We start from the raw sequence: 144,179 nt of genomic DNA on the forward strand, positions 1-144,179 counted from the left end.
TAAGAATGCGCTCGTAGCGAATTCTTTTATTCATAAATACTAATTTGGGTATTCGGAAGATTTAGGAATGCAGTGTTGCGTAAAAAAAGTTGCAGCAAAATTACTGATACGAATGCTGTTTAAAAAAAAATATATTCTTAAAAGTTGCCTATTTTTTGTTTGTTTTGAACGGAAAAATAAAATAAACTACTAATATTTGGTTAGTACAAGATATGCTTTTGCCTAGTTCAAACTTACTCAATTAACCTAAAAGTAAATGTATTTTCAAGGCGACGAGGAATGGCTAGTAAAAATTAATATGGCTTTGCAGTTAGGAATCAAGTCCAAGTGCTTCAAAAATATTTAGTGATAGGGATTATTCTCAATAGTTTTAAAATCTTTGTATCACACTATATCTGTATCACATCACTAACAGATTTCGACAAAAAAATAACTAAGAACTATTTTCAAGAAAATGAATGAATATTGACTTGACGTTATTACTCAATTTTTTTTTATTTCTCTGATAAAATAAGGGCATCTCGCGATTTCCAATCCCCTCGTCAAACTTTTATTGTTTTGTTATTTAAGTTTTGTTTGTGTGAAGCAGGGGAGGCTTCATCTAAAACTTGGATAGAACTGAGTTCTCATATTTACACATTCCAAATTCATTGGATTGGATTGGGGGGGCCGTAACCGAATCATCGCGCGAAATCGAGATCTCCACAATTTTCTTCAAACATATTAATTCTGAAGGTAATCGTACTCATCCAGGGTAGTCAACGATGCGACTTTTAACATGTTCTTCACGCTCGGATCGGTGCAGCAACCGTCGAGTCGACATAGTTCTGCGTTAAGCTATGACGCGAATTCGCGAAATGAAGAGTTTGTTCTATTGTAAGTTAATAATATGCGTTATGATTCTGTATTGGACTGCCTTAAAGTTATAATTTAAAAGTCAGGTACTCGAACATGCAAACTCTCGACCTACAACAATGATGGACTACCACGGACCGCGGTCCGTGTTTGCTACCGGGTTGTACACTTTTTCCAGGTTAAAAGCATTGTAAAATTTTTCTGACGTTCGACGCAATTTCTGTGCGTGTTGTTTGCCTGATTTTTATTATCCATTGATGAAATGATGCAAGTTTACAGGAAATAATACCGTTAACAACAATACAACACCTCCAAGCAAATTCTCCATCAATCAAATGAAAACAAATGAATTTTTGGCCGTTATAGACTGGTGTTAGATTAGTAACCTAAGTTAACTACAAAAATGAGAACTATAAATGAGAGCACATTGCGAGTGCTCTTGAGTTCCATAATTCCAGAGTTAAAGCGCCTCGTTTCGGCATAACAAGATCAATGTTCTTGTTGCTGAATAAATATGAGTGCATAGTGCAAAAAGGTTGCCGACCCTTGGTTTACATGTTAAACTTTGCGACATTTTGATTTAAAGCCAAAATGTGAGGGGATATGCTGCATACGGTTCGTGGGTCATAGATCGGATATACAGACCAATCAAGTTTAATATGAACTTTAGAAATTTGAAAATGGCATTTGTGCATGCAGTTTCTAGCCCAGGTCGGCTCTGCGCTCTCTTTAAATAAAATATGCACTGGTTCTTGTAAAAAAATAAGCTACTTATTTCCAGGGTCAATTACTCGATAACCCTCGAAATTCTAAAAAACACGTTAAAATGTGATGACAATTTCAAGAAATAGTAGTGATTTAATATAATTTTATCTAACTCGTTATAATCATTGATGACTCATGACTCATGAACATTGCAGAATAGTCAACGCAAACATTTATCGCGCTTATCTACCCTCAGTTATTTGAAACAGTAAACAACGTATGGTACTCAGATTTTGACTACATTTAGCGATGTTTAATGACAATAAAATTGAAGGTCTTTCAAATAATCTCATTGTGTTCTTCAATAAATGAAGCAAAACTATTGCTTATAAGATATGCGGGAACAAACATGAATTCATGATTTATTGATTACACCACTTTGAGGGCGTTTCCCCATAAAGCCGACGCCCATTTTGTTATCGAAAGGAAAGCACTTGGGTGTTGGGTTATTTTTAGAAACGGCTGGTATATATAATACTTACGCAAGGTAGTGTCTAATATTCGATTCAAGAAAGGTCTATCTATTTGAAAATCGCCAGGGGAATCACCACTCGGCACACAGTGGACGGACCTCGCGAAAATAACGATCGGTTGTCGCAATTCACAACAATGCAATAACCCCGCCTTCAAACCTCCTCGTGGCTTAAATTAGCATCGAGAATGTAAATCTTACCAACAGTATAATGATTTGTTCTCTTTAACTATCCATTTATTTTTCGGTATTTCAGAGAGCCGTATTTCATATTCCAAGAAGAAAAGTAGAAATGGAAACATTATTGGTGCTTTTATGTGTACATTTCCGTTATACGACCTTCATATTTTCCCTTGAGTATTCATTTATTAGTCATAACCACGTGGATCAAGACAATTCGTCGTCTTAATGAATAAAACTTGGGGACGGGGCGGGCCCTCACACAGAGAAGGCAAGTCTTGGGTGTAACCAATGACAAGTTGGCTGACATGGTATATATATAACGTATACGTGTTCTTATCAAGTATTGATGAGTCGCTCAAGTACCCAATGGACAAAGAGAAAAAACGTTTCTATGTTTGCGTTTGCGAAACTGTATCTCTTGTAGTGGAAAATTTCGTGATTATTCATTAAGTAAATATATGTATATATGAAACGTAGATATTGCGGCTAGGGAATGCGTGGGGTGTTACAGATGAACAACTAAGTGAATTCAGTTGAAATGAATCGACCGAGTACTAAATTTTCTGTTAAAATGTTTCGTGGATTTATTACCGGATCCAAGTTAATTTAGAAAAGAGACATTACCGACTAGTATTAGGTTAATACAAATATGGTACATGACTGATGATGACTGTTGATATGAAAAAATAGGACCGGCTAAAATCTATTCGGGAAAACCCAAATAACCCGGATTCCGCCATTCGAGTTTCGTCAACGTATCCAATTAATTTGAGTTTACAACAATCTGCGGTAGATATCTCGGTTAAATGATTTTGCGTATTATAGAAATTACATAAAATTAAAAAATTTCTGATGAGTCAAATGCTTTTGATCGTTCGTGTGGCATCGTCATCAGCAGGTTACTATCGATCACTCGATTCATTGATAAGAGTTTAAACGTTTAGGCGATGACGACATTTGAGTGGCCATAGTGATGGATGACACGGATGCCGCCTTTGTCTCGTTTCTCCGTTGCTAGGATACGGATAAAGGGCTATTTCAGGTCATATGCAGCGGAGCCGATTTGGCGTCGAATCGAACATAAAAACTAAGCAAAAACTAACTCACCCATAGTATGATAACGTTAGAACGACGCAAAGTATAGAATTGTTTAAAATTCAACCAGAAGCCGCATTTTCCGTAATTCCGCCATTGTGACTAAATTTATTATGTTTTAAGTGGCAGTGGAAAAAAGTAATGCATCCATATAATTTCAGTCTTTTTAGCTGAGATCTGAATTTGAAATGGCGCTGGATATTTTCAAAAATCTGCCTACTCACTTAGTTGAACAGCAAATTGAGAATCTCCATTCTCATCCTTTTTTGCGTCACAATGAGAGGACACGCCCTCCGCCTTTTCCTATTGGTCGCTCAGACATCGCCTGATAAAAAGCGAGAAATGGAATCGGATGCCGGTTAGGTTACTCGAGGTCATTATTTGAAACAATCTATGAAATGGGACTCTTTTTCTAATCGTCATCTTGTGCGTGGTGTGGTAAGCGAGACGTTCCGCCGTCCCGTTTTTGATTCGTTCTATTGGGAATAGTCCAATACAAGTTGAAACGCGTTTAAATTTTATATGAAATGTTCAAGTTGATGTGGCGTAAACGGACAGATGTTTTGATTTTAAGGAAAAGCTGCGTTTGCTGTCACGAATTGGCGTCACAACGCGTGTTACAACCGTGATCACAGACTGACAAAACGCACGCACGAAAGCATTTTTGAGGCAGCTTATTCTTGTTGAGGTAATCACATAGTTTCAGGATATCCCTAGTGACTCTGTATTAACATATTGTAATTTATATTTGCAGATTATAAGTTATTGCTCTTTATTCGGCTCTAAAAGTTACGCCGCTTCCACCAAAATCAAAGAGAACGTATTAAACGTAACCTCTTTTATTTAATTTGGCTACTAGGTGTGCTGATTGACACAGATTACACCTTATTCATACCTAGCCCATAAACAAACGAAAACTACCCGCGGATTTATCGGACACGTGGCAAAGCCGGTCTACGAGACAAGCGGAGTATTATCAATTCATTGAACGAGACCACATAATTTATCGCATGGCGGACTACTGGATTCCCGGTCAAATTTTCCTTTGGAAATTATTGTTATTGGGTAAGTTGATTGACGTAACTAACGTTACTACTGTTTACCTACAATGGTTAAGAAACATTAACAGGCTGACAGGCGCATGATGCAGTGATACAAGCGGAAATTGGCGCTTGTTTATCCGTCATATATTGACCTAGCTCGATAGTCGTTCAATTTATTCGGTATAATATGTATTAACCTAGACGACATAATCGTATATCCGGATTATTTATAATTCAATAATTTTACCTTTCAGTACAAACAACGTTTGCAACTCACTCTAGAATTGAATCGCATGGAGTTGTATGTTACGGTGTCTATGGATGTTTCCGACCATTCCACACTGCTATTAACATGCCGCTCCCGTTTTCACCGGAACGTATCAACACTAAATTTTTTCTTCACACCCTACCGGATTCTACTATACAACAACCGATAAACGACACGCGTGCAGCAGTTGCAAATTCTAACTTCGATCATACCAAGAAAACCAAAATACTTGTTCACGGATTCGCTGTAAGAATTGTTAACTATATTCTTTTTAAAACTGATACTTTCAAACTTTTGACGATATATTAATAAATTACTTATTGCTTACAGCCTACAACTACCGATGTTGCCAAATGGGTAACGAAAATGACACAAACAATCGTGGCAAAAGATGGTGTTAATGTTATTGTCGTTGATTGGGTCGGAGGAGCCGCAGTTGCATACGATCAAGCAGTGGGCAATACACGACTCGTCGGCGCTCAAATTGCTAATTTGATTCGGACGATGATGGTTAGTTAGTACTATTATAGAAATTCCTAGTACTATACAAATATGTAATTTCTGTTTTCTAAATATTATTTAATTTTGTAGGCTGTTCACAATTACGATCCTAAAAACGTGCACATCATCGGATTCAGCTTAGGTGCCCATGTTGCGGGTTTTGCCGGCAAAGAGTTGATAAGACACGATCCCGACCATAAGATTGGACGAATTACAGGTACGCTGGTTTGGTATATGGTTTTCAATCATGGAAGCTGGTCATACATGTTATAATATTTATTCATTTGAATATTTGCAGGACTTGATCCAGCTAACCCTGGCTTCAACTTCGATTCGCCAGATGTACGCTTGGATAAAATAGACGCCCATTTCGTGGACGTTATACACACAGATATGAAAACGCTCCTCGTAGTAGGTGGGTCATATTTTACATTTGTTGTGCGTCTTTGTTTAGAATCTAAATATTTTTATGTTCTCCTTTGAATGTGAGATATAGTAGTACTAATTATATGAAAGTATTTTTGTCCGTTTTGACAACACAAATTGGAATTTCATTGTGGTGTATTATTACAGTGTCAAAAATGTCAAATCATTATCCATTGTTGGAAGAATGTTTTTGATAAACTTATCGTGTTAAGGAACATTGCATGGGGTATAAAAAACTTGCGTTATTGTTCTTTCGGTAATTGGATATTATAATACTTTTCGAACTTTGGACAATTTAATATATAGTATTATGTGAATTCCTATAGGTGACTTTGTAATTACAATTTAGCAGTTCTTATTATATGAATATCCTTTTTTCAGCTTCTGGTCTCAATCGCAACATCGGCCATGCTGATTATTATCCCAACGGGGGCGCGAGTCAGCCTGGATGTTCAACATGGAATTCAGATTCCTCTCTCGTATCAGGTATGGTATTTTCGAACTATTTATGTATTGAAATTGTAAGTGCAACGAGTTTATTGTAGGATTGTTGATATCGGCACCAGGTTATTTGTGCGACGACCGTACCGACTCGTACGTAATATGTTCGGTACTGTTCTAAATATATCAAAATGCCGTTTGATTTTATAATCGCGATGGGATATATATGGGATATCACGTCCCATGACACGTTCCAGGCGATCATACGACCATGTATCGTCCTTCGCGCGGAATCCTTTACGTCATTCAATGACATCAGATTACAGTGTTTCGTCGACCAATCGGAATCCAATTTCAGCCCCACCCATCGCTTTCAAGATCGTGATTTTAATAATGTGAAGTCGTCTTATTGACAAGGTCTAATTTACGAATTCCTCGTCGGTTACAAATAACCATTTGGGTTGCCATGAATTCACTTTAATTAAAAATGAAACTGTATCTCTTCGGATATTGCAAGCATAACGCATATACCAGTGTGATTAAATTTGCATACATTCGTGTTTATTCTAGTGTAAAGTTTTAATACACATAATAAAGTACACAATATTGCCAACGAACAATAGTAAACTTTGAAACTATGAGTCGCGTGATTAATGTTCATCCAGTGGTGTGATTTCTCGTACGATTTTTGAAAATTCCGGCCTCGTGAATCATAATTCAAATAGGTTTCCAATGTATACAAAACCACCACCCTCGTGATTTTTGTGTATATAATACTCAGCGGCCATTCACGTGTCTTTTATATTTGTGGTTTCATTGGTTTGGTTACCAAAACTCTTTTGATGACACTTAACAATCGCTGAAAATGATAGGAAGACACTTTCTCATAAATGACTATTGGAAGACAGCGATACTCCGATTTCCTTTAAATGTGGGTCAAAGATTACCCACTATCACTCAGGAGTTGTCAACCAATAGTCGGTCAGTCTTACGCTTCACCGTTGTGTATCATTGCAATGTTTAAAAGATAATTTGATGTTTGTCTTATCTTGAATGTGTTTTCGGAAGTCGTGTAATATATGACGTGAGTTTATTTTAATGCGTTATAATGCTTATCGCTCGCTAAGTAATTCACTACAATTCGGCACAGTTAGCAAATATTAGTATACTGTATACACAACAATATTCGTCCTTGAAGTAAAGATTCGATATACTTATAATAATTTGCCTCCGGGTGGTGGATGGTTCACCGAAACAAGTTTTCGATCATTTCTGTAAGGCTTCCTCGATAAACCAAGTGCTTAAAATTATAAATGTATTTAGGTTTAGGCCTTTGGCGTTTTCTACCATTGCCTTCCACAGGGTTACCTTGGTACACGCGATTTTATAAGCTCGCGCTCATGGTTACGCTTTAGCGATTATTGAATGGTGTACGCGAGGTCATTCTTACTATGGAATGTCGCCTTCGAGTGCCTTGTCATCGACAGTTGGTTGAGCTATAATATTTTACGGTCCCGGTAATTTTCCAACTCTACTATTTACACAAATTCTCGTGACCTTAGAGCGTTCTTTATTTGGTTTGTGAGCGAAACGCTCCACCCGTAAGTTGGGATATCAAGCGTGTCTGGTAAAATTCCTGGGATAATCAACCAAGCATACTGAATGTACAGCAGTAACAGACTAACAGCGGAAAAGTATTTTTGACTTTTCTTTGAAATCGGTGAATAACGCTAATGGCGCCGAGAGTTCGCTTTGATCAATGGTTCATACAATACTGAGTATTGGTAAACGCATCCGATTAAGTCGTGTACGATTGTAACCTCAGTCGAGTAACCCAACATGTAGGATGAATTGGCGCGCGGAACCGGCGGCAGTCATTATTTGAACATAAATAACGAGCCAATAAGATTAAATAACGGCCGCCATTTTGTTTTTGCGGTTGGCTTTTCTAGTGGTTTTGTACACTCGGTTTAACACTTCACTATGGTGGCCCATCGTTGTCACGCGTAAAATTGAAAATAAAAATAAAAAATAAAATAAAAAACCGATAATAAAAATTTTTTTGTAAAAAAACATAAAAATAATTAAAAAAAAAATGAAAAAAAAAAATTAAAATTAAAAAAAAATAAATAAATAAAAACGAAAAAAAAAAAAAAATTAAAAAAAAAAAAATTAAAAAAAAAAAATTGAATAAAAAGAAAATAAAAAGGTTGACAACGATGGTCCACCTCGTGGCCCATCGTTGTCACGCGTTTTTATTTTTAGAAAATTTGCTTCTGCTTGGGACCAACGTTGTCAGGCATAATCCTACGCGCACAAATGTGTTCCCTGGGTTTCAAACTCACTACTGATTTTCTTGAGCAATATTCAATATGAAAATGTTCTATAAATTCTCCATGCTACAAGTTCAACAAGAAGTAATATATTTATAATAATGATAAGAGAATATAGAATTGAATACGAAAATTCGGAAAATTTGTTTTTACGTGTATAAAGGAAATTTAATTGGAGAATGCTGCTTAACTACTCAGTTGTCTGGACACTCGCGATGCCGGTACCGTACCGTCTTACCAAATACCGGTAGTCGGTTATAGTCGCTTTGCGTCTGACCGTACCGGTAGCCATACAATCACTCATCATCTCCCATTCTTTCACGAGTGATTGCATGGGTACCGGTACGGTCAGACGATACCGTACCGGCATCGCACGAGTGTCTGAGCAGTTAAGCAGCATTTTCCAATTAAATTACCTTCTACACGTAAAAACAAATTTTCGTATCCAATTCTATATTCTCTTATCCTTATTATAAATATATTGCTTGTGGTTGAACTTGTAGCATGGAGAATTTGTAGAACATTTTCATGTTGAATTTATTGGATATTGGTCATGAAAATCAGTAGTGAGTTAGAAACCCAGGAAACACATTTGTGCGTGTAGGATTAAGTCTGACAACGTTGGTCCCAAGCAGCAACAAATTTTCTAAAAATAAAAACGCGTGACAACGATGGGCCACGAGGCGGACCATCGTTGTCAACCTTTTTATTTTCTTTTTATCCAATTTTTTTTTCAAATTTTTTTTTTTTTTTTAATTTTTTTTTTTAATTTTTTTTTTTTTTTTAATTTTTTTGTTTGTTTTATTTTTCAATTTTTTTTTTTTAATTTAAATTTTTTTTTAATTTTTTTTTTTCAATTATTTTCATGTTTTTTCACAACTATTTTTTTATTTTCGCTTTTTCATTTTATTTTTTCATTTTTTTTTTAAATTTTACACGTGACAACGATGGGCCACCATACTTCACCTAGTACACTTAATTACATGGTTAACAAAACTAGCTTCTGTTAATTTTTAAAGAACTCGAAAGACATTTGCCAATGTATTACGTTTGTTATGTAGGAGTGTTGATTTCATAGCGGTCGTGTCAATTAGGTTCGTTGCAGCATGCGTTGTGTCTACTGTCTACAAAATGCACAACCGTATAGCCACAAAAAATCACATTACTATCATGACATATTTTCATGATAACAGCGTGCGTTCTACATGGTGTTTTGATGTTTATGCTTACGGAAAAGCTAATCTAGATTAAAACGCCGGTAAAATGAGACGGTTCTCGGTATTTTATTTATTGCTAACTTAAGGTCATTGTTGTTTGAAATCGCTGCTTTATATCAAAATATACCCGCTTGTCATCGCGTTTCGTTGTCAATTAAGACACTTTTACAGATATCTTTTGTGGCCGGAAAATGAACTTCTCGCATGTCTATATGCGGCATTGTTTTAAAATATACCTTTAATATTGTCATTAACATATGGGCCCTTTGGGACTTTTGCAGTCGTTTTCTGGAATGTCTCCATAATACATAATTTATTTGCGGTGTGAACGTGCCGTTCCTGTCGGAAACAATGTGAATTTATCCCACTCATAAATATTATCGCAAGTCAAAAAAATATCCAGGAACAAACAGCGGAATGTTTGGCATACCATTCGACGATTACCGACCATTGAGCTTTTCGTATCATAGCAACGATCGTTCGGGACACGTTTGGGGTTATAATCGGTCAAGTAATACTACTATGGTACGATTGTATCATGCCATTAGGATAAAAACGCCTGTAGTACAAAATTACGTGACGCATTTTCTCACGTATAAAGCCATGAGGCAGGAAAACGGAAACCTTCGAAGTTCCGTATCTTGACATGTATCTCAAATATCGTGATTTCGAATCCTGATTAAGCATCTCATTTTGTATCTTATTTTTTGTACTTCACTTATATTTCGTTACGTAATGATCGAAATTCAACTGAATACTCTATTGCCTTTTCTTGTATATCGAGGTATTTTATATGCTGATTATATATTTTTCGTTTTCAGCCGTCACAGACATGACTGTGTGTGATCACATCCGAGCTCCGAAACTCTTCATGGAGACCATCAACGCAACCGACGAATGTGATTTCGCCGCTTACAGATGTCCAAGCTATCAACAATTCAAGGTTAGATAAAAGTTTTATGATTGTTTATATTCTAGGGAGTTTTGGGGAGTTCCAATATACGATTAAGCTGCAGTATATCCGCTCTTGCACCTGTTTGATCACAAGTTTGTTATCTGTTTGCCTACGAATTCGTGGAATAAGGCAAGTTTTGTTCTTTTTTCAGGAGGGACGATGCGTGCGATGCCGAAGCAGAAAAACTAAAAAAGGCGGCAAAAATCGATGCAACAAAATGGGTTACTGGGCTGAACCACCTACTGTAAAGAAACAAGTGAAATACTACCTCGATACCAGCGACGCCGCTCCTTATTGTGGTAAGTTTTTTTTATTGCTTTACTCTCTCAAATCGAAACGAATCCTCAAATTGTGTGTGAATGGTTGTTTTACTCGCTCTTATAAGCAAGCTTAGTAGTAAAATACCTTTTTTGTCTGTTCAGCAAAACATTACCAAGTGATGTTGCATTGGCGTAAAGGGCCTGGCAGTACTAAAGCCGGATTCAGAGGCTCCATTTATGTGACATTGCATGGCGATAAAGGCAGTACAAAGGAATTCGCACTCAACGAGTAAGTGGGCCTAACTCATAATTAGCGTTTGTTAATTGTATATTGTATTTTCGATACTCATCAATTTTATAATTGGATTACATTTTCTCCTCGACTGTGACCCAATGTAACCTGCGTGTAAAATGGCGTGATGAAAATTTTGTGTTAAATTTGTTGACCTTGACAATGTCTCGTTATCTGAAATATTTGTGTATTCAATATTTAAAGTATATTAAGTTGTGGTATTCAGTCATTAACCTCGTCTGACCTCGGTTTGTTTATTTTTCATCTACAGTGGCGTGACTTTCAACATTGTTCCCGGAAAAGCGTCCAGGTTTTTGGTTAGCCACTCATGCAGCGAAGATATCGGCCACGTCGATCGCGTCACTTTTCGATGGGAAAGACCAACATGTTGGACTTATTTCTTTTGTTCGACCGAAAACGTCTATTTGAAGAGGGTTAAAATCATCGATGCAATGGCACAAAAGAGGTAAGATTGATAAAATTTAGTTTAAGTGAAAATTTAAAAATTATCTCGTTTTTTAAACTGCAATATAATCGTTGTGGATGTTGCATTTTGTCAAATTCACTTTTTTATAATAATAAATAATAATAAATTTTCTTTTTGTTTCAGGCACATATTTTTACCTCTGGAAATGGATAAAAACGGCGACGGACGCAAAGACATAATCGAAATTCAGCCTGGTGCAACTCAAGAACTTTTCCGAAAATCGTACATCAGATCGCGGCATCCGGAAAGCATGAATTCGCAAGCAAAAACAAAAGCACCCAGACTTCCCACGGTGGTACCGCCCGTGATTTCACCGGGACACAAGAATAATGCACACAGTGCTAATAAAGGACGATTATTAAGCAAAGTTGCCGATCACAGAAGGCAGCATATGAAAGAAGAAAAAGACAATATTAATAATGATAATCAAATCCAATCGGAACTTTTAAATAATTCTCATGACACGTGATCGTTTTCAACGTGAAATATATCAAATTTGTTACAAAGTTGGGGACGCCAGCCATGTCAATATTTGATACCTAGCCCCTCGTATAGCAAATTTGGTGACAGTATATAAGAACACGCAACATCTGTATATTGTCACTTATTACTTTTTTAGGGAATCTTTCATTTTTTCAACACCGCTTCAGGCGCATAATCGGTAGTTTGGGTACGGTGCTCACGGTGTTAGATAGTATTTATTTATTTAAAAATAAATTATTACTGTTGCATTTGAAATATTTATTCTATATAAATAAAATTTGTCCCATTGAATTTGTGAATAGTTCCCATTCTGTATTTTCTGTGCTATTTATTTATTTATTAAAATTTTTGTTTTTTGGCCCTTACTATTAAATTTTCATTTTCAAAATCATTTTTTTCTTCTATTTATTTATTTATTGGTCAGCCAAGCTCGCAAAGAATGTCATCTGTACCAACTGGCGATCGATCTTTACGATACAATATTTTTTAAATAAGGGAATCGTCGATTGTAGAACTTGAACGAACTTGGTCACTGTGAATTCGACTTGCTTCATTTCATTTTTTTCTTGCGCAAATTTATAGGAAAATTGTAGGAATTAAATATTAACGTTATTGCTCCGATTATAGATTATATCAATTTTTTCCATGCTGTATAAGTAATCAGCACAATATTATATAATAGTTGTGGTAATATATTTTTCACACACATCCTAGTTCAATTTGACTTTTGATTTATCGTAGTTGCCTCTACGTCCGATTTTCTGATGTGATTTTTTTTAATAAAAATTTTCTTTTAATAAGCTGCGTGATGAACTTTGTCTCGAGATAGAATGTTGACTTTACGTAGGCCGGCTTTTCTTTACAAAGAAAATCTTCTCGTACTCGTCGTCCGTCCCCACCCTATGTGAACCCTTCATTGTTCAGATCAAAGCGATTGTTTGCGCTGCCTTTGAGGCCAAAAATATTTTGTAACCTTAGTACTTATAGTATTGTGATAAGTCCACACGTGCCGATTTAGGGATGTTATGGCGCAGCAGGGAACAATTTTGTTTCCGAAAATAGATAATGGGGACAAATGATCCGATTCAGACTTCGTACCATAGGTGTTGGGTGGGTGGTGGGCAGGAACCGTGCTCTCATAGTTGAGGCTATATTCAAGACGGTTCATTACAGGTCATTTTTTGGAAATCAGCTAACGTCTCTCCGATAGGTTGAGGATGAAACGACAGCTTGGCTGCCTCTCCCTAGCCCCTAATACATTGCCTAGCCTCTAATAACGGCATTGGAGAAATATATAAGGAATTCCACTAATTAGAACAACGCGAATATTCAAGTTCACTATGTATTTCGGCTCCAAATTTAATAAATCCACTATTCTATGCATATGGACGTGTTTTCCCTTTTTTATCTTATGTATTCAGAAACTTCTTTCACAAACTAGGTGTATTGCTTTTCAAATCGTGTTTTAAATTTGGGAAGTAATATCCACATATGGTGTAAGATTAGAACAATGTCTCGCTATAATTAGATCAGTAATCTGCATGAAAATATGAAGAGGCGAAACATTCCTATCGTCGTGAATTCAAAGCCGTGGGGATTTGTAGATCTTGTCACCTTTTGCTGGACTATTCCGTACTACCAATAAAAGTCCCATGTTTTTGTTGTAGAATTGTACAGATCTCTTTCCTTTGTTGTTTTAGATTGTTTAGCTTAGTTAGAACAATAAAAATATGAAGTGTTTTTTTTTCGAAATAAAAACCTGTTATACCCGATATTTCATTTAAGTCATAGCGTATTTACATAGAAGTGGAGGAATAATTCTATGCCATAAAATTTACTGCTCTATCAACAGATTTTAACAAGTTAGTTATCAAAATTTGACATTTAAAATGTTTTAAAGCCGAAGGTCATGTCTAGAAATCAATTTTCTGTAAATTTACGGAATGTGAGAAGATTTATTGAATTTACTTTTCACTGAAATTTGCCAAATATCACTTGGACGTTTTAATAATGCTAATCTTCCTACACGACTAAATACACGGTGATATAATATTTGTATCTTCTAAAAAATGAGCCTTTAATTGAGCAATTAATTTTTTTTTTCAATTAAAACAGTCCGATCTTTGAATTTACTAAAAGTGTTAACGTTAGGTCGTACATATATATCTACTTTTGTCATAAAAAAACTAGTTGCCGTTTGCAGCATCTATGCCTTAGACTTAGAAATATCACTCGACAATACAAGGGTGGCGTAATATCTTCGTATTCTTGTAAAAACGTTGATTTTCTCCAGCGAGAATCCACCACTTCCCACAATTATAAGGATATATTCTCCGTGAAACAATATTGACACCTAACGGCAAGCAAACTTGTGAGAATCCCGATCCAACGTTACCAGTTCATCATTTTCTGTGCTTTTTCTCAATAGATTTATATTCCTATGTAAAATACTCACTTTGATTTCGATTAGAAAATGAGATTGAGTTTTCATATTCAGCCTGTCCAGAAGTAAGGCCGACCAAATGGCTCAGATTAATTATGAGGCAAACCGCGGGGTAGTCAGCTAATAATTGTTCCAGATTCTTGAACTTCAAGAGTAGATGAAGCTGTACCAGACTGGAAATTACGATAAAGTCGTAAATCACCATGTGACAGCGAGGAGTCGCCCAGCAATTCTTTCGCACATAACAATCATATTTTCAACCTTTACCACGTGGCGTCTAATGTTGATTCCTATGTTTTCTCAAGTGAACAGCAACAGTTGCGGTCTCAATCATCATTTCTCTCCGTTAGGAGCTTATATTGGACGGGTTTGATTTCAGTACAGCTATACATGTGCTTACCAAATACGTTCCGGTGTAGTGGGGACAGTCCCGGTTTTAGCATGTTTTTTTGTCGTCCCAGACTTGAATTTCACGGTTTTGCAGTATGACAGTCATGAATAAATTTTTTTTTTTTTTGTTTAATACTACTACGAAATTTGTTTTTTTAACGAAGGCAGCCGATTTACCACTGATTTGCGTCCCACTTCACTAGATCAGATAAAAAAAAATTGTTATGTCATAGTTATTATATAAAGTAAAAGAAATATACGTTAATTTAACTCCCCAAAATGCTGGAAACAAGGTGTTTTTCAATGAGTTGTACGATTTCCATTATTTGAAGCAAAGATCAATACAGTAGAGCAGGGTGGTCCAAGGTTGTCGGCTTCGCGGGCCACAAAATTATTTTTGCATCGTTCGCGGGCCACAATAGGGCCAAGAATAGGTAAACAGTGCAATACAAAACAAACACTTTTATTGTGCAAACACATAGTTATCAGCCATAGCCATCCCAGAATAATATAATCCGCATTCGATTTTTAGTTTTCTATGATGCCTATATTGTTAGCACATATTCCCGACCAAAAAAATAGAAAGCCAGATAATAATTTAGACTGCCAAGCACATCATTCAACTTCGCTAGTTGCCTCAGCTAGCCATAACACTAGTCAATTCAGTGACATTATTGATGTAACAATATGTCAAAAGATTTTTCTGATTCTTTTTATTACGAAACAACACGAAATGCGATTTTTTGATTACCTTCCGAATGTGACGCGGGCCACAGATAATGCAGATATGCAGTAGAGGATATTTTAATAGGATTTACAGCTAATTTTGATGCCCGTAATCTACCCACAATGGTATGGAAAATTTTTAAACTATTACTCAGTCCCTGCAATCGAACCAAGGTTGGCATGACCAATTCGCGCCGTCCCGTTTTTTGCTTCAGTAATATGGTAATCCTAGCTATACATGATGTGTATACATATGTATTTTTAATCAAGTGCAAGGTTTCAAGTAGGCGTAGTAATTAGTATTACTGCAAACAATTTTGCTTTTACATGTTGCATTGATTAGAAGAACGTGCAAACATACCTTGGAAGACTTCATCTTCAAAAAATGATCACCAATAGACCTTATTCATTAAAAACCCATCCTACGCGCAAAAAGAAAAGTGATGTAAACAAAACGATTTTAACATTAGCTCTTATCAGTAAATGTGATCCCCAGAGCAGAAATTTGCATTTTTTGTAATTTTTTGAATATCTTTCATTGTATACGTGAGCAGTTTTGAGGAAAGAATATTTTTAAAATCTTTTTTAATATTTTTAGCATGATAAACATGGTCAAGATTTTTGATAATCGTTCACTGAAATTTTGATGAGCGCGGTGTTTTCGATGACGTCATTCTCACTATACCATGAAATTCTGCCAACGCGCCGTTCTCTGTGGGATATGCGCTCCAACTGCTTGTGATAACAGAATACTGGAGTACCGCTACCAGGACCACAACTGGCGTTCAAAGTAAGACCTATTTTAGTTTTTATTGGATATGTTTCAGCCTGCCTAGCTGATTGGTAAACCCAGCCCTGGTGATGGTCCCTACAGCAAATTTCTGACCCTAATCACTCAGCAGATTGAAATAAATGGTTTTCAGCATTTATTAGCAAAAATAGATATTTTAATTAAACATATAGTTCAACTTAAAGCCTGTAAAATGATATTATAAATATATGTTCCATTATTACTGCATTGTGAGAAGGCTTTCCGCACTATCAAGTCTATAAGATTCTAGCGTCTTCCAATGTCTTAGTTGGAAACTTCAGTCTTCATTTCTCATATTCTTTGTTTTTTTTCATTAATGCCATTAGCATTTGAAGCTTGACTGATTCCAATGTACCTTTTCTATTGTTGTTTAATGGAATAAAAAATTTCAAATTTTTTTCTCACTTCAATCATCACATGTTTGAATACCCGAGCTGACTTCTACTGATTTAGTATTATTATACAATTTTTTTTTATATAAATTAACTGCTGTACTTGCTAAGTGTCCACTAAGTGTAAATATACAAAAAAAGCAGTGGTTTAATAATGGACTACGATTTTTTACCGAATCCAAAAATATTCCAGTCAACCCTTCCTCCAAGGAGTAGCGTTTTTTGTTGAATTGTTCAAACATCTTAATTACCTGTGAATCTTGATAGCGAACGTCGGGGGCAGGGGGGAGCTGACTGTGATGGTCGTATCGCTCCCCAGTCTATACCGAATACCTGTGTGTATAGTACAGCGTTTCCCAAACTTTTTCGTCCACGGAACACTTGCACTTTTTATCTCGCCTCGCGGAACACTAAAAGTTGAAAGGATAAAATTGATAAAGAAAAACGGCGTAATGTAACCGCTACTCAATCTAGTGGCGAGTTGCCAAATGCGCCGCGAGAACTAACAGAATTGTGTTAAACATACCTAGAAAATGACTGAATATTTTGCATATTGATTCATATGAATGTTTTATTGTTGATTAATTTAAATACTGTGTATATAAATCAATTCATTCATTTTACCATTCTATGTCGTTTACTTTCCATTACATAGTGTTTGCCTAATGGAGATAGAAGTACTTGCTGCAGTTTATTTATCTATTGAATAGAGTTTGGCCAAATAAGAAATTATTTTGAAGTAAAACCAGTCAAAGATGAAGGAAGAATAGCGACGGTTATCAAAAATTCCACTACCCCACCCTAATTGGTCCACTTTAGGCCGACGGTGACGCAATATCGCCGGTTAGTTGGGCGGCAACTCCACGTTCCATAGATTGCCATGGCGACCATTTTAGACGTATTTTTGATTCTCTTTTCACGGAACACTTCGAAGACGCTCGCGGAACACTAGTGTTCCGCGGAACACAGTTTGGGAAACGCTGGTTTAGTATATAATTTTTATTGATTCAATGCTTGTATTCTGGTTGACGAAATAAATCTCTCTCTCGTATTCCGTCATGTTTTTTAACCTAGTTATGAGACCGGTATTGTACCGTTATAGGTTGGAGATATTCATATTTTTTGTATTCCGATCCTGCCTATTGGCAGGCTGGCCAACATTTTTGTTCGTAGGCCTATTTACTAAAGAATTTAGTTTTCACCTCTTGCAGCCTTGGTACGGTACCGGTAGTTTAAATAACACGTCAGCATGCCTTCAGTAAATGATTGCTAGCTGTACAGGTATAAATGCGTAAGACCAGTAAACAAACGTGATAGAAATGGTATGGGTTATAGATTGTCAGTGTTAAACGCTTCCAGTACCGGTATCGTACCCAAAGCGAAATTAGCGCCGCATCAAGTCCATGCTTCCGAAAACAAATACCTGGCTAACTAATCCCATACCCGACCTGGTAACCGAACGAAAGGCCGTGGTTCGCTATATGATTAAGCCGTCTTATCGGCTTTCCTCTCCCCCGGAATAAATATGTAAATCCTATCCTATTTGCAGCGCATATCCCACAGAGCACGGCGCGTTGGCAGAATCTCATGATACAGCGAGAATGACGTCATCGGAAACACCGCGCTCATTAAAATTTTAATGAACGATTATCAAAAATCTTGACCATGTTTATCATGATAAAAATATCAAAAAAGATGTAAAAAATATTCTATCCTCAAAACTGCCCACGTCTACAATGAAAGATATCTAGAAAATTACAAAAAATGCAAATTTCTGCTCTGGTGATCACATTCCCTGATAAGAGCTAATGTTAAAATTGTTTTGTTTACATCACTTTTCTTTTGCGCGTAGGATGGGTTTTTATTGAATGAGGTCTGCGATTTTTTAGAATGCCAACTTTTACTCACAACACCACACAGTGGCCATTCTTTGTTACCACTTATGTCACGTGACCACGACTTTTACATAGAGTCATTAATTCTTCTCACTTTCCCAAATTGTTTCTAGTTTCGGGAAGTGACTGGAAGATTCGGGTCGGTACCGGTAAGTCTGTAAGTAGGGTATCCGTGTATAAGCTACAGCTTTAACACCGTGTATTCATTCACCTAGTTACAAATCATATAGGTTTGTGTTTCATAGGCGGTACCGGTACCGTACGTTACCATATATCATGTTACATGTATTATTGGGTTTATTTAGGGATAGGCTAATTTAGAATTTTGCTAGGTTACCCTCACCGTATTTCTGCTTTCCGCTTCGCTACCCTGGTACCGTACACTATCGGTACTTTGTTTTATTTCACAATTCCAGGGTTTTAATGATTAAAATAGCCTATATCATTCATTGATATACCGGTACCGTACTGCCATAGCTGTTGATGAATATAGAAAATAGGAAAACAGATCAGTGTTTTACGTGGTGCGATAAAAACAAAACTCTATGGATTTAAGTGTATTTTCTGTGAATAAATATAAATCAATCCTTCATTCATTATTACTGTATAATTATTATAATTAACGAAAGTGGAGCTGAACCTAAAAATTCCAACGCAAACACGATAAGACTATTCCAATATTCTATTGATTCTCTTCTATCTGTCTATTGCAATATCGCATAATGCTTCGTTGACAAAAGTACTTCAGCACTCGAGTTTCTGAGTTTGGCTGGGCCAAAACGTCTGGTCTGAAAGTCTATGTATTTAAACATCTAGATACCACTCCAATCTAACTACTTTTCCACAAAATCTCTACAAAATTTGCTCAAAAACTAAGAAATTTCGGTATAAAAGCATAGTCAAGTCCAGGATTTTCCTGTAAGACTGTAAGAAGTTGTGAAAAATTAAGTAAATAGAGATATACTGGCAATGAAGCAATAATATAAATAATATGAAATATATCATTTAACGATCTTTGGAGTTTCAGTTCGCGAGGAGGTCTTTTGAGTTCTGATTTGTGCTTTTAATTACTGAATTATACTACAGTACTATATTATTGACAGTATCCCTTCCACATCAGATTTTACACTGATATTGTTATGTTCAATATTTTATTTATTCATTGTTACATTGTTATTCTGCTCTGTTTCTAAGTCACAGATTCACTAAGAATTTGTTATTGACACTTAATGTTCAACAAAAGATAACTTCTATGAGCCGAGTGTAAAGAGAAAATTCAGTAGTAGGCCTATAGAAATAACAAAATCTGAAGTCCCATTATACAGTAGGGCACAGTTCTCAAATTCCAAGATGTCCTGACATTTGGTTCAATAAAACCAAATACTCAATTTATCTCTGAAATGAATGTGTCTGGCACAACGGCAGATGCGCCACATTGTGCCATGCTTGTTTTGGTCATGATTCAAATCAATCATGACGTGTGGCGGCCTGCTATAACTCTTGAATGATACTGTAGAATCCAAAGGGCTCGTTTTTACATTGCGTTTCCTTTTAGTTTAATATGCAGTGCCGGTTCACCCATACAAACGTCTAGATTGCATCATGGAGGAAAGTTTTATCCCCACTGTTATAATAGACTACTTGGAAATTGGAATCGAACAATTGTACCGTACTGTTTTATCACACTCTTATTGCTGTTTTGCTAAGGCCATCATAAACTTGGGAATATTTGATGAAATAAATTTTGGCATGCCGTTTAGACTATGTAGAAAGTAATAAATATATAATATAGCTTAGGGCACTATCATCATTAATTGAACTCCAGGGTAATACAGTAATTAGAGAGTCTATTAATGAAGTGAAAATGACTTTAACACTAGGATGATTGTGTCACTTCTATCCAATATGTATTCGGTTATAATTTTAACAGGTTTTCACAATGATGGTTGATATTTTTTGTTAAAGTATCGTACAAAAGATAGTGAGAGAAGCCATAGAAAAATCACTAAATTTATTTCTGGGTTAATTTAGCTGTTAATTGTTGTTATTTTAGATGTTTGATTAATTTGTTATTTTAGGTTTGGTCAGTTCAATTTGGTTTTTAGATGCAAAAGTAAAAAAAAATGTTGGTTGTTAAAATTTGAATTTTTTCGGCTTAGTAGTTGGATGCGGATGGATAGGTAATGAGACGTTACATTTAATTTAAGGGATTAAATGGTAATATGTAGAAACTTGCATTGAGCTGATTTGTACGTCTTTTGTTTTAGGACTAGAATGCTATTTTATCGGATTTGGACGTGAATCTGTAATTAACAAAATTAGTTACTTCCATATTAATACACACACTTCTGGAGCGAACAAGCCAGTTCTGTGACAGATCAATTAATTCAATCTTCAACCCTTGTACAATTAATTATATCTATAATAATGTTGTGCAATCTCCTGCTTTTCATTTTATTTTAAACTGTAAATTACATTTTTTAAAAGGGGCACGGTAATTTATAGACCAGAGGTTGTCAACCGAGATTCGGCAGCCCCTAGGGTTCTGCCAAAACGGTCCAGGGATTCCACAGGTTCAAATTTGAGATTCTATGTTAATATATATACATATATTAATAGTTTATGCAATTCTTCTCACAGCCTTACAATTATGGATAGATTTGTGATGAAACGTACGTTAAAATAAAAACCCGTTACACAGGAATACCTTGAGCCTTGAAATGTTTCATTGGCGGTAAACTCCACAAAAATAGTTGAAAACGACTGATATAGACCCTATGGAATACAATTTGCTTATTCATTCTATGAATTATTTGCATTTTAGATTTCAGTTGGCATATCATTTAATAATAATAGTTCAAATATAATGACATCATTAGCAAGAAAACGACTGATGAGGGATTTTAAAAGAATGCTTGATGACCCTCCTGAAGGAATCAGTGGAGCTCCTATCGAAAATAATCTCATGAAATGGGACGTTGTTATTTTTGGTCCTGCTGAAACCCCATTCGAACATGGAATATTCAGATTGAGTATGGATTTTACTGAAGATTATCCAAACAAACCTCCATCTGTTAAATTCATATCAAAAATGTTTCATCCAAATGTTTATTCTGATGGTAGAATATGCATTGACATTTTGGAAAACAAGTGGAGTCCAACATACAATGTTTCTTCCATTTTAACATCAATACAATCACTTCTTGATGAACCGAATCCAAGTAGTCCTGCTAACTATCAGGCTGCTCTTTTATATAAAGACAGTCGCATCGATTATGCAAAAAAAGTTTCTGTAATTGTTGAAGAAAGTTGGAAAGAATGCAAATCATGATAGCCGCTATATTTGTGTATCATTTTTACTTCATTATTAGATAATATGATGTTCTTTTTCTGCCCATATTCTTATATTGAATTTATTAATAATCGTACGCAATTATATGACAATAGCATGTTCAGTATTGAGTTAATTACAGAATTCTGTAGGTAGAAACATTATTCTTTTATTTCAAATTTATGTTAGCCAAGCATCGATAGATCAGACGAATAAAAGTCTGTCATGAATAAATATGCTTAATGTGGAATCGTCATAATATTATTGATCTATTACTTATCTAAATGATTTCAGGCTGTATTAATTAATCCCCAGAATATTTGTGTGGTTACTTTCTTCCTGCCATAAATTCCCATACATTTCTGTCAAGTACATTCTATATTATCATTTCATTTTGCAATAGTATTCCAAAAAGTTTCACTGAAAATTTTTGGTTTATTATTTTTTGGCAAAGCATAAGTTTCTATGTCATTATTTAGCATTTATCGTATATGGTCTATACTTTTATTTTTATCATTTATATTGTCTATATCTAGCTTAGGGACTTCAATATTGACTTAGTTTTGCATTCTAAGGTAAAAATAGTTCAATTGTGTCTGTATGAGCAAGTCTGACAAATCATTACTGAAATATATTTGTTAGGATAGCATTTATATATTTATCCTGTTGAAGAGGAAAATTGATAAAACGGTTTAATCGTATTGCAAACCACAGCCTCTCATCCTGTTACTTGTCCATGTCAGGTATTGGGTAAGTTAGCCAGTTATTTGCTCCAGATGCATGGACTTGATGATGGAGGAAGCCGTAACCGACCAGCGGTAATGTGAACCACCCTACGACGGCGAGGAGTCCAACAATCCTCTCGAACATGATTATTCCTCACAGGATCCGAACCTGCGAACCCAAGCAGGGTAATTGTGAGCGTATTCCTAACGCTTAGCACAATGCGCCGCATCGCCAAGTCATCGTCGTTAGTTAGTGTCCGCAACTCGTGAATTCAGTCATTTTTATTATTTTTAATCATTCAAACTTTTATTTTGTATAATAGCAATACCTTTGTATTCTGTTTACTAAACTAAACTTACCAATGGCCATTCTTGACACTCACTCGACAAGAAGGATTCAGCCTTATTTGAGAGTGAGTCAATTATACATGCTATGGGTCATTATATTATACATTAGTGATTTTTGCTATTATCTCAAATGTTGTTCTTTTTTTCCTCTTCGGGGGAATTTTAAGATTTACATTTTGAGTTTGTATGATTAAACTGTGCACTTCTTAATTTTTGTTTCATAAATTGTCAAACATATTCTTTATGAATTGTTATTGGATCGATTTTTTGGAATTGATCAATTATGTCAGACAACATTATCCTTAAGTTCATGGCGCACTGTCATTGTTTATTGCGCTATGCATATTATAAAGGCATATCTGATAATAAATGGTACACTTTGATTCCCATCCATCGCTTTGTAGAAGTTGAAACTCATTTTTCCATATGTCTTTCATTTTGGTTCGCTCACGGTATAATCCCTTGAAGGCTAAAATGAGCTGACTCACTGATGACTCATGTTTTACTATTTAACTAGAAAAGTATTTTGGAAATCAATATATTATTGAAAATATTTGAATTGAATGGGTAGGAATTGGTATCTATTTCAACCATTTTGAAACTTTATTGGTGTGACGTGTGAGCCTATTATCTGTTGTCAACCCTATAATGCCTGAAAGGATATATTTTGAAATATAAAATATTTCTAAAAGGAATGATTCTTCTTTATACATGACTAAATATGCTTGAATAAAGTTCCCATTAAAATGTAAATATATAACTCAACTGTACTAATAATAATATTTCCTATTATTCTTGAAATTACAAGTTTAAAATTTATAACTGAATTATTATGTGTATGTATTTCATTTTTCAAAGTAGAGGTGTAGAGCATTTGTAAATTAGGATAATGGTATAATTTATTACCACACATCCTTTTACAAGCGAAATTCTGGTAAAATATGGGGTAGGCTTTTATTATCGAATTGTGTATACATCACTGGTGACCTTATTTTTATGTCGCACATTGCTATTAATGTCTTTGTTGTTTTTTCAGATATTTAGATTGTTGTTTTTTCAGATATTTAGATTAAAATAGGGATTGAATAGTATATAAGAAATTGGCGAACCAAATTAAAAAAGTAATATGTCTACACCAGCTAGAAGAAGATTAATGCGTGATTTTAAAAAATTGCAAGAAGATCCTCCTACTGGAGTAAGTGGGGCACCAACTGACAACAATATAATGATATGGAATGCTTTAATATTTGGTCCAGTTGATACACCTTTTGAAGATGGAACGTTTCGATTGACTATAGAATTTACAGAGGAGTATCCGAATAAGCCTCCTTCTGTTAAATTTGCTTCAAAAATGTTTCACCCAAATGTTTATGCTGATGGCGGAATATGCTTAGACATTTTACAAAACCGATGGAGTCCCACATACGATGTTTCATCGATTTTAACGTCAATACAATCACTTTTGGACGAACCAAATCCGAACAGCCCGGCGAATAATCAAGCTGCACAATTGTATCAAGAAAATCGTCGAGAGTATGAGAAAAAAGTTTGTTGCATCGTTGAGGAAAGTTGGAAAGAATGTAATTGTAGATGTTGATCCATTTGGCCGATTTTATTTTGTGTGCTTTTTACATTATGTTTTATTGATACCGTTGTCAAGATTTTTTCTTTATTGTAGCAGACAATACTATAACTAACTTTGGTAACCGCTTAAAATTATCTTTCTAAAATGTACAGTAAAGGTATAAGTGAACCACCCATGCTTGCGCCTGCCATAATGGTGTGGTCATATCTACGCATGCTTCAGAAATATTTCACCATAGAAAAGTGGTTGTATAATTACCAATAAAATTTTTCTGTATAATTTCCACAGTAAGCCATTGTGAAACAAAATCATGATATGTATCTACTTGATGAAAATGTTGATATAAATTGCACAAAACATTGTTTTCTGTCCATAGATTTAGATTCTTAAGATTAATATTGGTCTTTCAATATATTGGAATCCATGAGAGCCAGACTATTTGAAACAACGCTAAAAGCTCATTTGTCTTAATCATAACGAATTTAAAAACAATGATAGTTTCCTGGTTTTTCCATGAGTTGTATACTTCTAGTTTTTTCTTTACCTCTCAGCACTTTGTTGAAGCCTAAGCTAAACTGTGTGAATAGCAAATATGTAATAAACACTTAAACACTCAAGATATTGGCATGGACGATATAAAAAGAACGTCATTGTTACAATTACAATTAGCTTCTCAATACCAAAATCTCAAATGAAACTTGACTCCCAAGTCCCAAGTGACTTGTCTCCCAATTAATGTTTAAAAATAATATTCAATTTTTGTCTCAATTTTGCTGGTGATTATATGGAGTGTACTATTCTGCAAGTTTTCTAGCATATTGGAAATTATGATTGTAAATATTATTTATTATCAGAAACAAATGTTTCATTGGGCTTGCTTGTTTTATATGATGAAAAGCTCACTTTTACACAGTGAAGTTTGAGCCATCCATCACCCAAGCAAAAAAAATCTAGTTCAAGGTTTTATCAAAAAGATATCCACAGGCAAAACCAAATTAAATCAACACAAATGATACTCGCAACATACAATAGTTTGTATATTGGAAACTTCTTTGCTCTGTGAAATAAATTATTCTATTATGAACTTATATTTATATACCAGTAATTGTTTAGGTGGGTGATTTAATGAGGGAAGGCAGACAAACATAGACTGTCACACCCTACAAACCTACAACATTCAGGAGTTCAATATTCCTCTTGCACTCAAAATGTCCCCCAAAGTATCTTGGCCCCCAAAGTATCTTGGCCACCATTAGCAGTAAGATCACAAGTGTGTTGCTGACATTTGCAAGGTGTGCCAACCATGGAGTAAAGTTTGGTCCAGCGTTGTACTCGTTAGCTGATTTATCAGCCATTTTTGATATCTAAATATAAAGGCTGTTATTGTATAGAGAGAATTCGAGAAAAAGATTGGTTTGGTATTCGGTACAATCAGTTGGGAGTGGATAAAAAATTCAGATCTTGGTCATCGGTTTTTGTTTAACTGACATGTGTATTTCTTGACTCTTGACTAAGCGAGATTAAATTAGATTGATTTAAAAATTCGGCGCTCCAGATGTGTGTGTACGTACCAATATGGAGGTGACTGATTTTGTTCGCCTACTTTACATCAAGTTGTGTGATGGCACTGAAGCCCATGGGTAGGGGGTACATAAACTTGGCTAACACAGACAGTCCCCGAGCTTGTAATAGAATTAAAATAAGGAAAATCGGAGTAAAATTATAGCCCAACCCTAACCTGATACACACACTGCGGGAGTACCAAAAATTCAAATATATCGCGCAATGTTGTACGATTTTACTCATATTTACATCGCCTTTTTATGCCCACAGTAAAAATTAAAGCTGCGCCTTTTGTTAATAGGCATTTGAGCGTAATTTTATTATGCGGACGCAATAGATTTTAGTTTCATATGACTGTAGTAACGAATAACACCTGGTGCCATTTAAAAATCTACGTCACTTCCTTTCTGGGTTAATGTTCAAGCAGTTGGTTTCACGCCGATGTTGGTCATACATCACGTGAGCGTACGTATCAGAAGCGTGACGTCAATTAATTTATAAAACGTAAATAAACCCCGTCTTAGTCAAACTACATCATTCGAAATAACTTGTTAAAAATTAGGTCTATACGCGTAGGAGATTTAGCGAGATTTGTGTCTCGTAAAGGGATGAGTTTGATTACTGCATTCCGAAAAATGACGTCTTGTTGTCTATATCACTCACGTTTCTACTGCTAATGTATTATCATGAATAATCGCGTATTAGCACTCAATTGCTAATGCGCTGTGAACATACACATTAACATAAAGCAAATCGATGCCAATCTATACTCAATGCATACCAATTACTGTGAAACCCCAACAGAAGAGAATTATTCTTCGGAACGTTGCTGAGAAAAAATGGCATTTCCATATGTTTGAGTATTACAACTTTAATGTAATAGGAAAAGCGTGGCTCGGGGAGATTTAGCCTTTCCATTCATATTTTCTTAAATCGACAAATTTTACCGATGACCCTATTAGATCTCACTGATAGACTACGTTAAACTTGGGTTTCCATGCGACGTCTTCTGAAACGGTCTTCGGTTCGTTAAAAATGCCTGCTTTTTCACGGTATAATACCCCTTTTTCAAGGTAGCTCGCGGTTGAGACGACTCATGACAAAATAAAGTCATTACATATCTAAAATACCACATAAGGATGTGAGATCAACTGCCCGACAATATTTAGTTTTGATATATATTGCGCTCATGCTAATTAGTTATTGTTGTTAGAAAGATCTGGTATAAATATATATTCAATTTAGTACAATGAAATTACATATAAAGTATATTAGTAAATCAGAAATACATATTCATCGCCCATAACACCCGCGATACGGCTCCTGAATCAGTTGTTGAGATTACACCACTCGTTAATAGCCGACTTTTTCAACGGATATGTGTTGGTTTTCCTGTTGATAAAAAATTCAATCCATGATCGATATAAATATTTGAAATGGTTGCTTGATCCACACTACAGGTGTGCCGCGGGAACAAGGAATATACGAGATTTGCGAAGTCCAAGAAAGTGTTTTTGAACTGTCGCGTTCCATCCCATAACAAAACCCGTTGGTGTTTTCCGTTTTAGTTTTAGTATTTTATAATGCCGCTTTTTCCATCAAGAAATTTTTGGTTGCGGATTCACTTCTTTATTCTATCTTTAGCATCTCGTCGCTGATATGATTATATAATAATAAAAAAACTAACTCGTTTTTCACACAGGAGTCATGGTTCCATGCGAGAACGCAAAAAAGTAATTATCATGTCTTCGCGGCACAAAATATTTGTTGACAGAAATGAGGGCAAAACAATCGGAGATTCGAACAAAATGCAATCGCAAACGTCATTAGGGACTTTATTTTTCAGCGCTCAGGGGCCGGGAAAAGTCCACATGCATAATTACTATTTACAATTGAACGACTTTTTTATGCTACAAATCTACATAAATTCATTTGCACTTCTCCATTGTGTAAACTGTATTTTTGACCTGGTGGTTGTCCAAAGGTAATGGTAGTGAATTTTAGAGAAGTTAGGCAAGCCAAGAAGTCTGTAATTGTTGTGTATTTTTAACACATAGTAATTATTACTTATCGATTTTAATCGGTAAGTATGTTGATAGGTATTTGTCTGTCTGTATGTATGTCTGTTAGATGCACGCGATATCTCACGAAGGCGTTGAAGGTTGAATCTGATCCAAATTTTGCATGTGCATTCATCATATCTCGGACCAGAAGCCTATTGATTTTGGATGAATTATGTCATATAATTAGCGAGTTATTAATTAATTAGTGATGAAGAAATCATAAACAAAAATACAAACATAATGGGACAACGAGTCCTGGATCCACTACCACAGATATTGTCGACTTTTCATTTTACGTTGGCGATGAAGACTATCAAAGCCGACAATAAAGAAATAAATAAAAAATAAATTAATTTGCAAATTTAGGCTCCAAATTCGTTCCTATAATTGCGCCCAGCGTTCGTCGAACAGAACGCACAGTTCTGCGAGAAATACGGAAAAAATATAAATGCCCACCAGGGCGCAAGACTTGACACATACGTAATAATAAGAACCGGCATTTGGATGTAGATAGATGGCAGGAATAATCACACCAACTTCACAAAACATACTTAAGCTAACATGATGAAAATCTAAAAGTCTGCTTTCAAACTTAATAGGGCGGGCCGCAAAGAACAGTCCGGCGGGCCACATGCGGCCCGCCGGTTGGACAGCCTTCCTCATACGATATGGTGAAATACTGCCAACCGTTCGATTACCAGATCGGGGCGATGTTGAAAATCCCATTGCATGTGGACAAAAAAGTAACTTTAAAAAATGTAAATTTTATTCAGTAAAATGAACTAGATATGAATAAAACAAGAATAAAACTTGCGCAACAAATGACGCCATTCTTAGGTACCGTAATGTAGCCTGGTATGTGACAATCCTGTAAATTGATTCCATGCTCTTGGTGCCCGAGTTCGTAGTATTCTAAGAATCCAGCTATCAGCCAAATACATCCCAGAAGCAAGCAGATCGCAGTCATAAACATTATGAGCTTGTTAACAAATCCTTTCAATCTCCAATTGACGTACAGAGCGGCTATTCCTGTTGAATATATCTAGTTTTTTTTAATTTGCGGGGTAATTAACCTACCAGGAATGCCTAGAACTGAGTTGGCAAATTAGGACCCTTGTGGAAAAAAATAAAGATTTTGTCCACTCCTGACATAGAAGGTGATTATTGACACGTGATTGTTGTTATGTTTTTCGAAAACTTTATAATACACACTAATTAAAAATGGAGAATTCTAGAGAAGGAAAATTTTTTAAAACGTGAGAAATATTATGTCATGTATTAATATACAAATGCACTTAAGCTAATAATGGCCATCTAAAAAACCACGCTGTATCCGTACTTTTTAGTAATCTTGTAGATCAGGGGTGTTCAACATTTAAATACAGGAGGGCCAGATAGAAATAACTAGGTGGAACCGCGGGCCGAACCTTTCATTTAACATAAGCCTTCTAGTAGTTGTAGGCACAAAAATTTAGTTATTGTTCTTGTACCATGCGTTGATCGGACAAGCTAGCTGTTAGGGCATAGCTGTAACGTCATAGATAATACATTGGTCTTTGGTCTAGGATTTGCAGTGCAAAAGTAATTGGAATTACTTGGCGAATGTTCATTGTGTAACTATGGATTATAATGTATTTGATCCTTTCATATTAATAGCATATAACATTTCACAAAATAGGTCACTTTATGTTTCACAACAGCAATAAAGCATTCGTTCCATACATGCATGTTACATGCTATTAATATGTAAGGGTTAAATACATTATACTTGCACACATACCAAATTAAATTAAAAGCTTGTTTCGCGAGCCGCACATCATTCAAAATTGGCATTCCTCCGCGGGCGCAATTTGCACACCCCTGTTGTAGATAACCACCTCCGCTGGTCAGACTGCTTTGATGGTCAGTCATTTATAACGGGACCAGAGTCGCCGATAATTCATTTTTTGCTAAATCAGTTCCTCCCAGACGTTACAGTAGTTTTTGGAAGACAGATATACCAGAGCAGCTTGCCAACAAATGTTTAATATATTCGTTAATAATTTGACAAGGAAAAAGAAGATGGCCAGACGCTGGAATATTATCATTTTCTGTCAATCTTCAGTATAAATTAGTTACCTGTTATAACGAACATACATAATCCGTTTAGTAGAACGGAAAAATCATCTGAAACTTCATTGTCGTATTCATTAGCAACCCGTCGTGGATACATGATTATAAACATCATGATTCCATACACGACATCCATTGGTTGAAGAGGACTGTTGATTTTCCTTTGTTCAGTTGTTAAATTCCCACGTCTACACTGTCCTTTCATAGGATTTTTGACTTCATTTCGTTTGGTTGGTACATTGTACGCCGACTGATATTTTACTTTACCTCGACGCTTTGCTGTTTTTGTTTTAGACATGCCTCCAACGTGAACGAGGACAAATCCTACCAGATTGATAGGCCAAACCAAGACGCATCAGTGCCGAATATCGGATTTTGATTTATGTCGAATGCCAAACAGAATGACAGTAGACTAGTATAGTTGTCAGGTGTGTGTTACAAAGATGTAACAAAAAATGTGTATCAAATGTATTAAACAAACAACATTTGCACAAATCATATATACATTGCATATTAAAAGATTTAATAATAAAATTTGAAAGCGAGAATCATTTGTTACCTCCAAACTGTTCTGGCTACTTAAATACACGTCGTGAAGAATCCTCAACTTGTAAACAAGTGTGAACATTCATTACCAAATTCTAAAAGTAGATGTTGATACATGAACAAATCACATTATATTTGATGATATGTTTAAAAATAAAACATAACTTTTCTATCTAAACGCATAAAAATACTCGAAAGCGTGAAATTTAGGAACTGGCAACAGGAAAATACTCAAAAACGCTATTGTTACGTAACGATATAATCCGTATACGCGGTGCGTTGCAGTGAGTAAATAATAAAAGGGAGACATGCAATTCAATATTTCATTCAAATTTGGATATCAATCGTCGATACATGGTAATATTGTTATCTCGTACTTTAACATCATGCACAAGGTATCTAAATTTACAATATTAAAACCACAAAAATCTTCGCCAGGAGTTGGCGGTAGGGTTGGATTATCCGGATAGCGGTTAACCGGATAACCGGTTAACCAAGAGTTATTTTGCTATCTGATATCCGGATATTATTGTGACGGTTAACCGGATAATGGAGCAGTATAAATAATGCATATGCGCATTAGCGATTTTTATATTTTTTGTTGAGTGGCGATTGACATCTCCCAGAGCATATAATAACAACTTTTCCCCACTCTAATCTGCCTATATTTTAGCCATCCGTAGAATGCTGGAGTGAACTTCACTATTACACCACAAAACACGCAGAACAAATGTAAATATTGCGCTTATTAGAAGAGTTCATTTGCTTTATAAAGTTAGATTTGAACTGGAGGTACAGTTTAAGCAAGACTAACTAAAACGAATTCAGTTGAAAAGCATTGGTTGGGTGGGTGTGAGTTTGTTGCTTTTTCGTCGGGTGTGGCTTTTAGTTGTTGGCGTGTATTGAAGGAACGCATTTCATCATGATGTAAACCAGTTTGAATGTTGAGGACTTATTTCACAACACTTCCGATTCCATGTAATCTGTGTAGCATTTCAAAATTTTGAGTACACGACCAAATGTTATGTGCTTGCTTTTAACTTTGGTATATATGTTTTTTCAAATTTCCACGTATCAATCGAATCAATAGATATACCAGCCGAAATAAATCTATTCTAAACTAATTGAACTTAAAAGCTTAAAGAAATGGTCATCGTGAGTCTGCGACACCAAAATTTAGTACAAGTCAAAATTTAAAGAAAATATGCTCTAGACACAAAAAGAAACTTATATAAAAAAATTAACAATAAAGTAGAAATAATATAAATCTTCACATAGGATTTGAATATGAGAAAATAACTTAGCAGTCGAGGGAAAGACAATTAGGACACAGTACCCAAAAAAAAATTTCATTATATTATTCAGCTGTACTTCTGTACGATTACAGAGCTTAAATATTTATTTATTGACACATGCAACATCAAAATGCAAAATCATTTTTATTCGAGCTAAATAATACATATATAAGTATTTACAATAGAACTGTGTGGTGGTTTTTAGTCAATTCGACGCAAAAATCTTGTGAAATCGGTTCTCTGAAATTAGCAGTAACTATTCGGTTAACCGGATAGTTAAAGTACGAAATACCCGGATATATCCGTTATCCGGATAGTATAAATTATGGGTATCCGAACTAATCCTAGTTGGCGGTCAACGACTGTCGGCGGTGTAGGGAAATCCCCGTCGTTGTAAACATACAGGTTCTTGAAAGCTGCTTCAGTGTCACGCACGTGCCAATTCTTGTTGCGGAGGTTTTTGCGCGCTCCACGTTGTTAGCTAAATCATGGCAGAGAAAAGAAATAACGATGATCCGATTGACAATTTGCCAAAATATGGAATATTTGGTCCAACAAAGCCAGTTAAACACGGAGTTTGTGTAAGTGATCTGAGGGAAGCTGGCCATGAAGGTGCAGTACTTGAGTTTTGCACTGATGAAATTTCTGAAAATGTCGACGAAAGAATACAGCAAGAGGACAAATATTTCGATTCGCCAGACATGTCAAAATGTTCATACATTTTGGAAGAGCTATGTGCTGCCTCAGACGACGATGAATCAGTTCCAATGTTTGACAGATTAAAGGCGAAAATGAAAAACGTAACAGAAGATGGCGGCGTGAAAAAAGCCATACTGAGTGAGGGCGTTGGTGGAGTTGTTCCAGCAGATTCACGGATCAGAGCGCACTATCATGCTTTTTTGGAAGACATGAGTGAGCCATATGATTCAAGCTATCTGCAGGGGAAGGAGTTGAAAATAACTTTAGGGAAAGGACTAGTAATTCCAGGCCTTGATCTAGGAATAGCTTCCATGCGTAAGAAGGAAAAATCCAGGTTTTTAGTGTGTCCTGAATACGCGTATGGTGAAATGGGATGTCCACCACGCATCCCCTCTAATGCAACAATACTGTTTGAAGTAGAGCTTCTGGGATTTACAGAATCATCTATTCTTGATGAATGTGAGGGTATGAATTATAACAGACAAGAATTTACATTCAGCAAAATGCTTGAAGTTGCTAAAGCGGAGAAAAATGAAGGAAATGATCTTTTCCATCAGAAGCAATACATTAAAGCTCAGCATAAATTCATGAGATGTATCAACGCAATGGAATCTGTGCGACTTAAAGACGAAAATGAAGAGGTCGAAATGATAAAAATTGTTAGCAAATCATATCAAAACATGGCGCTTTGCTGTCTTCGACTGGGTAATTTTGGAAAAGCTCTCGCAGCCGGCAGACGCGTTTTGGAATACGACCCTGACCACGCAAAAGCGTTGTTTATCGTTGGTAAAGCGTTACGTCATATTGGTGATTTCAAGGAGGCAAGGAAGTATATGTTGCGTGCTCGTAAATTTGCGCCGACTTCTGATGACATAACCAAAGAGTTGAAGCTGATCGACAAGACCGAGGAACGTTTTCGTAACGCCGAAGTAGGCATGTATAAGAAAATGTTTAGTGGACATGTAAACGTCACGCAAAACGGGATTCCAACACCGCGCACGAAGGTCACGTCAACTAAACAACAACAGGGCATAGCAATGTCATCGTTCCAGTCGGTCATCAAAGGCCGACTGGAAGATTTCAAGAAAAATAACGCAATTCTAGAGCTCGGTATTCCCATATCAGCATTTACACAACACGAAATTCTTTGTGCAGCAAATACTGCAGAAGAAATGAGACTAGATGTGGAATTGATAGACAAGCCAGGGAAGCCAAAACAACTGAAAATCACTAAACCGAAGTTTCAATAATTTTTCAGCTATTTGCCTGAATACCTTTACACTTTGTCAGTATAAATTGGAATTGGTTGCTGATGTTGCCATTCGATATCACTTGCGGAAATGTCAAAAATAATAACAGTGTGAACACAAAGTTGAATAAGTTCGATTTCTTTTCTTGTTGTATGAGTTGTAGTATAACACCCGACACCTCCACCCATTAAAATCACTACTAATTGATATGAGTGCCAATTTGTGTAGACAGATGATTTTTTGTTTTGCCATCACTGCCCATTGTTTCTTTCTACATTTTTTATGATTCATCAATCCATTTTAACATGCTTGATTTCAAGGTGTTTTAATAATCGTGTATCGACATATAAATACTTTCGATTAGGATTTCATGGAAAATTTCTTTTCAATAAAAAATAATAATATATCTTTGTCTTTTTCATCTATTCTACGAAAAAACGTGGAAGTTGAATTTGGCAGTTGCTTGTGGAAACACCCATCCAACACATACTTGCATTTCTAACAACAATGCCAACTTAGTTGGTGCTTTAGGGCGTGACTGTAACTTAAATAGAACAAGTTAGCGGAACAATTTGCCTATATTTTCCATAACTTGGATGATACTGTGCAATTTCAAAAAAATACACTCGTCTATGAAGACCAAGTTAATTAGAAGAGTCGGAATCAGTTTGCGATTTTATCTCTTCGCGGTACACAGAAATGTAATGTAAAAGTTGATTCGCTGCTCAAGAGAGAATTACTTAATCGTTTTGACTTAGGAAAACATAATTTTCTTCTTTCTAAATGGCTCAAAATTTGGCGTGAATTCTCTCGACTCCGCACCACAGCCCTTGTCAGAACAAACAGTAAATTCGTTATATAAGTACTGTTTTTATTCATTTTCAATTCATATGATCAAAAAGACATATTTAGGACTACTATAATGGTTTGTCATTTATTTCGTTGAAATTAATGAAACTATTTCGAAAATTACTGCACATGGTAGTCTGTGGTTGGGTATATTCAATACCCTGTATACTGTATATTTGAATATATCCTCTCTAATTTAACCATCAGTGTTTCCCAACCCAAATTGGGTCGCCCGAAATTTTCTTGATTACCTCCTTTATAATGACTTATTTATTATTGGTTTAGCATGTATTTTCAGTCATACATACCATCCCTGGCGCTGTGATGTTTTGGTAAATATGATTTCGACTGCACCATACTTGACAGAGGTATAAAAAAAATTTAAACGCGAGAAAAACGTAAAATTAATGATACTTTTCACGCGTAACGGCGCGCATTGGAATGTTTACGTCTTTCTACGTGCATTTCCGTCGGAAAAAGTAACATTTTTTACATTGAGGGTGGTCTGTGCAGTAATAATTAGAGGTGTGACGTCATTAAAATTGTCAATTGAAGCCTTGAACTTGAAAATTCTCCAAATACAATCGTGAATTTTAGAGTAACCATTCTTGCTATAATAGTGGTATTGGTGTTGTTCTGTTGGAAATAAAAATTAATTAATTAGGAATAATTATTTTAAACCACGAATCAAGTCGAGGTTAAAAGTCATCCGAGAATTGTGTGTCGAGTTATTCACTTAGTTATAAGTCTCGCTGTGGGTTAGTTCGTGACGAATCCCGGGTTAGTGATCTGATTATCATATTTGGGGAAATACTCTACTTATTGGCCTGTCAGCAGATATTCATTCTTTTTATATATTTGCGCAAACTAATATTTGTCCTGAGGAACAACTTGTAACTACGATTATTTTTATATATTCACAATCGCGAATAATTATTTTTCAAACGTTAAAAATTTCTCAAAGATTTATACGGCCTAGTCTTTCAAGCCCAACAATGTTGCTTCATTTTTAAGGAGATATATTGCTTTGAGAAAGTCCGAGCAATTGAGTTTCGACTCTTCTAAAAAAACTCTCCCGCACCTTTCCTGCTTAACAAGTATTCATTCAAATTTTTATTAGGAAGGCACATATATCGTCCCAAATTCTAGCCGACTTGTCTGCATGTTGACAGTTTTGTAATTACTCACCAAAAAAACAAATTTTGAAAGTTTCCGTTATAGATGTTGGTGGAGGTAGGTACATGTATGTTGCTTGAGGTTTCCTGGTCAGTAGGGATTTGTTCAAAAAGAATTGTATTAGAACAATTGTTTTAAATCAAGTTTTTTTTTGCTTGTTTTGTTCAAAATGGCTGTACTATTTGATTTTTTTGTATCAAATAGATTGAAGAAAAATGGACGTAAAAACTTGCCAAGCGCTTCTTATTTGCAATAAATCTTTCAAAACGCCACAAATATCGATGGCGGCTCATGTACACCTTCTCAAACTGTAGTTCAGTGGTTGGCGCAGTAAGGCGCAACCGATAAGCCATTAAAGTGAAATGAGTTTGTATAACCTTGAAAAACTCTATCACTTCAACCTTGAAAACAAAGTATGCTAAGCATAAATTAACCGAACAGTATTTACCGTAATAATGCCTTCATTTTACGAGGGAAATGTCAATACATGAACTCAAAATCCATATTATGGCGCCATAACAGATTTGTTGTGGGGTCTTTGCATCAGAGGACTCCCACAATTAACATAGGCTAGGCTAGGGTGTCTCGTCGTTTATATCAGTAGATTACCGCCGATATAAGCATATTCTTCATTATCGCAACCCACTTGTTTTGCGGAAGGGCTGCACTTGATCTAATTGCTTTTGTAGTGGGCTCGTGAGCTGATTTTCATGATTTTTCTTACTTAAAACGCCTCTTTGATATCTCGGCCAAACATTCCGAGTATAATCTTATGACTTTGGTGGAGATACAAACGTGGCTATAAATGTACGCAAGTACGAAGTCAAATTCAAATTTAAAAATTTTACTTAAATTTTTGAAATTATAATTCCGGCTGCTTGTGCAGCTGCCAGAATGCGACGTTTTGGCGTAGTTTCGCGGCGATGCAAGGGGTATTTCAATAAAAAAATACAGAAAAAAAATTGATTTAAAACAAGCCTTTGTTTTAAAACACGATGTTTTTTAGAATTAAGAAAAAACAAAACCCTACTGGTCAGGCCAAATTTACGACTCTTAGACAAAAAGCGTATCTTGATTCGTGATACAGCGATTTCGCATAAGCATATTACCGCTTTTAATTTTCAGTACTGGTTAACGTTATTTCCATATTTATCACCGAAAATCTAAGGTTGGGTGTTTTCTGCTCAAGTAATAAATTAAATAACTCTGACTCACTGGCAAGCACGAATGGGATGCGTCAGAACGGACAAAGGCAAATTTTACAGTACTCAAATGTCGTTTGCGATTAGAATCGATACAATAAATTCACATTTAATAGACAATTAATTTTGTTAATTATAATTCTTATAGTTACATATTGTTGTAGCAAAACTACATTGAAGCCATACGTGTTTCTACAATATTTATTGCCTACTCCTTGCTAGCGTTATTATTAACTGTGATACAGCTTGCAGAGTCAAGATGTCAGTAATATTTGCCTTGAAATAAGCTAGTCAATATTCTCTTATTCGTCGACTGACTGGAATTCTTCATATATAATTTATGTCAAAAAAATGGGTTGAGGAGTCCTACCTCATACTTGCGGCCCAAACCATCACGTCAACTTATCGCGTGCGTTCCAAGTCGGATCAAAATATGCATGTGTTACTGTTCCAGGTATGTGATTTCTTGGCAGCCGCGACTCAAAGCTGATCCGTCATCAAACTATACATAATACACGCCACTTAAAGGAGGGTACGCGAGTTACGTCCACCCTAATGTACTTTTTATGTTCCCAGGTAGTAAATAGGTCGCCGTGCCTAACAGCTCAGAAGAAACCCAAATGTAACACAAAAAATATATATTCTTATCTTCAGTGGTTTTATTAAATAAAGATTAAAACGCGAGAAAATGAGCAGATATGTTATAATCGATAAAAGTTGAAAACCATTTCATTTCAAAATTTTAAGTTCAGATCAGCAGAATGCAGAAACTGTGTAAAAAGGCCAACCTATGTAGGAAAGGAAAGCTTTAAAGTCAGGTAAATTTGAAATAAATAACATAACCAAGCAAGCTTTCATATAATTCGTCCAAAAAACAATTTCGAGAACAAAATTTTCTTTATTTTAAGGACATTTACATAATCAGCTGCGCTAACAGTATTAAAAAAAAAACGATAATATTGACAACAACAACAACTCCTAGAAATAACACACAGACGTACTTTGACACAAAAATACAAATCTTCCAGAAACAAAGCTGCACAAAATAAATATGAAAGTTCGCTAATGCAAAGGTGTCCAAAATTTCAAGAAATCAGATTGTACGAACGAGTACTGAAGGAGTTATATTACTATATCGAGTCTATGAACCTTCATATTTTGAATGTTAATACAAATCAACACAGAAATGAAATTGCTGTAAACCATACATGAAACTGAACATTTTAATGAATTAGGCAAATTTCAGACTTAAAGCCATAAGTACACAAGCGTGGGCAATATAATATATATACAGTCTTGGAAGTTTTATGATTTCGTAAGTGTCATTGTATCGTCTTATTATATTAAACTTAACATAAATCTGATTACCTATGAAAGTTTTATATTAATGGGCTCTTGCGCTGAGAAACGTACATTTGTTGTAAGTGCATCTAACTTTACATTTTGAGTAGATTTTCAATGTATCCGTCGTTTTGTCTGTTCTATAGATAATTATTCTAACGACAATTAATGTGATCTGGCTTTATTTGCAGTTTTCTCGTTCCCTTGCAGGCGATTTTATGTTTTTACAGTTATGTTTACTAATGCAGTTAGACTAATATTAGACCTAAAATTATTGATTCGAGGTGGAATTGAACCACAAATTTGGAAATGCTGGCATCGGGATCTGCTGAAAGAAATGCAGTTGACGAACATTTATTCAGTTAAGTATGAAGTATTAGGTTGGTATTGATCACTATGCATCTGCAGTTCGGTTAAATTCGTTTCATTTTATTCAATTTTCGTATTTTGTAAAACCAATAATACCCTAGTAGTTTTTCTATCGACCACCGAGATTATTTTTGTTGACAAACAATGATAAAAAAGAAAAAGAAACTCTCTTACGCAATAAGTAATTCACGCCCCGAAAGAAGTAGGCCAGACCCAATTTTATGTCTCAATAGCAATTCGAATTGCGAAATTCTCCACAACTAACCTACCCTTCAATTTTATGTTGTATTAATATGCATGTGCAGACGGAAGTGGATAGGAGGTGGATCTTCAGCATAACTGTATTCTAACATACAGGACAATTAAACTGAAAGTAAGTTTTTATCAACACAATCATTGTCTTTCCTGTAAGAATTTTTTGTCGTTGTTCACCACGGTATTATACCGATCTTTTTGTTTGTATTTTATAAATTTAAAATGATGATTAAGTTCATTTGATAGAAACAGCCGTTTTATTTGTGAAGCAAGATGAGTGTCTTTCCGATCGTTTCGTAAGAAACTTAGATAAATTATGTTTTTACGTTGAAAAGAAACATAAAATTTGTCTTTTTAAAAACAATATCTAACGGGCATAATCAGAATCCGATGTTTGTGTTACAGAAATTGTCGGGGTTTGAGATTTGTCTTTGAATGTATTCATTGGAAGCTGAAAACTGATTTTGAAATGAATGTAGGACGTCCGTTACGTCTGAGTCAAACATGTAATTTATCTACACTTTACAACAAACGATCCATTGAAGACTGAACAAATAAAGTAGTTCTCATAGTTGAGAAGGGCTCGTGTTTATAAATTGAATTCACACTAAAATTAATTGCTATCATTTATTCCGAGCTGTAACATCATATCCACATTAGGTGTCTCTGTGTTAGTAAAATATTAATACTTATAAAAGAACATTGGCAAGGATTTCTGCGCTGAAGCGTTTTTTTAATTGGATGGAATATTTCGGGTTCGCCAGTTTCCTAACTTGTATTTTATTATTTAGGTTATGCCATGAATACGAGCATAAGCGAATAAGGGAAAAGCGAATCTCACGAATCAAGAGTTTGTTGAAGTAAGTAATAATCTTTCAATATTATCCCAGTTGATAGGAAAGCCGTAAAACGGTTTGATCATGTGAAGACCACGGTCTCTCGTCCTCTGACCAGTCAATGTCGGGTATGGGTATAGTTAACCGGTTATTATTAGTTTTGAATGTATGAACTTGATGGCAGTGGCAGCTATACCCGACCAGCGGTTACGTAAACCACCTAGGAGTTAGCAATCTTTTTTTTTTTCAATGATAACGTATGTGCAGTTTTATCTAAATTATTGCAATTTTGAAAATTGCACAATTGCACAGACTCTTTCAATGCTTGTAGAAGCTATTTTAGTCCTATTATCATTAGTATCATGATGAACTCAATATTTTTTGTGTAATTTTCAGTAAAATGATAAACGAGAATATCGGTCAGAGACTGAAGACTTATTGATCGAAAGTTGGGGATCCCCCAAAACAGCAGTCTTACTTCATAGTGACACCTTGTGTCCCATAACTCATTGGCTGAGTATTAGGAATTAGGATCTCTTCATTCGAGGGGTCGCTCTCAGAACCAATCATTGACTGGGATTCAGGGATTGGTTGGGTATCATGAGCAGGCATGTCTTTTACAGCGTCGTTTTGAGCCAACTCTGTCTCAAATCTTCCTCAGCGGACGTAAGGTCGATCGGCTCATTTTGGATAGATTTTTTAGGATTTTTTATCTCTATTGCACAAGATTCTGTCTCATCCGACTCTGTTTCATCAAGAAGATTCCTTAGAGCAGATCCAGCCTGGTTCATGACAGAACTACGCCAAGTTTCAAGTGCAACCTCGGCTGCTTTTATTTTTGCCTCTTTCTTGGTTGACGCTTCAGTTCCAGAAATTTTTTTATTTTCAAGCTTGGCATCTATTCTAAACCTTGTTTTATGGTCTGGTCCACTCTTGAACTCAGTATAAACCAGAGGTTGAATATTTCTCTGGGCAATTTCATGTAACAAAGATACTGCGTTTTTTCCTCCTTCAACATTGGTACAGGAGGAAACGACGGAACAAACACGGAGGACGAGGAAAATTGTGATATCCGGAATAAAGCCATAGGAAATAAATGATTTGATAATATTTCGAACATGTTCATCTCCGTATGCTAATTTTGGAACTTTTGCTTGTGGAAGTGAGATAGCTCCGTCTACTCTTTTAATTGCAGGATTCCTTAGAGTAGATCCACAAATTCGCAAATTTCCAAGTGCAACCTCGGCTGCTTTTAATTTTGCCTCTTTCTTGGATGACGCTTCAGGTCCAAAAAAATTCTGACTTCCAAGCTTGACATCCATTCTAAACCTTCTTTTATGGACTGGTCCACTCATTGACTCGTTATAACTGATACGTTGACCGTTTCTTTGAGCAAATTCATGTAACAAACATATTGCATTTGTCCTTCTGGGATGTCCAACATCGGTACAGGAGAAACAAATATAATCCACTCTAAATTTCTCAAAGCATTATTGATTTATCAAGCAGATATTCTATCATTCCCCCACATAATATTTCATGTCTCAAGGGATTTTTTTATTACCCCTAAAACTCCAATTATCTTACATTTTATCATAGTTCTCAGTTCAAATTGCATGTCAAGTATTTTGTCATATTTCACAGAATTTCTAAATTGCCAAACTGCATGTTTACCACGTGCCATGATTATTGATATTGAAATACTGTCTAACTCCTGTGTGAAAAATTAATTTGATGATGACAAAATATTTACTGGTAATTCACACCAATGCCAAAATCTTTTGACATAGTCACAATCATAAAATAGATGATAGACTGTTTCTTGACTATTTGTATTACATAGCACACAATTTCCATTATCATCATCAAACCAATATTTTATTTTGCTACCCACTGGCAGCTCATTATGCAAGATCTTCCAACACAATTCTTTAGTTTTATTAGATACTGGCACTTGCCATATACTTTTCCATTTGATATTACATGTTAAACCTAAGCATTGTTGTACATGCATACTTTTTGAAACCACAAATTTCCTAATTTTCTGTTGCAACAAAATGTTATATGCATATTTTGTTGATACATTTTCAGGAATGTCATATCTATCTATTTCAGACCTTTGATACAAATCAAAGCCACAATTTTCAGAGGGATTTGAAAATTGGCGATTCCTGCTTAGAATCGTTTTCCAGTTAGTTGGAATATTAGCTCTCAAGTTTCTAATCACATTTTCTTCTGTACACATTCTGGCCCTTTTTCTAGAATCAGTTATTCTTTCAAAACATTCCCTTCCATCTATTTTCCTAACCAAATCCAATATTGATAAAGAATTAATCTGTGCCAGAGTATGTATTCCTGCCCTGATATATTTTTGTCTTATTACTGCATTACTTTCATTGGGATAATTCGGATTGAACCAAATGTTTTCGCTAAGTACCACTTTCTTTGTTTCAGGTGCATTTCTTTGGATTCTCAATTAATTTTCGAACAATTTTTATACTATTTTGGTAAAATAATGGTGTTGAATCCATACCCCGTGTATTATGTGTTAAGTGAAGCATATCCAAATTGCTTGTACACATATTCGGATGATAATTATCAATATAACATTTTGCTCTCTTGGCCCATGGACCCTCATTCTGTTTCAACAACTGAAATATCCACTTCACTTGAAGAGCTTCAATTTGAGTTTGAAGATCAATCATTTTTAGGCCACCATCATTTTGTTCTGCACAGCAGATATGTTGTCCTATCATTTGTGGCTTGTCATTCCAAAAAAAATTCCATATTATAGATTTCATTTTTTGCATAAATTCCTGCGGTATAATTTCACATGTTGCCAAATACCCAAATTTTTGACATTAGCATGGACTTAATTAATATGCTCTTTCAACAACAATAGTTAGTCTCCTACCCTTCCACAGATTGACTATTTTTTGCATTTTTGTTACAACTGCTGTCCAGTTATCTGTGCATACCTGTTGATTCGATCCTATCCACATTCCTAATATTTTTATTTTATCCCTAATAATTTTAATTCCTCTGAAATGCATCTCACTGGGCTAAAACCAATTTTTTGCTTTCCCCACCAGTAATATTTGGGATTTCTCTACTTTTAGTTTTATGCCTGTAGCTCTGGTATAATTTTCCAACAGTTTCAAAGAGGCATTTATCGATACCTTACTTCCCAACATCAAATTAGTATTAGCTGCATAGCCTTTGTATTTCTCGGTTCTACCTGTAACATTCTTAAAACCTATTATTGTTTCTTCTTTTCTAATATTACAAGCTAACAATTCTGCAATCAAAGTATATATTGCCGGTGAAAGAGGGCAACCCTGTCTCACTCCACGTTTTAATTCAAATTGTTGTGAAATATAACCATTTGTAATAATTCTTGCTTCCGTTTGTTTATAAATGTTATATATCCAATTTATAAATTTCATTCCAAATCCAAATTTACCAATTACTTTAAGTAATACCTCTCTATCCCGTGTCATACGCCTTTTCCTGGTCCAACGCCATAAGAGCGAAACCAGTGTTATCGATTCCCGCCTGGAAGATATCATCTCTAATGCACATCACATTTCCATGAATACATCTTCCTTTAATAAAACCTGTTTGATCAGGATGTATGATTTCAGGTAAAATTTGTTTTAGTCTATTTGCCAAAATTTTTGTGAACAATTTATATTCAAAGTTCATCAAAGTGATCGGTCGCCAATTCTTTAAATTTTCTCTTTCATCACCTTTATATAACAACACATTCACTCCAGTATTAGCCCTCTTGTGCATCACCCCATTTGCATATGTTTCTATAGTATAATACACAATGTGTTTAATGTCATTCCAGAAGGATAAATAGAAATCTTTCGTTAGACCATCTATACCTGAAGACTTGCCTAATTTCATTTCCTTATATGTTCCTCAATTTCCGTAATCTGTATATCTTTCTCACTATCATATCTCTGTCGATGCTGCCACAGCCAAACTAAAACCAAATTTTGATGTTTTAGCTGGAGGGAGATTAGCGCAAGGAATTTGTCGAGATTGCGATTAAATTTAGTTTTTTGCACGACGCTTATTATTTTCCACTTTTGCTTTTGTAACACTGTAAACATTGTTCATAAAATGTAACTTTCTACGTCACACTTACATGGCCCGCCAGACTACGTGGGGAAAATTTTTGGCTTCTGATTTAGACCATCAACGGTGATTCCAAATGAATCTGTAATAAACTGTCTTACCACACGTGTGTTAGTTAGACCGTGGCAAAATGCTCGATTGTGCATAACCATAAAAAACACCAATAAAAGAGATAAATCGTGATAAATAATGTGTGAACGTTAAAATGCTAAAATAAAAAAGCTATTATCGGCTAGGGCCCAGTATGTATTAAAGCGAACATTTTTTTCTGAGAACTTTGTGATAGCACTAATATTATGTGAAATTTAATTAGTCATTTTTTAAAATTCTATTTCCAAGCAAAATTATTCGTCTATTCTTTTTTTTTGCTGTAGGGCTGTGGTGGGCTTTTTACATGGAGCTGGATGCTATTAAAACTCTTTGAACCCTGAAAGCCGCTATGGCGGCTTTCCCGAGAAAGTCTTCCGACGCTGAAAGCCGCTTTAGCGGCTTTCGCATCCCGTATGAGCTCTGCAACTTTGAAACCCTCATATCTCGCGAACCATATATTATATTTAGACAAGTTTTACATCGTGTGAAAGATAATCTACAAGACTAATTATTATTTTAAAATTGAGATAAAATATTGTGATCATCTTATAAAAATTGGCAAAATTGAAGAAAAGCATGAAAATTTTCTGAAAAACTTCTAAATCTAATTGAAAAAACTTCAATTTGTTTTCGATTTAACCTAGTAGATTATCAAACACATTTGTAGAAGTTGGAGATAGCTTTCCAGTGATACCATTAGATTGAAATTATGTTGTACCATTCAAATTTTAGAAGCATTTTTATTCGTGATTATTTTTGTTGCAGGATCGATGCTACGTCAAGGTGACGTAAATAACGTCCTAACACATTTACGCCGTTACGCTACGCCGTTACGCAGCGACGTTACGCAATCACGTCGGCACGTAACACGTTCCAAACGGAAAACACTTTTCCCCGCAAGCTCGCAAAGTCATTTACTTCGTACTCGTGAAGCGACTAACGACTTGTAAACGATACACGCGGGGAATTTACGCATTACATCCAGCCTCAAAATCTGTTCGACTAAAACACACAATATGCAGTGTTATTGCCGTTTTAATTGCATTCAGATATGAAAAATAGGAATAGCAAATATACGGATTTCTAAAAACGGAATGATGGAACATGTCGCAGGATGCATTGTTTGAGTCAACGCTGGACTTTATTGTGCCATATTTTCTTCTTCTGATAGATGGATACAATCCAACATTTTATCTATACCTAGCGTTCGTTTAAAATCCATTGTAAATATAGCGATATCAAGAATGTAGCGTATAAGCAGTAATTTCAAAAATCGAATGAGGCCGCAAAATGTAAAACACTGGCCAGGTGAGCTACTGGTGCCACCATGTCTTCCGCGTTCCCGTTATCATTTTCTTTTATTCAATTTTCATGATATCCAACGGTGAAGAATTAGCCTTGATGTTTCCGGTGGAACCTCATAAATGCATGAGGATCAAATATTTCACTTTGGCCATACATTTTTGTCCAATATTTAAATAATAAACGTATATTAAATGACCTTTATATTCTAGCAATTTTACTATGTTCGATCGAGATTCGTCTGAATATATGGGGTTTTATCTGCGGCCGAGGATATGATACTGATTCAATGATGGCACAATCTAGCTCAAGCTGTGAACGACCAGATGCGCAATTGCGCAATCTACCTTACGCAATGCATTACGCTCGAAGCGTCGCATGAACGTTATCATTACAATGTCGTCGTCGCCCTTTGCGACGTTACGCAAACTTGGCGTCAAAACACTTGATCAATTTTGTTCACAAACCATTGGAATCGATAGTACAAATTCTGCAATAAAATGAGTTATGCGTATGTTAAGAAAATCATTCGTATATCCCCCGAAAGGTAATTTTGTATACTTTTCAAAATTTTACATATATCGATGATACATTTCTAAAAAAGGTGTCAAATATTACTAAAATACAAAAAAATAGTAGATGGGACTAAAAATAGGCTTACACATCTCGTCAAATATCTCGTAAAAAATGATGCCAGTTTTAAATAAAAGACTAGATAAGCTTTTATATGACATATTACAGACCATCTGATATCTGATGGTTTAGAAGTTATGTTGATTTAAAATTAGGGATATTACAAATTTTTAACGCATCGAATCAATGCGACGCCGTGGGAGGTCAGGGTGAGTCTTGGAATAATGAATTTGACAACAATCATCGCATTGACACTATAAGTCCCTCTTCGTAGACCATTGAACCAACAATTCTAGGCCTAAACCTAGGCTTAACTGCATTAGTAAAGATGTAAAAGACTTAGGAAAGGCAGTGTAAAAACGAAAACGCCACAATATAGACTACTTGATGATGGACCATATTTAAGAAAAAGAAACAAATTAATAAATAAAAACTACTCTATTGAAGTCGTTTAACCGACTACTTGTGCCCACGTCATTTTTGACGTGAATATAATAATGAGACAAAATGACACGATCCACCTAAAGAAGTGACCGTTGGAATGACAAAATATTCCAGCAAATAATATCACCTGTACTCTATTCGGAAGATATCTCTGCACATCCGCATACTAACAGACTTTTTAATTCAGCAACGATGTTGATCTTACATAGAAAACGGTCCAAACATCTCTGCAAAGCCGCATCTATCCCAGAGTCGTTGATTCACATAAATACACTTCTAAGTACCAATCTAGTTCTATATCATGGCCTAACTGGAAACCCTTTTATATTCCATATAAAAATATATACCATATTGGGTCATGGGCCAAAAAGTACCTTAATAACGCATCTCTGGGCTTCTAGTTCTAAGCACTTAATGGATCAAACCCTGTCGAATTGTGCCCAGTGGAACATATCTCAGGGAATCCCGGTCCCTTGTTCCCCATAGGAAACAAATATTTTCAGACTGCCCCACGTCGAGATTGGGAAGGCACACCCACTCGCCAACGTTATGAATATTTTACAGTGGACTAAAGTTGAAAATATCAGACGGTGGTTTGTCATGTTGGAAAGGCTAATGTAGAAAAACCTAAATGGTAAAATATTAGTTTCAACCCCCCAAAACCAATTTCCTCCCATAACTTGCGTCGCTCTACACGGCCGTTGTCCGTTTGCGGGGACGTTGTAACTCACCGAAAGGCGGATTCAAACATCGAACCGCAGACCTGATTCCAGATATAGTATGAGTGTGAGAGCTGATTTACCACTGTGTCCCACCTTCCCCTACTAACTTTCGCGTTTGTCTGACTGAATGCATAATTATGCAGTTTTTATGCAACTTTACCAACGTTATGTTGTCGAGAGATGAAATAATCACACAGATCTCAACTCATCGTAGATTAGAACTATTCCGTATTCTTCACAAATATTTGATTAAAACATATAATTTTGCCCACCCCTATCTAGTTGGTTTGTATGTTGAAGTATAATTAGGACGATATGTCGAGTTACGACAAAGGGATTCTGAGAGAAAGAAAAATTTTGTTTGCTAGATTAGACTTTTGTCAACGACTAGATATAGGTTGCCACCCCATGGTTTTCACAAACTGAAAAGCTCTGAATAAGAGGTTCTCAAAAATATCGTTATCCCTAAATTGAAATACCATAAGCTCAATTTCCCCTTACATTAAAAATAAAATTCCAAGCGTGCATTTTATCAAATTTGATTACAGCAATGACATAAGAATCCATAAATACAAAAACAACATATTGACTTAATCTCAGTGAGAAGGATGTCACTGTTTCTGCGATATCAAACCTAGGAATTCCATATCATCGTCAATTATAAGCTTGACTCAATATTTTGTTTTAATGAATGCCATTGCAAAGAATAAGTTGAATGACTTTAAATCAAAAATGGTAATGACGCCGTGAAATGGGTGGCATATTGCTGTTGGAGACGAACACAAAAACATCTGTAGTCGATTTTGAGTCTTGGATTTCACGAAACCGAATTATAAAACCAACTTTCCATAGCTTTTCTTTGGCGCCATCAGTTTTCATTTCACAGAAGATTAAGCTTCATTGCAGCTATAATAATGAAGACTACATGTCTCTACTACCTGCGAGACCTACTAAATTATGATGTAACAATGTTTGCTAACTAGATTCGAACAAGCGCGCCCAGTTTTTCTGCAAAGTGGCGGAAATATGGCGATTACAAAATAAATTGTTACGTCAATGAAAACCCCCCTAAAATTGTCTAGGTATCCTCTTTTGGGTTAAGTACCCCCAGTTTGTGTGCCACTGGCCTAGCAAATACCATACGGATTATATGCCAGCAGAACCAGAATACGTATTATTCTCAAGAATAACATATGCAAAACTAAATTTGAAGAAGACTTTTAAACACCGAGCAATAATTTCAAAGAATAAATATTGCACGCTATATTTTAGATTTTTCATTTTGACTTTATTCAAAGCCTTTTTGTTCGCAGTTCTTCCCCACACACTACTTAAGAAATCCTTTTCCCTCCTGAGTTTAAAAAATAAAGGTAAAGTCCGGTTGTTTTCCACAGTTGAATCATAAACGGCTGCTTTTATGGCTCGAAAAATACCGGAATCTGTCTCACTGAGTTTGAAAGTTTGTTCCAACCATTTTTCAGCTAAATCAGGCGTAGAAAGTTTCTTATCAGTTTCTAAATAAATGAAAATGATATTAACTCTTTGAACTCTGACAGCTCTGAGCGAAGTTACTCGCTCACCCTGAAGGTTCGCGGCGCCGTATTGGTAGAACAATAAAATAAGTCTAAATACGGGCTATTTGGCACGCTTGTAACTTTTTACCAATTATAGGTAGCACGTTGTGAGACATTTCAATCGAAAGGAAATTTTATCGTGCATTCAGAATGTATTTTCCATTTTGAAATACATTTTGTCAAAATTAATAAAATTGACCCTAATCTAACAGTCATTTTTCTGCATGTATGTGAGTTTTGGCTTGAAATTTTGTTAGTTTGGTACAAAATATACTGCCAATATTTGATGTTCATAAAGAGTTTTTTATAAGCTTTTTGTTGATATTCGAATTACTATTGTGGCTGCCATATAACCAACTTTATATTTAAATATTTAATTGTGTATCATTGTGTCGGGTGAACAACATCGATAAGCGGCCATGACTCACTGATTACGCAGCTACGCAAAAGCCGATCACGTGACTACCGTCATGAAGATGTTGATAAGTACGCTCGAAACGTATTGCGTGGCAAAATGCGCAAGATAACTTTCACGACGACGTTCTCAGCGGAACATCGGTCGCCGAGTTTCGATATGATATTAACCCTGTATGGATTGAAGTACCGACGTCGAGTAATGCGTGCAGTAATAGCGAAGTGAAGTTAATATCGTCATATAAAATTTCACGTGGAAAATGTTTTATTCGCCCATGAGTATTTGTTCAAATATTAACCAAAATAAGTACTTGCCTGCTCTGCAGATCAAAATATCTGATTTTACGAATGTTAGGCGAAGCAAGTGGATGGAATAATATCTGAGAGCACTAATAATGCAGAAAGAGCAACTCTTATTCCAACAAGATCATATGCGTCGCCAGAACTAGATACCCCACCGCAAAACGTCAGTTCTAATAATAGATGCGTCGTATGCAGCAAAATTTACATTATTGCCAAAAAACCAATCCAGCTGCTAAAGACAAAGCGTTGCTGAAACGATGCGAGACAGTATATAAGTACAAATACTGTAATGAGTACCTATGTATAGGTAACGAAACCAACAACCATTGGTATAACTGGCACAACAAAGTGCAATATTGGATTTAGTCTGCCTAATATTTTCATGTTCTTCATTGTTCCGGGCATAACGAAGTGCAATATTCAATTTAAAATTTTTAGCAAGCAGTCTTTTATGTACATACATTTTTCATGGTCTTTATTGTTCCGTTATCCGCTAATAAAATCACAATCTTGTTCATATTGCGTATATGTAACCACAACTTAATGGGGCTTGAGCGGGCAGTCAAAGTCAAATCGTAGTGCGAATTTTGAATGCGTAGCATCGGGTTAATTAATTACTTCCTGCGGACATTTAAATAATAACATCTCGACGTAACGTTATAGCGGATATCGTCACGTTTAGTTGCTTTTGCGTAATATGCGTAAAGTTGTGCGTGACGAGACGTTGCCTCTCTTCAATGAGAACATCAATTTGACGCAGCGTCGCTGTTGAATCTACAGATAATCTAATATATTTGGTCATAAAATTTGAATGGCTCATCGTAAAATCGTTTTGGATACGTATATGAAAAGCTATTCAAATTCTCTACATATATTGCCGATTGAATATGTGGCTATTTAGGCAAGAAGTCGAAATTCTTTATATTAAATATTTGTTATCATACAATAATTTCATACGCACTTTCAAATTGCCAATTTTACTGAAACATCGTATATTAGAGCACCGATCATCACAATATAATTAGTCCCAATAACAAGCTTTCATGCAATATAAAATTTATTTAAATACTCATTGTGGTTCTTGAGATACGAGATCATAAAGTTGATTCCCTCCGACACGAAAAACAAGCCGGTAAACCGGCTTGCCGGGGCACAGAGCGTACTCAAACAAGCCGGTAAACCGGCTTGCCGGGTTCAAGCGGTTAAAGACGAATTTTACATTTGTCACTGAGCATATATGGCTTGGAATTTTCTTAAAAGCACTCAAAGAGCAGTGGTTTTCAACCCTCGTTGCGCGCAAGCTCACAATTTATGGACAGAGCTATATTTATACCTCATAGTGTTACATAAGCAAAAGTGGAAAACAATGAGCCTAGTGCCCAAACTAAATTAAACCAAATTGAATTACCCAACATGCCGGATTTGGCCGGCGGTTTAGAGGTCGGAGTAAAAGAGTTTTATAAAATAAATGCTATGCTTAACTAATCACCTGAAACCAATGCGTCAGCCAGTCCAATGAACGAGGAAGATTTGTTGTCTATCTGCATTGAAGATGCGAGCAAACGCATAGTTTTTCTGAAACCAATATTGAACGAAATGAAAAGATTATTTTCATTAAATACAGACAGAAAGCTTAATACAGGGATGGCCAAATCCAAATATTTCTCTATTCCGAATTGATTCTGAGAAAATATTCCTAAATTTTGAATACATTTTGACGTGACGTGGGGGCATGTTCATGCGGAAAACTACATGAATCACTATTTCTTCGTAATTTTATTCCGATTTTTCTTATTTTAGTTCTATTACGAGTTCAGGGACTGTCTCTGTTAGCCAAGAGAATATACTGCCCACAGGTTTCAGTCCCTCTACAAAACTTGATGTAAAGTAGGCGAACAAAATTAGTTACCTCCATACACATACTTCCGGAGCGCCATTAATCTAAGTGAAAATTTCCGACAGAGATTAAAAAGCATTGGGCTCACTGAGTATTCTCAACAGAAAAAACGTCTATATTAATTTGGTTTTCTGGGAGTGAGAAGTTGGTGTCAAAATTTTCATCAAACATGTAAATTTTCCCCACAACAGAGACCCGAATTAAATAAATATTCATGTTATTTCATCCCATCTTCTTGTGAACAAATTGAATCATTGAGTCAGGGAACATCAGTCTGTGAAATTAGCCGTTTATACAAAAATATCACATATTGGTTTAACAGTTGGAGGGCAAGTAACACACTTGCTGTAGAACCACTAATTAAACCCTAGCATCCCGGGTTGCGTCTTACAGTCCGATGCACCTCATAGTATTGTAAAATACGGTATTTAACGCTGAAAACTGGTGCACTATGCCCAGATGACCCGACTATTGTCTGTCCCCAGTCCACATACGACTATCTCCCATATTTGTGGATACAGATAGTACACATTTCAACATCACATACCAATCTATAATAAATGTAAACTTCTCAAAGCTACCTGTAGTTTGCAGCAGTGGCCACTTCAGCCCCGCCTTCATGTTGAGTGTGAGATCATTTTGTTATTTGTTTCAGATGCATGGGATTGATATTACATGAAAGTACTGAAACAAAGTTGCCAATAGGTTCATTTGCTTATGGGGTTATGATGAAGTCAATGCTAAATAATGTACGAAATAAGATGCTCTGAGTAAGCAACGCTCACATATCTTTGGAAAAAGTTTGATATGTGAAAGTGTATGGAAAGATGGAGATTATGGGTGGCTCTCATAACCACCATAAATCAACATTTCCAGACCGTAAGGCATTTCGTCGTTTTTTTTGGGGGGGGGGTTGTATTCACTGTAATATAAATAATATTCTTTTTTTTTAATGTAACTATAACACTCATACATAATATATACAGTATAACAAAAGATTTGAAATGTCTGAATGTACAAAAACTGGAGTGCGACTTGTGCATAATACTAGCAATGGATCCATCAAGATTGAACAAATAAAGTAGTTTTTATGCACAGTGAGCTCTAAAATAGGGAGGGGGGAAGTCAACAAAAAAACTTGGGAACCACTGATTTTAGTAGTAAATTTTCCCTAAATCAACACAAGGTGCCCTGTTCCTAACATTTTATAAACTGATGAACCTGTGAACCATGATCAAATCCTAATCTCCAACCACAAATTAGACAGTTGCATTTTATTTTCTAATTCAAAAGATAGTTCATCAGAACAGGGGTCCGCAACTACTTTTCATCGCGACCCAAAAGATTGTTTTCTAATTTCTCGCGACCCAAGCATTTGGTAAACATGTAAATAGTTACCGATTTTAAGACTATTATTGACACTAGCAATTTTCTTGTACAAAATTATGTGAAACTTATCACATAAAATCGTGAATAATAGCGTTAATTATGACTAATGCGAATTATTAGCTTTGTGTTTTGAACACAACATATAAATTCGATCTTAAATAGGGAGACAGCAACTCGAAGGTCTTCTTCTACTTTTAGCCTTGATCTGTATTTGTTTTTTATGTATGAAAACGCAGAAAAGGTTTTTTCACATAAGTAGGTAGTTCCGAATGACAACAGAACATTCATTGCAGCAGCTGATAACTCCGGAGATTATTTTTCCACTGAAATCCAAAATTCAGTCAATCTTCTTTTTCCATCAAATGTGATCTTTAACCCGCGATCACTTGACAAGTCATCCAATGCTTCAATCAAATCTGATGATAGATGTTGTATATTTGATACTGTGAAACGTGAAAATATCTAGTCGTAGTGATGTGTTTTTGGGAAAATATTTATTAAACCACTGTGAAAGATCATGAAGATAACTGATTATGGACTTATTCCCAATGTTTTGACTGAACTCGTTTTCTTTGAGAAAATCGTTCAGCTCGGAAAACATATCCATTCTTCCATTTTCGAACGGGCAATCCAGTGGATTTTCTTTTTGAAAGCTTCGATCTTGTTATTCGCTTAGATATTTTGTCATTGTTTTCTTTTCGCTTAACAATCCTTTTTCTAATCGGCGGAAAAGTGTATTGGTTTGTCAATGAATTTTGGATGCTTTGCTGTAAGATTCGTTTCAATTTCACTGCTTTCAGGCTCTCGTTGGCAAGAACATCGGAACAAACAGCCCATTGAGGACGTGACTCATCATTTATAAGAACACACGTGAAACCAAGTTTTATAAATTCTTCGCTGTACTTCCGCTTATAAAGATGGTTTGAGTGATGTATATATCCGATGAGGGTGAGAAGATGAGTCTTTTGTCGGGCGTTGATCCACACTGCTTGAAGACGCAAAGATGTTTGAAGGTGCATGCGGTGTTCTGTTCTCACTTAATTTCTTCTTTGTATCTCCCGCTCGTGTTTTTTCTTTTGAGTATTCTTCGGTAACCAGTTTGTTAACATTATTTGTGACTAAAACTACCTTTAAAATTCTTAACCCCGCTAAATTTTGAATTTAATCAGGAATGTCTTACAATAACAAATGTAACAGCACCCTAACTATTTAATTTAGAAGGGAAAAATCTCATCATCTGTCCTTATCAAGCAATTCCACACGACTACTGCTAACCTCGCATTGCTACAAACAACACAATTATCTACGTAGTAGGATAATACTAATTAACAATGCAAACAACTGCGTAATGAATGTTTCCCCGACTTTCGATCCCGGCAAAATTCTCCGGCTTCATACTCTACCATTGCAAAATTATTGGTACTTATTTCAAGAATGGTTTTGTGAGTTGGCGCCTATATAAACCGGTTTATATGTTTAAAACTGTCATTTTAATTCAATACATTCAACAACCTTACATTTAAATGTGCCGTATGGAAGTTTGGCTTAGTCTATCACAGCTATTTCTAGATTAATTTTTGATTACTGCATTAAAATAAAAACTCCGACAAAGCAAAATAAAAACTAAGAAATAGCCCGCGAAAACTGCCAAAATGAGGTAATATTCACAACCACGAAAAACTGTCTGAATGGTAAAAGTATCTGAGCGCTTCTGAAACGTTTATTGTTACGTCAAATCTTGCACTTATGCTGATTGGCCAATGTTACGGCAGTAAATAAGGAAGTGTATATTCGGGAAAACATCCATATATAATTATATTCAGAGATTTATAAAGTTGTTATACATAAATACGCTACACTGACGCGATGCTCATATTTATGGCACATTTAAATTGTTTTGTGACCCAGAGCGGAGGGCTTCGCGACCCAATTTCGCGACCCCGTAGTTGCGGACCCCTGCATTAGAAAGCTGCATATTAAGCCTTCAAAAATGAATTATTTCGCCTAGAATAGATTATAGAGATATTCAGATTCAAGGCTGTGGTGTCGAAAGTCGTATTTCCAAAATTATAGTGGCAGAAGAAATTGCAAAGTCTAATTCTTTGGAGTTGGAACTAAGATGAGAAAGGAACGAAATGTAACCCAGTGTACGAAATGTAACGAGGTTTGATATAATTTCACATTGGCCACTAGATGACGCCATGCCATCTCATTCAAACCGTAAGCAAAACAACAAGCTCAAATATATGCACACGAAAACCAAAACAGAATATTTTACCCATAAGTTTTTCCAAAATGATATATATTGTGTAGAGATGAGACTATGGAACGCCTACCGTACCTGGGTCCAATGTAGTTTGATACCACATGTATCTCTATTGGGCGTGGCGGGACAATTTTTGCATACGTCTCACTTAACCTCCACCTGACTACGTCGTCCAAACATTACGTGATTGCAACGAGTATGAAAACCGTTTTCCAAAAGAAATAATAATATATCGTAATCTCATATTTTTCAGTCAAAGGCTTGTCCATACAAATGTCCCGTAGTCACACTACAAATACCGTTTGGCAATTTTTCTCATACCATCTACTGCCACATTGCTGCCGTCTGCTTGAAAGTAAAACTAAGTTAGTTCATGACCAAAAAGTGATGAATTTCCCTATTACAAAACTAGTGAATTCCTTTCTTTATCGCAGTGTACTCAATTATGAGTAATTCCCAAATGACTTCCGGGAATTCAAAGAAACGGTCATGGAATTGGTATCAGCGAAATGCCAAAAGATTTCGATACCAGGAAGGAAATAAAAACGTTGCGCATTTTCTCGACACGCGAGTTTGCTTGTTAGTTGACCTGGTGAAAACGACAAGTTTAATTCCACATAGCCAGAAAGATCGAATAATTGCAGCAAGTTGGAGGCATCAATAACGGTATTTATACCTTAGAAATACAGGTTTTGAACCATAGGCCTAGAAATACGTAACCTGTAGCTCAATTCTCTCAATAATTGGCGACCATAATACGAAGACAAAAACAATGTCTGAAATGCTGGCGAAATCCGTAACTCATCCTTCATATTAGGTAATTATAATTTTCAACTGGTTGGAGTACTCAAATTGAGTTTAGAGATTTTTTTGGTTCCAAAATTCTAATAAAATTACACGAACTATAGTCCTAGATTGTACCTATATATTTACGATTGTACCATATTCTCTGTACTCGATGTCGGAAATCAAAGTGAAAAGTTGACCATTGAATAAGGATAAAATTTACATATTTATCCCGGGAGAGAGGAAAGCCGATTTGACGACTTAACCATATGGCGAACCACGTCCTCCCGTCCGGTTACCATTCCATGTCGGGTATGGGATTAGTTAGGTATTTGTTTTTCCGAAGCATGGACTTGATGGTGGAGGAAGCCGTATCCGACCAGCGGTTACGTGAACCACCCGATGGCATGCAATGGCCAATACTTATAGCCTCATGGTCAATATTAAATATCATAAATGACTGAAGATTGTTACTGTGTAATACATGTGCAGGTGTTACGTCACATTCTCTGCCTCGCATTTCAGTACTGCGTGATCGTCATATTATCATTGCGCTTTACAATTACAAATACAGTACAAGTACAGTACACATACAGAGTTTTTAGAAAAATGAAATATTCAAAAATAAACATTGGTGAATATGAATGCCATTATAAATGGTATACAAAACTGATTTGAAAATTCAGAAAAGCTCCCTCGGTGTTTTAACATATGTATTTGGGCCTCCAGAAGTATGTGCACCAAGATGGCGCACAACCTGAACATAGCATGTGTACCAGGTTAGGCTTCACGTTGTGCGCCATAGTATGTGTACCAGGTCAGGGTTCAGGATGTGCGCCATCTTCGTGCACATACTTCGGGAGCGACATGTATTTAATATTTATTGAAAAATGTAAGTTACTAACTTACTGTGTCCTTATTTTAGATTCAAAGACAATTGTTGATATATCATCGCCAACTTTCTGCAATTATATAAACCAAAGAATAATTCAATTATCTAAACTGGTTTTCGAATTGAAGGAAATCATGGTAAAGACTAAAAATCAAAGCAGTGCTAATATGGAGGACGAAAGAATGTCGATGAATTCCTTGGGAAATCTTCATGGTCGAGTAGATTTCTTCGGAATTGAAACCAGGAGAGCAAACAAACCCATATGTGAGCCTACATTATATAGTTTAACAGAAAGACTAATTTAATTCAAAAAACGAAAAAATGTTACGAGTGAAAACTTGAACAAATTTCTGTCGTTGAGTGTTTAATCCCGACATGGGCAAACTACGTCCCGCGGGCCAAATCAGGCCCGTTGGGCACTGTAATCTTGCCCGCCTGATACTGTCACAGTCAAACTAAAACCAAATTTTGATGTTTTAGCTTAAATACCTCAAGGAACTTGTTGAGATTGCGATTAAATTTAGTTTTTACACAGAACATATTGTTTTCCGCATTTGCTTTTGTAACGCTGTAAATATTGTTTATAAAATGTAACTTTTCACGTCACACTCACATGGCCCGTCAGTCTAGATGGGCAAAATTTTTGGCCCCTGGTCAAAATACCTTGTCCACCTTGTTTAACCAGTAGTCTACATCAGCGGCTCATCCTAACCCGTAACATACCATGGATTCCACTTCATACGCTTACTTTTACTACTTGATCCACAATTGATTTAAACCCTAATTGAAAACAGTAGAATGAGTATAGTAAAGTGTAATAAAAAGGGGACAAATGAGACACCAGTTTTAAGGACATCGTCAAGCAGTAAAAATGTATCCATCTTTCCATTTATAACAATGCTAATCACGCAAATATTTGAAATTAAATGCTCGTCCCAGAATCGAAAGCATATCTTAAGCCGTTTCGAATCGATTTTATCTAAACCGCCTTAAAATTCTGAAAGAAAAATAATTTCATTTCTGAATATATCATTGTTTTGGCCGAAATAGGAAATATTTTCTTATTTACTTTCCCGCGCGTTCAGACAATTAGAAAATGATAAATAATGTTAATGCGAACTTCCTTTACTAGCTCACGTACCGGACAGATGACTCAGCGAAGTATATAAACCACAAATTCAATAAACATTCATTTCCATTAGTTGATTTTTGTTGTTAAACTGTAGAAAGGAAATTTTAACCTGAATGCCTGTATTAGGTATTAAACCAAAATCGCGGCTTGAAGGCACGTTTGTGAGCGTTTTGGAAATAGCTGACAGTTATTTTCGTCCAACACTATTCATGCGTAATAAATTGGTTAGGCTTAGCTTTATTGTAACCGCTTTGCATCTTGTTTGAATCATATAACTACAATACAAAATACGATGACAAAAAAAAAAACAGAATTCAATAGTTTATCGGGCTAGCAAATTTTCCAACAATCGGTTAGCAGTTCTGAATAGCTTAAAAAATACATGGTGTGGCAGTAGTTTCCATCAAGTACGCCACAGACTACTTTTTTTTTGTAATTTTGATCAAAATGTTCAAGTGCATATGTATCAAATTGTTGTCCTGTTTTGCACTTTTTATTCGTAATCATTATTAAACCTAAAATATATTTACTTCCGTTGATTGTAAATAATTCAACAGGACGAATATTAGGCCATATATATTTATTCTTAACTCCGATACCTAGTTATTGTGAGAGGCTTCAAGAAACAAGATGGCCACGCCAGGTACGTTAAAAGATATCAAATGAGAAATTTATTTACTTTCTTTCTTTTTAAATTTAGGAATATTTGTCTAAAATATATAAAATAATTAAAAATATAGAAAGCTCATATTACTAATGAATCATCATGTTTGCCAGCTTCTATGCCATGGCAAGACGCCTAGGTAAACAATTTGGATTTATGATAGATATGGAGTAAAATAAATACACGTACGATGCACAACTTGCAATATCAAATTACCCTTGCTATTTGTAATTGCGATTAATTGATAATCTTACGATATTTTATTTGTTTTATTAGTATCGATAAGTGTCGTAGTTATTATAATTATTTTTTCATATTGCAGATCAGAAAATGAAAGTGATGCAAACATGGATATTTATCCAAAGTGTGGCAACAACGTTGATGATTGCATACCTTATATTATTAACAGGTACCTACCATTATCTTGCAAGCCATGTTCCTTAATATAATCGTTTTCGGTAAATTGGTTGGGCCCAGAATTACTCGATTATTTATTCGAAGATAATTAATACTTTCAATTCTATTTTTGAAATTGAGGTAAAAATGCAACCAAAACGAGGTGACGAGGTTGCCTAAATCTTAAATGTGCCTGATTGCTATAGTTTTCTTCGAATGGTTATGTTTTTATTTCTAATTTTAGGCGGTTTAAAATTTCAGTTTTCTTACTCAATCGAATCTTAAAATATATAATGTCGAATTGCACTCAAATTTTAAATATGATTTCCTTTTGGTTGATGCAGGCCCACAAAGGCAAAAAAAAACGGTATTTTAACATATGTTGGGCATACCGTGCTTCCCTGAAAATAAGAAAGACTGGGTCGTATTTCAATTTTCTTCCGAAAACTAACACTAGGGCTTTTTTTGGGGGGAAGGCTTATATTTTCATGTATCAAAAACAAAATTACAAAGTAGAAAATTACGAGATTTTCAAATATACAAAATTTGAAAACCGATATCCATTTACATGTTTTTATTCAGCATAACTGCAAAACATAGATTATTAATCGTTTAAAACGTGTAGAAGAAATTTCGTGTAGACGTGTAGAAGAAATTGCTATCGACTAGGTCAAAAAAAATTTGCGTTGTTGACTAGGTCTTATTTTGAAGGGAGGGCCTATATTAAAATTAGTTCAACATTTCAGGCTAGGTCTTATTTTCGGGGAAACACGGTAGCTCTTCTTGAATGGAATAGCACCGATATTAAAAATATTTCGGAAATATGCATAATAGTGAACTCGTTTGGCCCCAAATATGTGCCGGAACAATTGGAGTCAGTCAGGCCATGTGTAATCGTCTTCAGCGACTTCGAATTGAATTTCTGATGCAATTATTCATGAAAAAGTTACTGCGAAAATTTTTCTACCGCGTAACAAAAACTTCAGTGCATACAATTTACATTACTAATACAGATTGTTAACAGAAGTGTGAATCGACGAAAATTTCCCTACAGTATCACACAATGGAAGTTACATGAAAAAGAAATAGCTTGTTCCAAAATAGTAAACTGTGATCTTACGAATCGGGAATTTTGCTGAGAGACATTTTTTTCATATGAACTAAATTGAATCCTTGTGCTACATAAAATTCTCATTCGATTTATATGTACGGTAACAAATTTAAATTAAAACAACAGTTCGGTGTGTTGGTATAGCACTATGATGTAAACACTGAGTACTACTTTTTGAAAATCTGATGATATCTAATTTGTATTCAAATATTGTTGTGCTAACCATCATTCTTTTTAGTGTGGCTTGCTCCGTTCTTTCCAATGAACTACGACACAGATGATGACGTCGATGATAATACAGCTGCGATATCGAGTTTGCAAAGCAATCTAAACGAAACTGACGGTAGTACTCTAACAGATTATTCAATAGACTAGTGATTTTCGCCGTCAAAATTCATCTTGCCACTCACAATGCTCCAAACGAAACCAATTGCGATAGTCATTTTGATACGAACTTAAGTGATGAAAAAATCTTTGTTGCTACCGGTATCTCTACCGGCACCAAGTTGGCGGCACTAACTATAGGGCATTTCCAAAAACTTGTAACGCATTGTTGTGATTTGGTTTGATAATAATACTAAAGTGAGTGAGCAAATATCCTGGGAATCATGAAAAAAAATAGTCTGAAAATCTTTTAAAATCGTGGGGACCACCATACTATCCGCATGATATATTTGATCATCGTTTCAATTTCGGCTTGGTATGGGATTGTTGCTTTGCTTATTGGACACGAAGTAGGCCTATAAATCGTTGTTGTTGTCTTTGTTGGGGCGTTTGGACTTTTTGTGGTAGTTGTTGATGTGGAAAATCGCTTTTATGCGAAACGAATGAGGGCGATTCGATTGACCAAAAAATAAGGATAAAAGTTCTAGCGACTTCATTTAATTTTGAGTCCTGAAAATGTTGTCCTTCCACTTTCGTGTTTATACATATTCGAGCATTACTAGATAACAGCGAAATGAACTTTACGTTTTATGTGATAGTATTCCTTTATTTTAATTTAGAGCAAGTTAACAATAATACAAATAACATCGATGATTTGGAAGAATGGAGGACGGATACCGATCGAGAAATCGATGAAATGGTGAATTATTATGAATATATCCATCATACAAATCTTCATCAAAGTATTTGCTATAGTATAACTACTAATATTCTCCATTTCTTCATTGTTACTACTATAATGCCCATTTATGCGCACATAAACGATTTGAACCGTACAAAGGCGCAACTAGCGCATAGCACTATAGCTGAGGGTGTTTTGAATATGAAACAAATAAGGTAATTTTAATGCATATTGTGGTAGATGTAAACTGTTCAAAATAGGCGAATGTGGGAATTTAGCGAAAAGGGTTGGAAACCAATGCGTTAGACTATTGCACCTTTATATATATATATGCTAAGTGGACAATTCCAAATAGAATAAACAAATAAAAACCCACTCAGAAAGATATCCAACTAATTCAATGACAACACAAAATACCAGATCGGAAAAATAGTAGTGCAATGATAACCTCACCCTACGATGACACAAAATAGACTTGTTTGGCTTCAAAATCATTTGTAAGTGACTTATGATTAATCTAATTACCGAAAACAATATTTCAGCGACCATTTATGCAAACATAAACTATTCCAGTCATCGACACAACACAATGTGCGCATTTTCCCTTTCCGCGACATCACGTGACGCAGTTTGGTTTCAGATAAACAAACAACATATCATTTGCTACTAATATTGCTCTGATTACCACATCAAAAACGATCATTCGATAAAGTATAAACCCTTTTCACCGACACGAAAAAGTTCAGCGTATAGGTTGCACAACAGCTCTCAGTTCAAATCAACAATAGGCCCTTGTTTATGTGCTATAAATTGCGGGTAATGCAGAATGGTATTTAGGGGGAAATATGAAGTTTGATGACGCTATCGATTTTCAAAGGCAAATATAGAAATTTTGTTTATAATTACATTAAAATTATTCTAAAAAAATTAACATGTCGGTAAAATGGACACATATATATGTTCTCAGAAACTTTTGTATGACAACTGCTTTTGCCGCCAAACCATACACTGAGTATGTGTAAATTATGTCTTTCCCAGAATTTGATTTTAATTGATGAATATTGTACGCTGCAAGCATATTATATAATTTTGATTTCTAAGTCTTGCTTCATAGTAAGTGTTTAGAAGTTCTGTAATTTCACACTAATGACCTATTATTATTTTTTTCATTTCAACAGAATGCTACAATTAACTATCAACAAGATGAAATTGACGAATTATACAATCAAACCGATTACTTAAATCAAACAGTCATCGAGCTTCAATCAGAAATTTATGTGTTGGAAAATAAAGTAAGCAAAAATATCTTGATATGAATTATATATGTTTTTATGATTTTTGAGTTATTACAATGTTGTTTGCAAAGCTGTGAACAGCGACATCAACAAACACTAAACGTAAAAATTTTTTACCTCACCAGTTACCGGAGAATTGATTTGACAGTCAAGTGTATTATAATCCCCGATGCCAAAATGCGATATTGACATGCGACGGTTGGCTAGTGATAAGCTACTATAAGGAAGTGATATAAATAAATAATGGAAACCATTTGGAAACGATACATTGTTTGGGAAGACAAATATATATAGTCCTGTTCTTATACACATATGTTTTCAAATCTCGGTAATGTAGACATGGCATATATCGCCGGATGAGAACAGAAGGGGCCTAAGTCACAATTTTTGAAATTTCACTTTTTTCAATATTTTGGGGTTTTGAGCCATGCTCTACATCAGGGGTCGGGAACCTTTTTGGTCAAGAGAGCCATAAAATATACATATTTTCAATTGCATTTCCGTGCGAGCCATATAACATTTCTTCAATTAATCAGACCTGAAATGTTTACTCGAAAGTCAACACACACAATGTCAATATACATTGAATGTGATTTCTGATGCTGCATGTAGGCGCTGCGGGCCTTGAACGGTTGCTCACCTGCAGCCCAATGTGGAAATCTACGATACTCATCACCCTTTTTCGTTTAGACATCTCCGTAGTGTTTTTAAAACTATATCGCTTTGTGATGTCACAATATATGTTCCAGAATCCCCTTGTTTGTCACAATGCCTCTCTAGTAAATATCTTACATAACATAGACATGTGCTGGACGCGTGTTTTGAAACGTATTGGGAATTTCCTGCCAAATTCGGCTATAAAAGAGTTTGGGATCTCGTAACAATAGTAAGCTTAGTCTTAGAATATTAGATTTTTCTGGGAGCCATATGCCGTCACCAAAAGAGCCATATATGGCTCGCGAGCCATGGGTTCCCGACCCCTGCTCTACATAAAGGTTGTGGTCTTGAAATTCTGAATTTCTCAATAAATTTTTTTTTAGCTGGACTATAATATTTTGTAGAAGTTAATTAAGAACAGAATAGGCCTAAGTTCTAATATGATGGACATGGACATCAGAAATAAAATGTCCGAATCTTACTTCTCTGAGAATTTGTTCAGTGCAACTAAGTCACCTAGTTTTACCTTGCATCTCATACAAAAAATTTCCGTTGTTAAAAACAGAATGGGCCAAAGTTCTTTATGGAGGTAAAAAACAGAACGGAAGTGCCAAAAAATATTGATTACAAAGATATTCCCATTCACATTAAAATAACGAGAGCTCAGGTCTTTACTAAGTGTGAATATCTAAAAATTCAAAAATAACGAAATTTAGAATGGTTTTTTGCGTTTTTTTTTAAACTCAAAATTGTGACTTAGGTCTGTTCTGTTCTAATTCGGCAATATATAGATATATTGGTATGATGAAAATGATGACATTGAAACCGAAAACATCAGCTGAAAAGTTACATGTATATGCCATACAAACTTGGGATGGACAAGTAGACATTTGCAACCGCAAATTGACGTGTCTTAAATTCTCGATTCGCAAGTACATGGTATTTTGGTATCCATAATAAATTGTTTCCTTGATAATGAAGAAATGAACTTATTGAGAAATTCCATATTGTACTTCAAAAAACATTTATGAATTGACATCCGATTTCTTAAATATATAAAGCCTTAGTGTACTACAGATCAAAATTGTTTTTCGAACATTTTTAGACACGTTGGCAACAAATTGAAATTATCGCACTTGCAGTACGATTGGCTGAACTGGAAAAGCAACAAATCGCGTGAGTATACCGTGCAAACAGGAGCATTTATTTATTTATCGCTTCCAAGTGCTGAGCAATGAGAGGTCGTCGTCTAGCCATTCATGTGTACCATGATGATGATATGATTTATCACAAAAATATACCCACGGGTTATAAAGTACATTGGTTGGTACACATAAAAAAATTGGTTGAAATAATCAAACGACAATGTCCTGAAAGTCCGAAATATCATCTTTTATCAATTAATTCATTTATACTATTGAAGCGATGAATCTGCCCCGTGAATACTTTCCGAAAATGACCGAGTTGCTGGAACATATTTGATTTATATGGTCCTCAATAAACAATACTTAATTTGGAGACGAGAATCGATGATTTTAATATTTCTCTCTCTGCATTTAGGAGGCCTTTATTTTCATTTCAATACTCAACTTTGTTATTACATTTCCAGGAACGCTGTAGATGCTGCAGCTGGGATCGCTCGAGCTGACAGAAGAGCTGTTGAGTATGATCGGAGGATTACAGAATTGGAATGCTTCGATAAGAAAATTACAATTCAAGTTGATGACTTGAGTAATAGCACTAAAGAGCAGTTTTGTAACGTGACTAAATCATTGGGAACAATATCCGGTCAAGTGAGGGATAATCAAGAAATAAACGATGTAAGATTTTTGAATAACAAAATATGTATTGAGAGAGCTTCGCAGTATTTCTGAAAAGGATAGTTTGCATACTTTGAATACCTCCAATAGAATAATTACGTCAGTTTCGTTCTAATAACAATATGTATGTAACCAACTGCGAAAATTTCATTTTCATCGATTAACATAGCCTTCGATATCGAATATTCAATTAACGAAAGCTAAGCAAAACCCTGCATTGTTTCTTGGCTGACGTAAATGACTTATGCAATGTTTTGAAGAATAGATATTATAATGAACAATAAAAAATATATACGATATACTTCACTTTTGATTTGCTGCTATTAGTAAATGAATTGGTGAATAAAAAATTTCAGACAAAATGCCGATTATGTGAAAAAAATATTCAATTTTAGCTACACTCAGAATCTTTCTTTTTCTCAGATTAGGGACACGATCACAACGGCAAAATTTGAAGAAGTGAATGACACACTCACTCAAATATTATCTGATATTGACAGTATCGAAACTCAGCAAGACGTTGATGAACAAAAGCTGCAAGACCTAAACGAGGTGAAGTTGCAATTCAACATTCAAGTAGTTGTTGACTAAATTTTAGTAGAATCAGGTTTTGTTGAGAAGGCGGTAAGATGACCTCGGCTTCAAGCTCTACATCATGACGCTATTGGTTATTCTCTACCTACGACCTCTTGACTTACGAAAACGTGAATAACATTCTCAAAAAAATTGCACAAAGTCGAACATGGCAGTCAATAATAATAATTTATTTCCTCACAATACTGAGAATACGAACTATACTTACACAAATTTAAAAATATCGCAGTCCAGGGTGAAAGAAGACGCCGGAAACCAAATTTCATTCTTTGAAAGCGCTATTTATTATAATAAATAATGAATTCCGCTAATCATATTATCACTATTCTCATAACCTTAAATGAAATGAAAAATTGATGCAGCTGAACCAAAACACACTAAAAAAGTGGTAAAATATCCTAGGACTTTACAAACTTCAAGTAACCATGCCTCAAGTGTTGTTTGAAAGTCATACCACGTGGTTTGAATTTTTGTTATTTTTCAGACATTTATAAACGAAACACAGGATCTTCAAAATCAAATAACAGAGTTACATAATTACACAGTGCAAGTTGCGGGAAATCTTGAACAAGCGATTGAAAATCAGATCGACCATGCTATATGGGCTGTTAACAGGTAAATAAAATTGTTCGTTACGTTTACGTTTTTATTTATTTATCCCGAACCAGGATTTTAGGGTAAAAACAAATGAAACAAATAGCACCGGTGTTTTTTCTCACAAAATGCTATTGATAAAACTGTTTTTGCGGATGACCTGCTTTATAAGGACGTTTGTAAAAGGTATGGATACTACAGTACCTAAACCTTCTATACGTACTGACTATCTCGTCCGTATTTTATATGCCTCAAGTCTCGTAGACTTCACGGAATTACTTGGTGGTCAGTCGTTTATGTTAACATGGCATTGCATAGTAAATTTTAATTTCTGATCATTGTAGTAGTGAGACACAACGTCTGTCATCTTTCTCTTTATGCGGTCCTGTTGAAGTGTAATTGTTATATAATACGATACGAATATTGCATTCATGACGTTATTGATTTGTGCAAACTTGAAGTACAAATTGGTCGAAGATTTGTAAGTCCCGGGTTGATTTATAAATAGTCCATTGCTGAAGAATATCGTTCGACTTCCAACATTCTGATTTTCAGCTTCAAAGAGCAGGACGATATGAGAGAAGCTGCAATAGAAGCAGAACGTATAGAAAGGGAATCTGGATTGCTGAAGCTTCAGTGTTCATTAGATGAAGTAAATCAAACATTGAACAGCAAAATCGATTCAACCGAACAATATTTGGAGGACTGGACCATGGAACAAGTTAACTTAACAAGACAAATGTTAGAAGATGACGTAGGACAATTGCAGAGTCTTGTGGAAGACACAAAAGTATGTTAGAAGTTGGGACATTTCGAAACGAACCATTGTAAATATTGATTTTGGCCGGCATAAAAGGCACAAAATGTTTTTAGTGAGTAATGATGATAATAAGGACCTCCTGAAGTATGCGCACCAAGATGGCGCACAACCTGAGCTCAGGTTGTGCACCAGGTTAGGGTTCAGGTTATGCGACATCTTGGTGCGCATACTTCAGGATATGATGATAACTATTATTTCATATTTGAAATAATCTTTTTTTTTATCATTTGACAATCCATTTCAAAAGTTGAACACTATCCCACATATGGTTGTTACAAATTCTCATAAATCATATATCATTAAGTTATCAGAGTATACCAATACAGATAACAATTTGTGAGAAATATTCAAGTTATCTTCCTTTTAAGTTCGATTTTTTAATGCATCTTCATTATTGATCTGCAACATATATATATATATATATATAATAATAATAAAATAACCTTTTCTTGTACAGATTAACATGACCAAACTCATTGATGCCACTGCAGACAATTTACAAGAAGAAATAAATGAAACCAACATTGTCGTAAAGAAAGAAGCAGCGACAAGAGAATTACAATACGTTCATGTGAGTTCAAGTCAATGATTGTGATATACTCGTTGGCAGGACTAATTTTCGTCCTCTCGAGATTAGCACCTGCGAAATTTTTATTCCGATTCACAACTCACGGTGGGACAAAAAATATTTCCTACGCCAGCTCTTCCCCAACTACGGCATAGCACAATTGTTACAGCTGAAACTTTGCGTTTGAAAAGATTTGTTGTCTCTTTTAAAAATTTAGACTCAAACTATTCAGTTTTAGAATTGTGAAATTCATACTTGAAGTGTCGAAGCCAAATTTTGATTCCGGTTCCGACTTTGGGAAATTTTAAAACAGAGATTTGACCCCGACTACAAACCAACCGACCCAAGTTAAACTTTTATTTCCTCACTAATTTGTTTGTTCACAGTCCCATTGATAGCTAGTGCGTTTTGTGAAGGCGAAAATGTTGGCGTGCAAGCCTACACTGTATATTTGACGTTATGATGAATGATTACATTGTTAAAAATATAGTTTTGTTTTTAGTTATGTGATCAGATTCATATTGTGAACGCGGAAGTCAATGAAACCAACGAAGCTTTGGCGTCAAACGTTATAATTTTCACTGACGACATAAATCAACTTAACCAATCAGTAGAAGATCTACAAACAGTATGTTCAACAATTTTGCAAAATTACTTCTTTTTGAATTTACAGCACAAAACGAGGTCCAATGTATTCAATTGCATGATGCTGTATGTACTTCCTGTGGAAGATTTCCCTCCCATTCAATACAGTTTTATAAAACATTTTCCTGGAAATAGAAAAAATATGACATGAGGGTTAAATAATATTCAAGAATTAAACAATTTTTACTTGCGGATGAATACAAATTCAGATGGCTGTCATTTATAACATAAGTATACTGGTTACCCAGATAATTGGTATCTTGTCCAGCGCACCCACTTATTTCGTTTCGTTGATTTTTATTTTTCTGCAATACAATTTCAATATGTGGGAAATTCCGTTATTTAAAAAAAGCTTTCATAAGAGAAAATAATAAAGACATTGTATATATATAGTAAACAAACATGAGAGATACTGATATATTGACGCTGAACATGTTATTTTTATGCTTATTTAAATAAATCGGGTGGCAACTGACTCTGATGACCCCTAAAGGTCGTATCTTTGCCTCCCAGTCATGTATTGAAAACGTCTGTTTATTTGATATTTATATATGTATGTATATATTGTTTTCTGGGTTTGACGAAATAAACTCTCTCTCTCTCTCTTTCTCTGTCATATATCCATTCCTCTTCCTAACTGTAATTGGTTTTCAAGATACAAGCAAACCACACCACTGAAATAAAAGTTCTACAAGACGGGTTGTTTGACCATGAATTAACATTTGTCATGACACAACGATCAACGACACAGAGTCTTATTCAACTTCGAAATGAAACCTGTGAATTGGTGAGTATATTGCTTATACGTCTCTGGACGCTGTATATGTATGCACCTACATCCATGTCATCACAGATTTCAATCGACTTAAAAATTAGATCGCAGAAACGTATTCTAGCATGAAATAGTACTATGCAACGAAACTCGCACTATATACAAGTGCCCTCCAGAATTCGTACTAGGACTCAATGTCACCTTTACACGCGAATGGATGGATATTCATATCAAATTATTTTTTACTTTTTGAAATTTGGTTCAAATTTCTGATATTAGTTGAGTAATCTCCGAGTCTATTTTAAGCATTGCTTTTTTGCTGTAGATCAGATAATCCATAGGTTTTGGGGCTCTGTAATTTTAAAAAAACAATTTTTAACTCGAGGCAACTTTTATGCAGCAAAACGAAATTTCATCGATGGAAAAGGAGCATAAATTATTTGATAACAGAATGGATAATGCAGATAAACGACTTACTGCTAATAGACGTGAATTCAAAGAAGATATCGTGAATGTCAAGGCGGACTTCACCATTGTAAGTTCGTTCGATATTGCGAAACAGATGTTTTACTGGAGCCAACAAAGGTTTCAATGTGTTTGCTGTCGCCATGTGCTTCTTTACGACTTTAGTTATTTTGACACTTCATTTTAACCAATGTACGTACAATTGCTTTTAAACTTTCACAGTGGCTAGTAAAGCAAGTAACTTCCACTTTGATTATAAAGATGTTATTTAAAATGTTTCATCAGTTTCTAGGGGGAAAGTAGAAGTGCCCATATTAATATATATGTGTGAATGCACATGGCCATCAAATACGATTGTGAAATATTGGATGATAAATCAATTATTTTGACAAAATACAACTTCCCTCAGCTTATTTCAAATATCTCATAAGGGATTTCGTTTATCTAAATTCTCTTCCACATTGCTATCCATACACTGTGGATATTCCAGCTTTTGGGCGAAGTTACTAACCATGAAATTCCCGGTTTGTGGGATTTCCCTTCCCTGCAGATGCCACGAAGTGTTTGTAGTTTTTTTATCAGTCGCTATCTAATATCATCTATTTCTATATTATCATTAGTCTTTTATCAGTAAACTTTTTGGTTTTAGTTGAGTTTATATAGCTGTTATATATTCCTTTTATTTAGTCTATCGCATTACTGAATCAAAGCAACAACGATGCTCTACAAAGTGCCATAGATGCAGAATTAGCGGTTGCACAGCTTGTAACAGATCTCGGCGAGAAGTAAGTAGAACTTCTGCTGTAATAAATGGAAATAAAGGCAAAAAGTACTGCTGGCTAAGCAAAATTTATTATTATTAAGACTAAAAAATTATTTCAATGTATACAAATTTACGAAATATTCCATTTCGTTTTTTAAGCATTCCCGAATTGTATGCTGCAATTATGGCAATATTGCCTGAAGCGGGTACTCCAAGGCCAACCGGAGCACCTCCGCCGGGTACGCGTCCTGTCGCCGAAGCCGATTTCCAGCCACCACCTGTAAGTTTGTAATAAATATCTATGTCTGAATAGAAAAAATTGTGAAAGATTCTTTTTGTATATATTAAAGTTTCCATTAGCACAGTGGTCCCTAACCTTTTATGGGTCTCGGCCCCCTTCTGGCGCCCAAAACTGGACGTTTTGGATTGTGTTGTATTTTTACGACCTTTTATGGAATGCAAAAACAACCAGAGACAAAAAAAAGTCCAAGCTTCTTAGTATACGACTAATGGAAATTTTGCGCTTGGGTCTGCCTCACAAGGTTTTTTATATTAGGCACAGTCTTTAATACAGGTAGACGAATGTCACTGTGAACATCAAAACGGTTTTCAGATTTTTTTTTTGATGGTAACAAGATCAGAAAAACCAGATTCGTACATATAGACTGTGACAAATTATACCATCAGTGAAAAAGTTTTTTGTGCTAAGCAAGGTGTAAGAATACGAAATGCCACTCCATAGCTACATTCAAAAGCGGGCTTTCCCTCCGGCAGAACCCCGAATTTGGCCAATGTTGTTTTCTTGTCAAATCTAACTTGCTTGGCAGCCAAGAAACCGATGCCAACGTCTTTTACCCGGAGATAAGTTTTTGTCCCAATGGTTTTGAAGTTTAGATGGACGTAATGATTCATTGCTCGTGCTCTGTCATCTCGATTTACTTTGGTAAAGCCAAAGCCAATGTAATATTCATTCCATTTTTGTATTTTGGGCATTATGATCAAACAATTCACGTATAGTCATATAGGAAAGTGAATTCACCCTGTATTCGTAAATAACCCATTCAGATGATTAAACTCAGGGAACTCCTGAACGGGGGATTTTAGTTTGAAAGAAAAGTATGCAAATGAAGTTGCTTTATGATCAATAGTTGGCCTTGTATCGTGGCCCCCTTGGACTGCTTCGTGGCCCCCTCTAGGGGGCCATCGGCCCCCGGTTGAGAACAACTTATTAGCATATCTGTTCAAAAACAGGGTAATATTTATAAATGGAGCTCGCTCATTGAAAAGTTTTTAACTATGCGGCGAGAGTGAGTAAAAGAATTCTATGTAGACACATAACAGGCGTTTCTGATTTAAAATTTTATTTTTACCAGGGTACAACTGATGATGCGGGAACTACTAACCACGATTATGATTATGAATACAATTTCTCAGACTCGGAATCATGAAGTAAATTACTGACACTCAGTTTTAAAATAGACAATACCAGCATTCCACTACCACTTTGCCTTTCAACAATACTTCCAAACGCGTTCGCAAACAATAAATACCATCATAGCCACCGATATTGAAATAGATCGGGTGCAGTAGATGCACTGTTTTCGTGATATAGAGAATTTACTTTCATATAGCGAAATAGCAATATCCATTCCTCTTAATTGTTGACAATTTTGTCAGCGATGATTTCTGGCGCTTTAATCGTCATTTTACTGAGATATATATATTGATCTCAACAAGTAATGGGCTAACTACACATATCACTACTACTAGGACTCCCGTCAGTTGGAAAATAGTCTACGTATATTGATATCGGTATCTGCCTTTCAACACTGAATTCTGCCTATAAATTTGTCAAAAGCAAGTACCGTACAAATCGGGTCATACAGCATATATGATTGTTCTGCTTTTTTACGTATTAATATTATTTATTATTAAAATATTTTAATCACTGTTTACACATATTGTCATCAATAAATGCGAGTATTCTAATCATTTTTGTTTATAAAAATATTTTTTTGTTTTAGTAGTAGAACGTATCACAAATATTTGTCGTTTTGTCATTTCTGAATCTTTGACATTAAACTCTGTATTGTGTCAACGTGTAAACAAAATTTTGATGCCCACAAGTAAAAGTTCGTCGCAATGAAAGCAATCGAAAATATATCGTGCAAAACGTTTGACTCGCTAGCGGTACATTGCTTTTGGCGTTTCTGGAAGAAGACTGCGAACACGGCCCATTTACCATCAGGCAGGGTCGACTGAAGCTTAGGGTCAAAGCTAAAGCTCCAGTAGTCTCGACATTCCATTTAAAATTATTCATACTAAGTCTTTTTTAAATTGACAGTATATAAATGAAGACGTGCAGCACTTATATAAGGGGGGTCCAAGGTTTCCGAAACACCTATGCTTATGAATTACCGATTAACGTTTGAAATGCTATGGTAAATTTTTTCAATGGTTTCAAAAGAGTTTGTGATGGAATTACACTCTGGTAGTATTGTATTTATCCACCGCCTCTTAATCGTATCAAAGTTACTTCCATCAGCTTAAATTGTCATTTCAGAATTCTAGATTTAAATATTGTTTTTCCAAACGGCATTGTATGCAGAAACATAATTGACTGCAGTAGCATCTAATCAGTGGCGTATCTAAGGTATGGCAGCCAGGGCTCCCGCCATGGGCGCCGTTTGGGTAGGGGCGCAAAAACGGTGTTTTAGTTTTAAAATGTTCCAATAATATAATTCGGAATTAAAAATATCAGCAATTTGTATTTAAACATTAACGTAATTCCAACAAAAGCTGTTAATAAAAATAGTCGGTCAACGATCAAGGGGGCGCATTTTCAAACGTTGCCATGGGCGCCATTTTATGCAGATACGCCACTGCACCCAATTATCGTATACCCCCAAAAATACGCTACACCGCCCCCCCTATATGGTTCATACATTTACGAAAGAGATCTCTGTTACACTTACAAGAAATGAATGTATTGTTAGGTCAAAAACGTTGTAGCTTACTATCAGTTTGCGTAAATTCAATTTAAGGGTCAGCGAAAAATACAGGACCATCAGGTCAGTGGTTCGTCAACCATGTCATATATAACGAACGATACGCGGGCGCATGCTGGTTACATTTAAAACAATAGCAAGTTAGTTATTCACTTGAAACACCTATTTTGAAATGCTAGAAATTGCTGCGAGTAATATCGAAGTAATAAACACAGAGCCTTTGCCGAATTTTGAAGGTTTTGTTTGTCAGTTTGTTTGTTTTTTCTTCTATGTCAGAGTGACCAAAATAAATACGATTGATGTTTGATTATATGTTTCCTTTATATCACAACTTTGTTCACAGATCAACGGCCTAATCCTATTGTGTACCATGACTGCTGTCCGGATCCTAGTGTTGGCAGAGAATGCGGCGAATGATACATATATATCGATTCAGATTTAATACATAATTTAACATGTCCTGTATGCATCTGAACAAATTTTTCTGAAAGTTGCCAACTCTAACCGATGAAAACAAAAAATATTATAATATTAACGCTATTAATTTTAATGATGTAATATTTCGTAATTCAACAGAATGGAACATCATTATGAAAAATAGTGTTGTGATAAATCGAAAAATGATCTGTGGTATAATAATTTTTCCAATTAGAAAATCACTTTGCCACAATATATATAGGGGGCCCATGAAGTCTTAAAATTGCAAAGGGAATTTATAGATACCATATATTGTTTTGGCCCTAACAGATGTATTAAATAAAGTAAAAATACTGATTATAAAACAACAAACCTGGTTAAGATACATTGAGAACGGACTTCAAAACAAAATTGAAATTGTAAAGAGACTTTACGAACACCCATATCAAGTAAGTCATTCTAGGTACATAAAGCTGCAATTAATAAGAGAATATATAAGCATAGATACAATTCATTTCTATCACTTGTGTAGATGAATGAAATCAGGAAAAACATAGATTGCACATACAGTGTTGATTAAAATATCACAAATATTTTCAAATTAATTATCTTCTTCTTCAAGTTGAAGTTTAGCAGCTTGTTCACTTTTATGAACTTGCTCTCGTATGATTTCTCTCAACCGCTGAATTCTCGCAAGTCTTGTACTTTCACTTCCGCTACCGGGTCGACTCCTGTGCAGTAATTCTACAGCTTGTACATAATCATCTTCTTCAAATTGAACTCCCTGTTCGACCACTATGCTCTGAATAAGAAAATAAGTACTTGCTGATGATATTAGTAAAAGATATTGTTTGATTGGCACTTCGTGCTAAAAGTTTGGAAGGAGCTTGCCATTGCATCCCTGGTTACCCTGCACACGTTTGAACCTTGTCGGGGTATCTGTGTGTCGAGGATTACTGGCATCCATCTTTGTCATAGGGCAGTGGTTCCCAACCCCTTTATGGCTCGCGACCCGCTTTTAGCACTCCCCTGCTCCCCATTCCGGTGGTATTTAGAGTGTTAATATGATTGGTAGATTCCAAATCAAATTATGTTCAAACAATTCATGCTCAACAAAGTGCTGTGGAATGACCTCATCAAAGAATGTAATTAGGAAGGACTGGGAGTTTTCGTGTGCGGGAAAGTGTAGAATCAGTTCTACGCCTAGCCTCCTGCCCCTCCCCAACATCTCTGTGGCAATGGGTCCCGGTTGGGAACCGCTGTCATAGGGTGTGTCAGAGTATTAATTAGGTCTATTTTTGTCATGGGGTGATCCATATAACTGCAGATCAGCCGAAATGAACCAGCCAAGAGACAGTTCATCACAGAAATTATGAAATGAATAATGTGGCAGTGAACACAACGCACGTATATAACTTTTGGTCCAACATAATATATCCGAATTTATGTCTAGTTAGTTACCTGTAGGTCATCAACAGAATGATATAACATTTCATAATACAATCTTGCAGAATCTAGATGGGATTCTCGAGACATAGTAGCATGTGTGATAACTTGCTGTAACGCGAAGATGTTTCTGCAAAAAAGGCCAAGATAATAAAAATGTGATCCAATATCCACACGAACAAGTTGACAATTGTATTAAAATTACTGGCATATTCACAGGAAATTTGCTTGAAACAAGGTCACACACATTCAACCAGAAGTAAAGTTATGGGTTGCCACTGCAAGAGCTATTGAAACTAAGCAGATGTATGGTGGTGCATTGTGCACCCGCGAAACAGTTACGATTACGATGAGGTGAATCTATCGCACAAAGTATTAAAGACTTCTGATATGAAATTATTACCCACCGGCACATTCTTTTTATTCCAGAATGTGTAATTCTGTTGATAAATCTTGATCCATGAATTAGGATAGCAGATATCATGTGACCCAGTCCTTCAAATACGTAGCTCTGTTTGTGAGGTTGTAATGCAGAACGAAACACTTCATCCATGGATGATATGACTGAAGCAAGCTTGATGACCTATTGGATTAGGTGAGATCAGACGAAACTTGGTTAAATTGATTGACAATTGGTATCAACACCAAATTTCATTACTACTGAAGTTGCCTAGGCACATTACACAAAGAAAGCGATATATTCCTATAAATATACTATTCAAAAATATTCAAATTTAAAGCTTGGTATAAGATACAAATTCTTTGGTCATCTTTACTTAGTGGTGGGAGAGTATCTTTTCCTAACAGGTCAACTGAAAGTGAACGCCCTGATCTATGAATTGACAGTTGGGCAGACCATTTGGACAACGTCAAACTTAGTACCAACTGGGCGTTTTAACAAATTTTGGGCACAATAAGGCTGGCACATGCAGCCAACAGAAGCAGAAACATACCCTGATAATATATTACATATTAGCATTTGCCAATGTCTACTCCTCTTTTGAGTATAAGTACAATATTAAGTTTAAAATAACAAGTAGGCTAAGGCTACTATAATAATATTCTAAGGTTCTATCTTATTAAATCTTTAAAATCATGTTACAGCAAAAATGAAATTTAACAGCAAATCTAAATATCTGAATTCTAGCTATAGATTCTTCAAATAATAAAATTCCATTGAAGCTGAATTCTCTTAAAATAATTCTTTCACACAACTTCCATCTGGTTAATAATAAGTCTTACCTGTGCATCCCGTTCCATATTATCGATGGTTCTGATGTCAAAGTTGCTCTTTTTACACATTGGAATCAAGTAGTAAAAACAGTGAATTCGAACTTCAATATGAAGACACAATAAACACACTTCACTCATACTATTATAATCTCTACAGAGTTGATTCAACATAAGCATTGTGTCCTGAGGCAAAAAAAAAAAATATTGATAAAAATAAAATTTCATACTGAAAAAAAAACATTATTATGGTATACAGAAATGAATTGTTTCAAGCAAGGTTCAGTTTATTACTTCTTGTAAGTTGTATCAAACTTAATGAATGTAAAATACTTAAATTGCGCTTGCGTTGAGTGGAATAAAAAGTAGTGTTTGATATTGACTTCAATTAATATAACAAAATACTTTTCCAATTAGGTACAGAGTAAGTAAATAAAGAATGAAACCTACTCTATAGCAGTATTTACCATCCCTATTTGATAAGAATAATTCTTCCAATGAAATTTTAGAATTGAAATATATATATTCATGATTAAAATTGCATATTTCAAAAGATATTTTAAATTCAGCCATATTGTAGGCAGAGATTCCTCCAAGTAGTAAATCATATTTCTGTGTAAATGAATAAAAAAATCTTTTTTGTCTATTACCTGTGGAGCTGTTGGATTAATCTCAGTGAGCAGAAGATTAAGTCGTTTGACGAACCATTGCAAACTTTCGTGCAAATTTGCAATAGCGGTAAGGTCAGTGACATCTTCTACAAATCCACCAGTTGGTATTGGTTCATCCCCTACTCTCGACACAAAATATTGACCTTCTTTATAAAAATCTTTGAGTAACTGATGAGAGTATTTATTATGAGTATTCGTTTTTTGTACGGGTCGTTGAACGATTGCCCAATTCTCCAGATTTCTTAAGAATTTATTAGAATCGGCTTCCCGAACCCACGAAGCACTGATAATTCTTTGATCTTCAGACTGTGGTTGCACTACTCCTCTGTACGATTGAATCAAAGTTTCCTTGTATTCATGTAACAGAGAACAAGCCATTGCCAAAAACTGGTCGTGATATCCTCCTAAATTTGTCATGAGTGAATGTAAGTCCCACATGCATTGATCAACAACAACCGCACTTTGAAGTAATGAGTTGCAAGATGAATTCAGTTTTTTATTGCTAGATGTATCCATAAGGGCTTTCAGGGGATCGGTGACTTTACTTGAAGCGTCAAAACTTTTCTTCATTTCGTATTGGATCTGCCTGATGAAAACATTTTGAATATAATCAGTGATGAAATCATTGAGCAGACATTTTCTCCCTCCGGAGTAATGCATTTCACTTTCAATTTCTTTAATGAAATTGTTGAGAGGTCCAAAAATGAGAGTAATATTCCTTGAATTGGGTTTGCAAACTTTTTGAGCTGTGATATTATGGTCAACTAGTTCTTGAGTGCTTGCGTCTTTAGTACCAGCGTTTATTCTTTGTTCAGCTCTCTGTTCACGTAAGTAAGTATTCATTGATATTGCATGAGAAGATGCCTCAAAACGAAAAAGCTTAGCAACACGAGGACGGGTTGCACGCTTTCTTGAAAAATGGGATGCAAAACTGCCACTTTGTACATCATTAAAACCAGTGTTTGCTAGTTGAGAATTAGCAGATGCATTGTCAAAATCTAAATACTCTTGTAATATAGCTTGCAGCACAGATTGGATTTTAGACCAAACCTCCTCCATGTCATAAAGCTGGACATCCATTGAACCATCTGAATTTTTGCTCGCAGATTGAGAAATTAAATGTAATATGTGTTCGTGAGCACTGGCAATGCATCGAAACTTTTCAAACAGCTTTTCTAATAATTGTAAAAGACGTTCTGGGTTATCTCCTTCGTCACCTTGCTTGTAGAAAAGATCAGTAATTTCTACAGTAGTATGTGTAACAATCATATTTATATGCCGATCCATTTTAACTTTGGTAGCTTCTATGGCATCTGGAATCTTGCCTAAAAGGCCGAGAGAAAGCACCAATATTGCCATTAGACGAAACGGATCTTTTTCTGGATCTTTCGTAACATCTTCAAGCTTTTCAACATCGTTTAAATCATATTTCACTTCAGAATCTCTGTCACTTGCTTTCACAGAATTAAAATACAGTTGTTTGTGTAGCTCCGTTATAAAGCCCTCATGCATTGTTACTCTGCGACTCAACAATTCATTTCTTATATCATTCAAGGCTTCAACCTTAATTAAATCATGAGTGAGTAAACGAAGTATTTTTAGAATCAATTGAGTAGCGTGAAGGTAATACTTTTGTTTCATGAACTGATCGATATTCTCAGGGGCTGCTTTCACCTCCTCAATATCATCGAGAAGTTGTAAAACTCGTTTATACTTGACACCTTCCTTCCATAAATTACGAAGCTCATCTTGTCTACAATGTAACAAAGATTTACATTGAAGAAGGCTTTCTTTCACATGTTTTATGCGGCTACGAGATTCAGAAATCCGTTCGCCAATTTTTCCAAACTGCTTGATCGTCTTGGCAAGTTCTTCATAGTTTATTGCAACCATTTCATCAAGTTTTTCATCGTTCTCAGTGAAAGCTTCTTCCAATCTCTCTTTTTCTTGATCTCGTTGACGGTCATCATCGCTTGATGCCAATGTCCGAATAATGGACATCAGTAATCCTGACGGATCTCTAATAAATCCAGCTCGACCAACACCAGCTACGCTGGCACGAGCTTTTCCGTCCGAGGAATCCATGGTTTTCCCAAGGAATTCCTTTTATGTTAGCTATAACTGAACAGAGAAAGATAAAATATTATGCTACAGTGCTATGTTAGATAACGTAGGAAGGTAAATCAGAAAAATGCAGCATAGAATCAATCAAACACTTCACAGGTATAAATCATGGAGACAATTTTCTTCATATTATATATGACACATTTATATGCCTACTACTCCATACTCTGAACTTTGAAGGCTTTGCAAAAGCATTATTAATGCAGGATGATTATTACATCGCTGAAATAAGCAGAGACATTCAAAGTGCGGTACAAACCAGAAAAGAATTATATTGGTTGTAACTTAGGATAGGATTTACATATTTATCCCGGAGGAGAGGAAAGTCGATAAGACCATTCCAAGTCGGGTATGGGATTAGTTAACTTTTTGTCAAACACTGATATGATTTAGCTTCCTTACTGACTTTGCATCCTATTCTACATCTACTGATACTTTTAGTGCAAATTGACAGCTATGAACTTGAACCAGTATCATAATATTTTTACAAGTTTCTAAAACAAAATTGGCTTCAATGTGTGTGTTTTTACATTCATTATATTAAAATTAAGAGGTTAGAATCATGTGACAAAAATTAATGTGATGTCACCAAACATGAAACATAATAAGTTGAAAACACAATTATACAAAAAATTCCAACCGTTTTTATTTGAGTAATATTTAGGGTCTTGTGTAGTTTCGTACCTTATGTACTTCTAGTGGGCGTAGCATAACAATTTTTTGATATGTCAGTCCCAACCCCCATCTGACTACGCCATCCAAAAATTACGTCACTACGACATCACAATCACGTCATAGAGCTTGCCAAATATATGTACAATCGCCCGAAATGGCATTGGCGCCGACGATAAAGAACTGACTGTTCGATTTCGGGTGCTCGTTTGCGCGTCCTGGATGGCAGTTCGTATAGTTTGAAGGGCTCTATTACATCACTGTGACGTCGTGTTGACGTAATTTTTGAATGGTGTAGTCAGGTCAGCAGGTGGGGGTTAGGATTGATACGTGAAAAAATTGTCATGCTACGCCCACTAGAAGTATGTTAGGTACGAAACTACATGAGACCCAATATTTAGTACTAACGTTTTAATATAATAAAACATTCAATATATATATATATATACAGTGGATCAGGGACAAAAATTATGGCTAAATCATTGCCACCATCCAAATGGAACAGAATTTTATCCGAATAATTTGCGCATATAGACTATTACAGTCTGCTGGTCAGACAAATCAGTCACACAGATATAGGATGATTTATACACCTGGTAACAATATCTGGATATACGGTTTAATTAAGACAACAAGATTAGATTAGTCTACTTCAGTACCGGTAAGTGGGAAAAACTTAGATGTAAATCATCACTTATATTACATCACTTATCATTATAACTTATACTTGAGAACTCTAAACATAATTTTGGTTGATTGAATATTAAAACTTTGTTATTGCATCAATGTTTCAATATCTGATATTGAAAAACACTTAATCACAGTTTTAGCTATGTATATTCATCAAGGGAGGCGGACAACTCGACTACACGGATAACTCACCAGAGACAACTCGACTACCTAGAGCAGTGTTCTTCAACTTTTTTTATCGAAGTATACCTTTTACAGTTTCTCAAGAACTTTGTATACCTTACAAAAACCAATGTTTATTTAAGGCTCAAATAAACAATAAATTTTAGTCACATATTGTACTGCAATATCATCATGCAATCTAATAGGCTAGTGACCGCAAGTTATAAATTTGACTGACTGCCTTAGCGTCGACGGGAACAATGTTTGACATAAATCAAACAAAGTGCATGCACTGCATGGCATCCGAAATCACCAACCCAGACGCATGCCCGTATTATCTATATAATTTGTGATGTAACAACGTGCTCACGTCGGTTCTTAGCGTTAATAACATTTCACATTTCATGTGCGCCGCGTTTGCATTGTTGTATCCAATTGCATATTTTATAGGCTGTACACCTTTCGTATACCGGTACCCTTTATCAGTTGTATACCCAACTTATGGTCTGGTATACACTTGGGTACACCGTATACCCGGTTGAAGAGCACTGACCTAGAGGCCTGGTGAGTTGTCCGTCTTTTGGCATTTTTTTTTTTTTTTTTTTTGATAAATTAATAATATAAATCATTACATACAGATGAGACAGTATAAATTCCATAACAAATATTGATCATTTGTATCCATATTGTAGCATATCCGTTGTAAATCCCATTTGTTGTCATCATCAATTATATGTTCCATGATGCCATTTACCATTATTTTAATTAATGCATGAAAAAGAAAATTTTAAGAATTAGTTCAACTTCATTACGATATATACTTCTAGTCATATTTATATATATCTGCATAATAAATCAAGTTCTTCACAATAATTAGGTAAATTTCTCAGTCGTTCTATATTTCTCCTACACTTTATTGAATTTCTTATATTATTGACTACATTATTCACTCTTGGCATTACATTTTCAAAAATCACTGCATTTCTTTGCAGCCAAATTTTATATCTTGCAGTACATATCAATAAAATAATAGCATTTTTTTCTATATTGGTCAAATGTACATAATTGTTGTGTCTTAAATCTAATAATATACACAGTTCATAATTTATTAAGTTGCCACTGTTAGTTATTTTCATGATAATAGAAAAAACATAATCATACAATTGTTTCACAAACGAGCAATTCCAGAATAAATGTGTTATAAATTCAGCTTCTTTGTCACAAAATACACATAGGTCATCCCCAGCAATATATTTAATTCTTGACATTGTTTTAAGCGGTAAAGCGAGAATTTTATTATGAATATTCAAACATGCTGTTCGAATATCCCCATTGTTTAGAAATACAATTCTTTCACTTTTCAAAGTAGCAACAATTTTATCATATAAAGTTCTATGATTCCCCTGCCTTACATCATTTATAGTGATATTATGCACTCTTATGAACTCTAGAATACATTTATAATGCCTATTAGGTTGAATAGAATGATATACACTATTATTTACAGGTAAATTATAACGAACACTTAGATGTTGACCTATATTGAATTCAATTAAATTAAAAACAGTTGTATAGCTTATATTATTACTATTATTTTGTCTCCAATTACAGTATTGAACTGCGCACATTGCATACAGACAGTTAACGAAAATGGGTATGTTTATTATGTCATAACCCCCTGTATTCTTTGCTTTACATAACGTCTCGATTTTTATTCTTGATGGTCCATCAAAAATAAATTTTTCAATCATTTCATTGATTCTCTTTCCAATCTTTGTGGGCATTGGAAACACTCTAGCTAGATATACTGATATAAGCACAAAGGTAGTAATTTCATTTTTACTATTAAGCATTTACCTTCCAACGTCAGAGGTACAGTTTTAGATAATTCTTCTGTCATTGACTTTACTTTCCTAGCACATATGTCCCAGTTATGTTCACTAGTATCTTTATTGGCAAAAATAACATTCAATACTTGCAACTCATCTACTACTCTTACATTTTGATGAAAATTAGCATATCTCCATATCCCAATACGTAGTATTTTTGTTTTCTTTAAGTTGAGTTTCATCCCTGTAGCTATTTCGAATCTTTTTATTATTTCCAGGGCTTTATATAGTGAAGTCTTGTTCCTTAGCGTCAAAGTGATGTCATCTGCATATCCAACATTTTTGATTTCCTCATTTCTTGGTATTTGTATTCCCTGAATTTCTTTATGTGAATTGATATATATTACCATGGGTTCTATAGCTATTATAAACATGTACATGCTCAGTGGGTCTCCTTGTCTAATGCCTCGTTCAAGTTGAATTGCTTCACTCAGGTATCCATTTAATAAAATTGTTGTTTCTGATGTGCTATATATAGATTTAAGTATACTAATTAATTTATTCTTCATTCCAAATTGTTCAAGTGTTCTATACAGGAAATCCTGGTCAATAGTATCAAATGCTTTATTAAAATCCAATGATAGATATAGAGATTCACCAGTTTTATTTTGCTCCTGTACACATATATCCCTTAGTATTGTCAAAACATCAGAAATTCTTCTTTCAGGAAGTGCAGCTTGATTTTTATCTATAATTTTTTTTTGGCATTTTCTACCGTGGTGTTTTAGGTCTATAGAAATGCGTTTTTGAAAATTTAATGGTAAATATGCCGACTGGAATTAAAGCCTGAAATCTCGTGAAATGGGGTATTACCTATAGTGGTGGTAGCATAAAAGTCATATTGGGGATGGCAAAATACGATCGAAAGGTGGCAGATTAGGGATGACAAAATAGGGTCGAAAAGTCAAATTGGGGATGGCAAAATGCGGTCGAAGCGTGGCAGATTAGGGATGGCGAAATGCGGTCGAATGGTGGTAGATTAGGGATGGCAAAATGCGGTCAAAATGCGGTCGAAGCGTAGTGGCGGATTAGGGATGGCAAAATGCGGTCGAAGCGTGGTGGCAGATTAGGGATGGCAAAATGCGGTCGATGGGTGTCAGTTTTTGCCAAATCGACTGTCATAATGCACTGTATAGTATACAGATAACAATTAACAATTGCCTCAAAATTACAAAGAAATATGGCCAAAGTGTTTAGATTTGGGACTGATGAAATGGATTAGTACCTGTCAAATTCGGGCTGGCAAAACACAGTCGATGGGTGTCAAAATGGGATGGCGAAATGGGGTCGAAGCGTGGCAGATTAGGGATGGCGAAATGCGGTCGAAGCGTGGCAGATTAGTGATGGCAAAATGCGGTCGAAGCGTGGTGGCAGATTAGGGATGGCAAAATGCGGTCGAAGCGTGGTGGCAGATTAGGGATGGCGAAATACGGTCGAGAAGCGTGGCAGGTTAGGGATGGCAAAATACGGTCGAAGCGTGGCAGATTAGGGATGGCGAAATGCGGACGAAGCGTGTCAAATTGGGGGTGGCGAAATATGGTCGATTCCTGTCAGGTTGGAGATGATGAAATATGGTCGATGCGTGTCAGATTAGGGAGGGCGAAATAGGGCAGTGGGTTGACGGGTGTCATGTCAAGGATGGCGAAATGCGTGTCAGATTTGGAAACGAACATTGTCAAATTTAAGGAACTAATCTGATCAGTGTTTCACATTTTAAAATTCATTTAAAAGGTATTGTCCGATTTTACATTTGTCTTATTTTATGATTAATTTTAATGTTTTATATATTATTACATTTTTCGCATCAAGTCTTGAACATTTTTTTTATATTTTTCTGATTAATAATTTTAATACAATCTTTTAATGTTTGATATATTATTACGTTTTTCTCATCAAGTTTTGGGTACTCCTGAAGTATGCGCACCAAGATGTCGCACAACCTGAACCCTAACCTGGTACACAACCTGAGTTCAGGTGGTACGCCATCTTGTTGCGCATATTTCAAGAGGTCTGCATTGGCTGTAGGCCGCGAGCCGAGGCCCTGAAAAACGCCTAGAAAGTGAGTTTCGTAGCGCACATCTGGTAACTATATTTATTCTTCAGTTTTGTATCAAAATGAACATACTGAACGCATTACAGCTTGTTCCCACTAACGGAAGTTGCACATTTTCTGTAAATCAGCCTTCAAAAATCGTGATGCAAAAGTTGGATATCAAGGGGATTCCCCGAAAATCAATGATCATAGGCTTAAAACGACAGAGCATGGAATGTCGCTTTCATTTCATATATGCCATCGAACGCATCAATTTTTTATGCGATAAGATCACAAATTATCTCCTTAAGCACAAAAACACAAGTTAATCGGTTAAAACCCTGGTGCTAAATTCGATATAAGGTGGTTCCCAGAAAATCAATAACCATAGGTTTACAATACAGCAAAAGAACTATGCAATTCAAGAGCCCAGCTGCATTTAACACTAATGTATTTCTGCAGCGTTTTGTCTGACCAAAATCAGCCTCCCTCGCACAAGCAACAAAGAACGGTATAAGATGTTGCATTTATTTTATAAAAGCCATCAAGCGCATTTATTTTTATGCAATGAAGTCACAAAAACACTAATAATGAAAAAAGAGAAATTGACACTGAAAAGTCAAGAAAATTGAATGAATGAATGACACTATCACATATCTGTAAGAATCTAATAAATTATAATTTCAATATCTAATTCATTTTCATCTGTCTCGGTTTCGAAAATCGACTTTTCCTCTATTAGTTCACACTGGTTTTGGCAGTCAACACAAAAACAAAATTCTGTACAATTGAGGTTGTTTTTGGCACATGTGCATAAATTAGTTTGGCACCTATTCTTCTTGCACTTGCAGTTTGCCAACTCAAGAACTGATTTGGGGGCTGGAAGTAGATCCATCCATTTAACTTGCAAAACGCCATCATCAAGAACCCATCCATGGCCAATAGGTGAAGGAATAATTGGCTTTGGTTCTAGGCAAAGGTGATGAATTGCTGCCTGGTAATTTGCCCTCAGAACATGCTCCTTTAGTGAATCACTGTTGGGTGGAAGGGTGTGATCCATGTGTTTGCCTGTTTTGAAAAGACGTGCCCTGGCATCGTTTACATTTTTCATATTCTCTCCATACAGCGAGCAAACAAATTCCTCAGCTCTATTCATTGATGCCTCGTTAACGTCAAAAGATCTTCCTAGTTGAGCAAAAAACTCAATGAATTTTGACTCCTCCAACACCAGTTTGATGGGCTTCACTTTTCCTTTTCCATAAAAGGAGGACACGCTATCACAGCCAGTGAATGCATGTGCTCCTACCATAGCCATTGGAGCCGATGGGTGGATTTGGCTCAGATAACAATGTATGGCACCAACATCAATAACCCGTCTACCTTTGGCAACGCCAGTTTCAAACCAAAGAGAACAACCCAAATTGTCATATTTTGCAATGCACAGTATGAGCACGTCCGTGTCTGGTGACTGGATTACTATAGAGTTGCAAGAGTTAGCGGCAAACTTAGCGTGAAGCATTAGACGGGTGTCAGCCTCTTCATGAGAGCATTCCAATTCATCTACTGTTGCAATTGTTGGAGTATGCGATGTACTAGCAAAGCAAATTTTCAGATAAGATTCCGCATAGCCGATAAACAGTGTGAAGTCAAGACTTTGGACATTCTGACTCCAAGATTTAATAAAAAATTCCATCAGGAGCTCCTTGTTTTTTCCGCAGGATAAGTACTTTTTCCACTGGAGTGGTATCCTCTGGCTCTCTGAATAAATTTCATTTTCTCTTGTTTGGCAAACAGCTTGATGCTTAGCCCTCCGATGTCTTTCTGCGTTCTTAATGCTTATTGAGGGGTATCTATCCATTACAAGATGCACAACCTTTGCACAACTTTCCTGGGCAATTTTCACCAACTTCAAAAGGTATAGTGCGGCAAGATCTCCAAATGTTTTGGGAATATTCCTGTGGTTGATGCTTTGTAGAACAGCCATTGCATCTAGTATCCAAACTGATTCGGTTGGTAATCCTTTCGCAATAGAAGATGGTATACTTTCGCAGAGGTAATGCATCAGTTTTGCTTTGGATGTCCTCATTAGGCCTCCGTCTGTGTATGCCAACGACAAGGGCAAAGGGCCAAGAGAGTATTTGAGCAAATCCTCAATCTTGATACCTCTCTCTCTTCCTATGATTGCAAGACGCGCCATCAGATTTCTTTCAGACTTTAAATCCATCTCCTTTTGACTGCATTTGGTCTTAATTATTTTTCCAACACTTGAAAACGATTTTAATTTCAAATTACTTATAGTATCATGAAAACTTTTCTTGTTTGATAAAAGCCGATCTTTGCAGAACTGAGTGAAGCAGAATCTTCCTCTCTCTTCAGCAGTCATAATATCACTGGCAATTACTTTGGGAACTACGACTCCTGAAACAATATGTATAAGATCCTCATATTCACGTGAAAAGGGGTTTATAAAACCTTCCATACACTCAATAATGCGACAAATGGCTGATTCTTCTCGTACGGAATGAGGTTTATCAAGATCTTTCCTATCACGCCCTTGCGAGTCTCTCCCAGCATACCCAAAGCATGCCTTTGTTATTTGTGCCCTTTCTGGGTGTGATAATATCCACCTCTGAGAAGCACCTTTGTTGAGGGTGAATCCTACCATTCCACCTTTCGTTTTTGTATCTCTGTTGCACGTTTGCTCTATTGCCATATCGCATGCAACTTGTGAAAATCCATAGCGTGCTTGTCTCTGAACCACAAATTCTCCATTTACAAACATGTTATGAACATCTGGGTGGGTCTCTTGAAGAGACATCATCTCAAGATAATATATTGGTAAGTATCGGGCATATTTGTTGCGGTTAGTGATGAACATCCATGGACACATGGCACGGACAGCAGACAAATGCAATGCCCAGTTCCCTTCTTTTGTGGCACGCAGAAAAAGAAGAAGAATTTCAATCATCTCAAGGTAAGAAGACCAGAACCTGAAAGTTGGGCATTTTGATTTTGACTTGATAAATCCAACATATTTCTGGTACACAGTGTTGTACTCAGGTGAGACAGCAACTTCTGCATACATATGCGAAGCGAAATGTTCTTTCAAGTCAGATATGACTTTTTTCACAAGATTGTAATCAGTTTCTGAAATTTCCTCTAGGAAAGACTGCCATCTAAGACGATGAAGAGCTTCATAAATCAGCTTGTGGCACCTTACGCTTCGATTATAATGATGTCCACTTAGCACTCCAGTGAGAGAACCTTTTGCACAAAGTTCTGCTTCGATGATTATATCACGAAGGCCTGCATCGCCAAACCACTTACCTATGCAAGCTAAGTAAGTCATAGCAGTGTGAAATTCACCAAGTCGAAGAACGGTTCTGTTTTTAAATAGTTCCGTCTGCCACCGTATTGTCTGAGCCTTAGAGTAAATAGCCTGATCGAAAACAATTACTATTGTCTGCAACTTGAGTTTATCTGCAATCTGAACACTTCGTTCCAGGACAGTCAAGACTGTGTCCATTTCTGTAGGGCTTGCATCAATTACAGGCAAATATCCTACAGATGATAAAAGGGGAACATTTTGCACCAGCTTTGTATTAAATCCTGTCCATGTAGGAAAAAAAGATTCTTCGCTGTCCCCTGGAATCCTTGTGAGAATATAGGCCTGGTCAAGCTTTCGGGCATATTCCTGTACCACAAAACTGCATCTAGTTGTCACTACGCTCTCATCAATCTGTTGCGGTGCGGCTTTCTTTTGTCCACGATATGCAACTAGACCAGAAGATGAAGGCTGAAATGAGCGTTTTCTATCACGTGAAAGTCCTGCTGTAGGTTCCAAATACCCAGATACTTGTTCACATTCAGGAATAGTTCTCTGTACTATTATACCATTAGTATTATGAGTGGTGCCCTTTCCAGTAGATGTCTCTTCCCCAAAATCGTTATTATCCCACACAAGCGTCACAGGCCGATTTGATTTGATACATGATGGAATAGAGATGGGACCCTTCAGCTCTTGTAAGGTGGCCAGAGCAGTGTCGTATTCTAAAACAAGAGTATTGGACACACAGTGCCCCAGACCGTTGAGGAGGGTAATCAACGAGGCTGATCCAGTCAAATGACGGACTGCCATAGCAAGTGACATGTGCATTCTTCCGCCCTTGGATAGGTAAACAATATCCTGGCAGATGGAGTAGATTTTTTTTGACATTCTTTCTCCTACTTCTACAAAAAAAGGATCAGAGATTAACCCAGTAATCCAACTAATAAATTGAACCAGCAACTTTGGTACAGATTTTTTCACTGCATTATCATCGAAGTGCTCTGAAGTGGGAGGCCAGTGTTGAAAAGAAGGGTCATGGTCATTAATAACATTTCTGAGATACATCGCAGAAGCAAATATTTGCTGTGGATTAGTTGCAGGAGGCGCGGATGGTTGCGAACATGTTGGTTGCTCATTCTCAGAATCGTCTTCCATTTCTGCCTCCGAAACAGTGTATGTGACAGTATGATCGGCAGTGTTTTCTTTTTCTTCAATGACATCAACAACTGAAATGGTATCCACGAACACCAGATCACTGCACGTCTGCTCTTTGGACCGTATAAATGCAAGTTGTGGAAATTTTTTTTTTAAACGCTCTTTCAAGTTGGAGGTACGATAACCAGGAGAATCAAAAAGCTCAAACTGTTCGATGTATCTCTTGAAGAGGGTGTTTAAGAATGTTAACCGAAATATCTCCTTGTTCACAATTATCCTCGGTACAATAAATTCTTCACAAAACATTTTGAATGCAGTAGCATACCGCGTATCCACAGACCCTGACTGTTCTATCTTTCTTCTCATGAAGCGAGTATAGGTTTGGTAGCAACTTGAATGGTACCGGACTTCGGATGCAACCGGATCAACATCCCGTAGTTGGAGTAGTAAAATCTGAAATTGATACAATCAACATGAGCTAACGAGGAATATAAAAGCTTATCAATGAAACATTATCCTGGTGACTAGGGCTGTTCAAAATCGAATACTTTTTTGATTCGAATCAAACCGAATATTTTTCTCGAATCGAACCGAATATTATTGTGCAATCCTAAATTTGTCTCTATTGCACAATAAAAACTTCCTCTTCGATATTGTGATAACGTATGTGCAGTTACATTCAAATTATTGGTAATATATTGCATAACTATGTTTCCAGAGTTATAAAAGGAGATCACAAGCCTTATTGAACTGGTAAAAAAAATAGGGGTTCGAATACTATCAAGTTTTAAGAGTTTGAAATTGCACGAACTCTCACCATTACGGTATTTACTCACTTTTAATGGATTCAGTTTCAATAGGGCATGCAAATCCTGTTATCATTGGTATTACTAACTCAAGATTTTTTGTGTAATTTTCAGCAAAATGATAAACAACTAAAAAACGTCATCTTCAAATCTTTGTTTTCGATAACTTTTCATTTATGGCCATGCATGAAATGGATAATTACATGTTACCGGGCAATAGGAGAGACATCTTTTTACAGCAAAGAAAGCGATAGAAATAGGTTTTTGCTTGCTCCGTGAAAAACGCCGTGCAAAGGTGGTCGTGAGGCGCATTATGTACCATATTTTAGTGATTCGCAAATTGGCCGAAAAACGCTTCGAATAGTATGCAATTCTATTCGATTTCGAATAATTGATTCACTTGGACAGCCCTACTGGTGACTACACCACAATCATAACTGATGGATGTAAAGGTTGATATTTCAAACTCACCTCATCTTTTTTTCGCTTTGCTGCTTCGAGAAGGCATCCTGCTTCCAATGTCTGACACCGAGTCAGTTTCTCTAATACTCTCTTCCCAGTCACCTTATTGCGTTTAAATCTCGTAATTCCACATATAGTACACTTTACGGAAAAAATATGCGGTCGTTCAATCGTTCTCAAACCCTTTGTTGGTATAGAAGAGCGTAGCATCTTTTTAGGCAGTGCGAGTGTGTCAGGATCAAGCTCCTCGGCTAAAACAAATTATTCATTTTCAATTACCAAATTGTCCGCTACTCACGGTCTGTCATCACATTTTAGTGTAAGTATAAGTTCATTTCGACTCCATAATCACCAGACTGGCAATAAAATGATTTGTAAAAACGAATAAATAAAAACTGGTCTTGAAATCAGGGGAGCAAACAAAACCTCAGACAAGATTTAGCGGTACCGGTAGCTAAACTGATGCAATTGTTATGATTCTCATATACCTTTACGCTTTTCCTTGTGACTTTTTCTTCGACCCATTTTATTTTTACATGTATAGCGCTGATAGCAGCAGCGATGGTAGCCTGCATTAGGTGGAATGGGTGGAACATTGCCACTTTCTTCTGAAGTGAAGTATCTAAAATGAGGAAGAAACGCATATTCTGAACAATATGAGTGTTTTTCGACAAATAAAAATACCACTAAACACTGACTAAAACCACTCATACATAATGCATTTTTTCTCATGTACGGTACTACAGTCATGTAGTGTTTGCATAAAAGATTATGTGTACACTGAATCTCGTTAAATCACACAGTCCCTGCCCTGCATACATATATATTTTAAAACATTAACTGTCATTGTATAAGTCAATACAGTGATACATGAATTCTCACCTTTCAATCACTTCCAACGCTACATCTTTTTCAACTCCTGCATGACTTATCTTTGCTGCCCAGGTCTTTGTCGACTCTATAAATTTAGACCAACTGACATCAGTAAAATTGGTCACTTTCCCCTCGTTCTTACAAACATGCATCACACAAACGGCCATTATTTTTCATTCAAATATACTGTAGTCTATATTAAAGGGTCTGCTGAATACTCAAGAATCGTCAATAAATTAATTCTAAACCTTCCATACAAGCATGGAAATATCTTTGTTTGTTTGTGATGCCGTAACTTTATATCTTTCTAGGTCTAGTCCTCCTTCAGTCCTTGAAGTTGCCCTACAAGCCTATTTAACAACTAAAATTGCTATCCATGGTAAGAATCTACGAGTGTATAACACCTTACTTATACTTTTTAACACCGTCTTAGCATAACTCAATTAATAATAACAAAAAAAACGATGGAAAGGCAACCGCACCCAACCTAACACAAGACTGAGCGATAAAACTGAGATTCATCCGCACGCGAACAGCTGATTGAAAGTTATGTGTTACGTCACGCAGAAGTCTGCGTTCATTGGCCAATGTTGCCGGAAGAGCAGAGAATATAGGACAGATGATAGCACATATTTCTTGTAGTGAAAGTGTTTTTTCCGTTAAATGTGCAACTTTTGGAAATGGGAACAAGGCATTATTTGTTACTGAATTTCTAAGGAACATTTTAAAATCATTTTCGGTTAGTTACCTTATGTGCGCCACGAAACTGAAAGATAAATGGCCTCGGCTCGCGGCCTACTGGCATAGCATTGTGGATCGTGCCATCATTTATGAGGTCATATGTTTTATCTCTTTCGTCATGGAAATTTCAATTTTTCCCTGGTATAATTGTCGCTACAATTTTTTCGCCACCCCGAAGCCTGCGATATTTCTATTCCAAATACTGTTATTAAACAATTCTTTCCAATTACAACTATTTTAAATTGCTCAAGTATTTATGTAGAAGAATCCTGTTTTGCTTTAAAATATTTTTGGCATAATTCACGATCACACTGCATGAAGAGTTCATTCTCCGTGTTTCGTTAATTTCAATTCTCAAAATTTCTTTCGAAGTTAATTGGTTTTATAATTTGAATATAACCTTTTGATGTAAAGATGTGTTCGGTATATTATGCTATAAAATGATTTTTATGATATTGGGTGAATTCCTATCTAGAGGAGAGTCTTTGAATAGGAATATACGTTGTAGTATTACTCACTTTTGTATAATATTATTCATGAAAACGCGACAAACTATTTGAACTGCGTAAAAATGAAAATGCGACTTTTGTATAAAACTGGCAATGAATCTACAAAAGGCAAGGTAATTAAACATAGGGATTTTGGCAGTAGCGGCGCGTGGTCATTTTGACAACCGGGGCAAGCTACTGCGGGACCAAGTCACCCCCATCTACGGGGACAGGATGAGCGCTGTAAGTTCTCCCATCATTTTATGAGTATAAAAACCATTCCATCGGTAACAACCAATCGGCAAAAGCGACAATTTTTAACGATAAGAAAGTGTCTTTAAAACCGGTCCAAGTCAAGGGATTAATAAATATAGACATAGTTTATCTTGAAACCTCTTTCAAAAGGAAAGGCAATATTTACCCAGATAAATACAATGACATATTAACAGAAACTTCGGGAAAGCAGACAAAACCTAAAATAAGGTTTAAAACGTTACTATGAAGAAAGGAAAGGTAATGCAAAGATAAGGACATGCGTCGCTCACTCATAGATATATATGCTGCTAGACTTCTACTGCTTGAACATATATGCAACACGCCGCGGTTTCTTGGAAGCAAAATGCTCAATAACGCGCTGATTAAAGTCATGCATCCCAGAAATAACGTCTCTGTGAATGGATAAAACAGCCAAGGAATTTAATCTATCTTGCTTCATTGTGTTTCTGAGATACGTTTTAATACGCTTCAGCGTGCTGAATGTTCGCTCTGCGTCGGCGGAAGAAATAGGCGTCGTCAAAATGATGTCCAGAAATTTTGCCGCAAAGGTAGTTACTAGAGTGTTATCTATGAGGAACCCATAGAGCGCGCAAGTTGTGTGATGTTCAAAAAAGTTTGATTGGTGTATATACATCGCAATTCATTTTCCAATTTACCCACGTTTATCATGGGGTAAAATTTGAAGACAGTAGCCAACAAATGGATGGGAAATTGACATGCAAATTTTGAAAAATTTTTGTGGTTCATCAAAGAGAACGCGGCAAGGTGTTCAGTGCGCAGACGATCGCCTATTTGATTCACCAGAATGTCACAGCATTCCTTTGCAGACAAAATCAAACGCTGCGTTGTTTGCCCGCGGCGTAAAGAAGCACTCCACGTGTCGTCGTATTTTATTGTTTCCCGGATACGAGATACAGCATCGCAGAAGTCTGAAATACACGACTGCACAGACGCTTCATCCATTAGCCTTGACTGCAATGCGCCGTATAATACATCCACGTGATAGAATATTGTGGAGAAAAAATGAAAACTCACCATCTTCTAGCAGACGCTTTAGACCTGACGCCTCCCTCACAGAGTGTTCGTCCCAAACCGAAGAGCTCTGAATGCCATTGAAACACTCAATGAGCTCAGACCTAATTTCGGACACGCCCTGCACCACGCGTGATTGGAAGTTCCAACGTGTTGGTGCACAAGTTGGGAGACGGCGGCTACATATCTGGCGAAGGAGGTCAGAGCGCTTCGGCGAAACGGAAAAAAATGAAGAAAACCCCGAAACATTTGCAAAAAATATACGGACGAGAGGGGTATCAAGACACATATTTTTAATAACGAGGTTAAATTGGTGTGCATAACAATTTAAAAAATGCGCATGAGGAAAATCTTCTTTTATATAAACTTGAACACCATGTTTCGACCCACTCATGACTGCCGCGCCATCATAAGTTTGAGCTATCAATTTTGACTTCGCGTTGTAAGGCTGTAACACTTCCTTCAGTACAGCAGATGTCCCTTTCGAAACAGTTGCGGCATCAAGATGATCTCTCAATACTGTATCTAGGGATGCGGTGTATTCCACCATATCCAAAAATACCCCTCTATTAGAAGAGCCAGCCCGTTCATCGTGCCCACGGAGGGACAGCTCGTGACAACCAATGAACTTCAAAACATCTATCAATCGACCGAGAACATGGCGGTTTTTCTCGACGTTTTGGTTGTGCCGACGAATAGGAACCGCGCGTCCTTCATCCAACTGTGTCGCAATATTAACATTTCCGAATGTTCGGTATTTTACTGCATTGTCCAGATGCTCCATAGAAGATTGATGATCCCTGGCACGCTCGGAAAAATTCTTAAGATCTCTAAAACCAAATTTACACCAACGTGAGTCACGGGCGGTAGCAAAAAGTAGGCAATAAAAACAAAAAAGTGCATTTTTGTCCTCGCTGTAACACAACCATTCGTGTTTTTTAAACCAAGTTTCTGCGCAGAATGTACGCCGACGCTTTCCTCCGTCATGGGATTGTTCCAGTGAACAATTTTTTGGTTGATAAGGCCCAAGACGTTGTACCTCTAATTTTTGTTCGAGCGGCAGCTGCGAAAACGGAGTGCGAAGTAGTGCATCAACCTTATTCATTATGAGGTCTAAGGCTAAGAAATGCGAAGCCGGAAAGAAGTGAGGAGCTCTAAAGGAATGTGGAAAATCGAAAGCAAATGGACTAAAGGTCTCTAACTGATTCAAATAGCGAAACAAGCGACAAAAACGAAGGCGAGGAAACTATCAACTCTTCAAGTAACCAACGAACGAGAAGGAATGCGTGAATATGTCAACACGTTGTTGTAAGAAACGTCGGCATTGTGTCGTCATAATTTCGGGGCTAGCACCGATCGGCCCCGATGGATTTAGTAAAAAAAAAACAGAAAACAAACGAGACAAACGCGGCGAGTGGAAGATAAAAGAGAGAATACGATATACAATGAGCAACCGGGGCAAAATCGGCGTCGCCTCGTCGACGTTCGACGAAGGCTTTGCGAGCGAAAAATGAACCATGTCGGGAGAATATGGCTAGTGTAGACAGTCTGTGCAACCGATATTGAGGTATTTTTCGAATATTTTTTATTATACCGGAAATACAACCGGGGCATTGCCCCGGTTGGCCCTATTGACGCGCCGCCACTGTCAAATTGTCTTTGAAGACATGTATACTGGTTCCGAGTTGCTTCCGAAGTAAATAGGCCATTCTATTCGTCATAATTAACCATTTGACAATGGCGTTCCTTATGACGTCACAGATGAAAAGTATTATTTATTCGTCGAAATTAGCGGCCGACCCAACTTTGCTTCAATGGCCGTTTCTATTTTGACAATGACATTGTAGAATTGTTGCGGAGACATTTTACTGCCTCAAATTAGCGTATCACTATAAAATCTTTGAAAAAATGACCAAAAATGGTTCTACGCTGTGTTTGGTGTCAAATTTAACGCATTATATAGTTTTTTATTATTAATTGCGTTATATATTTAGATAGCATATATCCCAAGTTCAAAATCCACCCTTCAGTTTCATTCTAGCCCCTATAACAGCGGACTTATTCGATTCGGTACAACAACACGACGAAAATTTCCCATAATACTCCATTGTTTCGCGTTTCCCAAATATGGCACAAGATGGCGTCCATGAACCTGCCCAGATAGCACAACTACGTCGAAACAACCATGGCCGAACGTTGTTCGAACCACCGGCCCAATAATGGCGAACAACCATGTTCCAGCGAAGATTTGGCCGCTGGGCCAACGTCGGTCCTTTCGCTGTAATGCAACCGTGGCAAACGGTCGGGCCAACCTAGGCGATACGTTGTAACACAATCGTGAAATATGGCCGGTCCAACGTGGGCGATACGTTGTAACACAATCATGACATATGGCCGGGCCTACGTAGGTGACACGTTGTAATACAATCGTGGCATATGGTCGGGCCAAGTTAGGCGATGTGTTGTACAGACTGGGTATGGATCTATACTACATAGAAATTTTCCACTAATCTGACATTATTTATATAATAAAAAACAAAAGATAACAAAATGTCTTTATTTTACAAATATGTATACATGTAATAAAATTAATGGAGTTCGTTGCCAGATCATCCAGAGCTGAAAAATATAAAAATTCTGTGTTAAATTGCAGTTTAGCAAATTACAGCACCAGAGTTCAAAGCCTAGTCTGAATGACTGCATCCCAACAAATTTTCAGAGTAGGAATCTTAAGCCAAGTTTCTGCAGTCGCAAATGTGTGAGTGAAGCTTACATTGACAAGACAATAATAATTGAGAAATACAGAAATTCTTGATTCCGCAAGGGGGGCGTAGACAATGTTTTGAGGGGAATATTTGTTGGAGGGAATAATGATGATTTGAGATTTTATCTGACTAAAATGTCCTCAAATATTCCTTGTTGAAATTCATCTATCTTATTAGAAACATCATGCACCATGATTAGTCTATTTGTTTAATTGATTTACAATAAATTTATTTGTAACTTCATCATTTGCTGTTGTGCTAGGGGGAGATGATAATGTAAAAAGTACTGTAAGGGAGCGATGATACAAATAAGTTCGAAAACCACTGTTCGCCATTATGCACCAAACTCTGACAACATTGGATTGGCAATTTGGCACTTGACTCTAACCATAATCAGCTTGGCGATATCTCCTTAATAAATATTTTTCTATACTGTTCACTTTTGTATACAAAATCTACATTCAATTTCTTTACTGTTCACAGTTGTTTACAGAATCACTATTCAATTTGACAATCATAATGATAAGAATGAATTGTGTGCAACTGGCAAGTACATTTTGTTTACTACCCAACTTATCTAAATTTTCTCGCCTGTTTTTATTTTATTATATCTCTGTTGTTGTTGTGTGTGTGTAACTTAATTTAATTCATGAACACGATACCTGCATCTTTTTGGCAAAACCTTATATTCTTTACGCTTCTATCTTAATTAAGGTTTTGTTTTCACTCCAGATTGTCAGATTCTATTTAATCAATTTTTGTTCATTTCCCGTATGAATTATCTTAAGCTGATTTGGAGTCAAAATAATCTTATACTTATAAAATAGAAGAGGGTAGAGCAGAGAAAGATGGTGGTACAATATGATAAACATATTACATACCGGTACCTTGAATAGCAGAAACTAAGGGCGTCCCACTCACTCCTTCTTATCCACCGCGTCCTGCACAGTTAAAAGACCAGGAGAGTAAATTTTTTAAAACTGAGCTCATGATTCTCCAATCCAGTCTTTCTTGGAGCAACCTCCGAGACTTGACAAATATCTTATCTGGAATGAGTAAATAAGCACAATTATAAGAATACATCTAATGAAAAGGTTTCCATCCGTTGCAAAAGCTGTATGTTAATTATCGCGAGTATCTACTCTAAAATATACACACATGTGTTTTGTCCACATCCCATTCGTATAAAAGTGAACAATTTTAATATTGCAATCGGATCGTATTTAGACATTTAAATAATCTTCCTTGAACACGAAGCGAAAATATGGGGCATATTGTATTTCATACATAAATTCGAAGCGCTTCATGCAGTCAAAAACAAAACGACAAAAAATAAAAGGCACTCAATAAGATGAGACCCAGCAAAGGTATTTTCACCTATTTTACTTTCATGTTCTATTTAGCTTTCGAATTAATTATGGAGTAATCTGCAATATTTTAACATTGTACTAAAACTAAACAAATATTCTGAATCTCAGAGATTTTTACATCGGGGTCTTCATACGATGGCATGTGTTACCGGTCAGCGAACTCTTTTAAATTTTTGCTTGCCCGCTGGCCGCTGGGGTAAAAAGGTTGGGAACCACTGAACTAAACAGTTAAGTACAACCACGTTACACCAACGCCCCGCAAACTTACAGTCGATTTTCATCAGGATGATTAAATAGAATAAATTGATTTTTAATGTTTTCTTGTTGGGGGGTCGCAAGTATCTGTAGTCTGTGATTTTACAAAAATTGGGGTCGCGGAAAAAAAAAGTTTGGGAATCACCGCCGTAAAGTGTATGTAATCAGCCTATAAAAGTATTCAACTTACGAGCCATTTTTTCATCCTTGAATGTATTCTGGATCAAAATGTAATCAGACAATGAATTTCATCAATTCCTGTATGTCCGAGTCCACACTATAATCAGTGGAAAGTTGCAGATGCCGTAGCTTGTAGCATAAGAGTTTCTACCGCCTGTCCCAATAATTTTCCATGGACCGAATTGGAGCATGGCTTGATCTCTGAAATCAAGTTAGTGTTACACAATATATAGTACATGATTGTCTTTCAGATGATAAACGTGAACGAATGGCCTATACTAATTACCAGAATATAAATTTTTCATTAATATTAATTACCGTATTTTCCGGCGAATAAGTCTACCCGGCGAATAAGACGAGGCCTGTTTTTAAGCCTGAAAAATGGGTTTTTGCATATAACCAGCCAATAAGTAGGGGTAGTAAAATCGCATCAACGTCGGGAATCTCAAATTACCACGCAATGCCTTTCGACCGGTCGCCGCGTTTGCGCATTGGTTAAAATAGCCTATGACTTTTTTTTGTAGCGTAATATTCAATCCATATATGATAATGCGAATATGATAATCACAGCATTGAAATTTCAGATTCACAGCACGAGAATGTCGATTTATTTAAACTAACCTGATGAGGACGTGGGGGATGCTATCGCCGAAGGTATTTTATTGTCCGATTCAATAATAAGGCGACAAAAAAATGAAAATGATCATACTCGCCGAAAAAGACGACCCCCCCCCCAAAATCAGGTCGAAAATTTGGGTCTAGAAAAGCGACTTATTCGCCGGAAAATACGGTATTAACCACATGATGTTGTACTAGGTAATTATTCAACCGATATATCTAGCTATTGTGCAATATTTTATGGCACAGATATGCAAGGAGCTACTATCAAACTATAAAACAAAAACACCTGTTTTGGGCATTGTCCGCATTGAAACATTGAGATGCTTGAAATGACACAGTGTATGATTGCGTGAAAGAGGGAATTGAAGCAGGTGAATTTTCCAGTCAATTGTCATCGGGCCTATTATAAAAATGGTATATATCATTAAACATACAATGGTAATATTGACACTTGACAGAATATCTAATCGGTAATAATTATTTAGAATAACCGGAAAAAAATGGATATTACACAAAATATGTCCAAATATTTGTAAAGGATGTGTCGTACAATACTTCATGCTTTTAGAGTCGCTGGGCATTGCACAGTTGCATGCACATTTGGCAGTCATTGTACAGAGATGGGCTTCCCCCCAATCGCCGGACCCTTTTTTGCTAGCGGTCTACTTTCCAATTCACTTTAAAATATAATAACACTTAATTAAGGTTGATTGCGTAAGCTTACATAGCATACATACTGAAAATAAATCATATTAATATATATGATTACCCAATATAATTCTATTGAATTTTAAAACAAAATAGATATTATTCAAAAATCAGTAATTTATTTCTCAACAAAGCTGAAAATATGAACTAGAGCAGGGTTGGGCAAAGTTCTGGGACCACGTGCAAAAATTTTGCGCACCTAGACTGGCGGGCCATGGTGCATCTCGCATGTGTGGCGTAAAAAGTTATACTTCAGAAACAAAATTTTATTTAAAGTGTTACAAAAACAAAAAGGGAAAACAATAATCCTTGAGCTATTTTTTACCCAAAAACATCAAATTTTAGTTTCAGTTTGATTGTGGCAATTGTTAAAACATATTTTAGATTTCAGCCAATTGAGATCTGTATTTAGATTTGTTGAAATTCATCAGACAGAAGGTTCACAAATGTACAACTATTCAGATTACTGGATTAAGTCGTTCAACGGGTTGGATTTGGGCTGCGGAAATGTTCGCACTTAGACAAATAAAGTAATTATGAAAAATCATATCCAGGGATGAAGGACCAATACCGGTATCGGTACTCGATAACGAATACTGGTAAATAAGAGATGGCAACCTCAGAAAGTTTAACAAAAAAATGCCAAAAGACCAAGTACGATAACGTACCTCATCTCGTTCTGTCGTTACCGGTACCTCTGGTGTCCAGGGATAAATATGTAACTTTAACGGTATCTACCATAGGTACCAGTACTCGATAACGAATACTGGTTAATGAGAGATGGCAACCTAAGAAAGTTTAACAAAATAATGTCAAAAGACCAAGTACGGTACCGGTACCGTACCTCTTCCCGTTCTGTCGTTACCGGTACCTACGGTGTCCAGGGATAAATATGTACCTAACTTTTACCGGTACCGGTATGGTACCCTATCACCCTTATGAACCGTGACCTGACAACGCACTTAGGGTATCGGTACCATGAGATAAACTTACACGGTTACAACTAGGCTATCTCTTCTTTTGCCATTCTACTATGAAAGCATTAAAAGTTCAATGTCACTGTCCCATCCACGGCAACAACCTCGTAACAGACTATCGATTACGAGTACCGCCGGCGCGGCGGTGTGGCTCAACGGGCTAAGCGTTAGGAATACGCTCGCCACCGCACCTCTAGTCACTCTGCATGGGTTCGCAGGTTCGAATCCCATGCAGGGATGGTTATGTGCGAGAGGATTGCTGGACTCCTCGCCGTCGTTGGGTGGTTCACGTAACCGCTGGTCGGTTACGGCTTCCTCCACCACCAAGTCCATGCTTCCGAAAACAAACAATACAGTAAAAACTAATCCCATACCCGACTTGGAATGGTAACCGGACGAGAGGCCGTGGTTCGCCATATGGATAAGCCGTCTTATCGGCTTTCCTCTCCCCCGGGATAAATATGTAAATCCTATCCTATCCTATCCTAAAATGAATGGCGACCTCATGTGCTATATTCGAATCGCGCGCCCATTTCTTCGCATAATGGCGTGTTTCGTTGAAGGCCAATCATGGCCTTACCATGGTAAATGGTTGTAAAACTGCGTACAACGGTTGCCGGCGGATTATAACGTTGGCCCAACGTAGTTGTGCTATCTGGGTGTTTACCATTAGGCAAGTTGGTTGCCGGCCGTTGAGGTAAACAAGGAAGTCGATGCTCGGGAAAAGGTCCATAGCTGTAGCTGGACGACTACTGTTTGTATAACAGGTTTAATGGGGTCTAGTATGATTTAGTACCACAAGTACTTCCAGTGGGCGTAGCATAACGAATTTTGCATATGTTATTCCTAACCCCAACCTGACTATGCTATCAAAAAATTACGTCACTACGACGTCACCAACACGTCATAGGATTGCAAAAGTGTAATTACGATCGCCCGAAATGGCATCTGCGCCGCCGATAACGAGTCGCTAACGCCGACGATCTCTCTCCGATCGTGATTGTTGTGACGAGAAAACGAGAGAAATAGCTTGCTCGATTTCGGAGGCGCAGTTCTTACCACTTCATGGCAGCTCCTGCCACGAACGAACCGCGGCAGCTCTTGCCATGGTTTTATAGCGCTATTCAGTAATCAGTATTAACGGTATATTAACAAATTAATGTACCAGATTTTAATTGATCATGTGGAATTATATGTACTTAAACCCTAACCCCAAATCCACCAAAACTGTATCCATAAGAAAAGCGTTCCAACTTACCCAATATTTGTCACCATAAGGGACAGCCCTGTCTTTACGGCCCACCTGCCGCGGTTACGGCAGAAAAATTTTACCTGTCATTGGTTTTCAATTTGCTGCCGCGGTAACGGCAGCTCGACATTGGTCTGTGGCAGCTAAAATGTCAGTCGCCATAGGTTTGGCCGTAGCGGCCATGGTATGGAAATACCGCCATGGTTTTGTGGCAGCTGTAGACGCCACAGAATACTTAGAACTGCACTTGCGATTTCGGGTAACCGTCTGCGCGATTTGTACGATCATCCGCATACTTTGATGGGCCTTATTACGCCACTGTGACGTCGAAATGACGTAATTTTCTGGTGACGTAGTCAGGTGGGGGTTAGGATTGACATATGCAAAAATTGTTGAGCCAGGCCAACTAGAAGTGCATGTGGTACTAAACTATACCAGACCCGATTAATGTTAAATCATCCATGAGAGCTGACCAGCTTATCGGATATATATTACAGTAGTCTACGGTAATTTCATGATTTTCTGAATTGCTTGTCAATTTGTTTCAGATTGGATAGGGTCTGAGGGTTTCGTTTGTCAAATCAGTAAATTGTAAACACATCTTGATGGATAATTATAGGTTGCATGATGCTATCGTTAAGGATCTTCTTCTTGAAGTAATAGAAGAAGAAATCTTAGGTTTGTTAGAGAATTCCATCATTGAAGATGAACATCCTATTGATCCCAGAGCCAAAGAGAAAAATATGCAAAAACTTACACAATATTTCGCTGATGATATTTTGAACAAAGTTCTTGCAGAAGAGTTTGTTTCAATAAGCACAGAATTCTTCGATATGATCATTAAAAACCATCGCACGGATGTAACTGCAGTTCAACGATTAAATGATGTCTTGCGAGATACTACAAAAGAAATAACAGAGGAAATTGTTCTGGAACTTATGGAAGAAAAGAATGCAAAATCACAATGCGAAAAAATTGTGGATGACATCATTACAGAAGTTCTAGCTGAAGAATTCAACATAATGTCAAGCAAAACTTTGGATCATTATAGAGCTAGAGTTGCCCTTCTTCAGTACAGGCAAATGCAAAGTTCTGCTTCAGGGGTCCTTCTCGATAAAGTTATTTTAAACGCACTACTTTCCCCTTATAATGATGAAACCGAAGAAAGTGACATTACTTTACAAAATAACGAAAAAGACAATATTATGAATAAAATTATATTTGAACTTGTTTTGTCACAATCACTTGCATTACATGCATGTTTTCCTAAAAACACTCCAATGAAAAATGGTAAGGATTTGTCTTTATCAAAGCTTCCACCAACTGAGTGTATTCCTCTTAATTGGTATAAGAAAAAAGTTACTTCAGCTATTGCTGAGGATGTCGCTGTCACAATGTTGTGCGATAGACTGGATGAGTCTATGCAATTTGCAGCTGAAGAACAAATGAAAAATCAGGCAGTTTCATTATTCAGTCAATTTATCAATGCTTCTTAATTACTGATCTTAAATATGGATATCTCAATATTCGATATATTATTACTGTATGATAAATTTTGTAATTACTGAAAAAATGTAGATGAACAATTATAGAATTGTGTGTTTTCACTAAAATCCATTCTTCCATTGGCATAAGTAATGGGAAACATTTTTATGGCGAGTGTATTGATTAGAGAATTTTTTAAGAACCTGATTTCTCAGCAGTTAATTTTTGTTCTTTTTTATCCATTCAGAATGTTTTTTTTCACTTTTCGGCAATAGAAATTCATGTCCAATTTTTCAACTATGCTTAGTATGCAGTAAATTGAGTTTTTTTTGTTAATATTTTTGAAAATGTTTTTGTTTCAAAATTCATTTAAATTACTTTTCCTGTCCTTTCTAGCATAACCTTTTGCGAGCACTGTAATATTTACTTCACTGATTTTAATTAGTCATGCGTTAGGCTTATTCTTCTTCTATATTAGACTGTTTGTATGGTCTTCTTATAATTTATTATTTCTTAGTAAAATTTAATCCCATAGTATTATATTATAATTCATAGGGTGCTCTTTATTTTTATAGCATTTTGCATCTATTTTATACTCTCACGATAATCAGTATGTCTATAATTAGAAGTATATCTAGTAATTCTGATGTTATTTACACAACTGCTGTCACCTCAAGTCAATCTCTACCAGAAACACCAGCAACTTCATACTCCAGTAAAAGAACTGATAGAAGACGTCATTCACTACGTTCAATTAAAAGACGGAAATTCGACGATGAAATTGTTGAGAGTAGTTTAGCTTCTAAAGGACTCAGAAGATCTCTAGATGGAAGTAATCCTGATGAACATCATGATGAAGTAGTTTCTCCAACATTAAGTGTAGTGAGTATTCATTCTTGGTCATGAAGCTATGAATGTTTTTATTTTAATATTTGTTGTTGGTCTTGTTAATACAGTTGTTTTGGTCATAATACGTCTTTTTCTTCAATTATTAGACGATTAGAGTAAATTAGTTTGAAAAGTTAAATTAGAAAACATTTTTTCTCGGATCATTTGATTTGTTATTACCTTATACTTTTGTGAAACATTACTGATCCATCCAAATTTTGCGTTGATTTATTTTGGAGGCAGGGACTATCTAGTATTAGCTAGATCTGGACTGACAGTGTATTGAAACTGTGACTACAGATCAGAGCTCTTAATTTTTTCACCCAAAATTATAGCCATTGATATTAATGATTTGACCACTACTATGAAACACATCAGCCCAAATGTAGTTTTGTGGAAACAGCATTCGAAACTATGATATAAGGGTTTCAAGTTTTGAAATTAAGATTCAAACATTTAAATAAATAAATTTTAAAAATTAAAAGCAGAAATTGTATTTGTAAAAAGTATTGGTAAATTAAAAATGTGAATGAATAATTGGATGGACAAAAGTTGGGCCACTCAAATTTCTGGAAGCTGCGTTTCCAGCTCCATTTATTATGGTAACCTTGGCTCCGGCTCCATATGTATTTCTTTGTACAATACAGCCTTATAAGCGAATACAGGATAAAGTTAAAAATTCTGTATCATAATCAACTATTCTGTAGTTTGATCACCTGCATTTTACTTTTTTCAGACCGCTACCTCTCCAACAGAATCATCTGCTAACAATGACTTTTCATCTTCTTCCAAAACTGGTCATATTACAAAATTGACAGCTTCACAATCAAACAATACTGGAGTAATGGTTCAAGACAGAAAAGGTATATTTATGTCAGATTATTAGAAATACCAATTACTGAAAGTTCTATATAAAATTATTTAATTGTCACATAGTAAATTGCTTAGTGTGAAAGTGTGTTTAAACAAACAGTATCTACATATTTACCCCAGGCGAAAGGACTGACCAGCGGGTACGAGAACTATCCTACGGCGGCAAGGAGTCCAACAATCCTCTCGCACATCAATAACCCTGTATGGGAATCAAACTCGCGAACCCACGTAGGATAATCAGAGATGTGGTGGCGAGTGTGTTTTCAACGCACAACGCGCAGCTGAATTGTTTTTATATCTACTCTTAGATTTCTTAGTCAGGGTATAACTAAAAGGATTGTTGAATCGAGCTAAGCATTAGAAACAAATTTGTCATCACTCCTCTGACTTTCTTTTTGTGACTTCACAGCTCTTCAATGGGGATTGATTACTGGTATATTCAAGAAGTTTACTGAGCTTAATAGATTGCTGATTGTAGGGTCGATATCCACCATCATCCGCTCTCTTTCTGTCATCTGTCACATTAGTTTTAAAGACAAATTTGTTATCTTCAGACAAAAAGAAAATAGCTTCGCATCAAAGAAAGAGATTAAAGAAAACACAAAAAGCGTTTGCTGCGGTCAAAGATATGGGTATAAATAATCTATAACCTATTATCTCAATTTGACTTAGAATTTTTTCATGAGTTCGGCAACAATATTTTTATCAGTTAAGAAAAAATAACTTGAACATAGAGCTAGAATAAATAAAAATATTAATTTATATATCTTGTTTTTAAAGGTCGTTGGAAGCCAACAGATGACATTTTGTTAATCGATGCAATTGAACAACTCGGTGATTTGTCTCTGGTGCATCTTGGTGTCAAATTTTCTTGTCATTTCACAATTGAAGAAGTACAAGAAAGATGGTGAATATACTGGAATTTTTTTTTTGAAATTTGTTAAATTTTACAACATACAGTGACAATTGAAAAAAAATCTCGGACATGGGGTAAAAACAATGATTCAGTATAAAAATGTTGATTTTACAATAAATTCAAAAATATGGGAATATAGTCGCTAATTTTTTAAATTGACTGAATCTATGACGAATTACTTTCATTGAAATGCTTCTATGTAGCACAGTTACCTTCTTCTATTGTAGTTTTGTGCAGATATTGGAATGTAAGTGATAGTTTGAAATTCAAAATAAATTATAATTCTGAGCAAATTTTAAGAACATATTGACTGTTCTAAATTTTTTACTTTTACTCCTTGTAATTTCTTTGGTTTGATTTTTCATACAGGTACGCCCTGTTATATGATCCTGTCATATCATCTCTTGCACGTCAAGCAATGAAAGCAATACCAAGAGAAATTGTTACTGCTACACATGCAAAGGTTTGATATTTATTTCTTGTGTAATTAATTTTAAAACACTTATACCATAATTTGAATGTGCAATTTTGTTTGGTATTTTGTCATTACAGCTCTGATATTTTTTCTTTTTTCTATGGTATTAATGAAGTCAGATGTCGGATGTTTTCCATATTATATATATTGTTTATGACTTATTATTGTATTGTGATGAACACCTTTATTTTTTGTCATAAAACTTGTTAATACAACAAGTAATTTTATTTTCAAATTTATTCTAAAAAGTGACTTACTTTTTATATTTTCAATTTCATGTTAGATTTTCAAATCTTATATGTTTCAAATCTTATGACATTGTTGACTGTGTAATAATTTATTTGATCTTGTACAACCATATCAGGCTGAAGATGATCTTTGGGCTTGTATTGCGCTGAATTGAACATTCATTATTCTTTGCTTGGGTGTAGTATTTGTTGCAAGTCAAGAGGAAGAAAACGTATTTCCTAATATCTTGGTCATTTTTCACATAGGTTATTTGGAAAAAATTGAAATTAAAAAGTAAAATCAATAAATATATTTTATTTTAGGCACCTTTCAGTAAAGTAGAAGAATCTCATTTATGCAAAATTCATTCCACGAACCCTCCATCGTTAGAAGATCTACAATCTTTACTCGATGAAAACATTGACTCATTTCATCCGAATCGAACTGCACAATCAATGTTAAACCACTGGAACCTACTTCATCAATATCATTTACTTGACGACCAAGCTGTTCAACAATTGCCAAAGGGAGATCATGTGCTCAATTTTTCTGATGCAGAGGACCTTTTAGAAGACAATGGTAAGATTTTAATAACTGAATTGAATAATTATCACTTTTATCATTGATTTTAATTATACAAATTTCGGATGAAAATTCTTACTGAATCAATTCAAGTCCATGCTTTCAGGAAATATGGGTTTATATGGGCATGTAGGGCTGAGCATTTTGAATAGAGTATTAAAATTGAATTGTATATAATTCGAATCGGTACGGATGAGTATTTTGAATCTTCGCCTTCTTGTTTTTTTGTCTGCCTGCAGGTCAAGATGAATCCCTCATTTTTTTTATTCATGTCAAATTTTTAAAATGCAATTCTAACATATGACTTTTTCCTTCCGAGTGCGATATTGATGGAACATGTTCCCTATTGTTTGTGAACACCCAGCGAACTGTCTGAATGATAGATTATGTGATTCACTAATTTATGTGTCTGATGCACCCATTACAATGAAACAGTCAATACAACTACATATCTTCCGTTCCCAAGTATTCAAGATTTGATTTGATTTGAAAAATATAGTCAATTCGATCTGAAAACATCAAAAATACGAAAATGCCCAGCCCCCAGTTGCATGTAGTAACAACTCCTTCAATCAAATATACTTTTTTTAATGCCTTTTGTTAAGATGACTGATTTATCTTTTTTTAGCACCAACTGGGCCTTATGATCAAGTGCTTGGAGCAGAACTAAATCTAGCTGATCGTAGACAGAAGAGAGAGATTAAGCAACTTGAAGAAGAAAATGAAAAATGGAAGGTCAGTCGAGGGTTACCACACAACGTGGATAAATTTATATATAAGTTATTTATGTTGTTATGTTGACTTGTAATATTCGGTCATTAGTGTTGAACTGTCGATGTTCATATCCAAATAATGTGGTGTTTTGTATATGTCCTTGGCGCAGGGCGTAGCCAGGAACTTTTAAAGGAGAGGGCCTGAAATTTCTAATTGCTAATTCAGACCGTAACAGCTAGCATGTCCCACGGGAGGTCAGAAAGCGTGGGTCTAAAAAGTATTTTAAGCTATGAAGAATTGCTATGCAGGATCATGATACAGGAATATGCTTTTTTCACTTTTCAAAAGGAGGAGGTTCCGACCTTTTTTTTTTTTTTTTGTATTATTAGTTGCCGAATTAGATCAAGATTATTATTCATTTTTTTAGAATTTTGAATATCATGGTTTTAATTACCACCATTTCAATAAGTCATATTGTATATACGAATTATAAAATCATACAATACCAATTTATCGATCACATATATATACATATTACATCCATTTGAAGTTCAGTATAGTTGATCCGTGTCATTTTATTAATTTATAATTATATTACCATCAGTAATTAATTTGCATGGAAAAATAAAAGTTTTCAATAACTTAATTTATTATTATTATAATTATTATTATTAATTAATTCCGACCTTAAACCCCCTAGCTACACTGATTCCTTGGCGTACTATGTTGGTGCCTATGTTTATGGATCCCAGGTTTTGACCCCATACCCACCGATTCATTCACCCAGAGTGCAATTATTCTGGAATATATTGTTAACCTTTTTTGAAATTTGACTTATCGGAAGACAAATATTTCTATCAGTACTTTTTATTGGACGATATAAGCAAATCTGTTTTGACTCTGCTACACTTTATTGTGTTGTGGCTCTTATTTCTCCTATTTCCAATTTTTTGCAGTAGCCTCGTATAGAAACTGTTGTCTCTTTACAGGTTTTAGTTTCAAACGTTGCAGAAACACAACCAACTTCACAGTTTGATGAACAAACATTGGGAGTTCTTCAAGGACGATTGGTCAGATATCTAATGCGATCTAAAGAAATCACTCTGGGTAGAAAAACTGTAGACACCAATGTGGATGTCGATTTGTCATTGGAAGGTCCCGCTTCGAAGGTAGATTGTTAAGATGCTTTAAATATTTTGTCTTTACTTTTTTACAAGTTATACTAAAATGTGTGCCTCCTCTGCATGGTTGATATAGTTCAACCATCCGCGTCTTATATTTGATGAATATTGTTGCACTCATGTCAAACATTTGTTGTCCCAAAATTCTTCCTTATTCGTACAGCACTCCAGGGTAAAACTTATTGGGCACACAAGAGGCTAAAGTCTAACCATAATTCTGTTTCTTAGAATTCTTAAACAATCAATCGTTTTCAAACTTTTTAAGCTACGTCCCCTTTTTTCAAAATATATCAAGTCTTGCGTCGAACCTAAAAATAACTAGCTAAAAATAAAGCTACAAATAACAGATAGGTAGTAAGGAGTATGTATGTTTTTTTGGACCTCCTGAAGTATGCGCACCAAGATGGCGCACAACCTCTACTCAGGTTGTGTACCAGGTTAGGGTTCAGGTTATGCGACGTCTAGGTGCGCATACTTCAGGAGCACCTGTTTTTTTTTTTCTAAAACACATTGAAAATACGTGGATGCAATCTTCAAACAATGAGGAAATGTAAATAACCAAAATAAGGCGGGCAAGATCAAATCTAACAAATATTTTTAATTAGCTTCACGTCTCCTCAAATAATTGTCTACAACCCCCTTGTGGGCCAAGCAACACTAATTTTCCCACAATAAAATGGTTAGATATTTTGAATGCCATAATACCTCATTAGATTTTTTACTGCTGTAAACATTTTGTTTTAGATAGTCTCAGAACCAGTTTTATTGATAGCTCCATTAATTTGAATAGTTTCCTTGAAAATTCATTTTGGATTCATTTTTTTCTTTATGTTGAATAATTATTAATTAAATTATTTGTTTATTTACGTTATTATGATTGCATTCCAGTTTTCATTAAAGAAAAAATACTAAATATGTAAGAGTTTAATTTCAATTATTGTTTTCTTAGGTTTCACGTAAACAAGGAACAATAAAATTGAAGAAAAATGGTGAATTTGTTTTAATAAACACTGGAAAAAGACCAATCGTTATGGATGGGAGACCGATATTGAGTGGCAATAGAATGAGACTTTGTAATGATTCAGTCATTGAACTGGGTTTGCTAAGATTCGTTTTCATCATAAATGAAGATTTGGTAAAAACTACCATTCAGAAGAAACCTGTGGTTCGCTAATCATGGTTTCATGCTAGAGACATCAATCATGGATTCTTTGAAGCACTGCCACATTATTTGTCAACTTGTTTTCTGTTTTTGTAATAAATAAATGCTACTTTGGGCACATGTTTACATGCATAGGATAGAAATTGTTGCACCAGTGCATTTTGGTTAAGCCAATTTCAAAAAAAATTCTTCCACAGAACAGAAAATACCCTTTGCTGTAAAAGAGAGCTGTGTTTCAAGAAATTACCGCGGAATTTCAACCTTCGAAATTACAGATTTCCAGCCCTCGTTTTTCTATGCCATTTCGAAAAAACGAAGTAGGTAATATCACTGCAAGAACTGGGATTGCATGAAAGCTTGGGTGTACCTACTTCTATCTAAAAACAATCCTTCCATTACGATGCTTTTATTCAATGCTCTCTAATCAGTGGTCTGCGATCTACGAAAATTTTTGCGGCGATCGTACAACTTCACTTTTAATGCATAAAAACATGTGTCAGAAATGTATGTCGTAACAGCTGCTTCACGGTGTAATAATTAGCGAAAGCACACGACGGCCGCACGTCGATTTCTTGCTGAACTCGTCCAGTGTCAGTTTAATCATTCATTGTTTAACGTACAAAGAAATCGGAGAGGTCAGCTCCCCCATATTCACTATTTTAATTACGTATACCGGTATAAGATTAACAGTTAGTAAAAAGGAGTTGCGAGTGCGTCATGGTTTCAAGTTTGATGTGGCCTACACACTACTCCTAATGTAGATATTCGGTAGCACCAGTTTTTCCGACCACTGTGTTGAGTGGAAGTTCTTGGACCACAAGTTACGGGTCATCCGAGTCTCGAAAGTTCGAAGTCAGTCGATCACTGAGTAAGGTCTTACTGGCGGTTACTTAACTACGAATCCGAGTCGTTTGATTAAAGCGACTTGGATCACTTCGAGTCTTTGGCAACTTTTCTTTTGATGAACGGTGATTGGAACCCACGAATAACTACAACGCCACCAAAACCAGATGGCGCTGTTCGCATCGGGTGGTTCTTTCTTTTTGTCGGTTTACCGAATGACTATTTTTGGCCTTTTGTGTTTCGTAATGAAGCTAATATGATACTACGCGCGATTGCGCCACCGTGGTTGCTGTGTTTGTATTACGGTGACGTTAAACATTAATTTTTGTATCTGTATAGGTGGGTTCCGGAATTTCATCACCGCTAACGGTACCGTATATATGTAGGTCGGTGAAACAATGAACACAGATCGATAGACTGTGGTCTTACCGGTACAGTCTTAAATTACCTAATATATGTTCACAAAGAGCAAATTCAGACATACCGATACCGTACGCTGGCCCTAGGCGAAAAGAAAATGAAGATTTAGGTGCACTACTGCGACCGTTAGAGAATTATATTCTATAGCTTTATACAGTTGTATGTTATTTAACTTTATTCAGCTTTCAGGCTTATAAAAGCAATCATGTTTTGCTTCTTTCTGTCCTATGTCCAGCTAAGATTTTGGCCTGTTTTCAGAGAAAGCCTAATTCTAGTTCCTATTTGCATATTGTTGTATCCAATTACATAATTGGCCTAAGTACCGGTACTGAAGTAAGGGGCCATTTGCCAATTGTTTATTGTATCGTTATCTCCAGACCTCTCAGTCGTACCGAAAGCTTTTGTTTCACTTATTTTGTTATTTTCACAGTATTATATTTTATATTAAGCCTATGTGTTTTCTGGTTGCCGAAATGATAAATTCTCTCTCTATATCCTGTTATCATGAAAATACCAAGGAATAGAAGAATTTCAAATATGAAATTGAGATCTATGGCAGTACAGCAATATGGCTATTCCCATTTTTAGGTTAGCATTGTATAATTGAAATTATATTCAGCATAGATATTGCCAGGTTTTTGAAGTGTAGGGAACAAAACAGATCTTATCAACTGTTTCAATGATATAAAAATTGTAAATTAAATCTTTTTAATAGTGAAGAAATTAACTCCTAAAGCTGCTGGTTTCATACAAATACCAACACGTATTTATTCACATTGTAACGTGTTATTCATCGATTTATCTCGACCAATAGAAACATTTTATATAGTATTTCAATCTATCACAACAGTCTATATCTCGCATTGAATTCAATGTGTGAAAGTTGCAAAATTTTTGTATTATTGTGGCTTTGGTTCCAATATTTAAAATTTTTAAATTAAATTTTTTCTTTATAGCACTAAACATTTCCTATTTTTTCAGAAATTTTATTTTTTTCTGCTATAAATTAATCAAAAACGAAAGTTGAACAAGCAATTGGCTGATGTGTAATGAGTAGGCGTACCGGTTTTTACGGAGGCTCACCTGGCCCACCTATCGACGAAAGATCATTAACGCATCATGTACCACAGTTGTATGGTCAGATTACACCAGGAGGTAACCATGTCTATGGTGGTCCTGGTATACCATATGATCCTCCACCCCAAGAGATGAATGGAAATGATTCTGTTTATTATACCCATCATGTAGGGGGAAATGTAATGCCCAGTAATTATGCTGATTTCAGAAGTGTTCATATGAATACTTATCCATATGTCCCGAGAATGGGTCAATTTTATTATGGGGGTGGCCCGGCCCCTTATTATTATACAGCCCCTCCTCAATTTGTTGATGACAATTTTGCGCACGGCCAACAGTACACAGAATGGTCTTCCAATGATTTTTCGACTCCAAACGACATGTCGCCACCAGAATCTACCACTGTGGAAGACAACGCTACTGCTGCTGAAGCTCGGTCATCTAGTAACGAAAGCGCTGGAAAATCGCGACGATTTAGCAGACAACGCAATGTTAAAGATGGTGATGGAAATAGACCCCGTAGTGCGTCAAATAAAACACAATTCAAAAATGTACCTAAACATGAAATAAGATTTAGTCATCAGAAACGACAATTAGACACTGCTCCAATATCCGAACAAAAGTCTGTTATAAAAATTGATGACAATGACAGTGCTGAGGCTTCCAATACAGAAGATTCAAGATTTTCTATAATTCGAAGTATTGGCAAGAGAGAGATTGACACTGGTTATGATGAACCACAAAAACCGAATAGAGGACCAAGACAAAACAATAAAAAAGAGAAGCCGAGAATCATAAAGAAGAAAATTGACAAGCCTGTGGTAATTGAATCATCAGAATCTCAACTTAATCTTTTATTGGACCAACTTACATGCGGAACTTATGAATGCATGGTCTGTTGCGATCGTGTCAAACAACAACACGCAATATGGAATTGCAGTAAATGTTATCATGTTTTTCATATGGGGTGCATCAAAAAATGGGCCCGGTCCCCCTCCGCTCATGTTGAAGGTGAAGGGTGGCGATGCCCAGGTTGCCAAAACATTACCAAGAAATTCCCAAGCACCTATAACTGCTATTGTGGAAAAGTAAAAGAACCAGAGTGGAATCGCAGAGAAACTCCTCACTCATGTGGAGAAGTTTGTGGCAAAAAGCGAAGCAACAATGATACATGTACTCATCCATGTAACATACTCTGCCATCCAGGACCGTGTCCTCCATGTCCAGCCAGTGTAATTAAGCCCTGTTTATGTGGGAAGATGACAAGAAAAGTAAGGTGCAGTCAACAAAAGCCATTGACATGTACAGATGAATGCGGGAAATTGAAAAATTGTGACATTCACAAATGTGATGTTATATGTCATGCTGGTGACTGCAATGACTGTGACGTACTTGTGGAACAAGAATGCTTTTGTAGTAAAAATAAAAGGGAAGTTTTGTGTGGTTCCGATCAGTTCAAAATTACTCGTACCAAAGGCAGAAAGCAGGTTTACTCTTGTGAAGGTATATGTGAGAAAATACTTTTGTGTGGTCATCATAATTGTGCTGAAGTTTGCCACGAAGGAGACTGCAAGCTGTGTCCTCTACGTCCTAGTGCTGTAACAACGTGTCCATGCACTCAAACAAAGATTTCTGATTTAGTTGATGAAGATGGTAATAAAGCTGTTCGAACGCAGTGTATTGATCCTATTCCTCTATGCGATAAAACATGTAATAAACCACTGCGATGTGGTGGTGACAGCATTCATACATGTAAACTTAAATGTCACACTGGTCCGTGTTCTCCATGTACGGACGATATATCTGCCATTCATTGTCGATGTGGGAAATCAGAAGATGAAGTACCATGTTCTGAAATACCAGAAAAATTGTATATTTGTGATCGACGATGTAATAAAAAACGCAAATGTGGTCGACATAAGTGCGGAAAAACTTGTTGTATCGATACAGAACACTTGTGTACACAGATATGTGGAAGAAAACTTGAATGTAAATTACATCGATGTGAGGAACCTTGTCACAGAGGGAATTGCCACACCTGTTATAATGTTAGTTTTGAAGATTTGAGTTGTCATTGCGGAGCTGAAGTCATGTTTGCGCCAATTCCCTGTGGCACGAAACCACCTGAATGCTTGAGGGAATGCATGAGAGTTCATTCTTGTTTTCATCCTGTTAAACACAATTGTCACAATGAAGAAAAATGTCCACCTTGTGTTGTTTTGGTCAAGAAACCTTGTAATTGTGGAAGGATAATTCGAAGTAACATTCCATGTCACCAAGAGAATGTCTCATGTGGTGCACCTTGCAAAAAAGTACTCCCTTGTGGTCATCACTGCCTGAAACCATGCCATCAAGGCCCATGTATGGAGGAAAATGACAAATGTACTCAACCTTGTAGCATTATGCGTGTTGAATGCATTCATCCCTGTGCAATGTTTTGTCACCAAGGTCAGCCTTGTCCTCCTTCACAATGTAAGGCTATGGTCACTCTTAAATGCAGCTGCGGAAATCGCGAAATGCAGGTAGAATGCTCAGAGGGAGGAGCGACTTATCAACGGATATCATCAGAGGCATTCGCAAGGCAACAACAAATGAGCAAAGGCACTGTTGACATTAGCAATCTCTTTAACAGCGGAGGAAAGCAGAAAGTCCTTCCGTGTAATGAACAATGCAGTGCTATCGAACGAAACCGTAGATTAGCAGAAGCCCTGAATATTGATGAACAGGCTTCAGCTGTAGCGGAACAACATATCTATTCATCTTTTCTACAGATGTGGGCCAAACAAGATCCAATGTTTGTTCAAGGCATAGAACAAGAGTTAACAAATATCATTGAGGCCGTAGCTTGGTTGGATAAAACTAAACGTTCTCACACATTTCCATCTATGAGAAGAGAGAAACGACAAGTTATTCACGAACTTGCTGAAGCTTTTGATTGTAAATCTGTCAGCATTGATGAAGAGCCAAATCGCAGCGTTCTTGTTACCGCTGTTCGAGGTGTGAGCAAAATTCCACGTCTTCTCTTGAGTGACAGCGTGAAAAAAAAAGAACCTGAACCAGCATTTCGAAGGCAAACTGAGAGTCAAAGTAAGACAAGTAATACTGTTGATGGAAAGAAAAGACTTCTGAGCTCCATGAAACTCGTGTCTTTGACATCTGCATCCCCTTCATCAGACGATAAAACAAGTGATTCCAGTCATCACATGAAAAGACCAGCTTCCATTCCTCGTATGCCGAGTTATACTTCATCAGTGGCCAAACAGTCTACTACCAGCGTTTCTGGAAAATTCTCAGCTGAACACAATGCTAGAGGTGGTTATTCAGATGGAAAATTGTCGAATACTACTCCATCCAACAGTCGGGGCAATGCATATAGACCAGCAAGCTACGCTCGGACCAGCCAATCAACAAGAACGCCATCTGGGTCGGCAGCATCTGGAGGCAAAAATGAACCAGAAATTGACTATTTTGATATGACTGGTTAAAATCGATCTACAAGATTATTTGTGGATTGCTGTTTTTTTTTATCGTTAGGGGGCTAAAGACTGAGGTGCAGTTGGCCAAGTTTAGATATGAATTATTATGACTTTATTGATTATACTTACCGTAGAATTCTTGTTGTTGAAATGTGCTAAGAAGCAGTTCGTGTTGATATAAATGAACCAATTTATGCATTAAAAATAAATATTGTAACTCGTGAAATAGGCTATTTTCATGTGTAATTGATCATATTAGATCGTTTTTTGATTGTCAGCCAGAAATTTCAAAATTTCATGTACATGAGCATAAGTTAATTTGTTAAAACGTACAGCATCTTACTCAGATGGTGCTTGAAATTCTAGTTTGTGTATTAATAATCCTGTATATTGTTTAAGTTTTATCATTGGTTGGTTATGGAATTTTGTTGAAACGAGCTTTTCTTTTTCGTGAAGTGAGTTTAACTAAGCAGTGTGTAAAATATGCTTGGAATAAATGATTTGAATTGTTGCATTTGTGTTTTTTTATTGTATCATATTACTAGAGATTGAATATTCGAAAGTCTGTTAAAATTATATCTTTTATTAAGTTCTCCGCAATGGTTCCAAAAGAAAATGACTCGCAGCCTAGAGAAACGTCAGAATCCCTTTAGTTTAAAGCAATAAGTTTTAGTAATCAGTTCGCATAACTTGTCATAGTCTTGAGATAGCAAAATACTTGGTTGGAAACGACTTACCAAATAATACGATTCACAAATTTTCTGCTTTAGTCGTAAAATTAAGAATACGCAAGCTTGTTTAACAAAAAATCGAAATTGGGCCCTTTAGATGCCTTGGCGGATTTGGATTGGATTTGCATATTTATCCCGGGGGATAGGAAAGCCTATAAGACGGCGAACCAAGGCCTCTCGTCCGGTTGAGGGTTCATGTCTGGTATGAGTCTGAGATTAGTTAGCCAGTTATTTGTTTTCGGAAGCATGGACTTGAAGGTGGAGGAAGCGTAACCGACCAGCCGTTACGTGAACCACCTTTCGCAGATATATATATATGTGATTGAATACTGTTTTTTTTTGAGTAACTTTGGTTTAATGACAGATGGAAATTCTCTTGTCAATGTGACTCGTATTTATCCATTTTATTGATGTTTGTGAAATCTGCTATGACTCTTCAACTCGAAATAGCATGTAACGTGACTTGGGACTACCCTGTACGTATGATTGCTCTTTAATATAATCTCTGGAACGATGTTGGTTGCCCAAATCACCTAAGCCGTACTCGCAAAATAAGACATTTCTGATCAGGTGAGATACCCTCCTTGTCTTGAATTTTTTATTTCCCATTTTCAATAGTATCCGATGCTTCAACTTCAAGGGTTATGTTATGGTCTTGCCAGTTAACGTCGATCTAAAGATCGGTAAGTATGTTGATAGGTATTTGTCTGTATGTATGTCTGTTTGTTTGAATGATAGATGAACGCGATGTCTCACGGAGGCGAAGTTCAATCTGCTCCAAATTTTGCATGTGCATTCATCATATCTCGGACCAGAAGCCTATTGCCTATTGAATAAATTATAACGTTTAATTAGCGAGTTATCAATTAATTAGTGATGGGACACGCGGTGTCACTATAGAGTCATGAATCAAAACCGCAGTTGCGATCAATAAGTCTTCGGTCTCCGCCCGACATTCTCGTTTATTTGTTTCTGATGTGTGGACTTGATGGTGGCGGAAGCCGTAGTGGTCTGTGACGTAATCCATCTTGCGGCGCAATGGAGTCTAGCAATCCTTTCGTACATAGGATTTAGGCCTACATATATATATCCTGGGGGAGAGGAAAGGGTTCAGGCTGCTTAAACATGTGGCGAATCACGGCCTCTCGTTCGGTTGTCAATTCATGTCGGATACCTGCATAAGATTAGTTATAGCCTGTTCTTTTATTTTCAGAATCATGTACTTGATTGTGGAGGAAGTCGTATCCGAACAGAGGTTACGCGAACCACCCTACGGCGCGAGGAGTCCAGCAATCCTCTCACACATAATTATCCCCCACGGGATTCAAACCTGTGAATCCACGCAGGGTAATCAGAGGTGCTGTGGCAATCGTATTCCTAACACTTAGCACAATGCGCTGCATAAATATATATTCAGTACCGCTACGTCATGATTTCAACACAACGAGGCAAAGTCGGTGGACTATTAGAACTGTCCCATGTATAATTTTTCAAACAAATATTATAAATCAGGCACACTATTTATTGTAATATTGGAAGAACGGAAGCATTTTAACGCTGCTAATATATTCGGGACTTTTACTGTATGATCTACTTTTATAATTTTTTTTGTTATTGCTATTATATTATGGAATACTATTCTAATTTAACTTGCTGAAGCAACTATCCACAACCCCCTGGTTCATACCGGCACCGGTCTGTGAATCAATTTGCGAGCTACGCACAATCTATTGGTAGGTGATTTGGGCGTTAAATTTTATATAGTAGAAATAAAAATTATAATATTCCTTTTTCAAAGTATTCTTACTGAACATGGCGTGCTCAGTGAATAGAAAAATGCTTAATCTTCACAAAATACGGAATCTGCCTACTTCGATTCGCACCGTAAAATCAATGGGATCATCGTTCTATATGCAGATGGACAAGACCTGTAATTTTTTTTGACAAGTCGTTGAAAATTACACTGAAATTTTTAAATCGCTCCATCATTTTTTTGAACGAGCGGTTATAACCATCAAAGAGAATATCGTCGCGTATATGTTTCTCGAAACCACCCGTTTATTAACTTCCCCGATAAATTAAGGAATACCTAATCCGGAACCACTTTTATTCTTTTAATTTTTTTCCGGTGTTCCGGTTTGTTAATATTAAAAATCTGACTCCGACTAACGGCAGTCAATTTGCATGCCATCAATAATTCATGTATTCAAGCATTTACATGTGTACTTCTTCTGAAAAACATTAAACGATCACACTTGCCATTTAGGTGCCAATCTTTGGAAGTACAAAATATTTCCAAGTCAAGTTTATACATGATATAAATTTAATCAAATATGATATAATTTATAATTCATCGAATCTAAAAGCATTGTTTCCCAACTTGACCTCGTTGTAATATTTTGTTTCAATCAGCATACGGATCATTGATTTGAAAGGCGGGTAGGCGATCCCTAATGGGTTTCAAAATATTTTTCTAAAATATACCTTTTTTTTATATAATCCAAGAATGACACTACAATCGATACTATATAATTAATTTTTTGGCCTGATATAAAGATGCCAATAAACGACTGGCAATACACAGCAAGAGAAGGCAGGAAAGAGGTTGTTTGGGTTACCGCCTTACATTACGGAACACGTTTTTAATAAGTTTTCAATGCTATGAGCAAACCGTTATCTATAGGCTTAATGGCAATCCTAATATATAATCATAATTCACTAAAATGTTAATGAACCGAGGGAGATCGATGGACGAAATACAATGTAGTGCTATGAAGTGGAATACTGTATATACGAAAACTACATTTCAAAATTATTGTAATACTCTTACAATGTCCATTGGTATATTGGATTCGTCGTCTTTCCGTGCGTATCTAGTGACTTTGTAGTCGTGGCAAATCTTTCTGATAGATTTTTCCAACAAGTTCCAAATTTTTCAATACTTAGAAAGAAACCTCAACTGATCGAACAATCGCCAAGAAAAAATCAAAGTCAGGCGAGAGACATATTCGTTACTTTGCATAAAAGCAATCGGAATGCGTCGATATCCCAGCGCCTCTGAATTGAACTTGGTATGTTAGGGTATATGTACCATTAGGGCAAGACGCTGCAGTATATCCAAGGAAGGACAAAAAGAGCATAAAATAAAGTTACATTAGAATTGGTACGAGGTTATTTCTCGATTGTTTTTTTTTCGATGTTTCGTTTCAAATTCGGTAACGGTGGAGCAAAATAACGGTTTGGATGAAGCCAGATACGGGGGTTAATTAGTTTAACAAAATACCCCCAGAAGAGATTTTCTACTTTGGCAATGAACTTTCGCATTTAGTTTGTTTGATTTCAATGAAAAAGAAGTCCAATTTTATTTCCGAAAAAAAGTTTAAAATTATAGTTAGTATATAGTTAGCATATTAGTATTACTGATATGCCAAAATTGAGCATTTATACTCTGATATGAAATACTGGTATGAGAAAACTCGCTGAAAACTAGAGACACATTGAAGCATGAGAAATTATACGCAAATATTCCATCGTTAACAGTACTGGTGTAGATGTCTTGAGTAACTGTTAACTGGCACAGATATGCAATATTCTTAAGTTATATAAAGAACCTGTTTATTCTGAAAATTGAAACAATACACTTTATCTGATCAATACGTTCCATTTAGTTTAGGAAGTAAATTCAATCAAGTCAATATTGCACTGTGAAGTAAAGTTTCAAATTCCAACGAGTAATCTTATTATCCCTTTATTTTCGTAGCATTTGAACTCAAGCTTAATAAAGCAGTGTTATCTCATCATTTATTTATTGCACTGGTTCAATAGTTAGAGGTATTAACTTACACTTTACATTGATGTTTGCAACTTTAGTAATCTGACAGAGACTTGCTTGGTTTAGATCATCCTACAATACTGCAGCAGTAATCAACTTAACTTCGTTAATATATATTTATTGAGTCTTGCGAGTGTGGCGCGGCTCCATTTCTTTTTTGGTACTCCCGGAGTATGTGAACCAAGATGGCGGACACCGGAACGTAGTATGTGTACCAGGTTAGTGTTAGGTTATAATTTTATTCCGATTTTCCTTATTTTAGTTCTATTACGAGTTCGGGGACTAGCCAAGTGACTGCCGCAGTATTTGTACCTGAAATTATGGCCTAACTTGGTACACATACTACGTTCCGGTGTTCGCCATCTTGGTTCACATACTTCGGGAATACCCTTTATTCTTGATTGACAAGTTACTGATTTGATCAACTTTATTTTCTGTAGGATGAAGTTGAATTTACTTATTCTTTTTGGAAGTATTTAGGCTATGATTAGTTTAATGAAGTATCGATCACTTGAATAAGAATATCACAAGTAAAATGCGTCTATATTACGTAATAAAGCTTAGTGTGGTTCAAATCTAAAGTTGGTGAAAGCAATCTGGTTTGTACGTAATAAATTGATTTTTGTTCTCTGTACGTGGCTATACTTATTTTTACGTAGCCCCAACTAAAGCCTCAACTCGCCACATTAGTGACATTTTCATCATCGAAATACTGAATTCCCAACGTCTTACTAATTCTCATTCATCTTTTATGAGATGATAAGGTTTAATGATAATTTTAGTGGCGATTTTATCATAATGTCATACTGAACGGATGTTTTACTTCGTATTCGTCTCCCACGAAAGTGGAATTAATTTATAAGTGATATCAATTTATCTGGTTGACTGACAACACAAATGCAATTGTGATTTCAGACTAGACACTGAGGATTCTTGTTTGTTAATAATATTTTAATGGAATTGTAGAATATTTTATCACATGAACTGATGTGCCGATTGAAAGTAGAAACTTTTCAAGAAACAGAATTTTTAAAATTTTTCAGTTTCTATTCAAATCCAATCCAACCCGTTACATAGATTATTGGCTGTATATGGCCATTCATTTAGTGATTTAACATATAGAACAAAACCACCGTATCTGGGTGGAATTGGCCTTTGATCCGTGACGTCTTGCAGGAAGCAGGAAATGATCACGATGTAAATATAATTAGTATCACCGGCAAAATATAGATGTGCTGAATTCATGATGTATCGTAGAGTCTTTTTTGCTCATTAATTGCCTTCAATTATTACCAGAGCCTATATTCTATATTCTGTGACTATAGTAAAATCTCCGTGTATATAACCAATAAGATATTTAATTATTTTTTTATTGTGAAGTGATAGTGAATTTTTCTCAAAATCTCATTTTTGTGGGTTAGCATGTTAAATATTATGATACATTCCTAAGTTTGAATTTCTGATCATTTCTGCCAAAACATATCAGTAAATTGTCGTGTGCATCCATGCATCAAGAAATAAGAACTTTATTCGAATGGGTCGCATAACGGGATTTTAAAGTTAATATCGATTATAGGCTTTGGTTGCCTTTAAGAAGCATTCAGAATTCGTGGGATTCAAATTTACGGATTCAAAGTGAAAATGTGTTATCACAGTGATCGTAAGCGTGTAGATTCACCTGGTGTAGCGATATGACATATTGGTGTTGTAGATGAGACCCCACACAATTGTAATTTTGGGATTCTTATATATATATAGAGTACTGAAGTATGCGTTAGATTACTTGTCGAGAAGAGTTTCAAAATTTCAATCAACAAAAACAAGTTTTTAGATCGATACTATTATAGCCAAGAGTTCCAACCTAAAACATATACATAATGCATTTATTGGAAGCTTGACAAGTCAGCAATGTAAAGCATTCTTCCTCTTCTCTATCGTTGCCTCACCATCGACTTCATTTATTTGACGTCAGCATAAGCTCACGTATGCTTTTTCTTCCATACAGTTGGAATTGTTACGAGTAACCAAAACCAACATTCATACAAACGCATGGAAGCCCGGAAGCAAAATATCTGCTAGCTGGCTATTGCATTATGTATTTGGAACTAGCTGATTTGGCATTGTTTTTGACCTGAATGCGTGAGGTTGTAGCTGTCATCAACGGTGTATCTGTGCTTTTGTTTTTTGCCAATGTGAATGTTAGGCTAACGTGTAGGCTACAGTGACAATTTTCTTATTCTAAAATGTTCAAATTGAGGCAGGTTAATTCTTGATGGTGTAAGGTTTGCTTTTTCATTTTTTTACTCAACAAAACACCATAAAAATATTTATTAATGCATTTATATTCAGTTGAGATTCCGGATAATATTACTGACTCCGAATCGAACATAACAAGATCTTGTTGGGCAAGCAGATTCATTTACGTCCGAACTTTGTTTAGCTGTCTGATTTTATCGGAAGAAGGAAACAGTGACCCTTTTATAAGCTTGTTATTCAACTATAATATTGGGGTCAACAATGACGTAATCTGTCACGATGACGTCATAGCCTAATATTGTCGATCATAATCACTGGAAGATACGCAACTGGGAAGCCGTACCAAATAGGCAAATACAACGAACTCGATGCCGAAGAAAGGCCAAAAGCCTATTCGCGTAAATTCTCATGAAACTGCTAAGAGAGTGGAGAAATGTCCAAGACAATCACCATAGATGTACTATACTCTATATATATATCTTTGATTTCATTTCTTGATTGATAGATGATTTACATTTTGTGAGTTGTTAGTGGGTTCCATTTAGGATGCACCGTGTGATTAGATTGTAGGAACTATCATTTAAGTCTTGCTAACTATTTAACTTGATGTGGATTACGAATTATGAATGTTTGCTCTTATAAAGATCGTGAGCCCCCAATTATAAACTGAGAGTGTAGGCCGTAAAATGATAGGTTTATCTTTACGACGGAGGTTTAATGGTTTGCCGTAGATGCAAGACTTGAAACGCTGTACAGTACGTATAGTACAGGAATTTGATGCAGTGTTAAAAGTATTTCGTTTCAGATTTATGTGTTAAAATTCAGATGTACCGTACCTTAATCTGCAAGTGAACTGGTTATTAATAGTCTGTAGTCGGCTCGACCCAAAAATAGCCTCTCTGCAGAACATATTTCTTTATTCATTGACCATCAGGATGAAATTAATCTTATGCTTATACATTATTTAAAAAACAAGATTTTGTTGGCAACTCCTCATGTATGTAAAACTGAACTACCCACAGCCTAACAATTTCTACACCAACCGATGCGATGCCACATGCTTTATACGCTACATTTAACTGCGTTACGCGATTTAAAAAAAGTTTTGAATAGAAAATTCTTGCAAAAATGTTTAAATTATTAGCAGAAATATTCAATAAACTACAAATTATTTTAGTTCATTCAAATTTATGAAACATTCCTAGGACAAAATCTATTTTGTTCTAGATGCTTCGTAAACCTCCATAAACGCTAAATTTTTCGTCGCCATATGCTCACGGTATAACCCAAGTAATGATAATAATAATATAAAAATTGGTTAACAACTCGACAAATATTAGATGAATTTGTACCGTTTATTTCTTCACTTCTGAACGCTCTGTTTTATCGACGCCATGCACAGTTGGTGTTTATTTTACCTCGTCGTCATGTAATTAGCTTTTGCGTAAGTCCCTGGGTGCAAATTTGTAAATCGGATTCGGTCTCTCGCTGCGAATATCCCGAAAATCAATAACACGAGGGTGATAATTGTCTGAAACGCGTGTTTTGAAGCGTATAGCATGTAGCAAAATCTGCCTGATGGATGTGTATTGGTGTTGTATTTATAGAATCCGATCATGCTTAAAGAAGTATCAACCAAGAATGAGTGGTACTTTTATTAAACGGCCCATCTTTGGTGTATATTTTTCTGAGACATTTTGAGAAATGAGAAATTTTGATATGGTGTGAAATACTAGATCTGCGCTCATGCGTGTTTCTTTAAAAGCCATTAACGCTTACTGATATAAATGTCTTTCTGGAAATAAAATGCAATTAATTTCTCGTGATTAGTAATGCAGAAAATTCTTAGTATATGAAGCGTATGAAAAATCATATTTCTTGATTCTGTCGATGCACAATAAAAAGAATATGTATAGCCAGCCAGTAGCGATAAAAATATTGCCAAAGAGCACGAGGTAAACAGGAAGGCCAATAGTTAAAACGTTCATAATCAGAGTGTATGATAAAGCATGCGTGATTTCAAGAATATTCAAATTATAATGTTGTTAGATTCAGCCGCTCAGATATACTCGAAAGAGTACATAAAAAGATTGCATCAAGTCATGTGGTTGGTGTTTATGACATATGATAAGAAGCATCAGGTTAACCATATTCATCGCTCGATGATTTTTTAAATTGTCAGGTCTAAATAAAGAATGGATTGCAACGGACTTTGTTTATCAATAACTAATGCGATTCGGAATACAGATAGAATGCCGTTGTTTCCGTTCCTGTATGGATACCAGACATAATTTGATTGTCCAGTTTTTTAATAGTATTTTCCTAAATCGCATTACATATTTGCTTATTCATTTTCATGCATTCAACAAGTTCTTAGCTAACATTCGAAGTTCTTTGCGACGTATAGTACTTCTGACGTTATAACCAATCCCGTTCCATCGGCTGTTATGTTTTTTACGTGTTATATTCCCCGCGAATGTGGATTACATGTCCGATCATTGAGTAGAATATTAAGGTGTTTGTACAGAGACCCAAGTGATCTCAATAGCTTTCAGTAAGTCAGTGGAGTGGACTCTCGAGTCGATAGAATGTATTGCTTTGTAAGAATCACGTACAAGACATTTCACAATCATTTTTGATAGAGCTGTTTAGACCTGACCCTATTTAGGCAATAGCTCGATTAAATACCATCTACATAAATTTTGTTTTAGGTCTAGCAAATAGTTCATATACACGTCGTCATAATAGAAAAACAATGTCGCAGTCTTGATGTAGTATTTTCCGACAGGATTCATTGGATTATATTAAAAAGAATGGCTAGGATTTGCCAGTTATGGAGGGCATTGATCTTTATTTCCTGCGGATTATTCATTTCATTCGATGTCTGGTATCATTATTCTGCGCATCAATCTTTGTCGGAAATTACAATGAAATTGTTTCCGAGGACACTAAATGAAAAAGGTAAGTGTATAAATAAATATTACCACACGACTATATTCTTTGAAACATATTTACTGATGCTTCTTTCATAACCATAGGCTACCGCTGTTTGTCAGTATAAAATTGCTAACATTCAATAGTTGAAGCTTTCGGGGCATTTTGCAGTAGCGGAATTGCAAAAAAGGGATGTCGAAAGTCCTATTGTTCATATCTATACAATTTGAAGACCTTTACGAATTACCTGATATTTTATGGGAGACCACTCAATTACACTATTCAAACCGTTCATACTGCGTATTCCTGGGTACAACAGACTTCGTGTTTAATCTTTTTCATTTTAAATGAAATAATTATTGCTGTAATACAATTAAGCGCCAGGTTTGAAATTCACTACGGGGTAGCTCTTGGCCTTAATCCGTTTAAAGCTAATAGTTTTTCTATCAGTGTAAGGTTTATCGTTAGTGACGTTCATTGAATAATCCTATAATCACGTTACATTATTTTTATCGTGTCTAGCAGTTACCTACGTCGCAGTTTTTTTCTTTATGGGATGAATTTGTAGATGTATTTTTTAGATAGCATATTCCCTGCAATCCGAAAAATACAACACAATCGTTATTTCATTATTTCGTTAATTTTATTTTAAAAAATTAAGCTAAAACTAGAACAACGTAGTATGGCTTCTGCGTATCTCTCTATTGATTTCTTTCATGCAGGAAATTATTTTTGTCTGCTTTACACTGTTAAGACAATCTACTTCCTGTATAAAATAAATCCGTTATGTCCCTGCTTATGTGTAAAAACAATCTTTTATTGTGATACTTCTACAGCGACCATGCTACCAAATTATTTTACACTGTTGTGTTCCTGTAAATTGAAGTTTCTTGTCTCTTCGGTATGTGTAGTAAAGCTGGTCGTAAGGGCGAGTCACACCCAAAATTGTTGAATACATTTTGTTGGATCCTGAAACCCATATTTGTTTTATGTTTCAGCAAAAGTTGCATCAATAAAGAGACAAGTATATAAAGATAATTTTGATACAAAAGTGCTCTATTCTACTACCAGACTACCTACGAAAGCTTCACTACCCAAAACTGCATTTCATCCTCAAGATACATTGCCTGGATTAATAAGTATGGATCATGCATTAATGCTGCCTGCATTACCACCACAACAGAGCAAAAACAATAAAGATAATCATATTTTTTTCTATTCGCAAAAACGAGATCACAATTTCATTATTTCACACAACGATACTTGTATAGGGAATACCAAGAATTCCGAATCTAAAAAAGATATATTTCTACTAATGGCCATAAAATCAATGTGCAAATCCAGAGATCGAAGAAAGGCTATCCGAAGGACTTGGGGGAATGAGACCTATAGTAGTGAAGTATTAGGAGTAAAAGTAAAATTGATCTTCTTGCTCGGAGCTTGTGAAAATGTGAAATCACAAAAAGAACTTTTTGGAGAAGATCGACAACATTTTGATATTCTTCAATGGGATTTCATTGATACATTTCGGAATTTAACGTTGAAGGACTGTCTTTATCTTCAATGGTTTGCTAAAAACTGTAGACACGTGCCTTACATCTTCAAAGGTGATGATGATATTTTTGTGAACATTGGAAATATTTTAAAATTTTTGAAAGACTTGCCTGTTGAAAAATCGGACACTATTTTCATTGGGTCAAAACTAGAAGGAAGTCCTCGTATCGTTGAACCCAAATCAAAATATTTTGTAAGTTCAAATTTATTTTCCAAAAACTATTATCCAGCTTATTTATCAGGCGGTGGATTTATACTCAGCGGCAAATTGGCAGTTGAATTTTTTCTTCAAACATTGAAAACTCGTATCATACCTATAGATGATGCTTTTTTAGGAATCTTAGCGGAATCATTAGGTATTGAACCGAAGAATGATAGAGGATTCAAAAGTTGGGGTATGAGAAAAGTCGATCCTTGTCGTCTTTCAAAGATTAAAACATATCACAGAGCATCGCCTAAGTATTTAGTTAAATTATGGGATGATTTATTAACTGTCAACATGGAAAAATGTGGCGAGGAGACAAATGATGTTTTTATACGTCAAAATTGATTAATCCAGAAAATGTCTTTAGTGAAACAGTGTCCTTTTCTCATTCAAATTTTGTTGGAATACTGGTAAGCACCTGCTGTGCAATTAACACAATCAACAGCTATTTTACAGCATCTTCCAGTACTGCACTCGCATGGATACTTTTATTCAAATTAGGTTCACGTTTATATTGAAATTCACTCAGAGAAGAACCTAGCAATTTGGTTTAAAATTAATAGACTTATTCAAATGAATAAGACAAAAGCCCTAGAATCTACATTGAGTTGGAATAACCCGTGTGCCGCATTCAACCCACTTATTATTAGTACTGCATATTTTTATATATGAAACTAAGAAGAATTGAAAATTCATTATCGTACTATTTGGAAAAAAAATCACGTGCTTGTTTATTAAAGTGTACAAAAATATTAAAAATGAACTCCATATTCGAACTCGGCAAGAAATAATAATCCATATATATATATTTATATTTTTACCAATGTCTGCAGAACTATATCCTGTCATACCATATTTTCTGGTTTGTAATTGATATAAGTGACGAAATGCATTTTTGGGACGTGATACTCTAACATGTCCTTTGACACATAATTTTATATAACAAAAGTCTCAAAATTTTCTTATGATATTTCCATCCATTTTTGAATGCAAAGCGAAATGCAAAATATAAAAGTGCAATAAAAATCTTCTGCTTTGTTGTGATTGTCGCCATATACGGAAGACTAGAAAAGTCAGCTTTTTGAAATAAGGAACAGGAGTAACTATATGAAGAACACTATATCTAATCTATGATGTTTCCACATTACAGAAATTATACCAGTAATATGCAATTTACTGAAGAGAGGTTTGAAATAAAGATCCAGCATTCGAAAATTCCGGGTGTTTATATATCATAAGGAAGAGCAAAACTATCCATTTTCATATAATAAATGCAGCGAAGCAGCATTTCGCCAATGCAGTTCTGGCGTTAATTGCAGGCCAATGATATTAAATATCAATTCAAAGCAGTCTAGCAGTTGCAGTATATATTCATTGGAGCAACAGCTTCTGTGAAAAGATATCTCAGTGATTGGCACAAGTAAATCTTTTAGATAATTTTACTGCAATTTTTTCTAACTAGATTCGTTCAGAGTTCATTCGTTCATTTTCAGAGCCAAAAAGTCACTTTCATCGAAAATATCTTATTGGCTTAGAGATCACTTCGATGACCATGGAACAATTATAATCTCAATCATGAAAAGTGATATTACTTGCAACTAATTATCCGAAATGAAAATTGTAGACATTCTTGCTGAGTGATATATTGTAGATAATAATTAAAGTAGCGTTAATTAAAATTCCTACGGCTTCTCCAGTTTATGGAGTATCGAGACGGAATACAATTTTTCCTCAAGATTATGCCTATATTCTTCTGCGGAAGGTAGCATTCTTGGAATTTCAGTTTTTGACTTGGTTGACGAGAAAATGGCGATAAATTGTAAAAAAATGGAAATTCCATAACCACAGGCGCGATTTTTGTTGTTACTATGGAAACAAAATATTCATCCCGACTCTCTATAAAACGCACATTACTAGGGTGACAGGACTAACCCACGTTAAAAATTTCAGCCAGATTGATCCAGCGAAATTGGGTAAATTTGTATAAATAATTATTGCCATAAATAAGTGGTATTTTCATATTGGATTCTTAGAGTAGACAGATTTACCGGTACCTAAAACTAAATTATTGGCCAATTATTTATGCATGTAATTTCATATATTTGGTACAATTTAATTAACGCATGGAGATGAGAATAAGCTCACTTATGATCATGAATACCCAATGATGGAAAAACAGGTAACTCATCAAAAACAACTTTTTATTAATTTTGTTATTCATCTTTATTTTAATTAGTAATTATGGAATCTTATTCACACAAGATAAAGCCGATATTGCAAATAGTAAGATGGAAATATTTTAGGTTGATCTGGTAATTGACTTCTAGTAATCGTAAATATCCTTTGTTCCAATATGCTATTTTAAAAAAAAAATTGATTTCCGGAACTTCCTACGTTACTTCCCCGAACGTTTCAATATTTCCCTTTCGAGTTTTTTTTTATCACAGCATATGGGACATATAGTTCTATAGAAAATACTGTAGATCGGAATATCGAGAAAGAATAATACAGAGTGAATATGAATCTTCTAATTACTTCAAGACCACTGAGGTAATTTTTTACTTGCCGTATGTTTTCTTCTTCAAATTCTGTTCAACCATCAGAAAAAATAAATGATTGGATGGGTCAAGAAGCAGCCAATATTTATAATAGTAATCTCAAATATTCACAACATATAGCAGAATTTGTAATGGACCGCCTTATGAAAATAAAGGGGGATGGAGACAGCAAAAGATTCGATCTTGTCTTGGACGCTGGATGTGGTAACGGCAAATCTTTATCAGATTTTTTGTCCTTTTCTTGAAGAGCCATCGTATTTGATGCAAACGAACATCAAATTATCAAAGCAAAAGAAAGAAGAATAAATTCTGACACAGCAACATTTTTAGTCGGTAGAGAGAACGCGATGCCGGTCGAGGATAATTCTGTAGATTCACTGCTTAACGTTGGCGCTTGGCATTATATGGAACTGAATGAGTTTATAAACTAGTGTAATCGAGTTTTGTAGAATACTGGACTTTGTGCAGTTTACGATTCTTCATGTTCGAAACTGCAAGTACATTATCCTGGAAAAAATATAACTCAAAGAACGGTCGACGGAAGTAACCTTATCGAAACTTACCGAACAACTTTGCATGAGCATTTCAGTGAAATCGAGCACCCTGCTGCAGAATGGTTCAATCAATACCACAACATTTATGATCAAGTTCAACAGGGAGAGAATCGATGACCTAACTGTTCATTTTGACATGACATTAGCAGAATTGAAAAATTACTTTCTGTCTTTCCCAACATTCAGAAATCATCATAATTTATTTGAGAAAGAATTTGCTCCATTGAATGTGATGGGAGGTGATTCAAAAAAACTTGTAGATGCTGAAGGAATTGATGACGAAAAATTGCAACTACGTTTCACATTGTCAATGTTCTTAATATTTTTATATAAATAAAAATTTCTTTAACTTATACTCATAACTTTCAATTCACGATGGAATGTCCTAGCGCAGAATGGTGGATTGAAATCTTCGTAGTATATTTATGACGTCATCATGAATGCTTTATTTATGTCGCTTGATGTCAATGTCGAGCTCTCTTTCTCTCTCTTGCGCACTGCATGTTTCTTAGTGCTATGATTTATGACGTCTATGTTATATCCTAATATACTCAAGCATCCTGAACAGTTGTTTGTTTACCCACAAACAAACAGACTTTTAATGAAACCTGTAAGTAGGCTGGTGGTTGTCGTGGTTTGGAATTACACAAGTTGGACCAAATTTGTGGCTTTGAAAAATGTCTATCAATTAGTGATTGAGTAATAATAAATATGTCTAGGTTGCCACTCCTTACTACAATCCTAACAGCAAGAATATGAAGCTTTGTTGTATTCGGGTAAGTGAACGATCTGAGACGGATAATTTGCAGGCACGATCTTCTGGTGAGTTCAACATGAGTTGCGTTGAACAAATGGCAGCCATGTAAAAGTTTGTTGCAGTTGTATTTATTAAACAACATACCAACCTGGGAGTTTTACAGAGTAGAATAATATGGTAATTTGCCGGAAGCTTTTGGAACATCCAAAAAAAAGTAAGAAATCAGGGGCTGTGCATCGAGTCTGACATATATTTGGTATGTTTATTGATGTTAATGTTGTTGGGACAAGATTCGGTTTTATCTCCCTACTACTACTACTACCCTACTTCAGTTGTTACATATTGAGGTGTCCATTAGGAATATATTGATCCAGTTTTTATCAAAATTTCTCTCGGCTTATAGTGACTTTTCAAGTATTGCATATTATGAATAAAATGCGCCACCATGTGCCGAATATGAAAAAAAAATCACCGTGTCCATTTTCGAGAAAAAATCATTAAACGCAAACATCTGTGTAAAGTAAATAGCAATTTTAAAAACAAATTGGTGAATGGACCTCCTAATTTGTTATTTGATTGGCGAGACACTAGAGCAGGGCTGGACAATTAGTGTTGCTATCGGGTCACTTTGAATATTCAAAATGCAGTGGCGGACCGGACTAAGTAAAGCCAATTGTGCGTTTTTAATGCATTTCATTACACATTTAAATAAAACCAAGTACTATTGTACTCCGTTATTTTTATTTAAAGCACAGGTAATAAAACTAGTTTAAAACATAAATATCGCGATTTCGAGAGAATACATAGGTTCACAGTTAAAGTATATTATATATGTAAATAAAATAAAAAGTGTCCAAATCTAGAAACTTGCTCGCGGGCCGGATGAAACGTTGCCGCGGGCCGGATGTGGACCGCGGGCCGCAACTTGCCCAGGCCTGCGCTAGAGCGTGAAATGGTGCCACTTTTTGTCCGTCCAGGGGTCGTACAATCAGCCATAATCTGAAAATAGCGTTATAGTGTGATCACAATAACGTCGGTTTAGAAAGGAAATACATGCTTATTAATCAAACAGTTTCAAATATGGTAACCCTATACTAGACTCAGTGAAACTAGAGCGTAGATCCAGCATTTGAAGTGTAGTCTGTTATGCTTTCATGCTCTATGAAAGCGACAAACTGTTGAACATAACAAATATTAGGGAAGTCGGGAAGCGTTGCCCAGCTTGACGGCTGTAGCACTAGTGACAATCAAGCTTGTCTTCTGTATCATCGTATTCTTAGTTACAGATTTGACTTCGTTATGTCGATCGGACTTCTAAAATGATTCAATCAGAAACTCAGTCTGTGAATATCATGCGAGATATTTTGTTAATGAAATATATTCAGAGTATTTTAACAGGATGTTTTGTCTAAATGTTTTTTCTTCTCGAACCAAACACTGTTGACTGCTGGTCTCACATATATATAATTTGTCCAAGTTCCCACTTTTTGCTTTGTGTATCTCTCCAGCTCAACCTGTTTAACCGAAATTGAGTGAATTTGTTAGATAGATATTGTCGAATTCGTTATAAAACTTAGGCCATAAATAGGCGGTATTTTCATATTGGATTCTTAGAGTAGACAGATTTACCGGTACCTAAAACTAAATTATTGGCCAATTATTTATGTATGTAATTTTATATATTTGGTACAATTTCATTAACGCATGGAGATGAGAATAAGCTCACTTATGATCCTAAATACCTCGTGATGGAATAACAGGTAAATCATCAAAAACAACTTTTTATTAAATTTGTTATTCATCATTATTAGAATCAGTAATTATGAAATCTTATTCACACAAGATAAAGCCGATATTGCAAATATTAAGATAGAAATATTTTAAGTCAATCTGGTAATTGACTTCCAGTAATCGTAAATAAGGATATTTACATATCCTTTGTTCCAATATGCTATTTAAAAAAAATTGATTTCCGGAACTTCCTACGTTACTTCTCCGAACGTTTCAATATTTCCCTTTCAAGTTTTTTTTTTATCACAGCATATGGGACATATAAGTCTATAGGAAAATACTGTAGATCGGAATATCGGGAAAGAATAATACAGAGTGAATATGAATCTCTTGATTGCTTCAAGACCACTAAAGAAATTTTTACTTGCCGTATGTTTTCTTCTTTAAATTCTGTTCAAACATCAGAAAAAATGAATGATTGGATGGGTCAAGAAGCGGCCAATATTTATACTAGTATTCTCAAATATCCACAACATATAGCAGAATTTGTAATGGACCGCCTTAGGAAAATAAAGGGCAATGAAGACAGCAAAAGATTCGATCTTGTCTTGGACGCTGGATGTGGTAACGGAAAATCTTTATTAGATTTTTTGTCCCTTTTTCGAAGAGCCATCGGATTTGATGCAAACGAACATCAAATTATCAAAGCAAAAGAAAGAAGAATAAAATCTGACACAGCAACATTTTTAGTCGGGAGAGAGAACGCGATGCCGGTCGAGGATAACTCTGTAGATTTACTGCTTAACGTTGGCGCTTGGCATTATATGGAACTGAATGAGTTTTTAAACGAGTGTAATCGAGTTTAAAGAATACTGGACTTTGTGCAGTTTACGATTCTTCATTTTCGAAACTGCAAGTACATTATCCTGGAAAAAATGTAATTCAAAGGACGGTCGACGGAAGTAACCTTATCGAAACTTACCGAACAACTTTGCATAAGCATTTCAGTAAAGTTGAGCACCCTGCTGAAGAATGGTTCAGCCGATACCACAACATTTATGATCAAGTTACTGGATTCAACAAGGAGAGAATCGATGACCTAAGTGTTCATTTTGACATGACACTAGCAGAATTGAAAAATTACTTTTTGTCTTTCCCAACATTCAGAAATCATCATAATTTATTTGAGAAAGAATTTGCTCCATTGAATGTGATGGGAAGTGATTCAAAAAAACTTGTAGATGCTGAAGGAATTGATGACGAAAAATTGCAACTACGTTTCACATTGTCAATGTTCTTAATATTTTTATATAAATAAATGTTTCTTTAACTTATACTCATAACTTTCAGTTCACGATGAAATGTCCTGTCAAAGTTTCTTCTATTATTGACACGATGTTAACCAGCATCACTTATTTCTATCTAGCACAGAATGGTGGATTGAAATCTTTGTAGTATATTGATGACGTCATGAGGAATGCTTTATTTATGTCGCTTGATGTCAATGTCGAGCTCTCTTTCTCTCTCTCTTGCGCACTGCATGTTCCTTAGTGCTATGATTTATGCTGTCTATGTTATATCCTAATATACTCAGGCATTCTGAACAGTTGTTTGTTTACCCACAAACAAGCAGACTTTTAATGAAACCTGTAAGTAGGCTGGTGGTTGTCGTGGTAAGGAATTACACAAGTTGGACCAAATTTGTGGCTTTGAAAAATGTCTATCAATTAGTGATTGAGTAATAATAAATATGTCTAGGTTGCCACTCCTTACTACAATCCTAACAGCAAAAATATAAAGCTTTGTTGTATTCGGGTAAGTGAAGAACCTGACAGATAAGTGAGTGAGAAACTGACAGATAAAAACAAGAACTTGTTTTATCAAGCAAAAGTTATGAAAAGACGATGTGGCTATGCCTTTTTATGGACATCAAATGGAAAGGTATTAATAAAGAAAAACAAAGACACAAACACTTTACCTATAACAGATGAGGAAGACTTGGACAAAATAAGATAAGTTCCATCTCTTTTAATCCTACTACTAATAAATCATCCCTTATAGTGATATGACAGACTTAAAAAACGTCTTGACAAATTCATATAATGTGATCCTTGCCTATTTTTGTGTCTCATGTCAATATAACTAAACCCACCCCAGTGTGTGTAAACTCTACTTTTATCTCTCCAAGCAAATTATTATCTTGCAATTCTATAAGTCCTAGAGCTATCTGCCAAGCCTAACTTAAATTGGGAATCACTTAGTTTCCATCCCCACGTAACATCATTCCCTAGTCAATACCTCGAAATACAAGATATCGATAATGTGTCCTCTAGTTTTCTTCTCTCAGAGCTTATTGCAATACATTTCAATATTAGGTCCCTAGCGAAATATTACGATGATTTAGTTCATCTGATCTCTAATTTTCATATACTGCCACATATAATTGCCCTGAGCGAGACCAGAATTAAAAGCAATACCGCTGTTCTCAATTTTGATATTCCGGGATACACTTTTCTCCATGTTCCCTCCTTAACTCAAGCGGGTGGTGTGGGTTTTTATATCAGGAACAACATAAACTTCCAAGTTAATAATGAATTCAACCTATCGTTTCCGAATTTTGAGGACTTATGGATTGAGATCAACTATTCTCAACCAAATTCCAAAACCCAAAGCCTTATTATCGGAGCAATGTATAGGCACCCAAAAAACAACATTCCATTATTTACGGGAGCAATGGGTTACTTATTCGAAAAGCTGACAATGGCAAGAAAGCAATTCCTGATTCTAGGTGATTTTAATATTAACCTTTTTGATAGCCGTGACAATTCCACATCCAAGTATTTGGACTTGCTTGCGTCAAATTTTGTATTCCCAATTATTACACGACCGACAAGAGTCACCCTGTCCTCACAAACCCTAATAGACCATATTTATACTAGTAACATAAAATCTTGTTCATCATCATTTATTCTCCTTAGTGATCTTACCGATCACTTTCCAATAATGTGTACAATTTCAACTACTGGTATTAGTATCAAGTCAAAAACTCGCTTAAAACGCGACATGAGAAAATTTTCTGAGGACTTATTTAGATTAGAGGCTGAGTCAATATGTAAAAATTATACCAGTCCCACTTTAGGTATAGATAATTTCAATAATTCGTTTGACCTCTTTCTCAGTCAATTAAAATTGCTGATTGATAAACATGCACCATTACGACCTCGTTCTCGAAGAGAAAATAAATTATATTCCAAACCTTGGTTTACCAAGGGAATTCGTAAGTCCATCAAACCTAAAAACAGCATGTTCAAAAAAAATTTTTGAAGGGCAATGCATCTCAGCGTCTTTACTTTACAAAATACAAAAATATTCTGTTACATTTACTGAGAAAATCCAAGCAACAGTATTACCATAATATCTTTGATAACAACAGAGGGGACGTTAAACGAACTTGGAGGACTATCAATGAGATTATCAAAGTTAAGTCCAGTGATAATTCCACCATCCAATAACTGAAACTTGAGAATGGTTCCATTGTTAAAGACCCCGTAATAATGGCCTCAGAGTTCAATAAGTTCTTTTCCACTGTAGGCAAGAAGCTTGCGGATAAAATCCCACATAGCTCTAAGTCACCCACTGACTTCTTGGGCGCTCCTCTACAAAATTCTTTTTTTCTCGAGCAAACGACACCTCCCGAAGTTCATCAAATAATCTTGAACCTGAAAAAAGGCAAAGCAGTTGGTCCAGATGGTATTCCAACCTATTTTCTTAAAATAATCGCTGATATTGTATCTCCAGCTCTAAGTCATTTCTTCAATTTATCATTTAGTTTAGGCATTTTCCCTTCCTCATTAAAAATAGCTAGGGTAATTCCAATTTTCAAAAATGGCAACAAAAATAACCCGTCCAATTATCGGCCAATTTCCATCCTCCCCACCATAGGCATTGTTCTAGAAAAAATAATAAAAGAAAGAATGCTGAATTATTGCTCTAAATTTAATCTTATCAACAAATGTCAATTTGGATTCCAAACGAGTCATTCTACCAGCCATGCCCTCCACCCTCCACCCTCCACTCTGAAATGCTATTCTTCTTTTATTTTATTCTGTATATGTAGCTTGCGTATTTTCAAATGGTGGAAAAAATAAATTACTGATACTGATACTGAACGATCTCAGACGGATAATTTGCAGGCACGATCTTTTGGTGAATTCAACATGAGTTGCGTTAAACAAACGGCATCCATGTATAAGTTTGTTGCAGTTGTATTTATTAAACAACATATCAAGCTGGGAGTTTCACAGAGTGGAATAATATGATAATTTGCCGGAAGCTTCTGGAACATCCAAAAAAAGGTGAGAAATCAGGGGCTGTGCATCGAGTCTCACATATATTTGGTATGCTTATTGATGTTAATGTTGTTGGGATTCGGTTTTATCTCCCTACTACTACTACCCTAGTTCAGTTGTCACATATTGAGGTGTCCATTAGGAATATATTGCTCCAGTTTTTATCAAAATTTCTCTGGGCTTATAGAGACTTTTCAAGTATTGCATATTATGAACAAAATGCGCCACCATGTGTCGAATATGAAAAAGAAATCAGCGTGTACATTTTCGAGAAAAAATCAGTAAACGCAAATCTGTGTAATGTAAATAGCAAATTTTGAAAACAAATTGGTGAATGGACCTCCTAATTTGGTATTTGATTGCCGAGACACTAGAGCGTGAAATGTTGCCACTTTTTGTCCGTCCAGGTAACGTACAATCGGCCATAATCTGAAAATAGCGTTATAGTGTGATCACAATAATGTCGGTTTAGGAAAGAAATACATGCTTATTAATCAAACAGTTCTGTCCATGAAATGAAAAGATGGGTTTACCAAGTATACTTGGTATAAAACTATTTTCACGGGGGAATAGGGTACAGGACAACTGTTTACATTTTGTTAGTTGTAAACATATTGTGTATCTGACTTGAAACGCGGTGCTACAACAGAACGTTACAATAATGACATTCAAATCAAGATCAGGCCATATCCATACTCTTGTCTCTAACAATTTTCTTCAACGCAGAAATTTCCCATGTATAGGACTACGAAAGAAGTCGCATATTTTACTCGGGGTATTCATTAATGTGGAGGCCGAGAATACACAGATACCAAGCTATATACTACAGTATTTTCGGGGGAAAACACACCTTTGAATAGTCTTACCGCATAACAGCTTCGAATTAGAAACTTCGAATAAGAAACATAAAAATCCACCAACAAATACTATAGATATATAGAAAAGGTGACATGCAGAAAAGTATTAAGATACACGATAACCTTTCATTGCGTATTCATATATCTTAGTTCATCTCTCAAATAGCTTATGCTATCGTCTCAGTTATTTCGAAATGATCGAATTATATTCCAAATTAATTAATAGTTGTTATTGAGTATACATTTTTTTTCTGAATTCTGATGTTTAAAATAATTTACATGACGACACGTTCACAGTCAATGACATTACCATATATTCTCTTTTATCTTGTTCTCTCTTTTGGCAAAAACATTTTGTTGTAATTCTCATGCAATTCTCGGGTACTTTTGTAACTTGGTAGCCCTTTTGTAGCATCTAAATATGCTTGAAGGCGGAGTTTTTATTTGATTTTTCCAGCGTATCTATCTGATTTTCTTTATTGTGTTTTCGTTTTTACCATTGTCCCGATTTTTTAGTATCAAAAAAGAGTCCTGATTTTAAGCGATCAACGCCACCGGGAATAACAATGTCACGAGGAAACAAGAGAGCTATGCTCAAATATATGGACACGTAGAGTCACATAATTTTGATTACGTCATAGCGAAAAAAAAAAGTAATAGCCTTCTGGAGAAAATTTTTATCTTTAACCACTGAAAATTTCAAAGCAATTGGTCCAGTATTTGAAGAGAAAAGTGACTTGTTAAAAACGTGTCAAAGAACAACAACAACAACAACATAATATTGAAACGATCGTTATGTCCACTACGTGTCCAATAAGAGACAAATCAACTATGAAGAGAACGTGGTACAGCGACGAGCGCGTTTTTTAGCGCTGCCGTTAGTCACGTGGTATAACGGAAGTGATTAAAATTCGCATTCACGGGGAGAAGGTTCATTCATTCCTATTTATATTTTAGATTATTGTGGTATTTTCTCTTATAGTTGTATGAGGGGAATATAAGATTGGCATCGAAATTTTATAACTCCCAATATTCCAGGGCTTTGTGAGTACTTTCTCGCAGATTTTTTTGTCATTAATCATTGATCTCGGAGATATTCAACCATGATCGACTGGTAACAAACCATATGCTTGTTTGGCCGAAATTGAGGAGAACTTTACAGGTGTATCGTTCGAAACCTGGCTCAGATTATTAGGCAGGCTAATGCCATATCAAACGCCATGGTCGAGCGTGGTTAATTCTATTTCTTCAAACAAAAAATTCATATTACACTAAATATACGCAACTGCAGAGAATAATGGCTGACTGCGATAACATATCGCTTGAAAAATGTGCAGATAAGACTAAAACCAGTCGATATATAACCGAATAGTTTTTATTACATCAAATTTTTAAAACATCGTTGAAAAGACAATTTTTATTATATATATACAATATAACTTCATCCAAATATGAGATCACTTTGTTGGGTCTACTTCATCCACGTCTACGAAGATGAGGAAACCAGGAACGACTTCGTCTACCTGTAGCGCAAAAGTTAAAATAATCAATGCTATTATCAAACTTAGTATAAATGAACAATTACAAATGTTATACATCTTTCACGTTGACAGGATTGGCTAAAAATGCCATTCTCCTTGTAAATACATGACACAATCAAAATGTCGCCAGGATTTATTTTATATTTTATTGTTATATATGAATTAAGATTAACACATATATGTTATATCGGATTCAAAAAAATCCTTACACACAATAAAAAAATATGTATGTGTTTGTTAATTCAATCAGATATTTTATTATAAAAAAAGTTAAGTTTAGTCGTAATATTTACTTCTACGGATAACGGAACATTTATTGTGGTACATTTTACAGGACGTAGTACATTTATTTCCTGTGATCGGTGGAGGATAATATTGTACGTCATGCTTAATTAAAAACGAGCTATATTAACTGATAATTTGGTACCTTCGATCGATGCAATCCATAGCATCAGCAATATGAAAACGACGATTTTTCTCCAGATAGGACCCATTTCTATTGTGATAGTACCAATCAGTTTTTGTCTAACCAAAAAACTAAAAAAGACATAATATACATGAGTTAGTCAGAATACATCTGGCACATGGGTGAGCTAAAGGAGGTTTTCAACTAATTAACTAATTTTAAGTTATACACGGTCAAATTTTTTTATCTATCGAAAATATAGAATGAAGTCCTGAACAGTTGATTGGGGAAACTATGTATATAATCTTTCCGCGAGCTACTTTTCCAATCGTGTGACTTCGACCAACTTGTAAGTAACAACATGGTAGACTTTAGCTGATAATATTGACATCTCAAATTTTCTTACTAATATGGTTTTTCAATATGCTTTCTATGCTTGGTCCACTGTCTACCACCTAAAAAGGGCTAGGATTTCTAATGCATCGCAGTAAATCACACTCAGATGTTCGTTCGAATTAGATATATGGAGTTTCAGACTTCAATTCAAAAGAAAGACGAAGTGATGAACTATGCTGATTTAGCCTATTTCAGCGACTCAAATTCGTTTCGTTGACATTTGATGAGGAAATACCCAAGTCAGCTGTATCCAGAAAGTTGGCATGCCATGATTTATTCGGATGTTTACGACGCCGCTTTCTTTTCCCGACAGTTTATTACCATCTTTCGTTTTTTTGGCGCGAAACTTATCAATAAACAGTTAGAAAAACATCGTGCATCTTATGTCTCATGTGCTGTTGTACTATATGTCTATTACTTTTGGTTTGACAACCTCTCAGCATACACCAGAATGATGTATACCTTATATTGATTTTTTTCCATTTTTATTACTTTTTCATGCATAAAATTACCTTCAGAACCCAGCCTCTTTAGAGACCCACGAGTGTATATCTATAACATCATTTAGCTTCTGAATCAATTAAAATTGGTGATATCTACCTAGATCTACACAAATGCGGTGCCGCGCCAAAAGAAAAACAGTAGTAGGGTACCTTGGTTGGGTATTCAATGACCCGCGGTTTCCATGGTTACCCAGGCCTGTGGTGTCTGGAGCCGTCTTCTTCTTTTTACTAGGGTGATAACAGGTCGCTCAAATGTGTCTCAAACTCTGGCCTTTGTTAGGATTTTACGTTTGACTTCTTTCTCAGTATGATTTAATGTTAAATTTACTCCTTCGTAGGTGACGCTGCTAGATAACCTTACTGGTTTATCGGGTCTCCTTTCACACTCAAATTCATATTTATTTATTTTTCCTAATTTTGTTTGTTCATAATGTACTCTCAGTTTGTGATAAAATAAACTACTGACTGACTGAATACTACAAAGTAAGGCACGTTAACAATTCTTGCTCAATAAAAACCTAATCAAAGACGATTTCAATATCTCACTCCACGTTGAAAATTTGAATTTTCAGACTTTCAGTCTATTCTGTTTATCGATTCTCGCATGCATTGGTTGGCTTATTGTAGTAAAAATCTTGTGGCAAAACTCAAAGTGTCTTGATTGGTGTGCATGGAGTAGGCTATGCGTGTGCATTCTGATTAGGAATCTGGACTTAACGAATTAATGACTTATTTAGTAGAGAGTAGTGCGTTTTTTTAGCCTCACCGTTAGTACAGTGGTGTACTGTAAAGGATGTGATTGGTTATAGGCATAATCTAAGAGCGAGTACATGATGAAGAATGAAGATACGATTTAATTCATTCCCAAGTTCTTCCAATATTTTTACGAGTTTTAAATCAGAGAAAAAAATTCAATGTCAAATGAATGCGTAAGTTTAAGGTATCGAATGATGTAGAAGAAAAAAAATTGTCCCTACCTTCCCCTATCTGGAAAACGCAATTCCACAAGGACTTTAACAATTTAATATTTGAAATTCATGGTAAAGTTTCTCTTCTGACAATTATTAAATCATCCAATTCAAATGACCAGAAAAACGATGCATCTTCAGGTCCACAATGGGTCGTGTCTGACAATATGCATGCCTTGAAATATCTAATTAATCTGGTTATGAAACACGAGTATTGTCAAACATAGTGTGATCCAGGCTGGCACTTTTAGGATCACCGCCCAAAGAATAAAGTAGCATTTTGCGCCTATATTCAGTTATAGCAAACCCATAGTACAACTTGGACAAGTCGCATTTACTACGCGCATCATTTTATATTTGGGCGTCTAGGTGGCAATTACTTATAACCAAATAAGCAATATTTTTTTTGAGATTGGTTATGTGTTATTATCATTACATACATCCGCCCAAGTGGGTGTTCACCCACTATAGGGAGTGTATGGAAATTACCGTTCATGTTTGTTAAAATCACGGAACTTTAATGTTGTATCGATGCTCCCGAAGTATGTGTATCAAGATGGCGCATAACCTGAACATATTATGTGTATCAAGTTAGGGTCCAGGGCATCCCGAGTGGGTCGCCATAAGCTGTGGTAATAAATAGTGGGTCCAAACTCTGAAAAGTTTGGGAACCACTGCTTCAGATAATATGATTGTCATCGCAAATTTACTTACTTATATAGTGAGTCGGGGGAAGTCGAACCCACTAATAAATTATTCTGAATAACTCTTTACAAAATGTCGCAGCTGCATTCGTTCTACATTTGATTTATGTAACCACCATTCAGCTATCTCGCCACATTTGCACATCGTTGCCATAGCAACGAATCGGAATATACGCACGATTTTCAGCTAAAGAAATATCGGGATAAGTTGAACATTTTGTGGGCAAGACGGACATACATCAAAATAAACTTGATGTGTCTCATAAAATTTCGGCCAACGCCTAGATGCCTTAGGATCAGGTCTCTTAACATTTTGTTCAAACAGATAATTTTTCCTGCATGTTATTAACAGTGTGTACTGTCCGTTTTGCCCCATAAAGGGCATTGCAGGGCAATTTACAAAAGAGTTTGAACAGCTTTAGAAAAAACAACAAATCTTTTGCACTTTTTATGTCTTCTTTATACAAACCTCTAGAAGTATTTATTTTGTAATTTCTCAGCATAACCTTGGACGTATTTTAAACGTCTGTGGGGAAAAAAAATTGGATGGAGTAACTTCTAGGGGACCTCGTATAAATGTGGCGATGAGAGTGCTTTTAATCCGTGTTGTAAAAGGGTACTTAGTACCAAGAAATAATTATCAACAAGTATCGATGACGACGGCCCATTGACATTCCCAACAGACTAAATTGAATAAAAACTCCCCTCTCCCCCACTCAAAATTCACCCTACTTCTTAAGTGACCCTGCCTACCCAAAAATGAGCACTGGTAGTCTACTAAAGAATTTTTTCAATCATATGTATCTGCGATGCGTTTTGGGCGAAGAAAAAGCGCGAGCTGTCGCTATTTGAAGGATTATATTTTGCATGTCCATCATACCCCAGGGGTCCGGGTCCG

General features: G+C 35.8%; 11 protein-coding genes, 3 long non-coding RNA genes and 1 pseudogene across 22 annotated transcripts; 10 read left to right on the plus strand and 5 right to left on the minus strand.

Moving 5' to 3' along the window:
* Positions 1-4,106: 4,106 nt before the first annotated feature.
* Positions 4,107-12,876, plus strand: LOC120337837 (pancreatic lipase-related protein 2-like). Its single transcript, XM_039405731.2, has 11 exons — positions 4,107-4,435; positions 4,668-4,927; positions 5,012-5,191; positions 5,273-5,399; positions 5,481-5,597; positions 5,990-6,094; positions 10,421-10,542; positions 10,706-10,853; positions 10,977-11,103; positions 11,378-11,572; positions 11,717-12,876. The coding sequence occupies exons 1-11, from the start codon at positions 4,381-4,383 to the stop codon at positions 12,060-12,062; spliced, it is 1,782 nt and encodes a 593-aa protein (XP_039261665.2). The 5' UTR covers positions 4,107-4,380; the 3' UTR covers positions 12,063-12,876.
* Positions 12,877-21,522: 8,646 nt separating this feature from the next.
* Positions 21,523-24,174, plus strand: LOC120337107 (ubiquitin-conjugating enzyme E2 A pseudogene; annotated as a pseudogene).
* Positions 24,175-24,226: 52 nt separating this feature from the next.
* LOC120337108 (ubiquitin-conjugating enzyme E2 A) lies at positions 24,227-25,810 on the plus strand. The gene has a single exon (XM_039404829.2). The coding sequence runs from the start codon at positions 24,264-24,266 to the stop codon at positions 24,732-24,734; it is 471 nt and encodes a 156-aa protein (XP_039260763.2). The 5' UTR covers positions 24,227-24,263; the 3' UTR covers positions 24,735-25,810.
* Positions 25,811-29,092: 3,282 nt separating this feature from the next.
* On the minus strand, positions 29,093-30,858 carry LOC120338084 (uncharacterized). Its single transcript, XM_039406018.2, has 2 exons — positions 30,467-30,858; positions 29,093-29,377 (listed from the first exon to the last, which is right to left on the minus strand). The coding sequence occupies exons 1-2, from the start codon at positions 30,756-30,758 to the stop codon at positions 29,118-29,120; spliced, it is 552 nt and encodes a 183-aa protein (XP_039261952.2). The 5' UTR covers positions 30,759-30,858; the 3' UTR covers positions 29,093-29,117.
* A 1,791-nt stretch (positions 30,859-32,649) lies between these two features.
* Positions 32,650-34,656, plus strand: LOC120337473 (inactive peptidyl-prolyl cis-trans isomerase FKBP6-like). Its single transcript, XM_039405253.2, has one exon. It carries the CDS (start codon positions 32,790-32,792, stop codon positions 34,248-34,250), a length of 1,461 nt encoding a protein of 486 aa, XP_039261187.1. The 5' UTR covers positions 32,650-32,789; the 3' UTR covers positions 34,251-34,656.
* A 13,587-nt stretch (positions 34,657-48,243) lies between these two features.
* LOC144428107 (uncharacterized) lies at positions 48,244-55,819 on the minus strand. Of its 3 annotated transcripts, XM_078116810.1 has the most exons (4): positions 55,534-55,817; positions 52,385-52,487; positions 51,396-51,481; positions 48,244-49,129 (listed from the first exon to the last, which is right to left on the minus strand). In XM_078116810.1, the coding sequence occupies exons 3-4, from the start codon at positions 51,472-51,474 to the stop codon at positions 48,762-48,764; spliced, it is 447 nt and encodes a 148-aa protein (XP_077972936.1). In that variant the 5' UTR covers positions 51,475-51,481; positions 52,385-52,487; positions 55,534-55,817; the 3' UTR covers positions 48,244-48,761. The 3 variants fall into 3 exon arrangements, with proteins under 3 accessions (XP_077972936.1, XP_077972935.1, XP_077972937.1); XM_078116809.1 differs by lacking the exon at positions 52,385-52,487 and having other exon boundaries at positions 55,607-55,819; XM_078116811.1 differs by lacking the exon at positions 52,385-52,487.
* A 158-nt stretch (positions 55,820-55,977) lies between these two features.
* On the plus strand, positions 55,978-72,490 carry LOC120337554 (uncharacterized). Of its 4 annotated transcripts, none has more exons than XM_039405376.2 (18): positions 55,978-56,124; positions 57,170-57,400; positions 59,255-59,341; positions 60,678-60,782; positions 61,444-61,523; positions 62,684-62,797; positions 64,563-64,633; positions 65,067-65,277; positions 65,701-65,829; positions 66,356-66,486; positions 67,021-67,255; positions 67,743-67,856; positions 68,356-68,481; positions 69,154-69,285; positions 69,671-69,805; positions 70,423-70,520; positions 70,658-70,778; positions 71,872-72,490. In XM_039405376.2, exons 2-18 carry the CDS (start codon positions 57,271-57,273, stop codon positions 71,944-71,946), a joined length of 2,094 nt encoding a protein of 697 aa, XP_039261310.2. In that variant the 5' UTR covers positions 55,978-56,124; positions 57,170-57,270; the 3' UTR covers positions 71,947-72,490. The 4 variants fall into 4 exon arrangements, with proteins under 4 accessions (XP_039261310.2, XP_039261311.2, XP_077972934.1 ...); XM_039405377.2 differs by having other exon boundaries at positions 56,017-56,124; positions 57,264-57,400; XM_078116808.1 differs by lacking the exon at positions 55,978-56,124 and adding an exon at positions 56,137-56,275.
* Positions 72,491-73,923: 1,433 nt separating this feature from the next.
* On the minus strand, positions 73,924-79,410 carry LOC120337553 (exocyst complex component 4-like). The gene is made up of 5 exons (XM_039405375.2): positions 77,250-79,410; positions 76,612-76,785; positions 75,777-75,952; positions 75,385-75,499; positions 73,924-74,725 (listed from the first exon to the last, which is right to left on the minus strand). The coding sequence occupies exons 1-5, from the start codon at positions 79,353-79,355 to the stop codon at positions 74,525-74,527; spliced, it is 2,772 nt and encodes a 923-aa protein (XP_039261309.2). The 5' UTR covers positions 79,356-79,410; the 3' UTR covers positions 73,924-74,524.
* A 16,751-nt stretch (positions 79,411-96,161) lies between these two features.
* Positions 96,162-100,975, minus strand: LOC144428361 (uncharacterized). 3 transcript variants are annotated; one of them, XR_013478310.1, is made up of 4 exons: positions 99,478-100,975; positions 98,581-98,771; positions 97,653-97,811; positions 96,162-96,619 (listed from the first exon to the last, which is right to left on the minus strand). It is a non-coding gene; the product is annotated as an uncharacterized LOC144428361 (long non-coding RNA). The 3 variants fall into 3 exon arrangements; XR_013478309.1 differs by having other exon boundaries at positions 97,647-97,811; XR_013478308.1 differs by having other exon boundaries at positions 96,162-97,811; positions 99,478-100,974.
* Positions 100,976-102,365: 1,390 nt separating this feature from the next.
* LOC120337793 (uncharacterized) lies at positions 102,366-103,631 on the plus strand. Its single transcript, XM_039405681.2, has one exon. The coding sequence runs from the start codon at positions 102,731-102,733 to the stop codon at positions 103,619-103,621; it is 891 nt and encodes a 296-aa protein (XP_039261615.2). The 5' UTR covers positions 102,366-102,730; the 3' UTR covers positions 103,622-103,631.
* A 477-nt stretch (positions 103,632-104,108) lies between these two features.
* Positions 104,109-110,755, plus strand: LOC120337792 (microspherule protein 1-like). Its single transcript, XM_039405680.2, has 9 exons — positions 104,109-104,492; positions 105,235-105,361; positions 105,926-106,003; positions 106,152-106,278; positions 106,657-106,750; positions 107,314-107,569; positions 108,201-108,307; positions 109,276-109,455; positions 110,417-110,755. The coding sequence occupies exons 1-9, from the start codon at positions 104,223-104,225 to the stop codon at positions 110,639-110,641; spliced, it is 1,464 nt and encodes a 487-aa protein (XP_039261614.1). The 5' UTR covers positions 104,109-104,222; the 3' UTR covers positions 110,642-110,755.
* A 1,574-nt stretch (positions 110,756-112,329) lies between these two features.
* LOC120337273 (transcriptional repressor NF-X1-like) lies at positions 112,330-116,957 on the plus strand. Its single transcript, XM_039405006.2, has 2 exons — positions 112,330-112,480; positions 112,874-116,957. Exon 2 carries the CDS (start codon positions 112,942-112,944, stop codon positions 116,452-116,454), a length of 3,513 nt encoding a protein of 1,170 aa, XP_039260940.2. The 5' UTR covers positions 112,330-112,480; positions 112,874-112,941; the 3' UTR covers positions 116,455-116,957.
* Positions 116,958-125,932: 8,975 nt separating this feature from the next.
* On the plus strand, positions 125,933-128,983 carry LOC120338182 (UDP-GlcNAc:betaGal beta-1,3-N-acetylglucosaminyltransferase 7-like). The gene is made up of 2 exons (XM_039406126.2): positions 125,933-126,225; positions 127,197-128,983. The coding sequence occupies exons 1-2, from the start codon at positions 126,078-126,080 to the stop codon at positions 128,300-128,302; spliced, it is 1,254 nt and encodes a 417-aa protein (XP_039262060.2). The 5' UTR covers positions 125,933-126,077; the 3' UTR covers positions 128,303-128,983.
* Positions 128,984-130,025: 1,042 nt separating this feature from the next.
* On the plus strand, positions 130,026-131,136 carry LOC144428381 (uncharacterized). The gene is made up of 2 exons (XR_013478326.1): positions 130,026-130,507; positions 130,763-131,136. It is a non-coding gene; the product is annotated as an uncharacterized LOC144428381 (long non-coding RNA).
* Positions 131,137-140,124: 8,988 nt separating this feature from the next.
* LOC144428301 (uncharacterized) lies at positions 140,125-141,778 on the minus strand. 2 transcript variants are annotated; one of them, XR_013478257.1, is made up of 3 exons: positions 141,760-141,778; positions 140,732-140,841; positions 140,125-140,286 (listed from the first exon to the last, which is right to left on the minus strand). It is a non-coding gene; the product is annotated as an uncharacterized LOC144428301 (long non-coding RNA). The 2 variants fall into 2 exon arrangements; XR_013478256.1 differs by lacking the exon at positions 141,760-141,778 and adding an exon at positions 141,117-141,226.
* Between the last annotated feature and the right edge of the window lie 2,401 nt (positions 141,779-144,179).

Source organism: Styela clava, chromosome 10 (genome assembly GCF_964204865.1).
Source record: "Styela clava chromosome 10, kaStyClav1.hap1.2, whole genome shotgun sequence".
NCBI lineage: Eukaryota > Metazoa > Chordata > Ascidiacea > Stolidobranchia > Styelidae > Styela > Styela clava.

Bases quoted from the DNA above. Each gene is read 5' to 3' on its own strand.
- LOC120337837 (XM_039405731.2), top strand. From the start codon at position 4,381: ATGGCGGACTACTGGATTCCCGGTCAAATTTTCCTTTGGAAATTATTG. The intron at 5,400-5,480 runs GTACGCTGGTTT...GAATATTTGCAG, and splicing joins TAAGATTGGACGAATTACAG to GACTTGATCCAGCTAACCCT. The intron at 11,573-11,716 runs GTAAGATTGATA...TTTTTGTTTCAG, and splicing joins GATGCAATGGCACAAAAGAG to GCACATATTTTTACCTCTGG.
- LOC120337108 (XM_039404829.2), top strand. From the start codon at position 24,264: ATGTCTACACCAGCTAGAAGAAGATTAATGCGTGATTTTAAAAAATTG.
- LOC120338084 (XM_039406018.2), bottom strand. From the start codon at position 30,758: ATGTCTAAAACAAAAACAGCAAAGCGTCGAGGTAAAGTAAAATATCAG. The intron at 29,378-30,466 runs GTAACTAATTTA...TATATTCAACAG, and splicing joins ATGTATGTTCGTTATAACAG to GAATAGCCGCTCTGTACGTC.
- LOC120337473 (XM_039405253.2), top strand. From the start codon at position 32,790: ATGGCAGAGAAAAGAAATAACGATGATCCGATTGACAATTTGCCAAAA.
- LOC144428107 (XM_078116809.1), bottom strand. From the start codon at position 55,638: ATGTTTGGACGACGTAGTCAGGTGGAGGTTAA. The intron at 51,482-55,606 runs GTGAGACGTATG...TATTGGTTTCAG, and splicing joins CGTAGTCAGGTGGAGGTTAA to AAAAACTATGCGTTTGCTCG. The intron at 49,130-51,395 runs GTGATTAGTTAA...TCATTTATTTAG, and splicing joins GGCTGACGCATTGGTTTCAG to AAACTGATAAGAAACTTTCT.
- LOC120337554 (XM_039405376.2), top strand. From the start codon at position 57,271: ATGGTAAAGACTAAAAATCAAAGCAGTGCTAATATGGAGGACGAAAGA. The intron at 57,401-59,254 runs GTGAGCCTACAT...TTCATATTGCAG, and splicing joins GAGAGCAAACAAACCCATAT to ATCAGAAAATGAAAGTGATG. The intron at 70,521-70,657 runs GTAAGTAGAACT...TCGTTTTTTAAG, and splicing joins GTAACAGATCTCGGCGAGAA to CATTCCCGAATTGTATGCTG.
- LOC120337553 (XM_039405375.2), bottom strand. From the start codon at position 79,355: ATGGATTCCTCGGACGGAAAAGCTCGTGCCAGCGTAGCTGGTGTTGGT. The intron at 75,953-76,611 runs GTAAGACTTATT...CTAATCCAATAG, and splicing joins ATATGGAACGGGATGCACAG to GTCATCAAGCTTGCTTCAGT. The intron at 75,500-75,776 runs GTGGGTAATAAT...CCTTTTTTGCAG, and splicing joins GGAATAAAAAGAATGTGCCG to AAACATCTTCGCGTTACAGC.
- LOC120337793 (XM_039405681.2), top strand. From the start codon at position 102,731: ATGGATAATTATAGGTTGCATGATGCTATCGTTAAGGATCTTCTTCTT.
- LOC120337792 (XM_039405680.2), top strand. From the start codon at position 104,223: ATGTCTATAATTAGAAGTATATCTAGTAATTCTGATGTTATTTACACA. The intron at 104,493-105,234 runs GTGAGTATTCAT...TACTTTTTTCAG, and splicing joins TTTCTCCAACATTAAGTGTA to ACCGCTACCTCTCCAACAGA. The intron at 106,751-107,313 runs GTTTGATATTTA...ATTTTATTTTAG, and splicing joins TTACTGCTACACATGCAAAG to GCACCTTTCAGTAAAGTAGA.
- LOC120337273 (XM_039405006.2), top strand. From the start codon at position 112,942: ATGAGTAGGCGTACCGGTTTTTACGGAGGCTCACCTGGCCCACCTATC.
- LOC120338182 (XM_039406126.2), top strand. From the start codon at position 126,078: ATGGCTAGGATTTGCCAGTTATGGAGGGCATTGATCTTTATTTCCTGC. The intron at 126,226-127,196 runs GTAAGTGTATAA...TTTATGTTTCAG, and splicing joins GAGGACACTAAATGAAAAAG to CAAAAGTTGCATCAATAAAG.